The sequence below is a fragment of the Eubalaena glacialis genome, chromosome 6 (assembly GCF_028564815.1).
Source record: "Eubalaena glacialis isolate mEubGla1 chromosome 6, mEubGla1.1.hap2.+ XY, whole genome shotgun sequence".
NCBI lineage: Eukaryota > Metazoa > Chordata > Mammalia > Artiodactyla > Balaenidae > Eubalaena > Eubalaena glacialis.
The window spans coordinates 117,333,142-117,477,320 of NC_083721.1; the positions used below are offsets into that span (position 1 = coordinate 117,333,142).

Below are 144,179 nucleotides of genomic sequence, written 5' to 3' on the forward strand. Positions count from 1 at the left end.
GCAACTGACAAAGGATTAATCTCCAAAATTTACAAGCAGCTCATGCAGCTCAATATCAAAAAAACAAACAACCCAATCCAAAAATGGGCAGAAGACCTAAACAGACATTTCTCCAAAGAAGATATACAGATTGCTAACAAACACATGAAGGGATGCTCAACATCACTAATCATTAGAGAAATGCAAATCAAAACTACAGTGAGGTATCACCGCACACCAGTCAGAATGGCCATCATCAAAAAATCTACAAACAACAAATGCTGGAGAGGGTGTGGAGAAAAGGGAACCAACCCTCTTGCACTGTTGGTGGGAATGTAAATTGATACAGCCACTATGGAGAACAGTATGGAGGCTCCTTAAAAAATTAATAATAGAACTACTATACGACCCAGCAATTCCACTACTGGGCATATACCCTGAGAAAACCATAATTCAAAAAAAGTCGTGTACCACAATGTTCATTGCAGCTCTATTTACAATAGCCAAGACATGGAAGCAATCCAAGTGTCCATCGACAGAGGAATGGATAAAGAAGATGTGGCACATATATACAATGGAATATTACTCAGCCGTAAAAGGAAACGAAATTCAGTTATTCGTAGAGAGGCGGATGGACCTAGAGTCTTTCATACAGAGTGAAGTAAGTCAGAAAGAGAAAAAGAAATACCATATTTCCATACACATATATGGAATCTAAAAAGAAAAAAAAGTTGTGAAGAACCTAGTGGCAGGACAGGAATAAAGATGCACACGTAGAGAATGGATTTGAGGACATGGGGAGGAGGAAGGGTAAGCTGGGACCAAGTGAGAGAGTGGCATGGACATATATACACTACCAAATATAAAATAGATAGCTAGTGGGAAGCAGCCACATAGCACAGGGAGATCAGCTCAATGCTTTGTGATCACCCAGAGGGGTGGGATAGGGAGGGTGGGAGGGAGACGCAAGAGGGAGGAGATATGGGGATATATGTATATGTATAGTTGATTTACTTTGTTATAAAGCAGACACTAACACACCATTGTAAAGCTATTATACTCCAATAAAGATGTTAAAAAAAAAAAAGGTGAAAGTAGGCAAACCCCTCTGTAAATTAAAAATGCTATCTGCAAAAAAAAAGGGGGGGGGGAAGCAAATATAAATTCTGAAGTGGAAGAATTAAAAAAAGTGAGATGGAGAATGCATTAGAAAACACTGAAAATAGAGCAGACCACATGGAAGAGAGAATTATCAAGCTCAAAGATAAAAATCTAGAAATAATTCAGGTAGAAGAGGAGAGAGAACTAAGAACTAAAAATAAATTAAGAAATTCTACAAGAACAATCTGACTTCACTGGAAAAGGCAACATAGGGATAATAGTTATCCCAGGAGGAGAAGAGATGAAGGAGGGGACAGAAAGTTTATTTAAAGAAATAATAGCTGAGATCTTCCAAAACTTGGAGAAGAAACTGGATATACAAGTCATGATGCTGAGAGCACACCTAAGTACCTCAATGCAAAAACACATTCTCCAAGATACATTATATTAAACTATCAAAATTCAATGACAAAATATTTTTAAGGCAACCAGGGGAAAAAAGACAGTAACCCACAAAGGAACCCCCATTAGTCTATCAACAAAATTTTTAGCAGAAACTCTATAGGCCAGGAGAGAGTGGAATGACATATTCAAAATATCAAAAGGTAAAAAATATCAGCCAAGAGTACTCTATCCAGCAAAGTTATGCTTCAGATATGAAGGAGAAATAAAGGCTTTCCCAGACAAAAGCTGAGGGAGTTCATCACCACTAGACCTGTCTAACAAGAAATGTAGAAAGGAACTCTTCTTCCAGAAAAAAAAAGGGCAAAGTACAGAAAACTTTGAGTAATGTGATAAATAGACAGAATCAAAAAACTGCTACTCTGTATCAGAATAGGTTGTTAAACATTTAATTATAGCATAAAGGTTAAAGAGAAAAAAGCAGTAAAAATTAACATTAGCTACTTCTATTTGGCAGCAAACTCACAACGTAAAAAGAGGTTATTTGAGACAATAAAAACATAAAAGGGGAATAGGAAAAGGATGGAAGCCATGTAGGCAAATGAAGATAAGACACTATCAGGAGAAAAAGGACTATTTTACCTATGAGACATTTTTTTTTATGTGAGCAATTATTTGATTTATAAAAAGATGCAACAAATTTTAAAATGACACAAAATATAATTTTCAAAACAACATTAAAAAGTGAGTGTATTTAACCATACTCAGCTCATTACAGAGCATATGAGTGAGTGGAATAATAATTCATGCTATAGCATGTTTAATGAACTGGCAAAAGATAAAGTTGGTCGAAGGAAGGCAGAGGAAATTTGTCTTTTAAGAATTAGAACCGGGCTTCCCTGGTGGCGCAGTGGTTGAGAATCTGCCTGCCAATGCAGGGGACACGGGTTCGAGCCCTGGTCTGGGAAGATCCCACATGCCGCGGAGCAACTGGGCCCGTGAGCCACAACTACTGAGCCTGCGCGTCTGGAGCCTGTGCTCCGCAACAAGAGAGGCCGCGACCGTGAGAGGCCCGCGCACCGCGATGAAGAGTGGCCCCCGCTCGCCACAACTAAAGAAAGCCCTCGCACAGAAACGAAGACCCAACACAGTCAAAAATAAATAAATAAATAAATAAATAAATTTAAGAACGGTTTAAAAAAAAAGAATTAGAACCGAGGGGCCACATAATCATCTGGCAACCGCTCAGTGTTGTACCTATGGTTAGAAATGTACATGATGGGAACTCCAGGGATCTTCCGGATTCTTTGTTTAAGGTCCCGGTCAACTGTGGCCACAGTGTAACACTTGTGCTGAGTTACTCTTTGTACTAAGCAGTCAACTGCATAGGTTCCTTTGTGTGTGCATGGTAATCGTTCAAACCTTGGATCCTTGGCAATCCTTAGAGCCACTCGATACTTCTGCCCCGATTTCTCAATTTCAGCCATTACGCAGTCAGTTATAAAAGGGACACACTTGGCATACAGCCAGTCCATCATTGACTGCACTAAGTCCAGTTTGGCTTTAATGGAAAAGTTGATAAAGTTGGTATCGACCAGGATGTGGTAAGGTGGGCCCAGCTGTGTGTTATATTGGAAGAATAAGCAGGAAGGGTGTTGGGGGGCTTCTCTTTCCTTCAGTGCACTGGGATCTTTCTTTTTTTTCTTTTTCGGTTTTAATCTATCCTTTTCTTTAAGCCTCTGACCTCTGAGACTAAGCATTCGCTTCATGGTCACATACTTCCGTGTTTTCTTTTGCTTCCCCATGTTCACGCTGCACTGTTGTTTCTCTACCTATGACACATTTTATACAAACCTCACAGTAACCACGGAACATAAATCTAGAGCAGAGATACAAAATATAAAAAAAGAGGAAACTGAGAAAAACATCATAGAAACTGCCAGACTAAAATGGCAGGCATAAACACAAGGAAAAAGAAACAATGGAGATATAAAAGAACCAGAAAACAAAAGACAAAATAGCAGTACTAAGTCCTCATTTATCAGTAATCCCCCTAAATGTAAATGGGTTGAATTCACCAGTCAAAAGAAATAGAGTGGATGGATGGATTAAAAACAAGACCCAACTATATGCTATATCCAGGCGACTCATCCAGCTCTAAAGACAAACTGAAGCTCCAAGCGAAGGGAGGGAAGATGATACTCCAAACAAATGACAGCCAAAAGAAAGTGGGTATAGCCACACCCATCCAACAAAATAAACTTCAATCAAAAAAGGTAACAAGAGACAAAGATGGACATTATAGAGTGATAAAGAGGACAATTCATCAAGAATACATAACAGTTATTAATATATATGCAGCTAATATAACAGCACCAAAATATTTAAAGCAATTATTAACAGACCCAAAGGGAGAAACTGACAGCAACACAACTACAGTTAGAACTTTTAACACCCCACTTATATCAATGGAGATTCCTCAAAAAATTAAGACTAGAACTAGTAAATGATCCAGCTATTTCATTTCTGGATATTTATCCAAACAATACAAAAACACTAATTGGAAAGATATATGCACCCCTATGTTCATTGCAACATTATTTACTATACTCAAGATATGGAAACAATCTAAGTGCCCATAAATGGATGAATGGATAAAGATGTGGCATATATATATACAATGGAATACTACTACTCAGCCATAAAAAGATGAAATCTTGCTATTTGCAACAACATGGATGGACCCTGAGGGCATTAATATGCTAAGTAAAATAAGTCAAGTACCGTATGATTTCACTCATATGTGGAATGTAAAGAAAGAAAACAAAATAAATGAACAAACCAAACAGAAAATACATAGATACAGAGAACAGATCAGTGGTTACCAGAGGGGAAGGGGGTGGGGGAGGGTGAAATGGGTAAAGGGAGTCAACCATATGGTAATGAGTAGAAACCAAACTTATAGTGATGGACATGCTGCAGTGTATATAGAAGTCAAAATATAATGTTGTATACAAGAAACATATAATGTTATAAACCAATGTTACCTTAATAAAACGAAACAGTGGTTCTCAACCCTTGCAAAATATTAAATTCACAAGGGGAGATTTTTAAAAGGAAAAACAGATTACCTGAATCAGAATTTCTGAATTTTAAAAAAATCTCCCCAGGTGGTTCTCATAATCAGACATGGTTCGGAATCACTGGTCTAGAGTTTAGAATACCTGCTCCAGGTTTCCCTGGAGATGATAGTGTCAGCCCTTTCTCTCCCACAGCTGCCATGGGCATTAGCTTACAGATGGGAGGGAGCTTGGTGCTAACCAAATGCTCACAAATCAAATCAGTGAGAGACGCAGGATCCAGGTGGAATCTTTGATTGACAGTCTTAAACACCAGCTGAACTTCCAAAGCATTGTCACTTCTCTACATCAACTGGGAGGAGGGCAGTAGATAAGGACAAGGTTTCCCCTGATGAGAAACTATGTCTGCTATATATAACAGAGTCATGGTCACATCAGAACTAATACTTCTTAGGAAACATTTTCTATTCAGCTTCCTTGAGACAGTATAAAACTCTAAGGATTCAGATTTTTCCTCCCCAAGTCTTTCCAAATACAATTATACTATCTAAATATTCCAACACCTTCAAATACCATCCCACACCAGTCACTGGTAGGTAAATGATATCTGGAGAAATCTTGATGCACTGTTTCAGACTGTAAAAAATTTCCTCTGGACAAATGAATCCTAAATTTTTCTCATCTCCTTCACCCTCATAAACAATAGCAATTCTTTAAATCTAACAGTGAGAACCACTGTCTCCACCAGAAATCCTAGGGTGTATTAACATCAAGGTATATTGGTCAGATTTTGTCCATTGGTTTAGTATATGACCATCAATATCTATTTTTAACCTTTCTAGATTTCTGAAGACTCATTTGGATTCCAAAACTCAGTTCTGTAATGGTTACAAGTTCTTTAACATGGTCTGATGGCTTTTTAACCATTTTCCTTAAATGGTAATGTGTCTTATAATAATTATGTTCTATTTTGTACCCCTTTGCAACAACCCAATCTCACTCTTAGAGAATATTGCATTCCTATCAGGTAGCTTTCCTATTCTCTCCTTCTATTGCATGCATTCTAAGGAGTCACTGAAGTCAAAATTGTCTGAACTCAGGTTTCAGGCTCCTCTCATTTAGAAACACTAGCTGGGACATGTTGGAAATTACTTCTTTGGGTCTTCTGACATCTGTCAGTCTCAAAAATCATGTGGGTAGCTATGGTCATATTCTGTTATTAGAACATATTATCACAATAATAATCACTTTTTAATATTAAAAAGTTTAGACCAATCTAAGTTAAAATTTCACTGAAAATTCTAATTCAAAGCCTTTCCTGCCTTATGACTGTACTCTCTTCCCTCTTGTGCTTCAGATTCCTCTAAAATCAGATTGTGGAGATATGGGATTAAAAGAAAGAAGCAATAATCTTTCGCGTAACTCATTCTGCTTCAGTCCCTTGTCTTTGATATACTGCATGGCCACAAGTACAAATGCTTTAGAGGACCTATAGGGAGAGTGTCCTCGCTGTAGAGTTGTCTGGTGTGGGTCATGTGCTTTCCAGATGACTTTTTCCAATGACTTCACAGATCCAACTTGCTCCTGGGTTCTTCTTACCTAGATGATAGCCTCTGGATTGGGGACTGGTAAAATGGCTCAAACCTAATGTCCCTTGACTGATGGCAAACTTGCATGTCCTTGCCAGGCTAATAAAGGCTACACTGCTGTTGCTTCTTTCAATATCTTTGCCAATATGGACTAATTTAGCAAGCTTTTCATCTATTCAATCTTTTGGGTAAGAAACAGCTTAGGTCATTACACTCACATATGCATTTGAACTTCCAGGGACACATGTCTGGTCTCCTAAGCACTCTCTTTTTTTTTTTGTTTTTTTTTTTAAACATCTTTATTGAAGTATAATTGCTCCACAATGGTGTGTTAGTCTCCGCTCTACAACAAAGTGAATCAGCCATACATATACATATGTTCCCATATCCCCTCCCTCCTGCATCTCCCTCCCTCCCACCCTCCCTATCCCACCCCTCTAGGTGGTCACAAAGCACCGAGCTGATCTCCCTGTGCTGATCTCCCTGTGCTATGCGGCTGCTTCCCACTAGCTATCTATTTTACATTTGGTAGTGTATATGTGTCCATGACACTCTCTCACCCTGTCACATCTCACCCCTCCCCCTCCCCATATCCTCAAGTCCATTCTCTAGTAGGTCTGTGTCTTTCTAAGCACTCTCTTACTGCACTCTGTCCTGTAGACTGACATTCTCTTCTTTTGCTGATCACAGAATAAAAAATTTTGTCATGCGATTATTGTCCTTATTTGGTCTTTACTCCAAGAACTTCCTTTGAGAAAACAATTGACTGGGTCAGATATTAAACCCCAGTTCTATCTGCTGTGGCCAAGGATATGGGGTTATGGGGGCCTTGCCCATTTAGAAGTTTCTCTGGGAGCAGACTCTCTAATCACAGGGCTTGAGCAGATTTATTAAGGGTGAGTGGGGTACAGAGAAAAGAAATAATTTCATGTCCACTATTTCTCCAAAGTATAATTCTCTAAGGTATAAATATCAAGGATAGGAGAGAAGAACTCAGAAATTGGGATACCTAGAAGAGAGTAGATCTTTAATAATTATACTTTGGTTTTTGTAAATTCTTTACTGGCCTCACTCACTCATCTGACAAGATGAGTAAAATTAGTGGAAGCACCCTGATTAGAGTTTTTAAAGAGATAGGAAAGAAAATGGATAAATGGAAGTTTCTTACAGTAGTTAACATTTGCATAGCCAGTTACAAAACTTAGCCTGCTACTAAGTGAAAGATTTTATTTCAGATTTTAAAGATCAATATGAAACAGACAAGTAAACCATGATATTTTGTGGCAGTTTTCATGTTGTCTTATAATTACAACTCAAGTCTCAAAGCTAAAGTAAATAGACACATATCATCTCCACAATTTAAAGATCAACACTAGATTTACTCCTGCCTAACTCAGTGAAAGCTGGCAAAACCAGTCTTCTCCCAGTCTTTATAGATAAAGCACTAGACTGGTTTCTCACCGAGTCTGAATGCTCTTCCTCTGGGGTCCATGAAATAACTCTACACCCTTTCAATAAGTTTCTCAATTTTGCCTAAGGTACTTTATGTGAATCTCTGTTACTTGCAACCAAATGACCCCAGACTAAAATATGAAGTACTGTGGTCTTAAGTAGCTCGTCAGACAACCACACCATTTTCCTTTTCTAGTCAGTACCTAATGGAAGTAACTAAGGAACACCTGGGGTAACGAGACCAACCTCTGCAGGTTATGGAAGGACTTCTTAAGGTCAAAATGTGGGGAAAACAGAAGGTTCAGGTGATAACTCAGTCATCCTGACAGCAAATAAAGTAAAAACTGTAGGGCTTCCCTGGTGGCGCAGTGGTTGAGAATCTGCCTGCCAATGCAGGGGACACGGGTTCGAGCCCTGGTCTGGGAAGATCCCACATGCCGCGGAGCAACTGGGCCCGTGAGCCACAATTACTGAGCCTGCGCGTCTGGAGCCTGTGCCCCGCAACGGGAGAGGCCGCGACAGTGAAAGGCCCGCGCACCGCGATGAAGAGTGGCCTCCGCTTGCCGCAACTAGAGAAAGCCCTCGCACAGAAACGAAGACCCAACACAGCCATAAATAAATGAATTTCAAAAAAAAAAAAACAACTGTCAACTCAGCTAGAGAGGGTAGCAGGCACACTTGAAAGACGTGGGTAATATGAGAGGTATGTCTCACATTTGTCCCCGGCAAAGCCCTTTAACAATTCCCAGGAGATAATAATAGAATCCGGGTAATAAAATAAAGTCTAACCTTTCTTTTTCTTTGTGCCTCCTTCGGTTTCACTTGCTCATAGGGTGCTGCGTAGAGGCCTCGCGCCCCCCCCCCCCCCCCCCCCGGGACTTCATGCCAGAGTTCCTAGTGCGAAAGGGCTGCGCCTGACACTTCAGCTCATTAGGCCGTCAACGTGCGGGCAGAAGCGCTGCACACGACATTCAATGTAAGACGGTGGCAGCGCGCCGTGTGCAGAGACGCTGCGCCCCGCACTGCAATCTGGAGCGTGAGCTGCGCAGGTGCGCACCCGCCTGGCGCGAGCCCCACCCCTTCCCCCTGCTGACGAGATCCCTGTGAAGCAGCCCCGCGCACAGCCAGTCCGGGAGGGCGTGGACTCTGTAGCTCCAGCTTGCGCCTCTCCATTCTTTGATCAAAGATTAAAGCTTGGGCTTCCCTGGTGGCGCGGTGGTTGATAATCTGCCTGCCAATGCAGGGGACATGGGTTCAAGCCCTGGCTGGGAAGATCCCACATGCCGCGGAGCAACTGGGCCCGTGAGCCACAACTACTGAGCCTGCGCGTCTGGAGCCTGTGCTCCGCAACGACAGAGGCCGCGATGAAGAGTGGCCCCCACTCGCCGCAACTAGAGAAAGCCCTCGCACAGAAAAAATAAATAAATAAATTTATAAAGTTCCTACCAAACTTCTTAAAAAAAAAAAAAAAAAAGAATAAAGCTTTCCTTTGCTTCTGAGCCGAACTTACCTTCGTTCTATTGACGCAGGAGGACCCTTGTTGGGGACGACTCGGAAGGGTTGGTAACAATTCCTATCATGTATTATTGCTATTATATACCTTATAGCCCGTATGCCATTTTACACGTATTATCTTCCTTATGAGACTATGAAGCTCTGAGGACATAAGTTCCTAATTCATCTTCATATTTTCCCGTCAACCAGCATGGTTGCCAGGGATGCTGTTAAACATCCTACAATGCCTAGAACGGCTCCATTCTCCACCCTCCACAATAAGGAATTACCTGCTCCAACATGTCAATAGTACCAAGGTTGAAAAATACTAAACTAGAGTTTCCTCTGATCAAAGACTTTTTCTTGATGACTGGAGCAGAAAGAACACCTTTGGGCTTCAGTTACTAATACCAACATCTGGTGCCAGAGGTACTTTTTGCCCCACTATAGCAATTCTCCCCTTATTTCTTTCGATAATAGAACATCTTGAGTTTTAGCTGGACCCTTGACTACCAACTAGAGACTACAGCTGTCATCCTCTCTTGTAGGCAAGCTTGAGGTTGGGACTAAATTCTTGCCAACGAAAAGGAGTGGAAATGATGCATGCTTTGTGTCCTTAAAAAGGAAGATTTTTGCACTCTTCATTCTTTCCTTCCTGTAAATTATAACATGGATGTGGAGGGTATGAATGACATTTGTCCATGTGGATACAGATAAAATTACAGGAAAGGAATTCCCTGATGGTCCAGTGGTTAGGACTTGGCGCTATCACTGACACGGCCCATGGCCCGGGTTCAATCCCTGGTCGGGGAACTAAGATCCCACAAGCCCTGCTGGTGCGGCCAAAAAAAAAAAACCAAAAAGAAACCCAGAAAACCTTACATGGAATGCAGAGTGATGCAGAGTGATGGGATAAAAGAAACCTGGTCTCACGGAGCAAAGTCACCTACCTAGTTTGTCCTGCCTGTTTCCTGCTGGCCAGTCACATAAGAAGAAAGCAAATTACTTTTTGCTTCAAACAGCATTGTTTGAACCCTTTGTAATAGCAACTTAGTTTTTGTCCTACCTAGTACAAACCAGATACAGTTTTTAGTGTCTGGATGATGGCTGGGAGTGAGTAACACTATAGGAGATAGACAGCCACATGCACAGGTTTAGAATGCTGTAGACAGGACCGGTTAAAACTGATAAATACATGATGTTGGCAGACAGAAGGAAATAGACTACATCTCAAAAGAGACCATATTATTTGCATGCAGTGGTCTTTGTAGCAGTCAGCTAACTCATGGATCATACAAACTGTGAAACGTGGTAGGAGTTGAGGTTACTGTGATTTTTAAGTTGAAGGATTTAGAATGTGCATTGATTTTTTTCCCCCCTGCATTGATATTGCTTTTAATTTCTTTGTTTATAAGCTTTAGAGGTGTTATTAGGATATACATCCATCTAGTAGAAAAAAACTTCCCAGTTTCCTGGAACAATGTTCTATAAGAAGGAGATGGACATTTAACTCTTATTGTAAACATTAGCGATCTTAAGAATAATGCAAATGTCTTATTTAGTAATTTGAGGAAAAGGTGGGGAGTAGATAGAACTAAAGATTAAAACTAACACTTTTTAGCCACCAATTGCCTGATACTCTGCTTTATTCCTCTTGTTGTGGGATATGATTTAGGGAAAATGATCATTGTTTTTTTCCTCCTACATGTTCTGGTTGCTACCCTGATTTCTACCTGTCAAATGAGCAGCTTTCACCCTCTCAGGGGAGGATATGTGTAGCTGAGAAGGGGAAAGAGATATGTTAAAACTCCTCTAAGCCAGGCATTTTGAAATCCAAGCCTTTTATGAGCCAAGCTTTTTGAGATCACAAAGGATTTCTGAGCTACAAAAGGCTAAGCCTCTGGAGAATGTTAAACATGGAGTCTTGAGCATAAAGTTGGGGGCGGGGGAGGGGAGCTTGCTAAGATAAGAATATTTTCCCACACGAAAGGAGATGAAGTTTAATAAGTAAGTGGGAAGAGTGTTATCTGAGGGGAAGGAGCTAGAGTTTGCAAACCAGGGTGACTGAGACAGCATGTTGAGCCCTACTCTCGGCCTAACCAAGCTCTGGATGGCGTAAATGCAGACCACAGAGAGATTTGGTAGGAATCTTGGATCAGAGGAGGCGAGTTTTCCATGAAGCCTGAGGGAGTGCAGGCCTCGAAGATAAGTCCTGTTAGTGTACCTGTTCCCAACCAAAGTCATCACTGTCTTGCAATAGACGGGTAGAAGGGTCTGGGTCTGGGTGTGCATCTGGGCCCGTGCCTGGGTCTGGGTCTGGGCCTGGGCCCGGGTCTGGGCCTGGGTCAGGGTCTGGGCCTGGGTCTGGGCCTGGGTCAGGGTCTGGGTCTGGGTCTGGGTCTGGGTCTGTGCCTGTGTCCGGCTCTGGGCCTGGGTCTGGGTCTGGCACCGGGTCCAGGTCTGCATCTGGGCCTGGGTCTGGGTCTGGGTCTGAGTCTGGGCCTGGGTCTCGGTCTGGGCCTGCATCAGGGTCTGGGCCTGGGTCTGGGTCTGGGACTGGGTCTAGGTCTGGGTCCGGGACCGGGTCTGGGTCTGGGACCAGGTCTGGGTCTGGGCCTGGGCCTGGCTCCGGGTCTGGGCCCTGGTCAGGGTCTGGGCCTGGGTCCGGGTCCAGGCCTGGATCCGGGTCTGGGTCTGGAACCGGGTCTGGGTCTGGGTCCGGGTCCGGGCCTGGGCCTGGGTCTGGGTCTGGGTCTTGGACCAGGACTGGGCCCGGGTCAGGGTCTGGGTCTGGGTCTGAGTTTGGGTCTGGGTCTAGGTCCCTAAGCCTGGGTCTGGGACTGGGTCTTAGGCTGGACTTGGGGCTGAAAGAGGCTGGAACTGGGACTGGGACCAGAGATGGGGCTGGAACAAGACCTAACCCTGGGTCTGGGTTTGGGATTGTGCCTCGTTCTGCACTAGATCTGGGCATAGATTTAAGTTGGAGATGGGTCTGGGCCTTGGGCTGGGCTGGCGCTGAAGATAAGTTTCTGTCTATAAGAGGAAGTCAGGGCTGCTGCAGAGCTGCAGAGGCTTTGCTCTTAATTAAGTTAGTAGATATCAGGAGTCATATCTAGACTTGCTCTGATAGGGTCACTAAACTGTCAGTGACCAAGAATTTCCTACCAGCAAAGCCATTAACCCCTTTCTCACTCAGACTTTCCTTTAAATTCAGAAATCCTGATATCTGAATTCAAATAAGAGTTCATCAAGAGAAGAACAAAAGTGAAAATATAGCTTTAGTTATGGCAGAGTCTTAACAATTAGTTTGCAGTTAGAAGACATTTACGTTTTTTAGCTCTTTTAAATCTTCAACAATTTTCATTTATTCATATTTTATGTTTTAAAGTAATTATATTTTAATCAAACATGTTACCTTTGGTTGTTATTTGTATTGGTTTTGGAATTATTATTATTATTATAAGTATTACTGAAACTTTCATTTCTAAACTTTTGTGGATCTATGATTTTATAAAAATGGGTTATGGATTATAGTTATCCATGTTGGAGATGGTACAGCATGCCTTGAGAATAACTCTTTCAATTCCAGCTCTGCCTTTATCTTGACTTTGAACGTGTCGGTTACTCTTAGAACCTCACTTTTGACATAACAACCTCGCCTCGTAGGATCGTGAGCGGTCCATCAGCTAGTAGAAACAACATACAGAATAGACAAGCCATACTCCGTAATATCCATTCCCTTCATAGGCGTCACCCTCCACCTGGCCTCACTATCAGAATCCTTCTCCTGGGGAACACAAGCTACTTTGGGCAACTCAGTCTTTTGAGTCCCGCAAAAGTGGTTGTGAATAACCTAGATTGTAAAATTCCCACACTAAGTTGCTAAAGTGTAAGTTACTATCCCACTTTGGACTCAGTTTGCTTCTGCTGTTTTGATCTTAGTAAGAGAAAACAACCATTATGAGTTTCCATGATGTCTGGCACTTAGAACTCATTGACTCACTTAATTTTCACAATGACCTGCAAAGGTGTGTTATTGTCCCTATTTAATTTGAGGAATATGAGCCTGAGAAAGACTTAATCACTTGCCCCTAGCTATGTAGGTATACCTGACTGAGTCAGAATTTGAAATAAATACCTTCTGACCCTGCATAGGAAGCCCCAGACCTATCCCTGCCCTCTGATTACTGGGGCACTTACAGAGGTGACAGTGCTCCCTGACTCATAGTCAAGTGCTTGCCTTTGGTTTCTGACCTTTCCTAGGTTCCTCTGACCCTCAGCTTTCCTTCAATATTGTGACTTAGCTTCTTCTGTCTTGAATCTGAGCCCCATGTCTATGACTCACTGTTAGGTATTCTCTTGGTGGGGTGCCTAAAGGTAGAGTTTTTAATGTATGTAAAAAATTGATTTGGTTTGGACTTATGTAATGATGTAGAAATTAAGACATATGATATAAAAACTAAGAAAAAGAAATACAGCAACTCTTGATTTTCACAAGAGGGTGTGTGTGTGTGTGTGTGTGTGTGTGTGTTATTTAAGATAAATTACAAATTCTGGGGCAAGTTTTTATCCCCATCTAGTATAATACACTGCTGCCTACACCAGTCTGTTTTTAAAGAATGCAAATTAATTTTAATATTGGAATAAGGCATTTTAAAGGAAGGAAAATCTGTTGTTAAAACATCATATAATTCAGATTTCATTTGTATTCCACTTTGAATAGAATTGCCTGTGGCGTTACTTCATCTAGGAGCACAGATGGCAGAAATATGTTTATATATTCACATTTTTTATATTCCTTATCAATTTCATTCATAATCTTTGGCACTGTCAACTGACACAGTTTTATTCATTGAGATTCTAAGATATGTGTAGAACTACCTGTTTAATTGCTCTGAATACAAGTCCAGGAAATTCAGGGTCATGAGGAAATCATTAGTCATGACCTTGAAGAGTTAATGTAGCAAAGAAAATCAGGAAGAAAGATTTTGTCGACAACCGATTATTACTCAACATCAGTTTTTGGCAAAAGACAAAAATATTAAAAGGTAAAACAGAAAGCCTTATCAGCGCTATTCCTCATTAATGTGCTTAGCATGGCTGACACAGGGGTGATGGTTGTGTTGGCCACCAGTCTCTGTAAGGAATCATCAGTACCTTGGTCTCTGGAATTACCCTAGGAAAGAAATGAGAACTCTATTTTCTTTTACTGTTCTTCATGAATTGCAACATCAGGATAGTGGACCTTTAAATTAACTTGACTAACCATTGGCTATTAAAAACAGATTGCTAAAGGTTGATGAAAAGGAAAAATGGGTGGAGAGATTTAACAAATATCCTCAAGTCTTAAGATAGCAGTGAAAAGGAATTCTGTAGTCAGAGCCAGATTTATATATAATAAATTGTCTAAATGCTAACCTGCTATAAATTCTATGGTCTTAGGAAAATATAATAAGAAATTAACTCATGCCTAAAATCTCACACCATCTTTGTTTTCCTTTCAGGTTAGAGTTTTGAACTCTAATTAATGTGAATAACTCTCCCTGAGAGGTAATGTCACCCAGTAATTGGTACAAAGTTGCTTAAAAGAGAACCAAAGGAGGGTGGTGTGAGTGATCCCATGAGGCAGAGTCACTGCTCAAGCTCATATGTGCTGATTTTCTTGGGGGTTGCCAGTTCATTACACCAGCATGAATGAACATCTGAAGCAGGTTTTCCTAGGAGAGAGAAAACAAAGTATAGTTGGACAACACCAAAAGAAAATAATGACATGGGGCAGGTAGACCATAGCTGCCCAAAATTATATGGAGAGCACAGTATTTAAGGTTAGGGATTTTGGAATTATGCATGCCTGGGCTCAAATCCTTCGTCCACCAACCATTTGTGGAGACAAAATACATAACTATGCTATGAAATAGACTCCTCAGCTGTATCTGCTAGGGTTGTGGATAAGATTAAAGAAGAAAATGAGTATCATGATTTAGCTCCATAAACAGAAAATATTTGGCCCTTGGTAGCTAATATTAATTCTTTTATTATCATCATCACCTCCAGTGCATGGCAGGAGTATGGATTCTGGAGTCAGACTATTAAGGTTCCAATCCTTTCTTCATCAGTTACTAACTCAGTAACCCTTGGCAGGATATTTACCCTTGATGTGCCTTAGTGTCCTCATCTGTTTAATGAAGATAATAATACCTATCTTATGAGTTTGTTAAGAGGAATCAATGATTTAATACATGTGGACAATTGAACCACTAGATCCTGTAAATAGTAAGCACTCTGTTAGTTTATAGTAAGCACTCAGTTAGTTAGTTTATAAAAACCTATAAACTAAATTATCTAATTACTATACTAATTACTAATTACTATAAACTATAAACTAATTACTAATTACTATAAACTAAATTATTACTATAAACTAAATTACTATAAACTAAATTTTAGTTTATAATTAACTATAATTAACTAAATTATAATTTAGTTAATTTATAATTAACTAAATTATCTAATTACTATACTAATTACTAATTACTATAAACTAAATTATCTGTATAATTTTAAATGGTGTAGAGGAACTCTGAATAGGAGATCAGTGGCAATTTGAACATAAAATAGGGTACTTTTTAGCTTTTCAGGAGAGTGATTTTTTTTTTGTATGACTGTCCAAACTAACCTGAGGTGCCTGAAGGTTAGGATTAATTTTTTTTTATAGGACTCTGTTACGCTTGGAGCAGTACCTCCAGTCATAGAATCTCCAAGCAGGAGGAAACCCAGTGGTTTTTCTGGCCGATGTAAGACATGCACACTCTTTATAGTACCTCCAACAACACAGGGCATAGCCAATGAAGGTGAACATATTACTTTTCAAGGCAGCCAATTTTCAGACAGTCATAGGAAGGAAAGTTGGTTCTTGTCTGGAACTGAATCTCAGTTCCCTTCTAACCACTGGGCAAGTCCAGCCCTAGAAAGCACCACAGACTAAATATAGTTTCTCTTCCTTATGAAAATTATTCAAATATTTGTGAATAGCATCCATGTCTATTCCTCTCCCCCGTGTTAGGCTGAGTTTGCCTTTTCTTGAAGCTAAGTTCCTTCCACTGTTGCTTGTATAAGAACAGCATGGAATCCTTTGGAGTCATATTGGGTGGACATCAAATTTCCATTTGCTTAACCTGGGCAGTTTATTAGATCCCTCTTTAATGCCTCATAGAGATGGAAGTGGTAATACCTAACTTAAAAATTGCATTAGGGATTAAATGTGTGAGTGTATGCATAACACTAGACACAACATAGGTGCTCAATGATGACAATAACTACATTGATAATTATTGTTTTACATAGACTGTTTCTCCTGCTATTCTTGGCCTTCTTTGATGAAAGTGTTCAGTGTGTCAACATGTGAAGAAAGAAAAATAATTACTTTCGTTTTTCATACTGTTCCTAGGTGTGATTTAATCTTAGATTTTAAGACTAAAATGTCATAGAGACATTTGAAATCACTTCTAATTAATAAACTTTGTGAAAGTTGCAGAGTGCTTATTATGTGTCATTCACTGTGTTAAGTGCATTAGGTGCATCATGCACTGTCTCCATTACAATAATTCAATGGGGCAAAAGGCCTTTATTTATTTATGTATTTGTTTATTTATTTATTTTTTTTTTTTTTGGCTGCGTTGAGTCTTTGTTGCTGCACGCGGGCTTTCTCTAGCTGTGGTGAGCAGGGGCTACTCTTCATTGCAGTGCGCAGGCTTCTCATTGCGGTGGCTTCTCTTGTTGCTGAGCACAGGCTCTAGGCATGGGGGCTTTGATGCTCCGTAGCATGTGGGATCTTCCCTGGCCAGGGATCAAACCCCTGTCCCCTGCATTGTCAGGTGGATTCTTAACCACTGCGTCATCAGGGAAGTGCCCAAAAGACCATTATTTTCCTCATTTTGTAGAAAAGCAAACTGAAATTTAGTGATACTAAGAAACTTGTGCAAATTCACATAGCTGTTAAGTAGCAAAACTAAGATTATTATCCAAGTCTCTCTGATATAGCATATAGCACAAGGCGTCCACAGTCAGGTGTGGGGTTGCTGGAACAATTCATGGTCCTATGAATTTTTTAAAAAAATTAATCAACTGAAGCTGTCTTCTAGGATAAAGTCCCACTCTGATGGGAAACTTCCGGACATCGAATCCAAATTGAGGACAGTGTCAATGGGAATAAAGGAAAGAGAAGATTCCTTATAAAAGGAATGGGTGGGTCGGAGGGCAAAGCCAGGAGATCTCAGGAAGTATATGACAATTTTAAAATTTACTTTACAAATAAACAGGGAAGAATAGGCTCTAGACCTGGGGTGGTGGAAGAGCTGGAGGGTCCAAAATGGCTCCATTCACATAGTTGCTTGCCATTTGCAGGGGCCTTAGCTGAGACTCTCAGCAGAGGTCTTGACCTTCTCCAGATGGGTCTATCATCAAGGCTTCTTGAACTTCCTCAAGCCTTATGGCTGAGTTACAAGAAGAAAGCAGAAAGCAGAAGCTGTCAGTTCTCTTAAGTCCGGGGCTCGGAATTTTCAGGAAATCACCTTTGCTGGTCAAAGCATCACATGACCAACCCAGATTCAGGGTGTGGGGAAATAAATTCCACCTCTCAAGAGGAGAGTACCACATTTGTCAAGTAAGAAAAGAACTGATGGAGACCATCTTTGGAGACTATTTACCATATATGCTTATACTAAAATGCAAAGAATGAAGCTAAAAGTGTATCCAGTTGTTGATATAACTATGCTGAGAGAAACTATTCCAAAACTGACGTTAAAATGTAGTAATAGATTATACATCTTTAGTAGGTATATTTTAAGGACAAAAATAACAACAAAGTATATATATCTTAAAATGATTTTAGAAATCATACTATTTGTGGTAGTGTTGATATTGACAATCTGGGACTTGTGTATAAGCTGGAAAAAAAGAAAATTATATGATATTTAAGTTTACCATTATGTTATTAACGATCAGGATTCGTGGCATGGGAGAAAGAAGACAGTATAAACTCATGATGTATTTTATCTTAAACATTTTTTCTTATATTTTACCTTAAAAATATTGTCCACTGAAAATTTCTGGAAAAATAAGCAACCTAGAAGAAATACACAATTAGCACTCAATTGAAATATTATGTCTCACTAAAAAGAATGAGAGTTCCTTGGGAAAATGTCTGATTCTAGTGATACGAAATGTGCAAGATGGGCATACCAAATAGCAAGGAAACTATCAAAGACATAAAAAAAATCATGCCAGGACTTCCCTGGTGGTCCAGTGGTTAGGACTTCACCTTCAAATGCAGGGGGTGCAGGTTCGATCCCTGGTTGAGGAGCTAAGATCCCACATGCCTCGCGGCCAAAAAATCAAAACATAAAACAGAAGCAATGTGGTAACAAATTCAATAAAGACTTCAAAAAAATGGTCCACATCAAAAACAAAAAATCTTAAAAAAAAAAAATCATACCAAAAGTACTCAGGAGCCCACTTGAGGAATTTCTCAGTGGCCAAATAAGGGATAATTTGGCCATAAACAAGGATATAACTATAATAAATGTAAACATATCACATAGTTTAGATCTATGAGTTCCTAATAATAGTTTAAAAAAAAGCTTATAGCTCAATATTGGAGGATGCTAGGAAACCAGCTTATTATTTTTAAAACTGGTAAATAAAGGAAAAGAACAAGCATTTATCCTTTCTCTTCTATATGTATTTGGCTACTCCTGGGTAACCATATAGTAGATGTGTAATGCGCCTCTTTATAGAAGTATTGTAGTTAATAAGTAAAGAAAGAATATTAGACTTAGATATCACCATATTTCAATTCTCCAAAGAATTAGTGAATGTATTCATTCATAATCAATGGCCTCTATCATCACAGTATAGAGAGAACCAGACCTCTTGATGAAAGAACAAAACAGCATTTATGAAGTAGTCTTGCAAAAGCATCCAAGTAAAAAGTGAGCAGCAAACTGATTAAGGCTCCAGGTTCAAAATCCAATTTATAAGAAACTCAGTAATCAGAGGAACACGTTAAATGGCAGTCACAAGGATGTAGTCGGCAAGGTGCAGACCACAGGAAAATCTACAGAATGAGCAACCTAATTTATTCAACAAATAAATTATAATAAAATAAAAGATACAGAGAAGATGCCTACAGATTTGAGAGACATTAATCAATTACAATGTGTAATTTTAATTTTAAAAGTAAAAAAGAATTTGTTTTACACACATACACTATATTATATATATATATACATACGTGTGTGTATATATATGTGTGTGTATACACACACATATACACATTATACACTTATTGTGTATATGTATACATTATACACTTTATGATATATATCGCATTTTCTGACAGAATTGGAAATTTTAAAACTAGATATTTGATATTCAATGATAGTACAAAAAAATACTGTTAAATAATTTTAGGTGCAATAATTGCATCTAAATCTCAAATCTCAACACATATTTCTTTCTCTTTCCCCAATATTTGTGCATTGTCTGGGCAGTTCTGCCTCAGGCTATGGGCTTGTGTTCAAATGTGTTCCATGAGTTTCTCAGTCTCCCTAGATCTCATGTTCTTTTAAAGACAGATGACAGGAGCACAGAGGTCAGACTTAATCACACAGCACTATGCAGTCTTTGATGGTGTCATGAGCACTAACATTTCAAGCTATTTTCATGGCCAAGTTCAACATCTACAGGTGAGGACACAAACTCTGTCCACAGAGGTGGAACTGTAAAGCCACATGGTAAAGGTCATAAATGGGTAATTCTATAATGAAGTAGAAGTGAAAACATGAGATCAGTAACCCATTCTATGATATACTTATAACTATTTTAAAAATAAGTTTTTATCTTTTAGAGATAAATATTAACATTTATGGATTAAATGATATGATGCCTGGCATTTACTTCAATATGATAAAGGTGAGGGTTCTTATAAAACAAGGTCTTCCATAACTTGATAAATATTGTAGCTACGTGACAGGAACATTGGGAGTTCATTTTACTATTGTTTTTGTTCCAACATAAAGAGTTAAAAATTTCAGAATAATTAAAAAGCAAATACTCGATGTCTTTCATCATTATTTGTAGACCATAGAATCATGAACAAATATTTGCTAAGCATTCTTAGGTATATAAATAGTTTTAAGTACCATCTTAGGGAAGTAGGATTTCTTAAAAATGAAGTAATTCTGACTTGTGAAAGGCCAGATAACAAACCAAGGATGTTTGTTCTTTCTGAAAAACTTTTGAGTAATACATACTAAAAATATAAATGACTGATGTTTCCCAAGAAAACCACTTCAATTCTATAAACAAGATATATCTACAATCATCTATTTAGTGATCATTCAGTGATTCAGCAAAATGAATGATCATTTGTCTTTTCAACATATCACAGTTACTGGATGCAATAGAAAATAAAGTTCTAATCCCCTTTTCTTACCCGTACTCTACATAACCAAATTACTGCCAAATTTACAAACTTTTATTCTGTTTCCAAGATCATCCTAACACTTCCCACTTTTGCTTAATGATATGATGTTATTGAGGTTATTGAGCTCTTCATTTTATTTATCTAGATTTCAAGATATTTATAACTTATACTTGAAGGTTACATAAGCCCTTTAGGTATCATTTTATCAGCTTCATCTTCATTACTCTACAAAAGCTCACTATACCTTCCAAACATGTGAAAAAACAGAGATGAAAAAAAATTTTTAAGTGCTTTTCCTAATTACTAGGCAAATATTTGAAACTGAATAATGCTTTTCTTAATTAATAGGCAAACATTTAGAACTGATATTTCTTCCCAACTCATTGAGTCTGTATCATAAGTCCTTAAACAACAATAAAAGCAATCATAAAATAGTGCAATGTTCTAACAAATTAAAATATTTACTCAGAAGTACTTTGTGCAGTAGAAATTATTTAAGTAATGCTGATTTGAAAATAAATTAGATTTTTGACTCTTACTTGATTCCATATGTGATTTGAGTATGAAAAGTTTATACTATTGATAACTGAACACAGGTTTGGTGATATTTACAAACTGTAACTGACTTAACAGGAGTGTACGGGAACCGAATTTGAAAACAACAGTCAGGCCACTCCACAACTTCTTTTCAAATCACCTAGCAGGGATTGGGAAGAAAATATTTCAGACAGATGCCTATGATTCATTCTCTCCTGTTCTGGTAAGTGGAGAGTCACCTAGGAAAGAAAAAGGCTAGCGACGACCTGGTCTAATTTTGTAAACGTGGTGATTGGGCCTCCTGGCAAGTAGACTAATGCTATTCATAAGAGAGTGCTTATCTATGGAATATTTTTTAGCAGAATTCCCATGGTTTAGGATTGACATATTGATGAATAAAGCTAGAATCTGGCTTTATGAAGCATGGCTTCCTGTGAAATGTAACATGTGCTATAACTATCTAGGACATACAACATCTATGTATGGCAATCTAAAGTGCCTTGCAAACTTTCTTAGATACCTCATCCATTACTTTGGGTCAGAGGGATTTTCCATTGGGAGAAGGAAGGACCTGGGGAGGTGCTCTCAATGTTCCAGAGCATTCCCTGCTTTGCTTATGCCCCTTGCCTGCCCACAACCTTGAAAATATTAGTAAACCTTGGTACTGGGTATGGTCTTTTATTTATTTATTTTATTTAATTGATTTACTTGTGTCAGACTGATTTAACAATATTTTAAAACATTTAAATGCTGTCTAAATTAAATCATGGGGTTTCCCAATAACTGTTTTGAACTATGTGACTCAGAAATAGAGTAATGGGTACTAAAGCTCTGGGTAGTTAGTTACAAGACCAAAACAAAACTCCTCCTTTTTGTAAGTAATTATGAACAATAATTAGTAAAAAGATTAGAAACTATTTCTAAGCAATATAAATTTTACTGATAATTGCACCTAGACTGATATATCAAAAAATTATGTGTGTTGCATACTGAATATTTTATCTGTGATCTCTGTAAAGGAAACCATAGTTACAAAATGAGGTTGCTTGCTATAATTTATAATGGGGTAGATATTTCTATCTTGTTGCATTAACATTTTGAGGCTGCACACTGGAGGTTCTCTGAGAATGAACAGACATTCAAAGCGATTCCTTTACCTCAGAAGGGGCAAGAAATTTTTCACAAATTAAAAAAAAATATTTTGAGAGATTTGCAGGTAATGTTGATCTCAATCCTCTTTTTATGTATCTTGAGAAGCATTGCTATAAATAGATAAAGTGTGACACTCTATCTCATTGATTTAATTATTTGATGCCATAATTAATATGATACCAGTATTTCTAAAATATGTCTCTTTATTGACAGGGTATCTATAAAATCTTGAAATAAGATTCGAAGATAAAATCAAATTTCCCCGTAGAGGTGGCACAGGAATCAATTTAAGCTCAGAGATAAGACATAAATCAATGAAATTTTCTGGAGGGAAAGAGTGAAAAAGAGCAGGGAGCTGAGAAGACCAATATTTAAGAAAGAGGAGGCTGGGGTAAGAGTGACAGAGCTGGTAGAGCAGTGAGAGAAAGAGAGCAGGACAAAGTATGTCAAATTAATGATTTAACTGTTTAGTAAATTTTATTTTCTGTCTTTGTTTAAGCCTCCCTAAAATAACCCTTTTGGGAAAAGTCCTAGTTGGAGAACTCTTGAAACGTTCCATGTACACTGAACAGCTTTGCATACGTGTATGGTTTCTCTACTTCCAGAAGGACACTACTGACCGTCTCATTTAAAAATGCACACTTGGACAAGAACTGATCCCTCATGGGGTTTGCCTGCAAATGTCTACCTTCCAGGCATATGCCTTTATGCCTCAGCTCCCCCTTCTGTCGCCCTCCCCACACCCACCCGCCTCCACATGGCAGCCCTCAGCAGGATTGGTGTCACCTCCAAATCATTCCCCAACCTACTGTGACAGAATGATTCCATGCACTTTTAGCAATTTGGGCACATCTCTATTTTTGCCCTGTACTTACTCCTGTCTGTTTACGTGTCTGTTTTCCTTATAAGACCAGGAGCTAATTGAAGGCAAGAAATATTTGTTATTCATAGCTTAACCAACGACAAAATTTCTGGCAAACACTGGAAATATTTGTTGAATAAGTATTTTTTTATACAAGTGGCAAGCTGCCACATGATTCTACCTGTTTACATAATACATAATATGATTTTTATTTTTATTTTAAATGTGTTTAGAATCCAAGGCACATCTCAGTTTAAGTCTCATCCGTCTCCTGGTATAGACAAAGTTTAATGAGAAAATGTCTCATAGGAACTAAGTGATTGCGTGATTGATGTCATGAGTTTACTTTCCTGTTACATGTATTAAATATGTATATATTTATCTCTCTATATAGAAAATTTGTATATGTATGCCAAGACTTTCTCCAGGTCCACCGATTTGGGAGTGCAAATAGAATCATAAAATAATAATGCTTTTTCTTGATTGCACTCCACCTACTCAGTATGTCTAAAATCCTGCCCGGGTATGTATTTTTGTAAGGCCCCTGGAATATGTCTCATTTATACTCATAAATATGCTCATGTTTCCTTCTCCTGTTGCAGATTCTTTTTCATGGCATCCTGCTTGGATTGCTGAACCCAAGAGATCTGACTAACCACTGTGCTCTTGATGAGTACTTCCACTTAGATCTGGCATCTGGGAACAACCACTGTCACCAATAGATATTATATCACTCAAGTTTCAAAATAGCATGATATTCCAAGGTTAAGTGTGTGAAGATCTTTCTTTTTAAACAGCTTGTGGTGTGGGTGCAGGTCCTTGTCAGGCAATACAGGGTTGTTAAAATCCAGAAGGAAACCTGTTGTGTCTACCTGGCATGAGAAAGCAAAGGACAAGTTCAGGATGAACTCAGCATCTGGAAAGTAAGTGGGGGAAGATCCTACAGAAGAGTTTATATATATACATCTTGTGTATAAACTCTGCTCAAGTCTCTAGCTGACCTCTGAATTATGGATGTGCTGGGTAGATTCTAAACAGCTTAGTTTCTAAGCTGGCTAAAATAACTGAACTGAGATTGCAGAGTTTGGAGTTTGAGTTCAGCCATGAAACAAAATATCAGTACTTTTCAATGGAACATAACAGAATCCAGAGTCTCCACAAGGTATTATCCATAGTGCTCAGAGTATAGTTAAATTTATTAGATGGGAAGAAACAGGAAATTGTCACCCATACTTAAAGAACTTAAAGAGAAAAAGCAATCAATGGAGACCAACTTCAACATGACCCAGATTTGGAACTAGCAGGCACAGATCTTAAGCATCCATTAAAACTATGCTAAAAAGTATAGAGGAAAATATAAGGGACAAGGCAAAGGCGGCTGGCACATGTATTTATGTATAGACACTCTATCCTTCATATAAAATAGCATTCATTATAAAAGTAGTGATGACAGAAAATAGCTTGACATGCACCCTCAAAAGGAACATTGAATTCAGATTTGTTCTATAAGATATTCATTCATAATGAAGAATCGTTTAAAATGTACTTTGTTGGGTGCTATGAAGACAACAAAAATTAAATTTAAAAATTAGATATGGTTTTTCCATTAGCAGACCTAAGAGTTAACTTGAATCTGAACAACTATAATATAAGGCCAAAAATAATGTGTTTTATAAAAACAGTACTTAAAAGTAGTCTGAAGCCCTAGAGGTAGGCAGATTTATTTCCAGATTTTGGGAGGAGAAGATCTAAAAGTAAGGCTTTAAGATGACATGACAGATAAGATGGACCTTAATAAAGGCTTAGATTTTTTTTATATGCGGGCATGAAAAAACAAGGGTGAGCATCCAGGTGTACCCAGTAAAGAAAGTTCTAAATATAATGAAATGAAGTAGCTATCTTTGGCTGGAGGGTATAAATTGTGACAAAAGCAACGAGAGAGAATGCACAAAGAATAGGTGGGTCCAGATTGAAAAATGCTGGACCAAGTAGTTTAGACATGATTCTGAAGATACTAGGGAGCCAATGAAAGACAAGATACAAAAATCCAACATTATTTCCTTTGAAAACCACAAATGCAGAAAGGATTTCCATTATTTATTGTTTGTGATTGTAATCACCTAGTACAAAAGGCAAACGGAATGGCTCATAATTTCAGTGCAGGTCTCTTTAGTCTGTTAAGGATTAAGTTACCACATGACAGATTTGAGCAAAAAAAGAAAAAGATAAATGTGCTATAAAATTACTTAACATTTTGGTTAAAAAATATATGTAAGAGCTTATAGTTTCACAAAATATTTCACTGTACTATTAAAAAGAGTCTACCCCTGCCACTCCTTGGCATAGGTGTGAGGCAAATTGAATTTCATCTTTACAAATGAAAACCAATGCATAAAATACAAATTGCAATTAAATTATATGTTGCTAAACTTATCTGCTAATATTTGCAGGTAAGCAAATATTTCTTTCCTAAGACCCTTTCTGCAGGCTTTTCTGATGAAAAAATTCAGAAGATTAACTGTTATCAGGCAGTTATAAAATTACATTGACATTTAAAAAATATTGATAATAAAGACAAAGCATGAAAAAATATTTTAAAGCCTAATGTTAGGTAGGAAAACAAATCCTTTATGGGTAATGTGTTTTTACAATATTTCAGTGGGAATATTTTGGGTTTTTGGAATGTCAGAATATAATATTACCAGAGTATCTCAAAACAGGAAGGACAATGGAATTTTATGTCTTTGCTCTCATAAGGCTTATTTTATCCTTCACATTACAGCTAATGGCCTCAAGGAAAAGAGCATACACATGTGGCCATGCAAACATTTTATTACATCAATAAGTGAGTTATCATGTGATACTTTTTGACTTCAAATAGCTAATGCAGCACTCATTTTTTTCCCCTAAATTTGTTTTGTGGCATGGAATGGTGTCTAAGTAACCCTCCTGAGATAATATATATGGATATATACATAAATGTTCCATATATTCTGCAAGTTCATATAATGCATTTTGTTTAGAACATTCCTTCCAATGGTCTTAGGTAATGTTCTATGAAAATAAGTCTCATTGAAGATGTGAGTCACTCTCTCAAGATAAAGTTGTCCTTGTAAATGATCCCATTGCTTACAAAAAAAAACTGTGTGTGGGGAGGTGGAAAAACTGTGATTTTTTTTTCCCTCTGAAAGGGAAAATAACCCAACAAATTTTGGTCTTACCGTTTCATTTCCTCTTACTTGCTGGTTTTATGATATTAATATATTTTAAAGTTTACTACTTAATCAAGATCAGGAAGGCTAATGAACTTAATGTATTTCCATGCACTGACAATCAAATTGTGATCATAAAATGCCAGGTGGCACACTCATTATAAAAACAGTGCACCCACTTTTGTTTTGTTTTGTTTTGTCTTGCTTTGGGTTTCCTGGTAGGTGCTTTGTTCTATGACTTTGGAATTTTTGCAGTTATCCTTGGTATCTCTCTCTAGCATTCTCATAAAATCATTTATACCAAGTCCCCTGAGATCCAAGCTCAAATATATCTCTCTCTTTATTAAGCCATCTCTTTCTATTTTATAGGATTCTTTTCACTAAAAACCATACAATAAAAAAGGGCTTAAAATTACAACTTGACTCCAATTCATGATCAATATAAAGAAATACAGGCATCTTTGAACTCATTATATTGCTTTCTGCTCGTTGCTGTTACTGTTTAAATATGCTCAAGAGCACTTCTAGCAACAATATTTAATAGCATGTGACCAATCTTCTATTATTTGGTTCTCCCACAAAGTTATAGGATTGTATGAATAACATACAGAATGGTGCCAACAAAATTGTTTTTATTACAATCTGACCAGTGATTAAACACAGACAACTTGCTGCTTTATCTATCTTCTGTTCCTTTTACACTGATCGAGAAGGTCTTATAACACCTAGAATTTTGGACTTATGTGCTCCAACATTAGACAGTGCTAGTCCAACTCCTTTCAGTGCTTAGGTCAAGAAACCAATAAATACTTCCCATCCTCTCCTTTTCACACACCCTGGGTCCAACATGCCTTTAAAACAGGGTCAAATCTGTGACCCTCTCTGATTTACGTCTGTAAGTTAAATCAAACTCTAACTGGCCTACAGCTGCTTGTGTAAAACAATCTGTTACACAAGCACCTCAGTTTTCCCTGAATGAAAATGTTAGTCCATGAGCTCATCTTCTGAAGGATGTAAGGGACTGGAAGAGGTGTCTCAGTTTATTCATCAACATCTCCCTGAAGTGATCTCCCATAAAGAAATAGAAGACAGGGTTGATGACACTGTTCAGAAAGGCCAACGGCCGAGTCACGATGTACAAGGAGTTGATGGTGGCCTTAGTGCATGGGGTCTGCTTCCAGATCCCCCAGCGTGAAGCAATCCTCACGTTTCGCATGATGTGATAGGGAGTAAAAAGCACGGAGAAGATCACAACTGCCATGATGACTAAGGTGAGAGGCTTCTCAAGGGGCAACGCAGTAGAGGGCTGCCTGCTCCTATGCTTTAGGAAGAGACCAATCTTGAAATAAAAGAAGCACATCACAAAAAGAGGAATGAGGAACCCCAAGAAGGTTAGACACATGCTGTAAATGAGGACGTTATTGGGGTCTCCAGAACTTGCGTAATCAGTACAGTTGGTGCCTTTGGAAGCTACAACAGGATTTATAAGAGGAAGTATGGGCAGGAGCTCTAAGGTTACTAAACCCCAAATGGCCAAAGAGATTAAAACAGCAAACTTTTTCTTTTGCAGGAAGTGTTCCCGGAAAGGATACTTCATGAGCAGGTATCGATCGATGCTGATAAAAGTGAGGAAAAGAATGCTGGTGTAGAGGTTAGCATGAAGTACATATCGGTTGCTTATGCAGAGCACATCCCCATATGTCCATTTTCCTTGGGCATAATTTCTCATCAGCATGGGGAGGGTACACAAAAAAGCCAAGTCAGAGACAGAGAGATTAAAGAGATAGATGTTACTGCTGTTCCAGTTCTTCAGGCAGAAGAGGTAGCCGAAAACAACAGCAGTATTCCCAAGGATTCCCACAATAAACTCAAACCCGTAAAAAATGGAAAGGTAGTACTTTTCCAGAGCAGCCTCCACTGCCTGCCAGTTTTCACAAGTTGCATTCCATGCCTAAAGAAGAGAGAGAGAAAATATAAGGATGAATCACTAGACTACGACTGAAGATAAAACTGTGCAGAACATCACCATCAGCAGCAGCGGTATCATCATCATCATCATCAAATAACACTTAAAAGTTGAACTGCAGAGAGTTGGTTACATTAGTAAGGAGTGCATATGTATACAAACATAATCATGTACATATATATCCCTAATATATTATTGCAACAAATATTTATTGAGTTCCTTTGAACTATGTGCTAGACACGGGATGACAGCCATGAGTAAAACAAAGCTCCTCATCTCAAATAATTTATATTCTCTTGGGAAAAATCAGGAAATAAACAAATAAGTGCATATCATGTCATGATAAAGAGTATCAGATATAAAGAAAAGCACATGCAAAGGCCCAGAGGTGGAAACATGCATAGAGGACTTGACAAATGCAAGGAGGCCAAGAGAAAGTGCAGTGAAGTAAGTGAAGAGTCAAATTCAATGTGTGTCTTCAGGATTGACTGTGGTCCCTAGCATATCACAGTTGTTCAACAAATCCTCTGAGTTAAATTTAATTGAACCATAACCTAGAAGAGGAAATAGGGGTTCTTATAACTCCAGTCTTGCAATTTTAATAGCTTTGATTATGTTTCCATATTGACAAAGGATTATGCTTGTTGTTTTAAGTTTATAAAACACAACGCCAGTTTTTAAAAATTTTTGCAACAACATATTTATTGACATGTTATATGCCCAGCACATCACAAATATTATCTCTAATTTTCAGAAGAATCATTTAACTCAATCCCACTTCCATCCTACTAGAAATGAGAACAACCTGGGTTGAAGAATTAAATTACTAATCACAGGTCACCAAATGCCAGAGACAGAATTTGACCTGCAGCCTATTGCACCACACACAGTGATCTTTCACTGCATACTTCAGCATGCTTGTTATGGGATGGATTGTGCTCCCCACAAATTCATATGGTGAGGTCCCAAAGCCCAGTACCTCAGAATTTAACCATATTTGGAGCTGGACCTTAAAAGAAGTAATTAAGGTTACATGAGATCGTATATGTTTGTGTCCATATATGATGAGAAAGAGACGGCAGGGATGCACGCACATAGAGGAAAGGCCATGTGAGGACATAGAAGACAGCCATCTGCAAGCCAAAGAGAGAGGCCTCAAGAGAAACCAAACCTGCCGACACCTTGATCTCGGATTTCTAGCCTCTAGAACTGTGAGAAAATAAGTTTCTGTTGTTTAAGCCACCCAATCCAAAACATTTTGTTATGGCAGACCTAGCAACAAATATAGTGCTCAAAATAGTAGTCTTAACATTTAATAGAATCTGTACAACTCCAGTGTTAAAACATGATTTTAAAAATTTAAAATATGAAGCTGAAAATATTAGTAATAATAATACCAGTGGCCACTATTTACTGAAAGCTTATAGTGTACTAGGCACCGTGCTCACCACTTTCCAAGGATTATCTCATTTAATACAGTGACATAAGGGACTGGGGATTGTTATTACTTTCACTTTACACACAAAGTCACTGAGTCTTGAAAGGTCATACATTTAGTAATAGACCTCAATCATAGCCCCTTCTGAATAGGGACCATGAAAATAAGCAATCTGATTCATTCAAACTTCAAAAGTCTTGCTCACCTGCCACTTTCTCTCTTTAAAGAGGCAAGATTATTTGTGGTTGGATAGACTATTTAAAGAATTGAATTTCTTAAAAAGGTACTGGATTGCCATTTTGAAATATTAGATCCTACTTATTTCTAGTAAAAAAAAGCAAGGTTGAAAATAAAATTTTCTAAAAATTTCCTATCAAATAGGCCTCAGAGTGTTACTTGCAATCCAATGATTCTCTTAGTATAGTATTTTGGTAAATAGAGCAAAATAAGAACAAATGCATCTGAACCGCCTCTTCTGGGAATCATGTAAGCACTGAGCCGAATTTTCTGAAATTAAGGCATCTGGAGAACTTTTATTGATTTTTGTCAAATTCAAGTGTTTTATTTCAGTTGAAGATCACTGCTACTTTTTTTTTTTTTTTGGCCGTGCCACGAGGCTTCCGGAATCTTAGTTCCTCAACCAGGGATTGATCCAAGCTCCCCTGTAGTGAAAGCACCGAGTCCTAGAGTCCTAACCACTGGACTGCTAGGGAGTTCCCAAGATCGCTGCTACTTTGAGAGTGTTTTATTTACAAAAATAATTCATGGAATTGTAGATATGATAAATGCAATATTTTGATAAGTTATTTTTAATCACTTACATTAAAACATCCTAAATTCCTCTGAGCCTCTCCTCAAGGCTTTCCATGGCAACCTGCCACAAAGTCCAACACTAGAAGAAGCTAGATTGGAACTTCCTCAGGCAGCAGACACATTGAACGATGCTGAAGAACCAAGCAAATTGGTTTCACTCTGTGTTTGAGGTTATGTGATTCTACTCTCTCATATTGCCTGCGTCTTATTACATGTCTCATTGTCATACCTTTCCAATTTTTTTAAACTTCTGTCCTACTCATCATGGATGAGTTTTGCCTACAAATCCCTGAGACAGAGCCCGTTCACTGGGTGTCCACTCTCTGGTTCCTTCCTCTGTTACTGTCCTCTCCTCCTTCCTTCCTGTGACAACACAGAATGTCTATTCCTCTGGGCTTACTCCAGATCCAACTCATTCCCAAATTCTCAAGATTCCTACACGTTATCCATCTTGTCTCTTTTCTGTCTCTTCAGCTTCTCCACCTGAATTGCATCCTTTTGATCATCATTTAGACGATCTCATCTTGTCAGTCTTAAAAACAAGACATAGGAGACCTTCAAGATGGCGGAAGAGTAAGACGTGGAGATCACCTTCCTCCCCACAAATACATCAGAAATACACCTACATGTGGAACAACTCCTACAGAACACTGAATGCTGGCAGAAGACCTCAGACTTCCCAAAAGGCAAGAAACTCCCCACGTACCTGGGTAGGGCAAAAGGAAAAAGAAAAAACAGAGACAAAAGAATAGGGACGGGACCTGCACCAGTGGGAGGGAGCTGTGAAGGAGGAAAGGTCTCCACACACTAGGAAGGCCCTTCGCGGGCAGAGACTGCGGGTAGCGGAGGGGGGAAGCTTCGGAGCCACGGAGGAGAGCGCAGCCACAGGGGTGCGGAGGGCAAAGCGGAGAGATTCCTGCACAGATCGGTGCCGACCAGCACTCACCAGCCCGAGAGTCTTGTCTGCTCACCCGCCGGGGCGGGCGGGGGCTGGGAGCTGAGGGAGCTGAGGCTTGGGCTACGGGGGTCAGATCCCAGGGAGAGGACTGGGGTTGGCTGCGTGAACACAGCCTGAAGGGGGCTAGTGCGCCACGGCTAGCCGGGAGGGAGTCCGGGAAAAGGTCTGGACCTGCCAAAGAGGCAAGAGACCATTGTTTCAGGGTGAGCGAGGAGAGGGGATTCAGAGCACCGCCTAAACAAGTTCCAGAGAAAGGCACGAGCAGCGGCTGTCAGCACGGACCCCAGAGATGGGCATGAGATGCTAAGGCTGCTGCTGCAGCCACCAAGAAGCCTGTTTGCAAGCACAGGTCACTATCCACACCACCCCTCCCGGGAGCCTGTGCAGCCCGCCACGGCCAGGCTCCCGTAATCTGGGGACAACTTCCCCGGGAGAGCGCACGGCGCGCCTCAGGCTGGTGCAACGTCACGCCGGCCTCTGCCGCCACAGACTCGCCCCGCACGCGTACCCCTCCCTCCCCCCGGCCTGAGTGAGCCAGAGCCCCTGAATCAGCTGCTACTTTAACCCCGTCCTGTCTGAGCGAAGAACAGACGCCCTCAGGAGACCTACACGCAGAGACGGGTCCAAATCCAAAGCTGAACCCCAGGAGCTGTGCAAACAAAGAAGAGAAAGGGAAATCTCTCCCAGCCGCCTCAGGAGCAGCGGATTAAATCTCCACAGTCAACTTGCTGTACCCTGCATCTGTGGAATACCTGAATAGACAATGAATCATCCCAAAATTGAGGTGGTGGAATTTGGGAGCAAAGATATATATATTTTTTTCCTTTTTCTCTTTGTGAGTGTGTATTGTATGGTTCTTTGTGTGATTTTGTCTGCATAGCTTTGCTTTTACCATTTATCCTAGGGTTCTGTCTATCTGTTTTGGGGTTTTTTTTTTTTGTTATTTTTAGTATAGATTTTAGCACTTGTTATCATTGCTGCATTTGTTTTTTGGTTTGGTGCTCTCTTATTTCTATCTTTCTTTTTTTTCCCTTTTTTTATTACTTTTTAATTTTTAAATTTTTAATAATTATTTTTTATTTTAATAACTTTATTTTCTTTTTTCTTTCTTTCTTTCTTTCTTTCTTTTGTTCTCCTTTTACTTCTGAGCTGAGTGGCTGACAGGGTTTTGGTGCTCTGGCCAGGTGTCAGGAATGTGGCTCTGAGGTGGGAGAGCCGAGACATTGGTCCACCAGAGATGTCCCGGCTCCACGTAATACCAAATGGTGAAAGCTCTCCCAGATATCTCCATCTCAACGCTGAGACCCAGCTCAACTCAACGACCAGCAAGCTACAGGGCTGGACACCCTATGCCAAACAACTAGCAAGACAGGAACACAACACCACCCATTAGCAGAGAGGCTGCCTAAAATCATAATAAGGTCACAGACACCCCAAAACACACCACCGCATGTGGTCCTGCCCACCAGAAAGACAAGGTCCAGCCCAACCTACCAAAACACAGGCACCAGTCCCCTCCACCAGGAAGCTTACACAACCCACTGAACCAACCTTACCCACTGGGGGCAGACACCAAAAACAATGGGAACTACGAACTTGCACCCTGCAAATAGGAGAACCCAAACACAGTAAGTTAAGCAAAAGGAGAAGACAGAGAAACACACAGCAGATGAAGGAGCAAGGTAAAAACCGACCAGACCAAACAAAGGAAGAGGAAATAGACAGTCTACCTGAAAGAGAATTCAGAGTAATGATAGTAAAGATTATCTAAAATCTTGGAAATAGAATGGAGAAAATAGAAGAAACGTTTAATAAGGAACTAGAAGAACTAAAGAGCAAACAAACAATGATGGACAACACAATAAATGAAATTAAAAATTCTCTAGAAGGAACCAATAGCAGAAAAACTGAGGCAGAAGAACGGATAAGTGACCTGGAAGATAAAATAGTGGGAATAACTACCACAGAGCAGAATAAAGAAAAAAGAATGACAAGAATTGAGGACAGTCTCAGAGACCTCTGGGACAACATTAAATGCACCAACATTCGAATTATAGGGGTCCAAGAAGAAGAGGCGAAAAAGAAAGGGACTGAGAAAATATTTGAAGAGATTATAGTTGAAAACATCCCTAGTATGGGAAAGGAAATAGTCAATCAAGTCCAGGAAGTGCAGAGAGTCTCATACAGGATAAATCCAAGGAGAAACACTCCAAGACACATATTAATCAAACTATCAAAAGTTAAATACAAAGAACAAATATTAAAAGCAGCAAGGGAAAAACAACAGATAGCATACAAGGGAATCCCCGTAAGGTTAACAGCTGATCTTTCAGCAGAAACTCTGCAAGGCAGAAGGGAGTGGCAGGACATATTTAAAGTGATGAGAGAGAAAAACGTACAACCAAAATTACTCTACCCCGCAAGGATCTCATACAGATTTGATGGAGAAATTAAAAGCTTTACAGACAAACAAAAGCTAAGAGAATTCAGCACCACCAAACAAGCTTTACAACAAATGCTAAAGGAACTTCTCTAGGCAGGAAACACAAGAGAAGGAAAAGACCTACAATAACAAACCCAGAACAATTAAGAAAGTGGTAATAGGAACATACATATCGATATTTACCTAAATGTAAGTGGATTAAGTGCTACAACCAAAAGACATAGACTGGCTGAATGGATACAAAACCTAGACCCATATATATCCTGTCTACAAGAGACCCACTTCAGACCTAGGGACACATACAGACTGAAAGTGAAGGGATTTTAAAAGATATTCCATGCAAATGGACATCAAAAGAAAGCTGGAGTAGCAATTCTCATATCAGGCAAAATAGACTTTAAAATAAAGACTATTACAAGGGACAGAGAAGGACACTACATAATGACCAAGGGATCAATCCAAGAAGAAGATATAACAATTGTAAATATTTATGCACTCAATAGGAGCACCTCAATACATAAGGCAAATGCTAACAGCCATAAAAAGGGAAATCGACACTAACAAAATCATAGTAGACGACTTTAACACCCCACTTTCACCAATGGACAGATCATCCAAAGTGAAAATAAATACAGAAACACAAGCCTTAAATGATACATTAAACAAGGTGGAGTTAATTGATATTTATAGGACATTCCATCCAAAACCACGGAATACACTTTCTTCTCAAGTGCTCATGGAACATTCTCCAGGATAGATCATATCTTGGGTCACAAATCAAGCCTTGGTAAATTTAAGAAAATTGAAATCATATCAATTATCTTTTCTGACCACAATGCTATGAGACTAGATATCAATTACAGTAAAAATCTGTAAAAAATACAAACACATGGAGGCTAAACAATACACTACTTAATAACCAAGAGATCACTGAAGAAATCAAAGAGGAAATAAAAAAAATACCTAGAAACAAATGACAGTGAAAACACGACAACCTAAAACCTATGGGATGCAGCAAAAGAAGTTCTAAGAGGGAAGTTTATAGCAATACAATCCCACCTCAAGAAACAAGAAACATCTCAAATAAACAACCTAACCTTACACCTAAAGCAATTAGAGAAAGAAGAACAAAAAAACCCCAAAGTTAGCAGAAGGAAAGAAATCATAAAGATCAGAGCAGAAATAAATGAAAGAGAAATGAAGGAAACGATAGCAACGATTAATAAAACTAAAAGCTGGTTCTTTGAGAAGATAAACAAAATTGATAAACCATTAGCCAGACTCATCAAGAAAAAAAGGGAGAAGACTCAAATCAATAAAATTAGAAATGAAAAGGAGAAGTAACAACTGACACTGCAGAAATACAGAGGATCATGAGAGATTACTACAAGCAACTATATGCCAATACAATCAACAACCTGGAAGAAATGGACAAATTCTTAAAAAATCACGACCTTCTGAGACTGAAGCAGAAAGAAATGGAAAATATAAACAGACCAATCAGAAGCACTGAAATTGAGACTGTGACTAAAAATCTTCCAACAAACAAAAGCCCAGGACCACATGGTTTCACAGGCGAATTCTATCAAACATTTAGTGAAGAGCTAACACCTATCCTTCTCAAACTCTTCCAAAATATAGTAGAGGAATAACACTCCCAAACTCATTCTACAAGACCACCATCACCCTGATACCAAAACCAGACAAAGATGTCACAAAGAAAGAAAACTACAGGCCAATATCACTGATGAAAATAGATGCAAAAATCCTCAACAAAATACTAGCAAACAGAATCCAACAGCACATTAAAAGGATCATACACCATGATCAAGTGGGGTTTATCCCAGGAATGCAAGAATTCTTCAATATATGCAAATCAACCAATGTGATACACCATATTAATAAAATGAAGGAGAAAAACCATATGATCATCTCAATAGATGCAGAAAAAGCTTTAGACAAAATTCAACACCTATTTATGATAAAAACCCTCCAGAAAGTAGGCATAGAGGGAACTTACCTCAACATAATAAAGGGCATATATGACAAACCCACAGCCAACATCATTCTCAGTGGGAAAAACTGATACCATTTCCACTAAGATTAGAAACAAGACAAGGTTGCCCACTCTCACCACTATTATTCAACATAGTTTTGGAACTTTTAGCCATATCAATCAGAGAAGAAAATGAAATAAAAGGAATCCAAGTTGGAAAAGAAGAAGTAAAGCTGTCACTGTTTGCAGATGACATGATACTATACATAGAGAATCCTAAAGATGCTACCAGAAAACTCCTAGAGCTAATCAATGAATTCGGTACAGTAGCAGGATACAAAATTAATGCATAGAAATCTCTTGCATTCCTATACACTAATGATGAAAAATCTGAAAGAGAAATTAAGGAAACACTCCCATTTACCACTGCAACAAAAAGAATAAAATACCTAGGAATGTTTACCTAAGGAGACAAAAGACCTGTATGCAGAAAACTATAAGACACTGATGAAAGTAATTAAAGATGATACAAACAGATGAAGAGATATACCATGTTTCTGGATTGGAAGAATCAACATTGTGAAAATGCCTATACTACCCAAAGCAATCTACACATTCAATGAAATCCCTATCAAAGTACCAATGGCATTTTTCACAGAACTAGAGCAAAAAATTTCACAATTTGTATGGATACACAAAAGACCCCGAATAGCCAGAGCAATCTTGAAAAAAAAAAAAACGGAGCTGGAGGAATCAGACTCCCTGACTTCAGACTATACTACGAAGCTACAGTAATCAAGACAGTATGGTACTGGCACAAAAACAGAAATATAGATCAATGGAACAGGATAGAAAACCCACGTACATATGGTCACCTTATTTTTGATAGGAGGCAAGAATATACAATGGAGAAAAGACAGCCTCTTCAATAAGTGGTGCTGGGAAAGCTGGACAGCTATATGTAAAAGAATGAAATTAGAAAACTCCCTAACACCATACATAAAAATAAACTCAAAATAGATTAAAGACCTTAATGTAAGGCCAGACACTATAAAACTCTTAGAGGAAAACATAGGCAGAACACTCTATGACATAAATCACAACAAGATCCTTTTTGACCCACCTCCTAGAGAAATGGAAATAAAACAAAAATAAAGAAATGGGACCTAATGAAACTTAAAAGCTTTTACACAGCAAAGGAAACCATAAACAAGACGAAAAGACAGCCCTCAGAATGGGAGAAAATATTTGCAAATGAAGCAATTGACAAAGGATTAATCTCCAAAATTTACAAGCAGCTCATGCAGCTCAATATCAAAGAAACAAAAAACCCAATAAAAAAATGGGCAGAAGACCTAAATAGACATTTCTCCAAAGAAGATATACAGATTGCCAACAAACACATGAAAGGATGCTCAACATCACTAATCATTACAGAAATGCAAATCAAAACTAAAATGAGGTATCACCTCACACCAGTCAGAATGGGCATCATCAAAAAATCTATAAACAATAAATGCTGGAGAGGGTGTGGAGAAAAGGGAACCCTCTTGCACTGTTGGTGGGAATGTAAATTGATACAGCCACTATGGAGAACAGTATGGAGGTTCCTTAAAAAGTAAAAATAGAACTGCCATATGACCCAGCACTCCCGCTACTGGGTATATACCCTGAGAAAACCATAATTCAAAAAGAGTCATGTACCACAATGTTCATTGCAGCTCTATTTACAATAGCCAGGACATGGAAGCAACCTGAGTGTCCATCAACAGATGAATGGATAAAGAAGATGTGGCACATATATACAATGGAATATTACTCTGCCATAGAATGAAACGAAATTGAGTTATTTGTAGTGAGGTGGATAGACATACAGTCTATCATACAGAGTGAAGTAAGTCAGAAAGAGAAAAACAAATACCGTATGCTAACACATATATATGGAATCTAAAAAAAAAAAAAAAAAGCAAGTTTCTGAACAACCTACGGGCAGGACAGGAATAAAGACACAGACGTAGAGAATGGACTTGAGGACACGGGGAGGAGGAAGGGTAAGTTGGGACGAAGTGAGAGAGTTGTACGGAATTCTATATACTACCAAATGTAAAATAGATAGCTAGTGGGAAGCAGCTGCATAGCACAGGGAGATCAGCTCAGTGCTTTGTGACCACCTAGAGGGGTGGGATAGGGAGGGTGGGAGGGAGACGCAAGCGGGAGGACATATGGGGATATACGTATATGTATACCTGATTCACGTTGTTATAAAGCAGAAACTAACACACCATTGTAAAGCAATTATACTCCAATAAAGATGTTAATAAATAAATAAATAAATAAAAAGACCATAAAAAGTGAATCCAATTGTTTAGACTTGCTGAGACAGGCAACAGGGAATCACTAGGTGGTGATGAAAGCAGTATTTTAAGATTAGTCTGGCAGCTGGTAGCAGAATGGATTAGTGAGGAGAGGCCTCAGTCAGAGGCCATGTGGTGGCCACAAGGAATTTCTAGGAATGAGCCTGCATATTGGCAGGAATACAGTCCTCAGCCAGCAAGGCCCTCCTGGTCAGCAGGAGGACTCACAGGCATAAAGTAAGACGCAATTTTTAGCAACCACTCCCAAACACCCAAATATAAAGGTTTCTGCTCCAAACGAGCCATACTGAGAATTAGGGAAATTTCTTCATCAACTAAATGTAGCCACTTTGAAACCTATGAACTTATTCCCTACATGGTATCACTACTCAAAATGTATATTTGATTAAGAGAATGAAAAGACAAGCCACAGACTGGGAGAAGATATTTGCAAAGCACGTAACCAATAAAGGATGGGTATCTAAGATATACAAAGACCTCTTAACACACAGCAATAAGAAAAAACATGCCAATTTTTAAAGTGGGCCAAAGATCTGATCAGACACCTCACCAAAAAAGAGATACAGATGGAAAATAAGCATATGAAAAGATGCTCCACATCGTATGTTCTTAGGGAGTTGCTAATTAAAACAACAGTGAGAAACTACTGCACACCTATTAGAGTAGCTAAATCCAAAACACCACCCACCAAATATCTGTGAGGATATGGGGCAGCGACAGGAGCTCTTATTCTTTGCTGGTGGGGATGCAAAATGGTGCAGTCACTTTCAGGGATAGTTTGACAGTTTCATACAAAACTAAACATACTCTTACCGTAACATCCAGCAATCACGTTCCTTGGTGTTTACCTAAAGGAGTTGAAAACTTAGGCCCACAAAAAATACACACACAGATGTTTATGGCAGCTTTATTCCCAAATGCCAAAACTTGGAGGCAATCAAGATGTCCCTTGGCAGGTGAATGGATAAATAAACGGTGGTTCATCCAAACAATGGAATATCATTCAGTGCTGAAAAGAAATGAGCTAGCAAGCCATGAAAAGATATAGAGGAACCTTAAATGCATATTACCAAGCGAAAGAAGCCAATCTGAAAAGGCTACATTCTGTGATTCCAACTCTATGACATTCTGGAAAACGCAAAACTATAAGGATAATAAAAAGATCAGGGGTTACCAGGGGTTTGGGGGGAGGGAGGGAAGGATGATTAGGTGGCGCACAAAGGATTTTTAGGACAGTGAAACTATTCTGTATGATGCTGGAATGGTGGATACTTGTCATTATGCATCATCCAAACCCAGAGAATGTACAACACAAAGAGTGATCTCTAATGTATATCTCTAATGTGGACCTTAGTTAATAAGAATGCATCTGTATCATACTAAGTGAAGTAAGTCAGACAGAGAAAGACAAATATCATATATCCCTTATATGTGTAATCTAAAACATGACATAAATGAACTTATTTACAAAACAGAAACAGACTCACAGACTTCAAAAACACATTAATGATTACCAAAGGGGAAAGGTGAGGGGAGGAGGGATAAATTAGGAGTTTGGGATGAACATATACACACTACTATGTATAAAATAGATAACCAACAAGGACCTACTGTATAGCACATGGAATTCTACTCAATATTCTGTAATAACCTATATGGGAAAAGAATCTGAAAAAGAATGGATATCTGTATATGTATATCTGAACCACTTTGCTATACACCTGAAACTAACACAACATTGTAAATCAGCTATACTCCAATATAAAATAAAAGTTAAGTTTAAAAAAGAAAAAAAAAATAAACAAGGCATAGATAAGACATCAACAACTCTCCCTGGTTTCACATGTTTCTCTCCTTGTCATACCTTGAGCAACAAAAATAGCTGTCTTCACTAATTGTTTTGACATCCTGACACCCTATTCCCTTTTCAACATACTCCAATTTGGCTCCTGATCCATCATTCCACCAAAATAGCCTCCACGTTCCTCCATCTAATGCTCATTTTTCAGTCATCTTCTTACTTGACTTCTCAGCTGTTTTTCATACCATAACTTCTGGAAGCACGCTCTTCCTTTGCCTTCTCTGACTTGACAGTCTCCTAGTTTTCCTTCTTTCTCCCTGGTTGTTCTTTGCAGGCTCTTTTGTGACCTAAGCCTTTTTGTGTTAAGCATTAAATGTTAAGTTCCTCAAGGATCAGTATTGAACACCTTCTTTATCTAGGCTCTGCCCGGATGATCTCATCCACTTTCTATCTTTAATGACCATCCACATATCAACCTCTCAATGTTTATCCCAGCACAGACCTGTCTTATAAGCTCTAGTGGTTTATACTTATTACCACGGATTGATCTCTCAGAGGTACCTCTACCTCCAGAAATCCTATATAAGCTCTCCAACTTCCTTCTCAGTCTTGCTGTACCTCCACCTAACTCAGTGAATGGCCACACCATTTACCCAGGTGGTCACCTCAGACATCCGAGCAACATCCTTGAAGTCATCTGTTGCTCATCTCCAGTAACAACTAAACTATCCATGTCTCGTTGACTATAATGTCTGGATATTTCTCAAATTCACCACTATTGCTCCATCTCCTTCATCACCATTCTAATCCAGGCTACTATCATCTTGGACTATACCATATCCTTCCATGGTCTCCTCACATCTTCTCTGGCCCCCTTTTAATCTACCTTCAACATGATAGCTAAACAATCTTAAAAAAACTACCATCAAAATTCCAATCATATTACTCTCCTCAACCAAAACATTTCAATGACTTTTCACTGTCTAAGGAATAAAGTCCAAAATTTTTAAAGAGACTTCAAGGCCTGCATGGTCTGGCTCCTGGACTCCACTTCAGCCTCACCTGGTATTATTCTCCTCCTTTCTCATCTTTCTTCCTTCTCTTTGAATGCACAGAGAACTTTCCTAATGTTCAGTTCATTGAATTTTTCTCTGACATTTTCCCACTACGATCCTTGCTCCATCACATACTCTGTCTTACATCTACACTTCTTTCAGACCTCAATTTAAGTGTGGGTTTCCCAAGATAGGATCTCTGACTCCCTAGTCTAATTAGCACCCCCTCCCCGCCGCATTGTATACTTATCTTGCTCTTAGCATTTCTCACAACTTTATCTTACTCACAGTTTACCTTCTACACCTGGTACAGTGACTACCAGGTAAGTAGATGGTCTGTAAATGCTTGCTCAGTGGAAAGAGGAATATAAACACTTGACTGTTTACAAAACATCTTTATAAATATTTCCTCCAAGGTCAGATAAGTAGTAAGTCCACCAAATTAAGCTCCGTGCTCTATTTCCCTATAAAAGATGATGTTGCATATAGTATGACAAATATTCAAAACTGGCAACTGGAGGAGTGATAGCTGTGATTTAGACATATTGCTGTAGAAGGTAAAATTTGATATATATATATTCTAAGATCAATTTTTTAGATGAAAATTAACAAAAAAAATTAGAAATTTACATCTGAAATTAATAAACCTTAGAAAGCTTAGGACATGTACCAAAGTATTAATACTTTTATCCCTAGTGGTGAGAGTCCAGATAATTTTTATTGTGTCCTTTCTCCTTTTGGTTTATCTGGACTTCCTATTTTTTTTCTGCAGATCAGCATGTATAATATTAAAAATTAAAAATTCTTAGGAATACAGCCGAAGGTCAATGGTCTTTTAAAAAATAATAATAGGCTTTAGTTTCTAGCTCATTGGTAATTTTTCAATATTATTTTTTACTTTATTCCCAGCAACTTCCCATTCCACAATTTCTGGAAGTTCTCCCTTCCTTGCCTTCTATGACATGGCAATCTCCTTGTCCTCCTTTCTCTCTTTGTAGACTCTTTTACGGTCTAATCCTTCTTTGCCCAAGTTGTAAATATTGGAGTTTCTCAAGGCTCAGTTCTAGGCAACTCTATTTTGGGAATACTCAAAACGCTGATGCACACACTCAAATGAATATTAAGACAATAGGAAGTCTCATTGTGACAAGAAACTTACTTGTTTTATTTTTGTATTTCCTCCTTTTCTAGTCATAATTCTTATCTTTCTGCCTAGTCAGTTCTTAAATGTACTGACTTATGTCAGTAGCTTATGTGTAGCATAAAGGTTTGTCTGCCATGGAAGAAAAATACATCCATGAAGACTTGTATAACTAGAAGCCAGATTACCAATAGCTACCACTCAGGCAGGTAGGGGCCATGTTGATGCCACAGAGAATTCTTCTGCTTTTGAGTCATCCACTGGGATTGGGAGATTAAGGGAGGTAGCAGGGATAAAAAATACCACAACTAGAATAAGGGAAGTGAATGACTAACCATTGTCCTGCTTAGAGTGGTTGCTTCATTCTTTTTTTAAAGAATAACGTTTAAAAACACCTGTTATTATGTAACACTCACTCAGAAAAGGCAGATAGGTAAAAAAAAAAAAAAATCAAAAATTTCTATAACCAACCACTCCTAATATTTGGATACCCTCCTACACTTTAATATATACTTGAATTACAAAAATGATATTATACTCTTTATGATGTTTTATAATCTGCTTTTTTGATACATTTATTTCATTCTTAAAATAATTTTTCTAAGTCCAATATTAGTAATTTGTGGTTTTATAAAGGTAAGGTTGTCTAATATTTGCAAACCAATTTAACCTCATCAGGACCCACAGTTTTTAGATTTCAAATTGGATGATATTTGTAGCTGCATGTGTTTTTAGTGTGGCCATCACAATTCTACAAATTGATGAAGTAAGCTAGTCCTTTAAGCAAAATTCCTGTTGAAGAGGAACTTCTATCATGAAAAATTAATATTTCTCTTCTGCTTTGTAGTGGTTATATTTTTAATTTTTAGGAAATAGAAATCATAATAAATAGGTTATAGCTGATTTGGATTAATTATTTTTAACAGTTTTTTTTTTCCTTTAGATATTGGCAATTAAAGTGAAATCTTTAATTATATTTATAAAAATATATCCAAACCTGTTAGAGGTATTAAACTATAAATAACATTCAATTTACTTACATAAGCAGATCAGTAGTTCTCATTTTTAATTTGGGAATAATGTTTCTTTCACTTTAATTGTATTCAGCCTTTTAAAAGTGAACATTTTAAAAACTTAAATTTAAAAATATGTTTGATAGTCTGTTAGCTTTTAAACTGCTTTTTCTTATAATCATCACAATTAAACAAAGAATATTTATGAAATTTTAATTCTTAACTACAAGACAAATTTATATAGCAACATGAGTATTTATAAACAAATTAATTTTTCATTGATACACTGAATGAAAATATTTACACTGAAAATATACAATCATTTAATATTGATGACTTCATTTTTAATATATTTTTATATATTCCAAAAATTATACCAGAAATCAAGATATTAAAAAGTGATAGTATGGTATCAACTTGTGTGTTTATGAAGTTCTTTAAAAATACTTCACCAATTATTAAAAGTTCTGAAAGGTGTAATAGCAATAGTTTCTGCAATTTTCTTTTTTTCCTTTGTGAACTATATATATTCTTGAATAATGTAATTTTTACAAACATAAATGCTAAATTTCATTTTTAGAATGCCTTAAAATTTCCTCCAACACATTATTTTCTGAACATGCAAATATTATAGACTAGATTCTTTCATCTGATTTAGAAATTTAAATTACATTCTATAAGTAGTTATATGTATTTAAGTAAATCCAATTACTCTTTTTGTTGAAATATCAGTAACTAAGACATTATTAAATAAAATAAATTTAATAAAATAAATTTAATAAAATTTATACAATAAATTTAGTACTTAATACAATAAATTTAGTATTTGGCAATAAAATAAAATAAATTTAGTATTAAATTTAATAAAATAAATTTAGTATTTATTAATAAAATAAAATTAATAAAACAAATTATTTTATTAAAATAATAAAATATATTTAGTATTTGGCAATTAAAACAAGACAAAATTTGGTAAAAAATAAATGAGGAAACAACTATGACTTCCTTTCTTTTGCTGTTCTACATGTACTTACAAATGACAGTTCAGACAGTTCATTTAAACATTATTTAAAACCTTAATTGTTCACAGGCCACTTTTAAAAGAAACCCTTAACTAATGGGAGGTCTAGCATTACTTTATATACCTGGACAACATGAGTTGCATTAGAGCTTACCATTGTGTCAGAATGCCCTGATCCCTTGACAGAAATTCTTTACCAGCCGCTTGACACAGCTTCTGACCCAGTGCTGTGCTGCTGGCCATAGTTAGTGCAGTCTGATTTGCATATCATGCAGCCAAGATTAATAATTCAAAAGTCCAGGAGAAATTTCTTCAGTCAAGCCTCCAAGTCAGACGTTCATGTAAGCAAACTTCCTGAGAAGTTGAGACACAAAACAAATGACTCATTTCATGGAAAACACATTTCACATATAGGCTTTAAAAAGACTGCTGTTGAAATTATTCTATTCACTAGCAAAACAACAGAGAAGCACTCATTATTTTCATGTTTATTTGCATATTTAAATAATAAGAAACAGGTAAAGCACTGTTTATGTCAGGTTTAAAATTGCTTCTGTTTTTTCTTCATTTTTCAAATTCGCAAATTTTGGCAAATTCTGTATTGGGCATATAATAACTAAACAGCTCTTTTCAACAAATTTGAGGGAACTATAAAACTGAAATTTTGGAGGCAAAGCTGGATATATGCTGTCAGTGTACTATCAAAAGGGATACTAGAGCTTCAGGTATTTCCCATTTTATTTTCAGTGATTAAAAACAAGAGACACATAAAAAATACATCAGGTAGCTAGGGATTAGGGAGAGAGGTGGCAGTTAAGTAAGATAACCTCAATAGAAGGCAATTTATGCGTCCCAATCAATGCTCTGCATAACACCTGGAAACACATAACCACCATTTCAAACAGGAAACACACCTGGCTTTTTCTTTGGATTATATTACATTTATACTCAGGTAAACACTCAGTCTGCTTGATTTGAAGCATAGGGATGATGCTGAAAAAGTTCCTAATTGTACAGGCAGTAGTAATTTAATTTGAATGCCATAAAAGTTGAATGTTCAATTGGCAGTGACAGACAGAAGCCCCAAAAGAAACTACTGCAGCCAGTCCTCCTAGCCAAGTATTTCCCCTTCTCTAATATACAAGAACTCAAAACTCAGAAACCTAAAAAATATATTTTATAAGTATACACACATATGTATTTATTTACCTATATTATACACTTAAAAGTATATACATACATGAAATACAAATGTACTCATATATGAAATGTATGCATATTTATATGAAATAATGTCTCTATAATTTGTTGAATTCTTGTGATGTGCCAGGTATTGCACTAAGCACCTTTATGTATTGAATACTTATAAAGATCCTCTGAGGTTGTTTATTATTTCTAAAATTTTCTCACTTTACAGATTAAAAAACACTGAGGCTCAGAGAGGTTAAGTAACTTTCTCAAGATCACAGAATCAGTAAAGAGAGGGACCTGAGTTTACACCTATGTATTTTGATTCAAACCTGTTCTAATTCTTTTTTTTTTTTTTAGAGCTCCTGACTTATTTATTTATTTACTTTATTTGTTTATTTTATTTTTTGCTGTGTTGAGTCTTTGTTTCTATGCGAGGGCTTTCTCTAGTTGTGGCAAGCGGGGGCCACTCTTCATCGCGGTGCGCGGGCCTTTCACTGTCGTGGCCTCTCTTGTTGCAGGGCACAGGCTCCAGACACGCAGGCTCAGTAGTTGTGGCTCACGGGCCTAGTTGCTCCGCGGCGTGTGGGATCTTCCCAGACCAGGGCTCGAACCCGTGTCCCCTGCATTGGCAGGCAGATTCTCAACCACTGCGCCACCAGGGAAGCCCCCTGCTCTAATTCTTGATTGCCTCCAATATAGAATGACAATACTTTTGATGTACACCACAGATTGAATCAAAGATCACAAATTAATGACAACTGGGACTTCCCTGGTGGCGCAGTGGTTAAGAATCCACCTGCCAACGCAGGGGACACAGGTTCGGGCCCTGGTCCAGGAAGATCCCACATGCCCTTGGAGCAATTAAGCCCATGTGCCACAACTACTGAGCTTGAGCTCTAGAACCCTTGAACCACAACTACTGAGCCCATGTGCCACAAGTACTGAAGCCTGAGCACGTAGAGCCCATGCTCTGCAACAAGAGAAGCCACCATGATGAGCAGCTTGTGCACCACAACAAAGGGTAGCCCCCGCTCGCCACAACTAGAAAAAGCCCGCACACAGCAACGAAGACACAATGGAGCCAAAAATAAATAAATAAATAAATTTATTTTTTAAAAAATTAATGACAACTATTTTTCAGAAATGCAACTCCTTTCTACTTTTAGAAAGAAGACTAAAAACATTATTTTTTGTCTACAATTATAAGAGTGCAAAACGCAAAGCATTTGAATGACCAGTGCCAGGCTTACTAATTTTAAACAAATTAACATGGATCCCCCCCATCCAAATGACCAAGATAAATGGATATATTTTACAGGTTTCTGCCACCATTCTGATGGGAGGCAAGCGTGATTCCCTCTTTGTGGGATAGTGGGAGTTCCCCAGAACTTCCTCTTTCTTCTCCCCACATCCTGACCACTATCTCACTCTGGACTGCTAAGATGAAATCTGGTCTCTGCTTCTCCTTTCTCACAGCAGATCTGGTAGCCTTGCTTCCCTCCCAAGTCTTACTTCGCCAAAGGTCCCATTGCCTCAGGGTGCTCTCAATGGAAAAACTAGAGTGATTCTGAGACAGACTCAATAAGAGGTCTCCGGTACTTCTGTTCCATTACGAGGCTTCATTGGAGTCTACAATAGGATAGATGTGTTGGGCCGAGGCCAGGTATGGGGTTATGGGCCCTGCTTGGGCCCATGTCATGGGTGTACTACCTTTTAGTCACACAGGATCTCATGCTCCACAGGACCACACACTTGACTTAATGCTCTACTGTCACATTCTAATTGGGATTCTTAATAACTTTTTAAAATGGGGTCCTCTAATTTTATTGTGCACTGGACTCTGCAAATTATGTAGCAGTCTTGCCTGTGAGAGTACAAACCTCCTAGGAAATATTTCTATTCAGCACACAAATTTTCAATGGGGACAGTGTTTTGGGTTTTTCCTTTTTTTTGCTTTTGGTCTTGTTTTGCTTTGTTTTAGAAAGAGTGACATGTTGAAATTTACTGGTTGAGGAGAAATGAAACTTTGAAAGCAGTAAGTTTGCAGTATAATTTACTAATAGGTAATACAGTGTACTGGTTAAGAGCACAGGTCCTGGAGGCAAACTTCCTCCTTTCAGACCTTGGCTTCACCACTTACTAGCTCTCAGTTTTCTTATCTGTAAATCAGGGACTATAAGAGTGCCAGTCTCATGGAGTTGTTATGTAGATAGTAGAAGCACATAGTTTATACATATGTAGTATGGGATATATACTAAGTGCTAAATAAATGCTGGCTATTACAGAAGTTTGTAATAAATGAGAAGACTTCCTCAGAATGATCATGTCAATCCAATGCCATCAATGTTAGAATATTTGTTGCCCAGGAATATCCATTTCAAATTACCTTATAAAAGGAAGCTTGGTGAAAAAAGGTTAGTGAATTCTCACATGGTTTTGCTTTTTACTCACTGTGCGCTCTTTGAAAAGATAACAAAACTTAGTTTCCTTGTTTGGAAAAGGGGGATAATAATTCCTACCCCATAAAGCTCATAATGTTCATAGTATCAAATGAGATAATATGTAATGAGCTATGAATGCAAGAGCAGTTCATATAAACCAGGGGCACCAATCAGGAAATTCAATAAGAAAAAGAAAATAGTGGGAAAGACAATCAAAATATTATTTAAATCCAATGTTAATAACTTTCACTAATGTTTTTTGAGCACTCACTCTGTAACAACACTGTGCTTATTAATTCCTTTAACATACACAAGAACTTAATGCAGGGGAGATTGGATCAAGGTGGCAGAGTAGAAGGACGTGCGCTCACTCCCTCTTGCGAGAGGATCAGAATCACAACTAACTGCTGAACGATCATTGACAGGAAGACACTGGAATTCACCAAAAATATACCCCACATCCAAAGACAAAGGAGAAGCCACAATGAGACGGTAGGAGGGATGCAATCACAATAAAATCAAATCCCATAACTGCTGGGTGGGTGACTCATAAACTAGAGAACAATTAAACCACAGAAGTCCACCCACTGGAGTGAAGGTTCTGAGCCCCACGTCAGGCTTCCCAAGCTGGGGGTCCAGCAACGGGAGGAGGAATTCCTAGAGAATCAGACTTTGAAGTCTAGCAGGATTTGATTGCAGGACCTCGACAGGACTGGGGGAACAGAGACTCCACTCTTGGAGGGCACACACAAAGTAGTGTGCACATCGGGACCCAGGGGAAGGAGCAGTGACCCCATAGGAAACTGAACCAGACCTACCTATTAGTGTTGGAGGGTCTCCTGCAGAGGCAGGGGGTGGCTGTGGCTCACCATGGGGACAAGGACAGTGGCAGCAGAAGTTCTGGGAAGTACTCCTTGGCGTGAGCCCTCCCAGAGTGTGCCATTAGCCCCACCAAGGAGCCGGGTAGGATCCAGTGCTGGGTTGTCTCGGGCCAAACAACCAACACGGAGGGAACCCAGCCCCACGCATCAGCAGACAAGCAGATTAAACTTTTACTGAGCTCTGCCCACCAGAGCAAAACTCAGCTCTAGCCACCACCAGTCCCTCCCATCAGGAAGCTTGCACAAGCCTCTTAGATAGACTCATCCCCCAGAAGGCAGAGAACAGAAGCAAGAAGAACTACAATCCTGCAGCCTGTGGAAGGAAAACAACATTCACAGAAAGATAGACACAATGAAAAGGCAGAGAACATTGTACCAGATGAAGAAACAAGATAAAACTCCAGAAAAACAACTAAATGAAGTGGAGATAGGCCACCTTCCAGAAAAAGAATTCAGAATAATGATAGTGAAGATAATCCAGGACCTCAGAAAAAGAATGGAGGCAAAGATCCAGAAGATGCCAGAAATGTTTAACAAAGACCTAGAAGAATTAAAGAACAAACATCCAGAATAATTAAACAACAAACAAACAGAGGTGAACAATGCAATAACTGAAATGAAAAATACACTAGAAGGAATCAGTAGCAGAATAACTGAGGCAGAAGAACGGATAAGTGACCTGGAAGACAGAATGGTGGAATTCACTGCCATGGAACAGAATAAAGAAAAAGAATGAAAAGAAATGAAGATAGCATAAGAGACCTCTGGGACAACATTAAATGCAACAACGTTCGCATTATAGGGGTCCCAGAAGGAGAAGAGAGAGAGAAAGGACCCGAGAAAATATTTGAAGAGATTATACTCAAAACTTCCCTAACATGGGAAAGGAAATAGCCACCCAAGTCCAGGAAGAGCAGAGAGCCCCATGCAGGATAAACCCAAGGAGAAACATGCCAAGACACACAGTAATCAAACTGACAAAAATTAAAGACAAAGAAAAATTATTGAAAGCAACAAGGGAAAAACGACAAACAACATACAAGGGAACTCCCATAAAGTTAACAGCTGATTTCTCAGCAGAAACTCTACAAGCCAGAAGGGAGTGGCACGATATATTTAAAGTGATGAAAGGGAAGAACCTACAATCAAGATTACTCTAGCCGGCAAGGATCTCATTCAGATTCAATGGAGAAATCAAAAACTCCACAGACAAGCAAAAGCTAAGAGAATTCAGCACCACCAAACCAGCTTTACAACAAATGCTAAAGGAAATTCTCTAAGTGGGAAACACAAGACAAGAAAAGGACCTAGAAAAACAAACCCATAACAATTAAGAAAATGGTAATAGAAACATACATATCGATAATTACCTTAAACGTGAATGGATTAAATGCTCCAACCGAAAAGCACAGGCTTGTTGAATGGATACAAAAACAAGACTCATGTATAAGCTGTCTACAAGAGACCCACTTCAGACCTAGGGACACATACAGACTGAAAGTGAGGGGATGGAAAAAGATATTCCATGCAAATGGAAATCAAAAGAAAGCTGGAGTAACAATATCATATCACATAACATAGACTTTAAAATAAAGAATGTGACAAGAGACAAGGAAGGACACTACATAATGATCAGGGGATCAGTCCAAGAAGAAGATATAACTCTTATAAATATATATGCACCCAACATAGGAGCACCTCAATACATAAGGCAAATGCTAACAGCTATATAAGAGGAAATCAACAATAACACAATAATACTGGGGTACTTTAACATCTCACTTAAAACCAATGGACAGATCATCCAGACAGAGAATTAATAAGGAAACACAAGCTTTAAATGACACAATAGACCAGAAAGATTTAATTGATATTTATAGGACATTCCAACAAAAACAGCAGATTACACTTTCTTCTCAAGTGTGCATGGAACATTCTCCAGGATAGATCACATCTTGGATCACAAATCAAGCCTCAGTAAATTTAAGAAAACTGAAATCATATCAAGCATCTTTTCTGACCACAACACTATGAGATCACCAATCAATTACAGGGGAAAAAAATGTAAAAAATACAAACACATGGAGGCTAAACAATATGTTGCTAAATAACCAAGAGATCACTGAAGATATCAAAGAGGAAATCAAAAAATACCTAGAGACAAATGACAATGAAAACACGATGATCCAAAATCTATGGGATGCAGCAAAACCAGTTCTAAGAGGGATGTTTATAGCTATACAAGCCTACCTCAAGAAACAAGAAAAATCTCAAATAAACAATCTAACCTTACAACTAAAGGAACTAGAGAAAGAAGGACAAACAAAACCCAAAGTTAGCAGAAGGAAAGAAATCATAAAGATCTGAGCAGAAATAAATGAAATAGAAACGAAGAAAACAACAGCAAAGATCAATAAAACTAAGAGCTGGTTCTTTGAGAAGATAAACAAAATTGATAAACCATTAGCCAGACTCATCATGAAAAAGAGGGAGAGGACTCAAATCAATAAAATTAGAAATGAAAAAGGAGAAGTTACAACGGACACCGCAGAAATACAAAGCAACATAAGAGACTACTACAAGCAACTCTATGCCAATAAAATGGACAACCTGGAAGAAATGGACAAATTCTTAGAAAGGTATAACCTTCCAAGACTGAACCAGGAAGAAATACAAAATATGAACAGACCAATCACAAGCACTGAAATTGAAACTGTGATTAAAAATCTTCCAACAAACAAAAGTCCAGGACCAGATGGCTTCACAGGTGAATTCTAGCAAACATTTAGAGAAGAGCTAACACCCATCCTTCTCAAACTCTTCCAAAAAATTGCAGAGGAAGGAACACTCCCAAACTCATTCTATGAGGCTACCATCACCCTGACAGCAAACCAGACAAAGATACTACAAAAAAAGAAAATTACAGACCAATATCAATGATGGATATAGATGCAAAAATCCTCAACAAAATACTAGCAAACAGAATCCAACAACACATTAAAAGGATCATACACCATGATCAAGTGGGATTTATCCCAGGGATGTAAGGATTCTTCAGTATATGCAAATCAGTCAATGTGATACACCATATTAACAAACTGAAGTATAAAAACCATATGATCATCTCAATAGATACAGAAAAAGCTTTTGAGAAAATTCAACTCCCATTTATGAGAAAAACTCTCCAGAAAGTGGGCATAGAGGGAACCTACCTCAACATAATAAAGGCCATATATGACAATCCCATAGCCAACATTGTTCTCAATGGTGAAAAACCGAAACCATTTCCTCTAAGATCAGGAACAAGACAAGGATGCCCACTCTCACCACTATTATTCAACACAGTTTTGGAAGTCCTAGCCATGACAATCAGAGAAGAAAAAGAAATAAAGGGAATACAAATTGGAAAAGAAGAAGTAAAACTGTCACTGTTTACAGATGACATGATACTATACATAGAGAATCCTAAAGATGCCACCAGAAAACTACTAGAGCTAAGCAATGAATTTGGTAAAGTTGCAGGATACAAAATTAATGCACAGAAATCTCTTGCATTCCTAAACACTAACAATGAAAGATCAGAAAGAGAATTTAAGGAAACAATCCCATGCACCATTGCAACAAAAAGCATAAAATACATAGGAATAAACCTACCTAAGAAGGTAAAAGACCTTTATGCACAAAACTATAAGACACTGATGAAAGAAATCAGAGATGACACAAACAGATGGAGAGATATACAATGTTCTTGGATTGGAAGAATCAATATTTTGAAAATGACTATACTACCCAAAGCAATCTACAGATTCAGTGCAATCCCTATCAAATCACCAGTGGCATTTTTTACAGAACTAGAACAAAAAATCTTAAAATTTGTTTGGAGACACAAAAGACCCCAAATAGCCAAAGTAGTCTTGAGTGAAAAAAATGGAGATGGAGGAATCAGACTCCCTGACTTCAGACTATACTACAAAGCTACAGTAATCAAGACAATATGGTACTGACACAAAAACAGAAATATAGATCAATGGAACAGGATAGAAAGCCCAGAGATAAACCCACGCACATATGGTCACCTTATTTTTGATAAAGGAGGCAAGAATAAACAATGGAGAAAAGACAGCCTCTTCAATAAGTAGTGCTGGGAAAACTGGACAGCTACATGTAAAAGAATGAAATTAGAACACTCCCTAACAGCATACACAAAAATAAACTCAAAATGGATTAGAGACCTAAATGTAAGACCAGGCACTATAAAACTCTTAGAGGAAAACATAGGAAGAACACTCTTTGACATAAATCACAGCCAGATCTTTTTTGATCCACCTCCTAGATTAATGGAAATAAAAACAAAAAAATAAACAAATGGGACCTAATGAAACTTAAAAGCTTTTGCAAAGCAAAGGAAACTACAAACAAGATGAAAAGACAACCCTCAGAATGGCAGAAAATATTTGCAAACCAATCAACAGACAAAGGATTTATCTCCAAAATATATAAACAGCTCATTCAGCTCAATATTAAAAAAAAAAACAGCCCAATCAGAAAATGGGCAGAAGACGTAAATAGACATTTCTCCAAAGAAGACATACAGATGCCCAAGAAGCACATGTAAAGCTGCTCAACATCACTAATTATTAGAGAAGTGCAAATCAAAACTACAATGAGGTATCACCTCACACCAGTTAGAATGGGCATCATCAGAAAATCTACAAACAAGAAATGCTGGAGACGGTGTGGAGAAAAGAGAACCCTCTTGCATTGTTGGTGGGAATGTAAATTGATACAGCCACTATGGAGAACAGTATGGAGGCTCCTTAAAAAACCAAAAACAGAATTACCATATGACCCAGCAACCCCACTACTGGGTATATACCCAGAGAAAATCATAATTCAAAAAGACACATGTACCCCAATGTTCATTGCAGCACTATTTACAATAGCCAGGTCATGGAAGCAACCTAAATGCCCATCAACAGACGAATGGATAAAGAAGATGTGGTACATATATACAATGGAATATTACTCAGCCATAAAAAGGAATGAAATTGGGTCATTTGTAGTGACATGGATGGATCTAGAGACTGTCATACAGGGTCAAGTAAGTCAGAAAGAGAAAAACAAATATCGTATATTAACACATATATGTGGAACCCAGAAAAATGGTACAGATGAACTGGTTTGCAAGGCAGAAATAGAGACACAGATGTAGAGAACTAACGTATGGACATCAAGCGGGGAAAGTGACAGGGGTGGTGGTGGTGTGATGAATTGGGAGATTGGGATTGACATATATACACTAATATGTATAAAATAGATAACTAATAAAAACCTGCTGTATAAAAAATAAATGAAATTAATTTCAAAATTCAAAAAAAAAGAATTTAATTATATATCTAATTATATATCTAATATATTTAATTATATAAAAATACATATATATATTAGGGATTATATCCCTAATTTTCTGATGAAGAGACTGAGGCCAAATAAAGATTAAATAATTATCCACAATCACACAGCTAGTAAATGACTGGACTATAATTTGAGGGCTTGTCTGTTTGACTCCTGAACCCAAGCCTTTGACTCTTATTCTGTCCCTCTCATGGTAAAGGAGAAAATACCAGGTCAAAATATAAAGTGACTGACATTGGGTAATTTTTACTTTATATATTGTAATTTCATGTGTTTTAACCTAATAAAAATAAGTTTAAAACTAAGTTTAATTACTAATTTTCAGATTTATTGGTTATCAAATTTAAGTTTTTAAATCTGACAACTAAAGAGAATAGGACATTTTACATAAGAAATCAGACAACTAGACACATTTAAAATAAATAAGGTGTTGGGCTTCCCTGGTGGCACAGTGGTTAAGAATCTGCCTGCCAATGCAGGGGACATGGGTTCGAACCCTGGCCTGGGAAGATCCCATGTGCCGTGGAGTAAGTAAGCCCATGCACCACAATTGCTGAGGCTGCGCTCTGGAGCCCGCGTGCCACAACTACTGGAGCCCGTGCTCCTCAACAAGAGAAGCCACCGCAATGAGAAGCCCGCGCACCACAACGAAGAGTAGCCCCTGCTCGCCGCCCACGCGCAGCAAAGAAGACCCAGTGCAGCCAAAAATAAATAAAAATAAAATAAATAAATTTATTAATATAAATAAAAAAAAATAAGTAAGGTGTTTATGGGACGGTTCTACTAACAGTAGCCCTAATCATGTTTATAAGACATTTCTTTTAACAGCATGAACAAATCTGAGTGGAAAACAAGCTTGTCTAAGCGTCACACTGATCATCAAGAAATCACAAGCAGGGAAAGAGCAGGACAATTAATTCAATTCAAGGAATTTCTATCAAACCTTTATAGGTAATAATAATAACATTATGACCCCAAAGAGGTTGAAATGAATCAAGAAGATTATTGAGGAAGATATTGTTTTGGTGTTGCTGTGGTAGGTGGATTTACCAAAGGCTATTTCTCTATTCATACAATGGGGGTTTTTTTGTTGTTGTTCTGTTTTGTTTTAATTTTTATTGGAGTATAGTCGATTTACAATATTGTGTCAGTTTCAGGTGTACAACAATCAAAGAATGGGTTTGGATAGGAAAAGAGAAATTAAGAGAACAGCAAAACAGAAAACATAATAGAGGATATATGTAGATTGTCTCTAAACTCTTCCCGATTCTAAAATTCAAACAAACCTTCTATTGACCAAATTTACTTTACCATGGAAAGTAGTCCATCCAGGATGGGCATTCCAGCTGAGGCAAAGCAATTTGTTTCTACTTAATATAAAAATCCTTGTCATGTAAGAGTCACATGAATAATGTGATTTTGTACAACATTGCTGCTTCTTTGTTTCTTATCCCACTGAATAAAATGTGTTGTGTTTATTATTTCTGAGCATAACTCAAAAGAATTGTTTTCTGCTGAATTAAATATGTTACTTGTTAAAATATCTGGCTATAGCTGAAAAGACTCTAAGTGTTTTGAACTAGTAATAGTCTAGAAACACAAGAAACTCACTTTTTATTTTTCAGTTTATACTCAAATTCCAACAGTTAAAAAATTTTTTTGATATATGGTAAGCATTAATCACCAGTGTCTCCCTACAGAAATAATGTTGTCTTGTTTTCCTGATATGAAATTCAAACATTTATGTAAAATTCTGGAGACAATTTTCATTCTTAACTATCACTGACCAAGGCACAGTCTTTTTGATTAAAAAAGGAGAGCTTGCCTGAAATATTGAAATAATTTATTCATCTAATTGGCTATACAGCTACTCAGTCTTTTCCAGTCACGTTTATTGTATTTTGTACAAATTTGCTTGATTCTTGGAATATTTTGCATTATTTATGAAAACAAAACAAAACAAAAAACAGCTAGTTCATTGTTTTGATGTACCTATAAGCACTTTGAATTGGATGCTAATTAACCACTCCCCATCTTGCACCTCTTGCTTGTTCTAATATATTATTTACCCCTGGAATATAGAACAAGAAATCATTATGATTGAGTCTCACTGAGCATTTTGTAATTGAATTGAGAGATTTTTAAAATTCCCTGGAGTTGAGAAGTATGTTCATTAAGAGAGCTAAGTGCTCTGTGACTGTGTTATGAATTAAATTTTAAAAATTACCTGTCTCCACTAATAAAACATTTAGTGATATGATTCTCTTGTATTAGTTTCTTTGTCTCTACAACATACTCACTGATACAATTATTAATTTTAAAGTGTGTTTTATGCTGGCTTATTACACTGCAAAACTAATAAAATCTGACTTCACTATTAGGTCAATATTTGTAACATAGTAAATGAAAAACTTTCAGATTATAGCAATTTTGACAATTACAATTAAACAATGTAAAAGGTTAAGAAACCTTTTACATTACAAATATTGCCTTTTAAAATATCCTTCTACCCTGTATGTATCATTTATGTGTCTATAAGTAGCATTTTTTTTTTTTCATGTTAACCTAAATTTTTTTTTTTTTGGCCACTCTGTGTGGCTTGCAGGATCTTAGTTCCCCGACCAGTGATCAAACCTGGCCCCGGCGGTGAAAGTGCCGAGTCCTAACCACTGGACTGCCAGGGAAATCCCCAACCTAACTTTAAAACCCAACATCACTTGTATTATTTAAAAGAATTTTTGCTGGTCAAAACTCCTAGCGTGGGCTGTCAGATCTGGAGAAATGCTTAGAAATAATTGCATAGAGCTCCCTCACCCTAAGCACAAGGACAAAAGGCTCAGAGTGGTTAAGAGGGACGCACATGGATTGGAAGGCTGACTTCAGGAACAATGAGGGATGTTCTGTGCACAGTGGAGATGCCAGGCTCCATGCTGGGGAAGAGAGAGTACTAGGGAGCCCTCCCTGAGAGCCATATATGCACATTGTTTCCTGCTGGAAGAGGATAAAACCACTATTTGATCCATCCCTGGACTGGCGCCTAACATTATTTATTTTAATTAACAAAAAAGAAGGAAAGAAAAATAACAACAATCTTGAGAAACAGGGTCCAGCCATTTGACCCTCCATGATGTCTCCATGGTCAGGGGAGGGATATGACAAACGTGAGCTGGCCAGAAACTTCTCACTGCCAAAGGACTGCAAAACACAAAAGTTTATGCCAAAAGACCATTCACTCTAAACAAAATTCTGTGTGTCTGTACACTGTGACCATAATGAAATGCACCAGCTGCATCAATTTGTTTTGCCACTGATAGGACCTTAATCCCCAAAGTCCAAGTAAATGTTTTGAATAAAAATGGCCCATTTCCTGTATCCTGCCATTCTTTCTCCTTCACTCAACATCTTTTAAAGGCCTCCATGTATATCTATCAGGAACTGGAAATGGTGAAATGGTAATTTGTAGCAGAGATTAGAATACAGGGAAAATGAAATAAATATTTCCAATGACACTAGATTCTTGAATGTTAAATACCAAGCATCGTGACAGGAGGAAAATTAGCAGAGATTAGAAAAGCTCTTCAGAAAACAGTACCTGATATTTCTCTTCTCTCCTAATTTTTATTCTGTCTTCATAACTTACACACTAATACTTCATTAATTCAATAATTAATTCAACAAACATGTATTGATCACCTACTATGTTCAGGGCCACATGGGAAATAAGGGATAAATAAGTATAAGGAAATTGTGACTTTTTTACACACAAATCTGGTTAAAATTTTCAACAAAGTCTTATCCCATATGAAGCTTTCCTTTTTTGTCTTCAGCTAGTCTACAATATGATACTTGTTATTGTTTGAATTCTTAAACAATAGAATTTCTATAATACTCTGTTAAATATCTAGATTTTCCATAATCTCCTCTTTTGTTGGTGTACAAAGTTAAATATTTAATATGTGACCTAGAAAAATTTACAGCATTATCTGAGCCTTGATTTTCTCAAAAAAATGAAGCAAATTGGTGGACTGAGTTATGAATGGCAAATAATAAGGGTTACCTGTCCCCATGCTTGAGTCCACGGTGGACATCAGTCACTCTGTTGTTTCTGCTGTGCCCAAACTTAACCTCAGAATATTTCTTAATGGAGTGCTCCAGGACATCCCTACCAATTAAAGATATCACTCTTGCTGTGTCTTGTCTTGAATATAGTAGCTCTTATTTAAATATAATTATCTGATTCTACCATATGATAATGTCCTCTTATAATGTGGTACCGAGAATTTTTAAAATATTTTTCTGCCATTTCATATTTCCGTATTGTCCTGGGCTCCTAGAAAATTCCTGGTTGTGAGTTTGACTACAGTTAATATACTAGCTAGACTTGTTTACTCTAGTTTTAATGGTTTTATTATATCTGGAAATTATTATAAACTGCTTCAAATACTGTCTGCAAAATGTGAGCTTCTAAATAGTAAGTGAATTAATGTTTCAGTGATTTGTATGGTCTTTATAATCTTATTCAAGACTCATAGGGTACCAATTTCAACTTAAATTAACTCAGAGTATTAGCATGCTGACTGATTTAGAATCCAACATGTAGTGCTTGAAATTTTCACAATTTGTTTTTGTAATATGTAGGTTTGTGACTAATGCAAGGGCCTTGCCCGTCTTTGGTTATTAGTCAAGTCTCCTTTTAAATAGCAGGAAGAATTGTGTATACAGGACAAAGGGCAAGAATAAGTTTCCACATATTATTCCCTAGAGAAATGAAAACCCAGCCTCTTAGAAAATCTGTAGGGGGGGGGGAATGCAAAAAAAAATTCTATCCCATAGTACCATGCTTTGTGAACTCAAGAAGAGAATGAAGAAGAAAATAAATCATAGAAATGGGGAGAAAATCCTCTTAGAATTCAAGACATCAAAGAGTGGTAGTGACTTGGGGAATGTTTGGAAACATAGATACATGCATGTCTAGGTCAAAGAACAAGAATTAATGAGAAGACCAAGTACTTCACTAATAGCAAGCAATAAATTCACTGTTGATGGTAAAAATTAACAAAATTCAAGAAATCTGCCTTACCTTTCTCTTAACTAGGTCTGTTGCATATTTATTTTAATGAAGACAATCTCCTGCCTCTATTAACCTTATAAGTGTTTAATTTACACAGATGGGAAGATTTTGCCAGAATTGATGTTTTTGTTAATTTTAGTTTGCATACTCTATCTTTACAAAATTGGAAATATTTGCAGGTCATAATTTTTAAAGTTTATTTATAGGTATTCTGCTAGACAAAGTTCTAAATTTACAGATAAAATGTTATTATTTTTAATTTTAGGTAAATTAAAAAATAATAAAATTATATTTTCTAGGCAGAAAGTCAGTAATGTAACATCTACTATTAAACTGAGCAATAAAGGAAAAAGAACAAAGATTTAATTGTGTGGCATGAAAGAGGCAGCAGGAAAATATTATATGTGAAGAGAAAAGGTTAATGTGAATCAATAAAAGAGATTCCAGCTCAGTCAGGACACTGAAGCAAGTAATAAGAATACTGCCCACTGGGCCTCCTCTGACCCCGTCCCAGCAGGGAGTAGGGGTAGGGGAAGTGCCTTGCTACTGTCCCGTGGGGATGAAAGTTCTGGCTCCTTACAGGCGAGTTGGAGGTGCCTTTACAGCCTGGAAACGGTGGGAGTCTGGGATCCTCACTCAGCCTTTGCTGGTGTGGTGGGAGTGGTCTAGTTTTTTCCGCTCTGGTGTTTGATTCAATTAGTGGGGTTTTAAAAGGTTTGTATCTTGCTAGACTGTCCCTTTCCTATCCCTTGGGCTAGAGAGAATGGGCTTTTATTGTGGCTCTTTTTTTTTTTTTTTTTCTGTCTATGCCTGTTGCCATTTCTAGGTTGTGCTTCTTTAGCTCCAAGTCTGGTCTACCTGAAGCAAATAACAACAAATTAACAAAAAACCAAAAAAACAACCAAGGGACATCACCACTGTGTCATTCCTTGGGTACAAAAGTCTTGGCTGATCTGCCTTCTCTCCCGCTCTCAGAATCTTCTCATGTTTTTAGTTGCACTTAACAAAAGAATAGGAAAAACTATATCTGTTTCATCTTCCCAGAAGCAGCGGTCTCCCAACACAGGAATTTAAATCAAACATTATAAGTTAATAATTGTTTCTTTAAAATAAGAGAAATAAATCACACTGTTAATGCATATGTTCTTATAGCTCCATATCCTAGTTATGTGTAGTGGCTCCTTCAAAATTAGAAATTAAAGAGTATTGCCTTGTTTTTGCTCAAAGATTAGCAGGAAGGTAAGTGATATCAGAAATGAGTGAAATTACTGGGAGGAGCTTCAATGCTTAGATTAATTTTTAGCTTGACATTATCTTTGTCCCCACATTATGTTTTAAATCTGTCTAGAAAGTACTTTTAAAAGTTTCAAAGATGTATCAAGTATAACCAGAGAATTATTCTGGAGATGAGAAAGTTCAAGTATATTAAACTGAGGTGTTTTGGTTTTTTTTTTTTTTATGTTTAATTACAAAGTATATCCTTGACAAAAGTCATCTGAAGGAAAAATAGAATTCGAAGGTGAGTTTTTGAAGATAATGCTAAGAAAAAATGAGAATAGTAGTTGTAGTTTAAATAGCAAAACTTCTTGTGTCAGTAAAACAATAATTTCTTTCATAGAATGAAATGACATTAAATTTCTTTCATTGTCCATGCATCACAGGATTTTCAGAACCAAATATGTATGCATGCTGTAAATGTACGCCAGTTAAATTTTTAAAAATAATTTATGGGGACTTCCCTGGTGGTCCAGGGGTTAAGACTCCACGCTTCCAATGCAGGGGACTTGGGTTCCATCCCTGGTCAGGGAACTAAGATCCCACATGCCACAGAGTGTGGCCAAAATCAATCAATCAATCAATCAATCAATCAATCAATTAATTAATTAAATGGTTAAGGTGATAAATTTAAAAAATAAATAAAAAATAAAAATCATTTATGCATTGTTGTGTGAAGATTAACTTTGCCCAGCAAGTTGTATCCAGCTTCTAAAGAACACTGATAAACTGCTCATTGTTGATACAATTACAATCTGATTTATTACATTTATTTATTTATTATTATTATTATTTATTTATTTATTTATTATTGTATTACAAATACAATCTGATTTATTATATTGTGACACAGGTCACAGAAAGCCACTGGCTATTTAGAATAGTCATGTCTAGCGTAATGTGAAACAAAGAAGTAATTTCCTCTGATATTCAGAAAACATTTTCACATAAGCAGATACCTTATATTCTACCTACTTACATGTATAAGCAAATGCATACATATATAGCCAATGGTATGCTGGATCTCACTCATACCAGCTCATAAGAACCTATTGTTAAATTTTCAGGAATTTTTCAAGCTAGCTGAGGTCAAGGAAATAGTTTGAACCTTGCCATAGTGAGAATATTTACACCCTGGAAATGGGCAAATCCTTTAAATCAGCACCATCTTCCCCCCAACTCTTACTTTTCACAGAGAGATGGTTGTTAAACATTTACAAACACACCACTCCATAAACCCTTGTATGGGTCATCATTACTGTCACTTACATACGTATATTGAATAAGTGTATATATATTAAATATATATATTTAATAAATGTATATGGCAAATGTGTATAGCAAATATGTATATGGCAAGTATATATACATTTGCTACAGAAATAATTTTTAATTATATATCAGTATATATATTTTATACACACACACATACACACACACATCTACAGTCCAAGATTGCTTTTCCCACCAGTGTGTGTCTTAACGCTACCCTTTGGCAGAACCCATGCTAGGTGCATTAGGGAACACAAGAGTGGCTAAAAGGAGTCCCCTGCCTGTTTTTCATTAGAGTACCTAATTTGAAACAAAAATGAAAACAACATTATGACATTTTCTCCCTCACCTTTGCCTCATTTTCTCCTTGGAGTCATGAAATAAATATTTCATGGAAACGGTTGATAATTAAACAAATATTTACAGAAATGACTGCTTGAAAATTCCTTAGTTGTTTCGGTGAGCACGTGCAGGTTTTCTCCCCGCAGGAAGTTACAAACAAATAGTAGTGATATAAAGCACTACATGGTATGTTCCAAAAATGTGTAGGAATCCTCCCTTTCTTGCAGGTATCCAGCCTCCAGCAAAGGATAAAGAATCTCTCCTGTTTGAATGCAGCAGGTGGGCAGGTGGGCCTGTGTGATTAGGCTGTGGAGATCAAGAAGAATTACCATAAGGATTCAGGGATCTGAACTCTGCTTCCTTCTCTTCCCTCTAGTATCCCAGCTCAGCACTCCCAATCTTTCTTCATGGCTTCACTTTTTTTTTTTTTTAACATCTTTATTGGAGTATAATTGCTTTACATTGTTGTGTTAGTTTCTGCTGTATAACAAAGTGAATCAGCTATACATATACATATATCCCCATATCCCCTCCCTCTTGCATCTCCCTCCCACCCTCCCTATCCCACCCCTCTAGGTGGTCACAAAGCACCGAGCTGATCTCCCTGTGCTATGCAGCTGCTTCCCACTAGCTATCTATTTAACATTTGGTAGAGTATATATGTCAATGCCACTCTCTCACTTCGTCCAGCTTACCCTTCCCCCTCCCTGTGTCCTCAATTCCATTCTCTACATCTACGTCTTTATTCCTGTTCAGCCCCTAAGTTCTTCAGAACCTTTTTTTTTTTTTTTTTAGATTCCATATATATGTGTTGGCATACGGTATTTGTTTTTCTCTTTCTGACTTGCTTCACTCTGTACGATAGACTCTAGGTCCATCCACCTCACTACAAATAACTCAATTTCATTTCTTTTTATGGCTGAGGAATATTCCATTGTATATATGTGCCACATATTCTTTATCCATTCATCTGTTGATGGACACTTAGGTTGCTTCCATGTCCTGGCTATTGTAAATAGGGCTGCCATGAACACTGTGGTACATGACACTTTTTGAATTGTGGTTTTCTCAGGGTATATGCCCAGTAGCGGGATTGCTGGGTCATACGGTAGTTCTATTTTTCTCATGGCTTCACTTTTGAGAGAGAAGGAAATCATGGTGTTTACCCCATTCAGCTCATTGAATAAGAAGACAGCCTTCCTCTCACTCCCAACTACAATCAATTCATTTTTAAATATCTTAATATGAAAAGATTTCAACTGGTTGTGTAGGCCTGAAGGGAGAGAAAGCTATAGGAAATAAATGTTGGGTGCTGATTTATTTTATTCCTCATTTTCTTCAGGCACTTATCAGTTAAATATAGAATAATAAAATATCTGTACAATAAGAAAACATGATTCATGATTAGGATCATTAAGTTTGAACTAATAATGATTCTGTTTCAGATGTATTATTATTGTCTTTAAGGAGCTAAATGATAAGTGACTTGAAATTGTGGAGCTTGTTTGAATCATGAAATTTAAGCCTGTTATTCATGTCATCAAATAAATAATTGCTGCATAATCCTCAGAGGGAAAATTTTGTACATCTAGATTTGCACCTGTCTTAGTTTAGTTTAAAGTTACACATTGCTGTTAGATGCAATCATAATAGCAAATAAAATATTCTCTTGATAGTGCTTATTGTATTGACTATCATTTATATGGTTGTGTTTTAAAATTTCTGCCAGTTTAATATATCTCATTTCAGACTGTGCAAGTATCATAAAGAGAAAGAAATGAAATATAAAATGAGTTGTCTTAACTTTGGCAATAAATGCTTTATAACTTCCATGTAGGATTGACCAAAATAAACTAGAAAAAGGATGTTACACTGCTGTTCTTACAAAAGTGACCATCTAAGAAAGAAAGAAATGTCCCATAAAAATCATTTTTGTCCCTGTATATCTAGGAACCTAACCTGGTACAATCTCAGGGAGTCAGAATGATGGGGACCTTATCAGCACCAAGAGATATGAGTGTTCTGTGTTGAGGAATTGGTACTCATTGTCTTGAAAGGAGAAATTAAGTCCATGCTTAATTCCAAAAATGTTCCTAGACGAGAGCAATTCCACCTTCCTACATCCTCTGTTGCAGACATTCTTTGATAAGTAAAGGGGTAAATGCTTGGAATTTTCTAATCCCAATGAATGACTCTTCCTACCCCCAAGATGGCTCAGGCTGGTCCTGTGGTGACAGATGGTAAGAGCATGTATCACATTCCCACTCCGCCTCTCAATGGCCTTTTCCCTTACAAAAATGACATTAGGTCATATTTAATTGTATAACTGAAGAACTTGCATACCAATAATAAGTCAACAAGATATTTCAAAATAGCTAACTAATATTTCTCTAAAACAATATCTACAAGTCCATGCACAGAGGTTGTTGCATAGTTCCCATGTACCAGAGGTCAAGTCTTGAGAAAGGAGCCCCATGGGCATAGAGCTTTCCAAATTCTGGATTAGAGGTAATTATACTAAACAGAATGGACTTAATTACAATGTTTCTTTTTGGACCTGTATATTCTCTGAGATTTAAAAATCCCTGAGATATGACATTTACAGGCTAAAACTTGCAGCTCTTGAAAATGCATGATAAAGACACATTGAGGACTATAATTTTGAATGGGCAACATTTTATTGTTACTGGCAGAACATCTATTTTCTTAATACTAGCATTCACATAGTAATATTACTCATCAATAGTTGAAATTTTGCATGACTGTTTCAAATATCTTTTAGTTACTTGCCTTTTTATGTTCTCTATATTTTTTTCTTCCACAAAGTTTACTTTCTTGTGTTTCATAGTTGTTATGTACTCATGACCTATGAGAGCCGGTTCCCTGACCTCTTATATCTTTAAATTCCCATAAGTCACAACTCAATGATATTCTCTTTCCATGGCCATGAACTCTGGGGCTCCCATTACCCTCTTGAATCTGAATTCCATGTAATGGAATGGAATAGCATGCAATGGAATGGCTTGTTTGAATCAGTGAACCAATGATGTATATTGGAGGATACTTGTATTTTGATTGGCAAGTATGATTTAAAAAACAAATTAACTTTTCTATAATAAATTACAGCATATTATCCACAACCTTCCATAAATAGAAATGTGCCACTTTCCATATATATATTTGGTAATAAATAAATTAATGATGTTTAAATTATCCCTGTTATGGCTAAGTACTCTGCCATTTGTCCTGAGGTAGAGATAGATAATAAAATAAAGCCCCTGCCTTAAAAACTTACTTAATAATGTATTTGAAACTATCAGTTACCACCCAGGAACCACAGAGGTATGGGATCAAACCCGTGCCCCCTGCAGTGGAAGTGCGGAGTCCTAACCCAGGACTCTTAATAAGAAGCTTCACGTCTTCCACCTTTCCTCAAAGACTAATTGACATGTGGAATACTAAATATGGAATGCTGAAAAATGTAAAATTATTATGTGACTCTTGGTTTCTTAGTATACTACATTTTATATCCCTTGATATATTATATATATATATCTTTATTAAATTTTATATGACATTATGTTAGAAGGGCTTGCAGCAGAGAAGCAAAAATGGCTGCTTAGTGATGCATTTTCTTGGTTTCTGGGAGGAGGATTAGATTAAATGACATATAATTTCATAATCCATGAAATAATCATGGCCCTTCATGTCAGGCCAACTCCGAAATGAGGAGCATATATATTTGAGTTCATAGTGCATGACTGTGATATGAACTTTTCTGCAATATCATCACGCTAAGCTTGCTAATATAGGATGTCTGTGATTTTTTACTGACCATGTCCGTAGTTTAATGACTGTTTAGAGTCCTTTGGGGATTACAGAAAACACTAACTAGGTATATGGTTTCACCCACAGTATCCTAGTCAGGGCATATCTGGTTGCAAAGGAGGCTTATTTTAAGTATTGTACTCACAAATAAGAATACAAACATAAGTACAGTTAGGCCTCATTAAGAACCTGGAAATTTAGAAGTCAGCAATTAATAAATGGAAGCTAATCTGTCTATCAGCTCTTCTCTCTATTTACCTATATCTATCTGTCCATATGTCTATCTATCATTTGTCTATCTATCATCACTATCATCTATTATCTCTCATTATTTACCCCATCATCTTCTCTTTCTGTATGGCTCCAAACGGTCATCTTAGCCACTAAGGCTGCATATTCCTTCAGCACAACTTCCTTAACCTAATGACCTCATTCCCAATTTTTGAAAGAGAGGTCTAACTTTCTAAGTTCACCTTCTTCAGCTGGGTCTATGGGTCATGAGTAAGGAATAGGCAAGGCATGGGGTCAAGTGGTACATGTTGAATGTAGTTTTCTTTAGAAAGGGATATGGATGGAGTAAGCAGTGAAAAGCACCTCTTATAAACAGGCATCTTAACCACAACATGCTTAAAACTAGAATCATCTTTCTCTTCTCCACATCCTTCCTAATCCATATCTACACCATACTCATCTTCTTTGTATCCCTATCTTCATGAATGGTTCATCTAGTTATCCAATCTGGTTATCCAATCAAAAAGGATGGAAGACAGGATTGATTTTTCTTCCTTATCTCCACATATCCAATCAGCTCTTGAAGGCTGATGATTCACTGATTTTATGACATTAATGCCATTAACTTACTGGAACTTTATATATGCTATTTCATTTCAATTTCAAAAAAAAAAGTACAAATTTAAAACAGTACCCATATTTTATAGGTGAGGAAACAAATACTTAGAGCAATTAACTTACTCAAAGTGACCTGCATAGCAACAGGCAGAACGGAGTTTTTAATCCTAGCACTCTGACTCTAGAAATATCGCTGCAGTAAGTAGTCCCTTGCCTAGCCTGACAGGAGACTGGAGTACTTGTAAACAGGAGAGTCAGGAAAACTTGAACTTGTTGCAGTTATTTTACTTCTAATGTTAACCTTATATTGGGCACGTTACTGATTAATTCCTACCTTAATCAACTGCAAGGAAACTCGTTGGACGGTGATAAAATTATGACTGCTCGGTGCTTATGTCTGTATCATTTCCTGCCTCCATTTCTTTTTCTGGCCAGAATTCCTTACCATCCTGGTACCCGGAATGCCTGGCTCGGTTCAATGCTTGGATCTCCACTTTGTGAAGTGTTGAAAGGACAATTTTAAATACAATCTAACCTTACTTAAGCAAACTCATGAGTACTTCTTCTTAAAAATAAAATACGAAGAGAAAGGCACAGTTTATTACTCTTTCCCATCATTTAAAGAAATTTCAGATTGGGGCAGGGAATTGAATCTATTATATTATTATTTCTATATTATTTTTATTATTTCAGTTTGTTTTTTTTCTTTATCTAACTTGGTCCCTATTTCAGATTTGATTAAACATTGCCATCTTTGCCTCAATATTTAGAATAGAACAGTCTTAATTCTTTACAAATAATTGTTTATGATAATTGTGTGCCCCAAGTCTTCATGCATATGTTTGTGTAATTGAGTGTGTGGGTGGCAAAGAGTGTAAATTGTGTAACTAGAGTAGGGTTCATGCTAACTTCACTTGAATAATAAGCATCTAATTGTTGCATATTTGTTCTTATGACATTGATAACCAAAGCTATGATTTATTTGGTGTTAATTCTTAGATTCATATAGAAATCTATAAACCTTTTTATAATGTCCCACTTTGTGACTGATTTTACAGCAATATATTTACAGAGACAGTTGGGATTGTATATACAAAATGTTTTCCCTTCAGCATTACAGGACCTTGATTTATGATCTGTTATTTATTTTCTGGAGAAAATGTACTTTGCCTTATTGGCCACTATTTTGTACTGTGCTTTTAAACTTCCTTCCCTTTAGCCAATTGAAAACTCAGCTTTCCCTTATCATTTTTAAATAACTTTGTTAGGGCACATAACACATTTTGCTGTATAAAGTTACTTTATTATTTCCATTGTTGAAGTTCTAGAGACCTCTCAGAGAGAGAACATCATTGTATGCTCTCTCTATCGTCAATAAATATCACCTGAAATAAAAGGAAGCTCTATTAAATCATGATTGAATGATTGAATGATGTTTGAATCATGTTTGAATGTTTGAATCTGATTGAATCATGTTTCTTTTTCTGTTTCATATTTATTAAAGTATTTTCCTTTTTCTCTAAGTTTTAGAATTAAACTCTTGGATATATTCATCAGGAGTTCCAAGGGACATATGCTGATAAGATGAGAAAATATGGTTGATTGAGAATTAACTATTACATTTAGCAGTGTGGAGTCATTGGTGATGTTTCCAAGAGTATTTTGGTGGATTTATGAGGTAAAACACAGAGTGCAGTGATATAAGAGAGGATAAATGGAGAGGAATTGGAGCCTAGCATTAACACTTTGGAGAATTTCTCTATGTTTTAATCCCTCATCTAACCACTGACTTTCAAAACACCTTGTGTCTCAAACTCCAAGCTCACCTCGTTTTCTATGGCCAGAAGAAGCTTGCTTCTCGTGAGATCTGCTACTGAAACCCAGCAGGACACTGTGGGGCTCCTAGGCCTGGAAGCCTTTCTGTATCTCCCATTTCTTACTTAGGCTTCAGCCTCTATGACCTTCCCTGATCTCCAAAGGGCAGGTTCAAACAGTTGTTAATCAGGGAAGGGAGGGGATGCAGAGACAAGGCAGGAGCCGTCAAGAAACAATAGGGCAGCCTTGGGGCAGGGTTCTGGTTCCACCTCAAGGTGTACACATAACAGTATCTCTGAGCACTTCTACAGAAGTAAAAAGCCCCACCAAAAGGAAGATGTTAACTACTTGATAAAGCATTCTTCATCCCAGAGACAGTCACAGTTTGGTAACTTCGAGAACCACCTGAGGCCAGATTAAAGAGTACCGGCCTTGCACACACCCTGATCCTTATCAGCAACTCTGCCCTTGAACCATTGCTATAAAACTCCTTACCAAATCCCCCTGGGTTGGGACACATAGTTTTGAGGCCATTAGCTCACTGTGTCCCCCTTTGCCTGGCAAAGCAATAAAGCTATTCTTTACTACTTTACCCAAAACCCTGTCTCTGAGATTCAATTTGGCACCAGTGTACAGAGGTCAAGTTTTTGGCATCACTACTTCAGCTTTTTCTTTTTTCTTTTCTTTTTGGCTGCACTGTGCAGCCTGCAGGATCCTAGTTCCCCGACCAGGGATCCAACCCGCGCCCTCAGCAGTGAAAGAGCGGAGTCCTAACCACTGGACTGCCAGGGAATTCCCTACTTCAGCTTTTTCAACTCTTTTTATCTTCCAAAAATTTATAGAGCTCTGTTTTCTCCATTTCTGTGATCTTTTTCTTACAAATTTACATGATGCAATTCCCTCATCTCATTTTAGTGGTGTTTCATGAGCAGGCAGAGGAATTGTATTTGTTCAATACTCTGTTTAAGGAGAAACAACACAGATTCTTAGGGAAAGTTTGTCACCTCATCCAAATCCTGTATTGAATGAAAATCAGTTTACTAAATTTACTTTTAGGATAAATTTAGCATTTATTTTCACCCTAATTTTTATTTTTCTAGACCTAAATAAATAAAAAGTTTTAAATTGAAATTATATTCTCATTCACTACATTTAGAATTTCTCTTTAATACCGTATTTGGTGTATAATCTGAAGAAGGAATCATTCAGTTTCAGAAAGGTAACATTAAAGATCATAAAGCCTACCTCAAAGCCAAACTTTCAGAAAAATAAAGAATAATACAAATTTATTTATTATGAATTGATTAATCTTATAAAATATGTGAATAAAGTTCATTTAAAAACTCTTAAAGATACACACCAGAAACCAAAGGATACACACATATTATTTAATAAGCTTAAATTTCTGTGGTTGTAGAACAATTCAGTATAGTAATTTAATTTAAGAGAACTGATAAGGAATAGATTGAATGATACAATGGAGTTTATGATATACAGGAGCAGAATTTCCCATGCTAAAATATGTCTCTCTGGCATATTAATTGTTTTAAGTTGTTTTTTCTTCTTTCTTTTCTGAGAAACAGCAGACATGGGAAGGACTCTGAAAAACCAAATAGGAGTTGCTATTTTGTAAGAAAAATTTACATTTGTAAAGGAAATCTCCATTTGTAAGGGTGTCTCCCTCTCTGTATCTGGAAGAGAAGGATGACAAAATCTAGAAATTCTTAACAACGAGAAGGCAAGGACATCAATCTGCATCACAATCCCCCTTGTTTACTGTGCTTTTCTTGGTAACCTCCCATAACTGACTCTCTCCACCCTCAACATCCTCTTTTGTCTGTAGCTGAGGATAGTATTTAAAGTGAGGGCTTTGGACAGTTTGGCTAATGACTCAGTGTTTCTGGGTATCTCCCATGAATACGTGTTATTAAACTTTTGTTTGATTTTCACCTGTTAATCTGTCTCATGTCCATTTAATGTGTAGACCAGCCAGAAGAACCAATAAGTGTAGAGGAAAATTTCTTTTCTCCCGGTATGATCAGGCCATTCAAGATCGCTGTTCGCTTGCACTCAGTACATCGCCTTGCTCGATCAGTCCCTGCTTCACCTACACCCTACTCAACCTGACTGACCTTCCCTCTTCATCACGGAGCCTAATCAGTAAATGCCTACATACTTGCTCCCAGCCCCAACTAGTAATTGTTCTAATCTTTAGCTCAGAACATCTCCACCATGATAGCTTATCAAAGGGGCAGTGATGGTTGTGCTTGTCCCTGCTGGTTTCCCTGGTAGCCGATGAGCCAACCTGACATCAATTCCCCCTATAACTAGTAACCTCCCCTCCCCGTGCCCCCGTAGTGAAGACTGCTGCCACGTCCCGCCCACCTGCCCACCTGCTGCACAAAGTAGGGTGTCACTCCATGGACCTTGCTTCAGACATGTAAGATCCCACTATCTACTAAACCATTGATGCCGCTGCCACTGACGCCAGGCTCTTTCTTCCAACTCAAGGCTGGGTAAGTACAGGGCTTGCAGGCCTGTGGGGTGCAGCCCAACCCCCCCCAACATAAAAATGGTGAAAATGGTAAAATTATAACTTTACAATTTGATACGATAGTTTTGTTTTAAACACCATAGAAATCAAGTATACAATGAGATAACTAAAAGACAGAAAAATAGAAATATAATAGTTTGTTTAGCATTCCACTTCCAGAATACTGAAGGTCATGTAACCAATAGATCAAAATATTACTCTGATCAGTTAATAAATTGAATGGACCGACGCAGGAAAACAGCTGATGCCAATAAAGCACAATCATTTTCTTTTCATTCATTAAAATCATTAATAAACATTATTCATATTCTAGCAAGAAACATTTCCTTTTGTATACTCTTAATAGGCAGAATTCTAAATGCTACAGAGTTTCTGTGAAATTTGGAAACAAATGCAAAGATACATAAAAAATTATTGATATCGCATTGCAGTGTTCAGTGACATCACATGGTACGTTCAATGTGTTGTTATTATTAGCAATACAGAGTTCAAGATGCTGTGCAAAATTATAGTGAACACAAAGCATTTCCCTAAACCATACAGGTGCATCTGTGATGTGCTACCTCGTATGATGTGTCTCCCATTTTCACTGAATGAAACTTCATTTTTAGCATATTCCAGAGACAAAATAAGTAGTTTCATTCTGTTTAAAACAATTAAACGTTATCTATGTTTCCAGACTTTATGGCCAATCTGTGTATTCTCATTCCACAGTACAATGAAATCAGAACAACAACACATTATGAAATAATGGAAAAAGCATTGGCTCTGGAGTTTGTAAATCTGGGACTGAGTCTTTACTGCACTGATGTGGGTTTTTCACCTCTAACAGCCTAAGATTTTTAATCTGTAAAATAAGGTTGCTAGAGTGTCAAATCAGATGTCATAGTACAATTGAAATACTTTTAGACAATAAGATACTATAACATTGTTCTTATAACTGAAAATTTTTAGCATCTTATCAAATAATGCTTTGATTGATAAAAAGTAAATGATAAGTAAAGCATGTTAGAAGACTTCTTACAACCACAAATACAAGTCTACTGTGGAAAAAAAAAATCATAACAAAGTTTACGTCTGTGGCTATGGGCTAGGAGTCACTGAAGAAGGAGCATAAGGAAACTTTTTGAGGGGTGCTAGCAATGTTCTCTATCCTGTTAGGATAGGATTTGTCTAGGTATACACATTTGTCAGGACTCAGTGGATGATATGTTTAAGATTTGTGCATTTCATTATATATATATATACATATATATATATATATGTCTCAAAGAAAGCAAAAACAAAAATAACTACTGTACTCTGGTTAGTGAAATGTATGCTAAAATGTTTAGGGGTGGAATGTACTGACGTCTGCAACTTTGACATGCATTAAAAAAATTGGATTGATGGAGTTGATAGAGAATGGATAGATGAATAGGGAGCTAATGAAGCAGATGTAATGAGATATTTATTGTCAAATCTAGGGGGTGGGTATATAAGTATTCACTATAAAATTTTTTCACCTTTTCTGTACATGTGAAAATTTTTACATTAAATGTTGAAAAAGAAAGGACAAAAAGCTAAAAATAAAAACATACCATTTCACAGAAGGTATGCCTTGTCTCCTTCCTTAAGGGGTAATGTATTGACCTAAATGTCTATATTTGTAAAGCATATACAATGTAACTACTACCACTCAGTCTCCCACTAAAGAAACCCAGAAAAAGGAAATATATTAAAAGAGCAAAACTAGACAAAATTGAAAGCAAAGGAAATCAAGTTATTTGAATTTTCAAATAGACAAGGTATAGCCTAATTAATGAAAGACATGATTTGTCATTAATAGAGAAGGGTTGCTTATACATTCTCAGCTGAAATAATATATTATATTTCAATAATACAAATTTTTAAAATTTCCAACTGGAAATGGAAAACTTTTATACTTAAAAATATAAAATGGCAAAAATGATAATATCAAATATCTCTGATAATATCAAATAGAGACTATGACAGGAACCATAAAAGAGGAATTAATGAGGAAAAAAGGAAATAACTTCAAAATTAAACTACATGGAATTTTTCAAAATTTTCTAGTGATGAATAATTTTTATGCTACTGATATTTCTTCAAATATAAAAAGCATGGTTTATTGTCTGGTTTCTTATATCAAGAACTTAAAAATATGGTTTTTCTTCCCAGTTTTGACAAGAGCAAAACTGAAAGGAAAATATTAGCACTAGTGTATTATGAAGATACATAGATAGAGCTGAAATTAAATCTTAGGGAATAGTTTGAAATTTTAAAAAATAAAGTACTGAAAAATATCTTAGAAAATAGCATTTAGTTTCTAGCCTGTTAAAAATTTCATTTGGAAAGTGACTTAGGAAAAAATATATTAAGTCAACATATTATTTGAAAAAAAGAAAAAAAGTAGTAAGTAAAATTAGGTTCTACCTCTGAACATGCAAAGAAGGCTTTGGATAATGTGCTATCTACCTCAACAAAATCGTAAACTTTTGCAGGGCAATGTGTGAAAAAGCCCACTCACACACTTAAGAAATTCTGCTCACCTCCAGGCCCTGCTGAGCAAGTAAGTCCTTATTCTGAAGTTTTGTTAAGGGGCAGCTGTTCGTGGTTTGACCTTTGGTTTAAATGGCCTGGTTTCAAAAGCAAGCACAACAATCAGAAAATGAGGCAGCCTCAAGAGCAGAAGCCAGCACATATATCAAGATTTTCTATGAAGTTAAGGCCGTTGCTGTGTCATTCATTCAATTTTAAATCAGTCCAGAACAAGAAGAGGACCCTTCTCTGGGAGAGAGAGAGACTGTGTCCCCAGTTGCTGTTACCTTCGTATTTCCATGATTTCTTGCTCTGTACATTTCTTGCCCTTGGCTTTCTATGAGACATTCTTTGTACTTTCTCTCCCCCATTTCTTCTCCACTGACTGCTCTATTATTTAGCAGGCTTGAGTGTGTTTCCTTTACTTTAAACCAAAGGAGCCCCAACTAAACAGAATGGATAAGAATTAGGGAATTCCTGGTGGTCCAGTAGTTAGGACTCCACACTTCCACTGCAGGGGCATGGGTTCGATCCCTGGTGGGGGAACTAAGATCCCGCAAGCCATGTGGCACTGAAACCGTGCACCTCAGATTGGGACTTGAACCCACGTGCCGGGACTCAAACCGGGCCAAATCCCAGATTGGGACTTGAACCCATGAGGCTGGGACTCGAACCCAGCCAAAACCCACAGTCTTCCAACTGAGATCACACACCTGGTTTCAGGACTTAATGAAGCTCCGGTTCTTGATGTCTCATTGCAGAAAGAATTCAGTGAGACACAAAGTGATAGGTAAGAAGTGGGTTTATTTAGAGAGAAACACACTCCATAGACAAGAGTGTGGGCCATCTCAGAAGGTGAGAAAGCACCAGGGTATGGGGTTGTCAGTTTTTATAGGAGTGGGTAATTTCACAGGCTAATGAGTGGGAGGAGTATTCCAGCTATTTTAGGAAGGGGTGGGGATTTCCAGGAATTGGGCCACTGGCTACTTTTTGATGCTTATGGTCCGTCTTGGAACTGTCATGGCACCTGTGGGTGTGTCATTTAGCTTGCTGATGTGTTACAGTGAGCGTATACTGAGGCTCAAGGTCTAGTGGAAGTCGACTTGTTCGCCATCTTGGACCCATTTGGTTCTAATCAGTTTATGTCGTGTCCTTGGGCTATGTCATTCTTTCAAAGGTTGTGCCCTGCCTCCTTCCCTCCTGTTTCAGCGTGGCCAAAAAGAAAGAATGAAAGAAAGAAGGAGTACAATTCAATGGTTTAAAATAAAAAAGAATGAACAAAAATTAATTAATTATTATAAACTTGAAGTGCCTGACACATAAGAGCAGATTCAATATTTGCTGTGTAAATAAATAAATTATAAGATAGAACATCTGTAATTGATTAAAATTCCAATGAGGAAATAATCCACCATTTCAGACATGTTTTTAAAATGATAAAGATATGGAGAATGATTAACTTTGATTTATATTTTATTCAGTAATAAATTATAGCTAGGCCCAAAAAAATAAACATTTTTTAAAAAGTTTATTGGGCTTCCCTGGTGGCTCAGTGGTTGAGAGTCTGCCTGCCAATGCAGGGGACACGGGTTCGAGCCCTGGTCTGGGAAGATCCCACATGCCGTGGAGCAACTGGGCCCGTGAGCCACAACTACTGAGCCTGCACTTCTGGAGCCTGTGCTCTGCAACAAGAGAGGCCGCGAGGGTGAGAGACCCGCGCACCGCGATGAAGAGTGGCCCCCGCTTGCCGCAACTGGAGAGAGCCCTCACGCAGAAACGAAGACCCAACACAGCCAAAAATAAATAAATAAAATTAATTAAAAAGTCATTTAAAAAAAAAAAGGTTGTTAATTCTGCTTTTATGAAACAACTCTAAAAGCTTTAGACTCTACATCTGAATACAAGTTGCAATTATATGACATAGTTATGGCAGTTTCAATTTATCAAAAATAAAATATTTGGTGAAATAAATTATCTGAGGGCAGATATATATTCTATTAAATGAAATAAGGATAAAATTATGACTTTTTCCATTCTTCTTAACAGTAGGGGGAGAACCTTTGTATACGCAACTCTGTTACCTATGTAAAAATTCTGCACATTGGATTTTAAAATACAAAGTTAACCTAAATATCATATTTTCAGAGCTCATTTTCATTGCAGATTTAGCATATTGTTACGCAAAAAACAATGGATATTCTCTTCATAAAAATCGACATATTATTTGTGAAGACTTTAATATAGACTTGTTTGAATATAATCACTTCATATTTTCTCATTCCATGAACTGATTCAGGAAGTATTTATTTAGTTTTTAAGTACAAAACCCTGTGATGGCACCAGAGAGGAATACAGAAATGAAAACTGGGTGAACTACTACTAAGAAAAAGGAGGATGAAATTGTCACTGCAAATAAGTAAGTAAAGTTCTTATTGGAGAATTAAAGGAAGAGGATACAATTTTGAATTGAGCCTTGGAAAATGAAATGGATTACGTTCAGCCAAGTGGTGTTAATTGACCAAAGACTTTGGGCATAACTTATTTTTATCAAGTTTTATCATTTGTTTCTGGAAATGGAATTATATATTGATCAGTGGTAGACTTTGGAGGCAAACAAAAAATGGATCTTAAACACTCAATGATTGATAAAACTGAAGATAAAACAAGCAAACTAAACACAGCTCTGACTTTAGGCTATTACTGTTAGATTTTAGTAAACTTGGAAACAACAGGAAATTCCAAACTGCACATTTTTGCCAAATCTTATTGTGTTTAACTTATATCCTTAAGTTGCTCTGAGTCTTACATAATAGTTTGTGTACATTAACAGCCAATTGACTTGGAGCGAACACGGTGAGACAACAGCATATTAGGAAAAAGGAATGATAAGGACAGGTGCAGAGCACAGAGTCTTTGGAGGATCAGATCTGTTGTGCCTCATGCAGTAAGTACTGAATACACTCCACTCCAATCTTGGGAGGCGTAATGGTCTAAGCTGAGTCATCTCGGAGCTTGATATGAAATTCACATTTTTCTGTATGAAGGGTCTGAACTATCACCATTCTTGGCCTTATACTCAGCTCTCACCCTTTGTTTCCCAAGTATGGTCCTCTTACTGATGGCAAGACACCACATGATTGTAGGGGTTACCATGACATCTGCTCACATACTGAGAAAGATTCAGTCCCTTTTCAACCTTTGGGAATACATCAAGAAGAAAGCCTGATTTTAATATTTTAAAGAATATTAAGTTTTTAAACAATTCTTTAACATTTACTATTGCCCTTTTTAAAGGGGGGGCTATGAGGTGTCAGGCTCAGAGCATTGACAGGCAAGAGTATTCAGATAGTATTTATTAGTATTCTATGTTCATTACATTCATGAAAGGTGATATTGGTTTACTATTTATGATGTAATATGAAGTTTATTTTTTTTAAAAATTTATTTATTTATTTATCTATTTTTGGCTGTGTTGGGTCTTCGTTGCTGCACGCGGGCTTTCTCTAGTTGCGGTGAGCGGGGGCTACTCTTTGTTGCGTTGCACAGGCTTCTCATTGTGGTGGCCTCTCTTGTTGCGGAGCACGGGCTCTAGGTACATGGGCTTCAGTAGTTGCAGCACGCAGGCACAGTAGTTGTGGCTCGCAGGCTTAGTTGCTCTGCGGCATGTGGGTTCTTCCCAAACCAGGGCTCAAACCCGTGTCCCCTGCATCGGCAGGCGGATTCTTAACCACTGCGCCCCCCGGGAAGTCCCGAAGTTTACTTTTTTTAAATAAATTTATTTATTTATTTAATTTTTGGCTTCCTTGGGTCTTCGTTGCTGCACGCGGGCTTTCTCTAGTTGCGGAGAGTGGGGGCTATTCTTCATTGCGGTGCACGGACTTCTCATTGCGGTGGCTTCTCTTGTGGAGCACAGGCTCTAGGCACACAGGCCTAAGTAGTTGTGGCATGTGGGCTCAATAGGTGTGGCTCGCGGGCTCTAGAGCGCAGGCTCAGTAATTATGGCGCACGGGCTTAGTTGCTCCGGGGCGCCTGGGATCTTCCCGGACCAGGGATCGAACCCGTGTCCCCTGCATTGGCAGGCAGACTCTCAACCACTGCACCACCAGGGAAGTCCCTGAACTTTACTTTTTAAAAATAAATGTATTTAATTTACAAATAGTTAATTATTAAGAAACATTAAGAAAATAGTATAGTTTTCACCTAGATATGGCAAAATTGCGAGGATTTTACACAAATTAGTGACGTGTTGAGCCATTGCTCTGAGCTGGGGGAGAAGCTGTGAGAGGGTGTGCTGTCAGCTAGAAGTCCCATAACAGAAATTAGAGGCCCCTTCTCTCCATGTACCTTTGTGGGGGAGGAAGAATTCTCCTCTACCCTTCCAGGTTCTTCTGGCTGGTCTAAAAATTAAATTGACATGAGACTGATTAACAGGAGAAAATCAAACAAAGTTTAGTAACATGTATATATGGGAGAGACCCAGAAGAACTGAGTAAAAGTCACCAAAATGGCTAAAACCCTCACCTTAAATATCATCTTCAGCTAAAGACAAAAGAAGGTGTTGGTCATCGTGATTTGGGACTTCAAAGGGGAGAATGGCAATTCACATGGAGATGGAAAAGCAAATGTTTGGTAAATAAATGTTTGCTGGGCCCTGCAGAGACAGTAGGACACTGAGGGAACTCTAATCACTAGGCCCCGCTGAGTTTCCCTCACCACATCTAACCCATATTCTTTGCAGAGATCTCTGGTGATAGCTCTCTGTTCCAGGAACAGGCCCTCTATCTAAATTGTTTTAAGGCAGTAAGGGGGAAAGTCACAGTTTCTTCCTGACTCTTTTGGGCCTTGATTGTTTTCAGCCTGAAATAATCGGCATGCCAGACACATTTGGGGGTGGCAAGTTGGCACGTTTTGTTTGCCTACACCTTCAACTCAGTTTATGAAATAGCGATCTCTCTAAGTTGATGTTCGGCAATCGTGTTCATGATAGATGGCTTCAGGAAGGCAAAGCCAGCTGTTGCTTTTAATCCTGTGTACTATGAAAGCAGGGACAGAGATGTTTGCTTTCTCTTCTATTTGTGTTAGCGCCACGATAAAATATGACCTTTTCTGCTGTTTGTCTTTGACCTTGAGGTCACGTGCATCTTTTCTACAAAGTTGCTCAAGCTGGTTATTTTTCCATTATTGGTAAGAGAAAAGAGGCAGATCCAATATAGATGTGCAGTTTTTGTTTTTATCTGAATTTTTGTTTTTATTTTAACTGTATTTGATAAGGAATGAATATATAGGGCTATAAAGATTCTTTTTTTAGGACTAAAATATTTCTCTTTATGGAAAAAAATGCATCGCTTTTGAAATTTAAATGATATTTCATTATTAACTAGAAGTATATCCCTTCTAATCTACACAGAGTAATAAAACATATTATGTGACTAAGAAAGAAAGTAATTGTAGAATATAGTATGTTTTATAATAAAATGCTTATTCAGTTATGAATTTTAAATCAGTTATAATCGTTTAATGAAAAATTTTAACCATTAAATATTTTGATAACAGACTCATGATTGTGTTATACTCGAATTATCAGACCAAATTAAAGAAAACTCAAATAATCACATCAGGAAATACTATCAGTGTAGTCATTGAATAGTTTGGTAGCTAACTATATTGACTTTTAAAAATAAATGCTGTATTTGACAAGTTTTAAATACGGCTTTTTTAAATGATCTTAACAAATTTGTGGCTCTTGAACTATTTGTTAGTGGAGACAGAGTTGGAACCTATCGTTTTTATTTGTAGAATAAATAAACATGTTTATTATTAGTTATAAACAAACATGTGCTAGAAGCCCAATAGATATTATTTTTATTTACCACCTATTTCTTTCCTCCTGGAGTTATTTCAGTTGATTAGTCCAAGTATTCTGAACCATCTTTTCCTTTGGAGTATGTTCATTCCGAACCTCATCAGCAACCAACCTGTCTCTTGATCAATTGCTCTTACTATTGTTTAGTCCATTCATTCATAACCTCATTTTTGCAACAGCTCAATTATTTTAAAGCCTTCCTGGAATGACTTGTGTGCTTGGGGAGTGTATTTCCTTGAAACTTTTAACATTCTTTGCTTAAGTATCACTGATGTCACAAATATGTTTTGGTTTCTTGCCCTTTGCTTTCCCTCAGAATTCATGACATCCCTTCCCCCTACCACACCAAGGGGCACCCCAGATTACCATCATTATGCTAGAAATTTCAGCCAGCACTTCCTGGAGGTTGTCAGTTTTCTTCACAAACATTATTGCGGCTTCGCTTTAGACATCACATGCCTTATAGTCTTCTAAATTGGTTTGCTTCTTTTGAAATGCGTAGAGGAACTGAACACCCAAAAATAATAGAGAAAAATCAATTTGTCTTTCTTTTGCAGTGCGCTGCCTTCCTCGGTAGTTCCATTTAAAGTAAGTGAATATCAGATTTTAAAATTAAATATTAAATGCTGAAAGGAATTTAAGAAATGTTTCTCAGATTTGAGCACTGAGTACCGTCAAGAGTACCTTTGAAGACTACAAAATTCTTAGACTATATATTGAGAAACTGTTTCTTACAAATTCAAAGCCTCTGCTTTATGTTTTGGCTTCATGGTGGTGCCCAGACATAAGGTGGTCATCTAAATTATCCACAGTTTGCATGTAGATTTACATTATCAAAATTACAAAAACAAAATACTTAAAAATACTCCTGGAGGACTTGTGGACACTTAAAAATAGATACGTAGATCTCAGTTTGAAAAATACTGACCAGCTCCTACACTATGATTTCACAAGTGAAAAAGCTAAGTCCAGAGAGGTGAGGGGGCCTTGTTCAGGGTCACCAAAGAGTTAACGGCATAAGGCTTGGTAAGATTGTGCGTGTGTGTGTGTGTGCGCACGTGTGAGTGTGTGTACATATGACGTAGTTTGTGCCCACCTAGTTTTCCTTCACTTTAAGTCTTGAAACAACATGCTGCCCTTAACTTAAAGGTTATGGTCATATTGAAACCTAAGACATCATTTGGGAAAAAGGCATTGCAATTAGTTATAAGGTTTGTGTTTATTCTTTCCTTTATTCACTTAATTTAAGAATCCACTCATTCATTAACATGGAAAGATAAAAACCAATGTCTCCACCAGAAAAGAAAACAAACGAAAAACAAATCCCCTAAGTCACAGAAGAACTGTGTGTAATGTAAAAGATAAAATGAAAGATATGGAATAAGGAATAAAAAAATGAAATCAAGTGTAATATTAATAATATTGTAGTTTAGAGATTACCTGTTTAAATATTCAAAATTTAAGAACTTATAATACAACATCGACCTATTAGTTACCAAAATATGCCAGGAGATAGTTATCACTGGATACCTTTTAAAATCTACAAAACATTGGCATTTAAAGTTTAGGCAAACCAAGGAAAGATGACAGAATCAGCAATAAAGTCCTCCTCTGGTTTGCCATGTCTCCACCAGAGCAATTTCTAAGGACAACCGGCTACAATACTATTGAATGTGCCTGATCCTCTCTCAGACAGTAAAAACCCAATTTATTTTGTAAGGAAGTGATAAATGCTTTCAAAATTTATTCACGTGTTGACTTAAAAAGAATATATGCACAATGTGAGAGTTGAGAGTTAAGTTTTATTTGGGGCAAAATGAAGACTGCAGCCGGGAGACAGCGTTTCAGATGACTGAGAAACTGCTCTGAGGAGGCGAGGGGGGAGCCAGGATATATAGGAGTTTTGCAACAAATGGGAGGTAATTGGGAACGTCAAAAGGTTATTGTTAAAGAGAACCAGATATCTCAAGTTAAGGAATTTAGCGCTTTTCTATATATGGGAAGATGCAAGAGTCTGGGCTCACTGAAATCATTCCTTTGATATGCACCTTAGCTATCTGGGGCCTGTATTTTCACATCCTGAGTTTCCTCAGTGCTCACCGCAGGGAGTGGCTGCAGTCTGATGGCTGCTAGATAGCAGATACTCTTTTCAACCCTGAGTTTCCTCAGGGCTCACCGCAGGGAGTGGCTGCAGTCTGATGGCTGCTAGATAGCAGATACTCTTTTCAACCCTGAGTTTCCTCAGGGCTCACCAGCTCACGTTGGAGGCCTGCAATCTTTGGTGACTGTGACATCCTTCGTTTATTAATATGGCAGGAAATATTCCATTTATAAATATTCCATTCCATTTATAAATATTCCATTTATCTCACAGGGCAGTGAATGAGCACAAAAAGAGCCCTCAGCCAAATTGTTTCATATAGTATTTTTTGACTATTGCTTCAAAGATCCAATTTCTATAGAGTTTGTAAAAATAAAAGTCTTAAAATTGTTGATTATATATAGTTTATATACTATTTTCATTCTTAAAAATAATTTTAAGAATTAAAGGAAATATCTTCAATTTATTCAAAGATGTAGGTTTTGAGGCATGTATTTCTTTTTTTTAAAAAAATAAATGTATTTATTTTATTTATTTATTCTTGGCTGCATTGGGTCTTCGTGGCTGCGCGTGGGCTTTTTCTAGTTGCAGCGAGCGGGGGCTACTCTTCGTTGTGGTGTGCTGGCTTCTCACTGCGGTGGCGTCTCTTGATGCGGAGCACGGGCTGTAGGCGCACGGGCTTCAGTAGTTGTGGCATGTGGCCTCAGTAGCTGTGGCTGGCGGGCTCTAGAGCGCAGGCTCAGTAGTTGTGGCTCACGGGCTTAGTTGCTCCGCGGCATGTGGGATCTTCCCGGACCAGGGCTTGAACCTGTGTCCCCTGCATTGGCAGGCGGATTCTTAACCACTGAGCCACCAGGGAAGCCCCGAGGCATGTATTTCTAATTTTAAATATTTTTTTGTATGCTAAACTAAAGCAGGATGAGACATTTTTCTAAACCACTTTAAGGGATATTAAAACTTGATCTTATTGGATATATATAATAAGACTTTTATAACTTTGCCATTTTAGCTTGTGCTGGGTAACAGCTTTCTGGAGACCACAAGGGGGCAGACTAAGAACAAATGAAAGAAAATAATCTGTAGCCTCTTTTTCTGGTTAAAAGTTACTTTCAGACTGAACGGATCTGGTTTTAATTTCTTTTTACTGAGCTTTATATTGTTTTCTTCTGACCGTGAAAACAATTTCACAATCTCTTTGCAAATATTGAAAAACTGATTGAGCACTAAAAATCTAAATTCATTTGATTGACCATACCCAGTTTCTCTCTTATTTTCTTCTAAGAGATAGATAGAAGAACTGTGTTGAAGTCACAAATTATGCTGGAGGAATAAATTTTCATTCCATTATTTTCCACTAATTAATTTTCTTTTTGATATTTTATTTTAAAATATGGAAAAATATTATTCACAACTAATGTCTTATTTGTTTTCATAGCAATTATATAGATTAATATTTTTAAAAGAAATGGCTTGGGTACTCTTGTATTCATCTTATTCTTATTTCGACTTCATAGGTTGACTGAAACTTTTATTTATTTATTTATTTTGGCCATGCTGCATAGCTTAGTGGTATCTTAGTTCCCCCTCCAGGGACTGAACCCTGGGCAACGGCAATGAAAGCACCAGGTCCTAATCACTGGACCATGAGGGAAGTCCCTTGATTGAAACTTTTAAACACCCCTCTATATTTACTTGAAGGTAATTTGATTAGTTGGGAAAAATATTTTCTAACAGAATCAATTTTTTTTTTTCAGGGAAGTATATTTGTGTGCTCATCTATCTAAAAATGATAACTATTGTGTAACAATTATAAGACTAACATATTGAAAACCATTCTTTGGCACAAGAAGGAAAAGTTCATGTTTGCATTAATTCTTAATAATTAACTGAATGGTCATGAAGAATGAATGCATGGTTAGAATGAAGAAAAGATCTTCACTGCAGTCGACGTTTTGATCCATTATAAATAAGTGAGATTTAGCTAATATGTTCAGCTATATTACTTCTAAATTCCACTAGATTTAAACATGGAAGTTATCCAACAGCCTACATACTTAAATATATCCAAGTGAAGTATTTCATTTAAATTATTATAGATAAAATATGAAGTTTCCTATTCACTTAGCCCCAGTCTCTAATTCCAAATTACTGCTTGAGATCTAGCCCAGGTATAATGCATCCTACACTCCAAATAGTCACAATTTACTCTCACTGCCTATTCTTTTGTTTGAGATTTTAAAAATACACACGTTTAAATTTGGTATTTAATTCATAGAATAAAGATTTTAAAAGTTGAAAAATAGTGGTTAGATCTCTAAACAGACACCATTCATCTCAACCTAAGGATAAAGAGAATGAAAGAGCAACTGAAATTAGAACTGTTCATAGCTGAAAAGCCAACCCACATATCAACCCCCTGCTGAACTGATCCCCACTCCCCATAAGTTAGGGAGAAGCATTTGAAAAAGAGGAAATATATATTCTAAACTTCACGTCTTTTACCGGCATAGAATTTTAAAGCCCACGACAAAAGTTGATAAAGATCATTGCATAGACTCAGCCACTTTTTCAGGAAGAAGAGATTTAATTTCCAGGCAGCATAATTTGGGAGACTGTTAGGATCAGAAGGATAGAGCTTTTAGCTTTAGTAACACTAAGTTTTTGGATGACATGATCTCAACTCATATGCCTGGCTTATCCTGACAGTAGTGAGAACATGTCTCTCCAAGACTGCAGGCTTGCTGCGTTATACCACAGGCATAATACTGGGGCTCCCTCCAGAGTGAGTCATCTCCTGAGAACTTAGGGGAGTCGAGGCCTTTTGATAATCTGAGACCTCAGCTTGGAAAAGAAGAGTGACATCATATCGCTAGGAGACAAAATGGAATGTATGCTTCTCTGACAGTCATTTAGGGTTTTTCTTACAAGAGAGATCTCTCACTCAGATACACCCTCTGAATGGTGTCAACAGACGTTCTCTGAGGGAAAACAGCTCCACAATGAAACATTCATTCTTCTTATGCAGGCACCTCATCTTCTTCAGAGCCTTAAATGTACTTAAAAAAAAACACACAAAAAACCCACTAATGTTTTCTAGAAACTGACAAATGAGATGCTTCCCTAACCCACCCTCAGCCTCCTGTCAGAATTCTACAATCTTTCATAAGAGATTTAAGTTTTAAGGGCTCTTAGTCTTAGGTAGTTATAAATTATGTGGCACAATCAAGAATATTGGGTGATTTGGAAACAAAGATTTGGAAACAAAGATTTGCCATGTTTGAGCTAAAATGTTCTAAATCCACCAGCCACAGCAGCTTGGCTTTTCCCCCACTGCTTCCTTTTGATAGGTTGCCGGGCAGATTCTCCTCAAGTCCAGGTTAAAATGCTCAGAGCACAGAGGAAATCTAAGTCCTTTTTTTCTGGCTCCTGGCTCCTGGCTCCGGTGTCTCATGCCCCCTCTGGAGGCTGGTGAGTATCTAAATACCTGGGTATTTGTGCAGCTCAAACACTCTCCTGCTCCTTCCCCCAACACATCCACTTGGGACAAGAGCCAACCTGAGCCCCGTCCACTAGGAAGAATACATGTTATTATTTGTAGTGATTATTTTGCAGAGTGTTAAATGTTGTTAGCACTATGGAGGTACATCAGAAATATGTTCTGAATGAAGGTGTTGATTGGTTTATATGGTAAACAACTATGCATAATTAATTCTTGGTGATTTACATGATACACTATCCCCAGTGGAGCTGTGGAGCTTCGGGACAGACCCAGGAACCTTGAGACTTGCCTAAGGTGACCTAGCTGACCTAGGTAGTTAACAGTTTTATACTTATCCCTCCTCTCCCAACCACCCTCCCTAAGGAAGGGAAGAGTAGCCTCCAATATCATTAAGTAAATGATAGGACAGGCTTTGAAGCTGGGCTGTCTGGGGTTGATTTCCAGCCTTGCCACTTACTAGCCATGTGATCTTGGGATTTCTGTCTCCTAAAGTAAGATCTGACGTATTTTAAATGATACCCATTATCACTGAGAAATGAAATCATTTACTTTTAGGTCTTCCTTTCTGCCTGAATAACACACACACATATACATTTTTTTTTTTCTTGACTCTGATCAGTGTAGGCCTAGCCTTCACTTTTTATCACCTACTCAGTCTTATCTAAGAAACATTTATTTTTGGCATAATCACGCATCAGCCCATAAAGCTGAGTGAATCTTGGTATGTAAGGCGTCTGGTCTGAAAACAAATCCACACAGCTCTTGGTTGGTTGATATGACATTAGCATCAAGTCTGTCTGCTGTCCATCTTGACAGCTGGTCATAATTTTGTGAGGCTGAAATGAAAGGAATAGAAGCAGGATATTAGTGAGAATGAACAAATGAAGAGAAGGGTGTTTCCTTCACAAAAATCCTACTGTACTTTTTTTTAAAAAAATAAACATACTTTTATTTTATTTTTGGCTGTGTTGGGTCTTCACTGCTGTGCATGGGTTTTCTCTAGTTGAGGCGAGCAGCGTTGTGGTGCGCTGGCTTCTCACTGCGGGGGCTTCTCTTGTTGCGGAGCACGGGCTCTAGGTGCGCGGGCTTCAGTAGTTGTGGCTCACAGGCTCTAGAGCGCAGGCTCAGTAGTTGTGGCACCCGGGCTTAGTTGCTCCGCGGCATGTGGGATCTTCCCAGACCAGGAATCGAACCCGTGTCCCCTGCATTGGCAGGCAGATTCTTAACCACTGGGCCACAAAGGAAGTCCCTGCACTTACTTTATATTCTGGTAGTTCTCCATCTGTTCCACACTGAAATACTAGGGAGACAAATTTAATGCTGGACTTATCTGTAAGAAATTCAGTAGAACTGGAGTTTCTCAGCGGACTTCCTAATTGCTCTGTCTCTTTTATCTTTTGTCCTGCATTGGTCATAGGCTGTTCTAAACCAGCCTTGTTCTCCAAAAGACTATCCCAACACCCTTACAGGAAGAGATATTGATTTGGCTCTGTGTTAGGTGATGGATATTTAAACATGAAAACACAAGTCACTGAATTGACCAATGTCCTGTTAGGTATGTGAGCCAAGGAATTATAAACAGAATTGTGGTAATATAGAAGGACCACCTAAATCTGCATGGACAATAGCAAAATGTCTGAAAATAAGTGGGATAGAACTACATTCCCTTAAAACACAAAGCTGGAATGCCCTCATTTACTGCTTACATCTGCATTACTATCCTAAAAACATATCTAGCTAAGACTTGACTTTGTCTCTTTTTCTCTTGTCTAGGAGGAAGCCTCGATGCTCTCTGTAAGCACTCCTAATCCTTTTATCTGCATCTAACTCTTTTGCCAATGCTCTGAATCTTCTTCCCTCTTATTTCCTCTGGGGTGGTCCTCCATTGGTCAACTCTTACAGTCCATCTATTTCTCTAACATACTGCTATTAATTAACTTTATTTTTTTCAGTTTATGAAGTTTGTCAGGTCTCTCCCACATTAAAAAAAATTTAAAATTAAATGATCTCACTTTACTCTCCCTTCAGTCTATCATCCTCTTGCTTATTCCTTTCACAACTAAATCCCTTTAAGGCCAATGTTTAAAAAGTAATTAATTGCGGGACTCAAAGAAAAAATAATCAAGGACCTCGTAAATTGTAGAACAAAAAGCAAATATGAGAAAAAACATTGTTCTGCTTCTTGAAACTCTTCGGTAGCTCTGCATTGCACATAGAATGAAAGCAAAACTTGCTGCCGTTGCCCACGGACCACTGTTAATCTAACATCTTTGAACTAAATTACAGCTTCCCCATCAATCCCAGATGTCTCATATGATTTCTTGAACTTGTTGATATTTTGCAGCAGGGACTTTTGCTCTTGTTACTGGCTCTGCTGGAAAACTTTTTCCTCAACACTCAGGGTGGCTATTTCCTTTTCATTATTTTGGTCTCTAAGCAGATGTTTCCTCTTCAGTGAGGCTCTCGCTGACCATACAGCCCTGCCCCTGCCATCTGCCCAAATCACTCTCTTTTCCTCCTGTTTATCTCCCTCAAAGCACTTCTCATGATCTTAAATTATTCATTTATTTGTTAGTTTGATACTAATTTGTTATTTTACTCCACCACTAGAATGTAAGCTCTGTCGGGGCAGACTCCTTATTTGCCTGGTAGAATTTAACAAAGAGTTCAATTGTCGAATAAAAGAGAAATAATAGGTCATCTCTAGAAAGAGTTTTTTTTAATGAAGGAATAAAATAATCAAAGAAATAATAGGAAAACATCCCCAAGGAGCCAGACAGAGCCACACCTTTTTTGCAGGCCAGCATCAGAGCTGCTTTGGCAGGCAGTCAGTTGCCATGATATCCTAGGGTCCTCCTCTCCTTCCATTTCTGAATATCATATCTCTCATGGTTAACCCTGGGCACATGCCAACCAGCCTGCTTATAGAGCATTTCCTTGAGACCTTCCTTACATGTCCTTGGTCTGTACTCTGGATCCCCAGATGATGGCATAACAGTCTATAACTAACTCAGCGTCAGATGATCTCTGATTTGTTGATGAAGTTAAATACCAGACAACATCTAAGATAAGAATTTCAAACAACTGCCACTCTCTTGACATTAATGCTACCTAAACAAAGCATTTTTTAGTAAAACCTGCCCAAATGCCTCCTTTCTTGATTTTTAAAAACATGATTCTGATATATAAACTAGAAAGCAAACAAACAAGGAAACATTTCTAAACATTATATAGACAAAAGATGCAGCACTTATTTTTAAAAAGTGAATCAATCAATCAATCAAACAAACAGAAGAGCCGAATCCTGGAACTTACTTCTCCAGATCAAATGGTTGCATATGCACATCTGAATTCATAAAATTCTAAACTTACCACATGTGCTATAGTTTTCACCTGTGTTCAACCATATTATTCTCCATGGCTCCTCAAAATTATCTGGGAGAGGTATATAAACATAATATGCTAAAAGGTTAGAAGATACAGTGATTTTCTCCTCATGATGTAGTTTCTATGCTCCTCTGTCACTACCTTTTCCCTTTTGTTCACCTGGTCCTAGGAGTGCTAGTTGCATCACGTAGTTACAAATCTCTGGGATTCGTTGTTTTTGTTTTTTTAAACTTCTGATGCCTGTATAATCAACTATCCAAATCAGATTCTTTCTGTTTGGTATACTTAGCATCATTTCAATTTCCTATCTGGACCCTGATAATACAAGCATTTGTATACCCATTTGTCAAAATTATATCAGTCGTTTTTCCACACATTCCTTTTTTAAAATTTTTATTTTGTTTTGGAGTACAGTTGATTAACAATGTTGTGTTAGTTTCAGGTGTACAGCAAAGTGATTCAGTTATACATATACATGTATCTATTCTTTTTCAAATTCTTGTCCCATTTAGGTTATTACAGAATATTGAGCAGAGCTCCCTGTGATATACAGTAGGTCCTTGTTGGTTATCTATTTTAAATATAGCAGTGTGTACATGTCAATACCAAACTCCTCATCTACCCCTCCCACCCACCCTTCCCTTTAATCAATTCTTTTAAAGCAGAACAAAAGGAGAAGCCAAAAAATGTGAACGTCATAATGTTGCTTGCAAAATTTACTCACAAAATCTGCTGATGTAATGTGAGGTACAAATTCTCCAGATAACCATGGGTCCCCAAGTAAGTCAGAAGCAATTGGTCGGAGACAGATTTTGCTGCCCCTTGGTCTATAGCTACGATGAATCTAAATGTTAGATTTTTTTTTCTCCAGGGCATTTCAGTGAAGAGCAAGGTTTTAGTTAAGGGAATATAAAAACATAACTGTAGGGTTTATTACTGTAAATTTTCCATTCTGTGGAAATATAAAAACATTATTGTAGGGTTTCTGCTCAAGAAAATAACCATCAATTTATTTGTCAATTTTAACTAGTACCCTAATTTTCTTTTCTTTTCAGTTTTGTATAATTATAATCTATGAAAACAGATGTCTGTTAGACTTGCTGGATTCTGTTGTCATGCCAGCCAAGTAAGAGCTCTATGTTAGTTTCATTTTAAGCTAAAGGCCTTATATGTGATAATACTCTCAGTTTCCATGGTGATTAGTTATGGTTATAACTCTAGTTATAAATCTGTGGTTCTAATGAAATTATGTGTAATAGAGGATAGAGAAAGCGTGTTAGGGTCTTTTCAGTACAGAGTTAGAGAGAAAAGGTGATATAGTGATGTACATGGAAACCAATGCAGAGCGCCAACGTGTTTTAATAAAATTAAAATATGACAGCTCAAGGACACAAAGGCTACCACTGGATTTCTAGTCAGTCATGAATTATCAGAGTGAATAAGAATAAGGCTTCCAGAGATGTAAGATAAGGTTTAAGTCCTGTCTTTAAGGTTAATTGACTTTGTGTAAGTTAAATAGTATTTCTCTACCTTGTTTCTTCATCTGTGTACTGGGATCACTATAAAAATTTTTACATCATAGGATTTTTTTGAGGAGGAAGTGATAAAATATATTTAAAATTCATAGTAGTTTATGTCATTTAGTACTCCCTCAAAAGAAAAAAGCAATTAGTCACCTAATTACACATGAGACTAAAACAAAACCTATTCTCAAGGACAGTGCTGACTTTTCATCATAAACAATGGCGCCTAGGGAATTCCCTGGCAGTCCAGTGGTTAGGCACGAGTTAGGCACGTGGTTAGGCATGAGTTTGATCCCTGGTCGGGGAACTAAGATCTTGCAAGCTGCGTGGCATGGCCAAAAAAACAGAAACAATGGAGTCCAGAGGGCAGTAGAATGACATACAAAGTGCTGGGGGCGGGGGGTGGGGAAATATACTGTCAGGCAAGGATTCTATATCCAGAAAAACTATCCTCCAATGTTAAGTCAAAGTATCAATAAAGTCATCACTAGATAAATGGAAACTGACAGACTTTGTTGCTTGCAAAACCTTGCCCTTCAAATAATACTAAAGGAAATCCCTCAGGTTGAATGGAAATGATACAACATGATCACATAAATCCACAAGAAGGAATGAAGAGTGCTGGAAATTGTAAACATATTGGTAAATATAAAAGACTCTGCGTGGATATCTATGTCTCTAACAATGTTTGTTTTAAAGTCCATTTTGTCTGATATTATTAGATCCACTCAGTATGTTTATGGTTATAGTTTTCATGGTTTATCTTTTTCCATCCTTTTACTTTCAACTTATTTGTGTGTGCGTACTTATATATTTTCTCTTCTAGCTTCTGCTTATTACATATACAGATATAAAATATATAACACTGATAGCTAGAAAGAAGAGAAAAAACTTGAGCTATATTGCAGCAAAGGCAGTAAAGTTGCCATATTTTACTGTAATTTAGTCAGTATTAAACAGAGTAGGTTGTGATGCAATAAGGGTGCATATTCATAGAGCAACCATCACGAAAAGACACAAGCATATTTAAATCATCAGTAAAGGATTTAACCGGTACATAAAGATTCATAAAAATAAGGCATTCAAAAGTAATTGAAGAAAAAATTACTCAAGCCGTATAGAAAACAAATAGCAAAATGGCAATGATATCAAATAGCAAAATTCCAGTGATATCAATAACTCCACTGAATGTGAATAGACCAAGTCTCCAATAAAAAACAGATGTTGTCAGACCAGATGAAAAAGCAGGAACTAATGATATGGTATCTCCAGGGAGAAATATCTTAGATTCACAGACACAACAGCACTTCAGTGCAGCAGCCAACTGAGGCTACTGCTTCCTTTCCTTCCCAAACCATATGAAAGGTGCTGTACACCTAATTTTCTATCCTTTATCTATTTCTATAGAGATACATAGATACATAAATACATAGATAGATACATAGCAGAAAAACTGCTATTTTTCTTACAGAACTATGATGGATACAGAAATGCCTATTTGGGAGATTAAATCACAGTGACAATGAAATATTTTGGTGAAAATAAGGAGTTTAAGTAAGGATTGCAATGGAAAATTTAAAGAAAGAAAAAACTATAAATTTAAGCCATTAGATAGCCAGCTCATGGCACCATCAGAAATTCAGAAATTCTGTCTGCCCTGACAGAATAGCATCTCTTACAGGTGTAGGCCCAATGTATTTAAAATTAAACCCAAACTTTGCCAGTTAAATTCACTGTCCTTCCAGGCCTCTTATGTGCAACTAAGAACTTGAGAAAGAAGAGTGAGATCAGAGTATTGTGTTGATAACATTGGTGTGGATTCTCTGATTCCTTAAATAATGCTTAAACGTCAAAGGTCCACAAAACCTGCCTTGCCTGCAGCAATCATCCTTCTCCTTCATCCTCTGGCTGAAGAATTTATCTTCCAATTCTTGAAGATCATGTAATAACCTCACTTAAGTCAGTTTTCTTCCAAGATTCACTCCCATCACCTTGTTTTGCTTCCAGATTCACAACCAGAATAAAATCCTGGTGACCTAGAATGATGATTACAGTGTCTGAGCCTGGAAGATATGTAAATTGACTGAAAAAAATAAGGCCCCTCAGGCCTTATTACCAAGCAGATCCAATGATGCTCAAAGTCTGAGGCATAGGGTTATGAATAAAATATGTGGAAGATGGAGAGTCTTCAAAAAATTAAGAATAAAACTACCACAGGACCCAGCTATTCTATTTCTGAGTATTTATCTGAAAAATACAAAAACATTAATTCCAAAAGATATATGCACCCTTATCTTCATTGAGGAATTATTTAGAATAGCCAAGATATGGAAACAATCTAAGTGTACATCAGTGGATGAATGGATAAAGAAGATGTGGTAAATATACACATATACCACTCAGCCATAAAATAAAGCCATAAAAAAAGAATGAGATCCTGCCATTTGTGACAACATGGATGGATCTGGAAGGTATTATGTTAAGTGAGATGACTCAGATAAAGACAAATACCATATGATTCCAATCCTATGTTGAATCCAAAAAACAAAATAAACAAACAAGTGGTGAGATACTCTGTGTTGAGAGATTGGTTCAAGATGGCGTAGTAGAAGGACGTGATCTCACTCCCTCTTGCAAGAGCACCAGAATCACAACTAACTGCTGAACAATCATTGAAAGGAAGACACTAGAACTAACCAAAAAAGATACCCCACATCCAAAGACAAAGGAGAAGCCACAATGAGACGGTAGGAGGGGCGCAATCACAGTAAAATCAAATCCCATAACTGCTGAGTGGGTGACTCACAGACTGGAGAACACTTATACCACAGAAGTCAACCCACTGGAGGGAAGGTTCTGAGCCCCTTGTCAGGCTTCCCAACCTGAGGGTCCAGCAACAGGAGGAGGAATTCCCAGAGAATCAGACTTTGAAGGCTAGCAGGATTTGATTGCAAGACTTTGACAGGACTGGTGGAAAGAGAGACTCCACTCTTGGAGGGGACACACAAAGTAGTGTGCACATCAGGACCCAGGGGGAAGGAGCAGTGACCCCATAGGAGACTGAACCAGACCTACCTGCTAGTGTTGGAGGGTATCCTGCAGAGGTGGGGGGCAGATGTGGCTCACTGTGGGGACAAGGACACTGGCAACAGAAGTTCTGGGAAGTACTCCTCGGTGTGAGCTCCCCCGGAGTCCTCCATTAGCCCCACCAAAGAGCCCATAGGCTCCAGTGCTGGGTCACCTCAACATTTCCTCTAAGATCAGGAACAAGACAAGGATGTCCACTCTCGCCACTATTATCCAACATAGTTTTGGAAATCCTAACCATGGCAATCAGAGAAGAAAAAGAAATAAAAGGAATACAAATTGGAAAAGAAGTAAAACTGTCACTGTTTGCAGATGACATGATGCTATACATAGAGAATCCTAAAAATGCCACCAGAAGACTACTAGAGCTAATCAATGAATTTGGTAAAGTTGCAGGATACAAAATTAATGCACAGAAATCTCTTGCATTCCTATACACTAATGATGAAAAATCTGAAAGAGAAATTAAGGAAACACTCCCATTTACCATTGCAACAAAAAGAATAAAATACCTAGGAATAAACCTACCTAAGGAGACAAAAGACCTCTATACAGAAAACTATAAGACACTGATGAAAGAAATTAAAGATGATACAGACAGATGGAGAGATATACCATGTTCTTGGATTGGAAGAATCAACATTGTGAAAATGACTATACTACCCAAAGCAATCTACGGATTCAATGCAATCCCTATCAAACTACCACTGGCATTTTTCACAGAACTAGAACAAAAAATTTCACAATTTGTATGGAAACACAAAAGACCCCGAATAGCCAAAGCAATCTTGAGAAAGAAAAATGGAGCTGGAGGAATCAGGCTCCCTGACTTCAGACTATGCTACAAAGCACAGTAATCAAGACAGTATGGTACTGGCACAAAAACAGAAATATAGATCAATGGAACAGGATAGAAAGCCCAGAGATAAACCCACGCACGTATGGTCACCTTATTTTTGATAAAGGAGGCGAGAATATACAATGGAGAAAAGACAGCCTCTTCAATAAGTGGTGCTGGGAAAACTGGACAGCTACATGTAAAAGAATGACATTAGAACACTCCCTAACACCATATACAAAAATAAACTCAAAATGGATTAAAGACCTAAATGTAAGGCCAGACACTATAAAACTCTTAGAGGAAAACATAGGCAGAACACTCTATGACATAAATCACAGCAAGATCCTTTTTAACCCACCTCCTAGAGAAATGGAAGTAACAAATGGGACCTAATGAAACTTAAAAGCTTTTGCACAGCAAAGGAAACCATAAACAAGACCAAAAGACAACCCTCAGAATGGGAGAAAATATTTGCAAATGAAGCAACAGACAAAGGATTAACCTTCAATATTTACAAGCAGCTCATGCAGCTCAATATCAAAAAATCAAACAACCCAATCCAAAAATGGGGAGAAGACCTAAATAGACATTTCTCCAAAGAAAATATACAGATTGCCAACAAACACATGAAAGGATGCTCAACATCACTAATCATTAGAGAAATGCAAATCAAAACTACAATGAGGTATCACCTCACACCACTCAGAATGGCCATCATCAAAAAATCTACAAACAATAAACGCTGGAGAGGGTGTGGAGAAAAGGGAGCCCTCTTGCACTGTTGGTGGGAATGTAAATGGATATAGCCACTATGGAGAACAGTATGGAGGTTCCTTAAAAAACTAAAAAAAGAACTACCATACGACCCAGCAATCCCACTACTGGGCATATACCCTGAGAAAACCATAATTCAAAAAGAGTCATGTACCACAATGTTCATTGCAGCTCTATTTACAATAGCCAGGACATGGAAGCAACCTAAGTGTCCATCGACAGAGGAATGGATAAAGAAGATGTAGCACATATACACAATGGAATATTACTCAGCCATAAAAAGAAACGAAACTGAGTTATTTATAGTGAGGTGGATGGACCTAGAGTCTGTCATACAGAGTGAAGTAAGTCAGAAAAAGAAAAATAAATACCGTATGCTAACACATATATATGGAATCTAAAAAGGGAAAAATGGCTCTGAAGAACCTAGGGGCAGGACAGGAGCAGACGTAGAGAATGGACTTGGGGACACAGGGAGGGGGAAGGGTAAGCTGGGAAGAAGTGAGAGAGTGGCATGGACTTATATACACTACCAAATGTAAAATAGATAGCTAGTGGGAAGCAGCCGCATAGCACGGGGAGATCAGCTCGGTGCTTTGTGACCACCTAGAGGGGTGGGATAGTGAGGGTGGGAGGGAGACGCAAGAGGGAGGGGATATGGGGATATATGTATATGTATAGCTGATTCACTTTGTTATACAGCAGCAACTAACACACCATTGTAAAGCAATTATACTCCAATAAAGATGTTAAAAAAAAAAAAGAGGGATAAGGTGCCCACTCTTGAGGTCAAGGAAAACTTCCCTGTCTGCACATGCACAGGAAGGCTCCTTTGGGGGTCAAAAAGGGAGGGGGCACCACCCCATAATATGTGTGCACATGCACCCACAGGCCTCTGCAGTGGGATCCATCCTAGCAAAGAGTTGCGTACACATGTTGGGGAGGGTCCTAGGACAAGTGAGTTGTGAAAAAAGAAAGAATATAATTGGCCAAAGGCAGACAAAGACGGGGAAGGACTGTCCTATATAAGTAATTTAAATCACCTCTTTACTGCGCTCCTCATTTAGGACGCCTGCACTCCTCTCCGGGTGTGTATTTCTGCCTCGCTTCTGACTTACTGCGCTCCTCCTCATTAGACAGGACGCCCGTACCCTTTCTCTCTGGGTGCGTATTTCTGCCTTACTCTGTCTTAAGTAAACAAACTGTTTCTCTGTGTGCTCTCCCACATGTTATGCGGTGTCTCTAATAATAAACTTTGCACCTGTTTTTACAGTTTTTGACTCCTTGAAACATTCTTGCGTTTAAACGGGGAAAAGAGCCAGGGCCACTTTGCCTCTAGCCTCTAGCCCCTGGTGGACCAGCGGTTAGGATTCCTGGTTTTCATCCAGGCTACCCAGGTTCAATTCCTGGGCAGGGAAATAAGATCTCTTCAGGACCACTCACTGCCGTCTCTCTGAGATCAGCTGCATATCACGGTCACTTGCAAAAGGCAAATGAACAAGGTGTTAAGCTGATGAATGTCAACACAGGAAAGAAACAAAAGTGCCATCTAATTTACATGTTTCTTATCTTAATAGGAAAACCAGACCTTCCTATTTGGATCACCAGCATTGGAAGCTACCCAGGTAGTTCCCATGACTTTGTCGCCAGCTGATACTACTTATTTAAAGACCTCTTTTCCCAGTGCCCTAGATGTTTGCAGACGTACTCCGCAGCTTGTGTCCAGTTTACAACCTCACAGATGATGTGCACTGGCCAAAGCATGGAATTCTGCCACCAGCTGACTTTGTTCCTTTGATGGCACAAGCTCATCCAGAAGATCACCACATCAAAGGACGGTGGCCAAGGGAAGCCAGCTATCTACTGCCCCCACCGACCCACACTGCTCTGGAAGATCTAAGGACTTTAGAGACCCAGAGGAGGGGTCGCTAATGAGTGACCTTTGAAGGCTTTCTGCTACAGGTGAGCTCAGAGAAGTTGCAGTGGTGTATCCAGAAGATGGGTACATTCCCCCATTTACTTCCATCAGTGCTTTATTGAGGTTTTCTCAAAAATTATTGGCATGGATGCAAGGATGGATCAAAATCATCCTCTGGCCCTAACCACTTTTGTCTTGCCTTTTTTACTGATTATCCAAACTCGAATTAGGGAAAAAGGTGGGAGGATGGACAGTACAGACTACTGCTTAAATCTTAACAGTGACTACTTAGCTTGGGGGACAACCTAGAGAAGGATAAAGAAGAAAGGAATAAATTAAAAACTGCTATGTCAGCTGCTCAGAACTCTTTACTAAAAGAAATAATCCCTACTCTGGACAACCTATGAAGGGAATGAAAGCAAAGACATAATATGTAATTATTGCAAGAAAACGGGATGTTGGAAGAAGGACTGTAAAAAGTTACTTTGGAGGATGCAAGAATTTCATGAACAAGGGAAGCAAGAAAGGCCAGAGGCTAGGAAATAATTGACAAATGGCTTAAAATTGACAAATTCAGGGATCTCAGAGACAGAAACTGGTGAAATGGTCATGCTGGTGCTACTTATTCTGCAATTTCCTTGAGAATTTCTCATTTCCATTTGGTGATAGATCAATATAAGATATTGGTGTATTGGATCCACCATGTTCCTTTTCCTCCGAGGTTCCCATACAAATCGGTCCTCTGATTGAAGTGCAAATGTTCTTACTTCCTGTATCCCCTGGGAAGAGATCTGCTGTGCAACTTAAAAGCCAGCATATTCTGTACTCTGACAGAATGTCTGTGGATTTCTATGGGGAAAAAGCCACCTGATTTTTTTACTGTGTGTCTTCTGAAAGAAAAGGGATACTGCAGAAGTAGCAGTGTGACACCATGTGGGAAAAGCACCCTGAAACAGGTTGATGCATCCCTTTTGGCCCTAGAACCAGATCTAAGAGAATCAGAAAAATAAGGGGTAGTTTAAAAAGAATGCTCATTCTGTAATACTCCCATGCCTCCAATAAAGAAGGAACGTTAATTTTATATGGATGGTCAATGACTATATGGCTTTGTACAAAATTTCGGAGAAGTAAATAAATTTGTTGTTCCATTATCAGTGTGGTTCCTAACCCTGCAACTGTTCTGACTTCAATACCATTGTTTGCAAGGTTTTTCTTTGTATTGAATAGTTGATCTACGTTCTGCATTTCTCACTTTCTGTCCCTCTAGTGGATAAATCTAAATTATTATTGCTTTTGCTTATAAAGGAATCCAGTATCCAGTATTTACGGCAAAGGATTCCTAAAGGCTTTTGGGACTCTATTTTTTTTTAATTATTTACAAAACAAAAAGTGAGCAAGAGATTTGTCCCACCCCCAGAGGGATCTGTAATTACTCAATATGTAGATGATTTGCTGATAGTGTCAACAGCTAGAGAGCAATGCAAGATTGATAATTTGGCTTAGCTGAAATTCTTTCCTTCACAGGGGCATAAGGCCTCCCAGACAAATTGCAATCTTGCTGAATGTTTGACGCATCTGTTGTCAGCTATAAGTCACAGAGTATTACAATCTAGGAGTCAGTAATAACAGCTTACCACCAAAAAAAAAAAAAAGCGACTCGTGGGACTGGTACAGAATTGTACACAGCAGACTCCAACATTTGCAGAATAGACAAAACATCTGACGAAAAACTTGCGTGATAATTCTCCATGATAATTCGTCCTCTGGTTTGGTATGAAGAGGCTTTGAACAACTGAAATTGGCTTTGATGCTATGCTATGGTGATTTCTTATTAAACTTGGAAGTTTGGAGGGTTTTTTTTGGCGGGGGGGATTTTGTTTTGTTTTGTTTTTTGGCCTGTAATTAAGTCGTCACAAGCAGCTAAGTTAATAGCAGTTAGGAGAGCTGTAATTCTTGGTTCTGCATTTACAATGACTATGTATACTATTAATAAATATATGTTTGGTGTTTGCCATGATACAGGGGAAGTTTTTTTTTTAAAGGGTCTCCGGGTGTCCCAGCCCCATAAGAGCAGTAGAAGGCCGGGAGGAAGCCGGTGGAGCGTAGCCTGGTCCGTCCCGCGGCGGGGCGCCAGCCCGGAGCCGCCCGGGTCCCTCACGGGCAACGTGATCGCCGCCGCCCGCGCGTCACGGACGCCCCCGCCGCCATCTTGCTCCGAGGTTCGTGGTAAGTTTTTGGAAGAGAGAATTTTTGGTATCAATGGGAACTTAGATATCCCATAGGAAACTGATAGCTGCTTTATCAGAGGCTTTACAACTGCCTACTCAGATGTCAGTGATTTATTGTAGGACTCACAGGGCAGAAGGGCAAAATTTCTAAAGGCAATAAATGTGCTGACAAGAGTTTCTAAAGCGACTATTAACCTATGGCCGTCTCCAAATTTAGAAGTCCCACTTTTAATGCTATAAGAAACTTTTGTTCATTTTCAAAAATATGCTTCACTAAATAAAATGGACAAATGGACTATAAAAGAGGCCCAAAGAAATGGGACAGGACTCTGGGAATTACCTAACAAAGTAATTCCTATATCGTAGTCCCTATTAGTTTGGTTAATACTGCTGTGTCAACAAAGTCATCTGAATAAAAGAGGGATTTTATTTTAGTTTAAAAATTTTTTTGGTTTGTTTTTGTTTTAACATTTAAGAATGTTAGGAATTCACAATTTCCTCACTTTTTATTAATTTTAGTGAGCTGTAATTTGAGGAAACTAGGAAAGTCTTATAAAATTCTTCATATCTAAGAAGTTCTTACACATATATGTAAGACTTGCTTTGTTTTTGTTGTGGTTAAGTTGAATACCTGAAGGTAGATTTAGTATATTGAGTAACAGTGTACACTCAGTAGTAACAGGCAGAAAAAGCTGGCAAATAGAATTATTGGGATGCCAAGAAACGTTCTAAAAGAAGGATTTTAAAGGAGCTAGACTTAATACTACTCCGAATAAAAAGATGAAATTATTTAAAATATTAAAGAGTTGTGCTACTCCTCAGTAGAATTCTTTGAGGACGTTTCCAAAATAAATGCAGGGAGTTTTCCTTAATCAACTTTCCAGGAACCTGGTGTCAGTTGAATTTCATAGAATTAAGGCATGCAAAAGGAAAAAGATTCTGTCTAGTTATGGTGGATATGATGTTTGAATGGCCCAGGCAGCAGTAAAGCCTTTCTTTTTTTAAAAATTATTTGATTTATATTTTTATTTTTTATTTATTTATTTTTTTAAAAAAATTTATTTATTTATTTATTTTTTTTGGCTGTGTTGGGTCTTCGTTTCTGTGTGAGGGCTTTCTCTAGTTGCGGCAAGTGGGGGCCACTCTTCATTGCGGTGCGCGGGCCTCTCACTATCGCGGCCTCTCTTGTTGCGGAGCACAGGCTCCAGATGCGCAGGCTCAGTAGTTGTGGCTCACGGGCCTAGTTGCTCTGCAGCATGTGGGATCTTCCCAGACCAGGCCTCGAACCCATGTCCCCTGCATTGGCAGGCAGACTCTCAACCACTGCGCCACCAGGGAAGCCTTTCTTAATACACATAATTCCTACTTTGGGCACATCAGAGCATATTAGATATAGAAGTCATTTATTTCTACTGTTGTCTGGGAATTATACAAACGTTTGCAGATTCCTATAAGCTTCACTCCTCTGCACAAGTAGAATGAATGAATAAAACTCTAAAAAATACTCGTTGGGAAAGATTTTGCAGCCTCCTCTGTTAAAAAGGCCTAGAGCTTTGCTTCTAGCTTTGTTAAAAATTAGAGGGACCCCTACAGGCAAGAACAGAATCTCTCCCTCTGAACTTACAATTGTCATGCCTATGAATTTGGGTCCGAGACTATATCCTGTGCCTGATTTAACTGAATCCTGTCATAATCATTGTCCAAAACTTAAAAGAGCTTCTCTCTTTCCTAGAAACCCTGAGACATAAAGTCATAAGGACCTGGAAGGACCCACTGGAAAAAGTCTGCCACCCGTATTCACCAGGATAGCTCACCTGCATGAAGGTATTCCAGAGGAAAGATGGGCTGTCACTGCCCTGAGAAGGACCCACTCAGGTTGATGCTGATCACCGTGGCTATCAAAGTAAGAGAAAAACTCAGTTGGATCTGTGCTTCCTATGGGAAGCAGTCCCATAAATAACTTCAAACTTAAATTTTTTATACTGATATTGGTACTGAACTCAACTGAAAGGAGGTATTCTAGCAAACTTATTACTATTCTCATAGACTACCTTGCTGACCTATTCACAATAGGGTTATTTCAGATACTTTAAAATCACATTTCCTAGAAAACAAACATGCTATTTGTTACATTACTTTTTCTTTGGTATTCCCAGTAATGATGCCTATAATCTCAATCAGTTCTAAATTGTATTCCCAGTGTAAACAAGGTCTGGACTTATAAATTCAACAATCTGATTATTGATAGAGTAAAAGTAGAATAATCTTTCTTAGTAATTTTTTTATAATAACAAGTAAAAATAACTAATATGCACCCAGATACTCAAGCCCTAAATCTGACACGAAAATGTTTTGTTAACTGGTTTGATTGGAAAGATGATGTAAAAAAGAACATCACTGAATTAATAGACACATCTGGCGTTTACAGATAGGAACTTGAAGTCAACCTCATTCTATTAACTTTGGGATGCAAGTTGCCTCTAGCTCCAGTATATCTGGATAAACTAAAGTAAATGCCTGTCATTAATGCATATGTAGTTAACTATTATAAGAGTAGAATTATGGATTTAGACCCAGTGCAGGAAAAAAAAAAGTGACCTAGAGGGTGAGTTTTTCATATACATTAAACATTGGAAGTTCAATCTGTACCTTTCAGTGGGTACCTCATAGTGAGATTTTCATATTTGATGATGGCCATGGGTGTCTTTGTGTTTCACATCCAGGTAAAATTATTTGGGAATATACCAATTGGTAAATAGTTAAATCAGATTCCTGATTAGCAATGAACACAATTTTTTCTTGGTCATACATAAATTTTACAAGCTGTGATGTCTTTAATGCTTGTACTTTCAAATTATCAACTGTCTAAGTATTTGGCAATTCCTTATGAAGTCTTACCCAATCCAAGCCTACAGAGTAGCTTAACTCTGGAGACCAATAAGCTAAATTTGTAATTAAGTGGTTTCCTTGCAAAGCCCAGTAAATTTCTCCTGAGTTTCAGTCAATCACATACATAGCGTCACACTGATATAACAATTTAGACTTTTTAGTCATTGTACTATGTTCCCAAATAATTAAGCTTCTACGGCTGATAAATTGTGGGGAAATGACTAGACATGATATTGGAGGGGAAATAATGGAGGGTAAGGTTTATTTTAGTAAGGTTGTTTATGAAAACTCATCTCCGTGTAGACTCATCTCCAATGCTAAGAATGCTCTCCTCTTCCTGGTGCAGGGAGGGCACCTTTCTCATGGGACATGTTTGCCCTGATTGTGGCAGATGGGGGAGGGCAGAGAGCCCTTCCTGCATCTGCTGTTTCTCAATTACCTTCAGCTCAAAATAATCCTTATGCCAAAGTGTCTTATTTTGGGGTGGCACATCCTAATTCCCTTCATTTGGAGCCCCAAGATTCTGCTTCCTGTTCAGTTGTCTTCTGCTTTGAACTTTCTGTATGATGTCATCTAGCTCTTTGTTCTTACTGATGAGTTATATGCTGAATTCCTCTTCCAAAAATCCAGATATTTCATGGCAGAAGTAAATTTATTGTCACAAGGCTCAAATATTAAAAAATGTAACTCTGCTTGCTATAATAAAACTTCACTTAGCTCTTATTCTTGCATAATTGTCCATACGGGGAAATTTTACTTTTGTTAATTCATGGTAAACTCAGTTATTTACAGTTTAAAATTCATTTTCTTTTGGGTAGATGCTCAGTCAAATTAGGATTCTCCATCTCTGATTTTTCCTTTCCTCATCACCATGTGGTATTCCTTGTTCTGTGTTAGATGACAGAGGCAGAAATAACTGGTCTCTGGCTGCCTTTTGCCAATACTTATCTATTTCTAATCTACTGATTCTCGATGCCAAAAAGTGTCCCTGGTAAATAATTACTCAATGCATTTCCTTTTTCCTAGTCCTTTTTCACAACACCTTGTTTCTTCAAATTCTAGAACTTTTATGATAGTGAAATTGTAAAGACTTGAGTAAGATTATCCTTTCAACATGTTGCTTGCTTCCAGTTCACCTAAGTCTATTTTGGAACTTCTAAACATTGTCAGTCTTGAATAAATTATGCCTCTAAGATCATGAATCAATATAAGACATTTCTCCAAAACCTCAATCAGACATCACACCATGGGTCCTCACCCAATATAGGAGCAACCCCATAGATTTTTGAAGCCTGTTTTTTCCACTTTATCACTATTTTTGGCATAATATCTTTCAGCAAATTATAAAATTGCACTGTAAAAAGGAGAAATAGTTGGACTTCCCTGGTGGTGCAGTGGTTAAGAATCCGCCTGCTAATGCAGGGGACACGGGTTCGAGCCCTGGTCCAGGAACGTCCCACATGCCGCAGAGGAGCTGAGCCCGTGCATCACAACTACTGAGCCCGCGTGCCACAACTACTGAAGTCCGTGCACCTAGAGCCGGTGCTCCGCAACAATGGAAGCCACCACAGTGAGAAGCACGCTCACCGCAATGAAGAGTAACCCCTGCTCGCCGCAACTAGAGAAAACCTGCGCGCAGCAATGAAGACCCAACGCAGCCAATAAATAAATAAATAAAATAAATTTATCAAAAAAAAAAGGAGAAATAGTTGATAGTTTTGATTATTCAGTCCATCAACAAATGCTAGGTAATGTTAAGGGGACAAAAGTAAAATATTCCCTTTGTTATAATGAACGATAAATTCCTTGATGACTGAAACCAAATTTTATTTGTCTCTGTCTTTCTAGAAGTTCCTGGCTTCTAGAAATACACACATACTCTCAAAGTTGAATTAAGCCAACTTAACAGGCAGGGCTCTCAAAGTGAACTTTTAGCTCTCTAGTTTATAGGATTTATTGTCAGGATACCAAAATATATATCAAAAACCAACTTAGTAATGCCTGGATTCAGAACAATGAATGTTCAGAGAGGTGAGATTTTCCAAGCTAACCATGCCCTCGACTCAGCCTGGCTTGACCATCTCCTTCATAGGAAATCAATGCCTCTTTGGCGTGTAGCCTCCTTCATTCCTGCCTCAGGGAAAAGAGACTATGAAACTCTTTTTATAAGATATCATGGCTTCTGGGTGTTCAATCAGTGAGGATATATACACATGTAACGCAAGATAATTTACATTACCATTACTCTCAGGAGCTCACTGAAGTAAAAATATTGAAAAATCTGTTACTGTAAATTTTAGGTTTTTTATTTTATAAAACATTTTGTAATTGAAGTAAATATTAAATGAAACACTGAGAGAGAGTGTAGTCCCCCAAATTATCCTTTCTTCCCATAAAAAGATGGTTTTAGTTTTCCTTTTGAATCCAGAGCATACTAATACTACTTTCAAAGATTTTGGCATACGTAAGGGATGAAGACTCATTGGCAATATCTCATTCTTCTTACTGGCTCTTTTTCTATACAACCGAAAATCAAGCTATTTTGGAAACACGTCCCAGAAGATTGAAAACTGTCCTAAAAAAAATGTTTTCCCAGCAAGATCATAAGGTGAATATTTATCATCATTGGAACAGGGGTGGATTTAACATTTGTTAAGGATCTTATTTGAGCCAAGCATTTTTAGCAAGTAATTTTACTGAAACAAATTCAGTGGAAAAACCCAGAAATAAGGATTAAATGGTCCAGTGTGAAGGTATCAAGCAGATTTATGAAACTAAACAAGACAAACTCACAGTAAAACATTTCAGTTGAACGGATAGAACTTTTTTTGGTTCCTGCTCCACCTGCAGGTGATACTGTGCTACTCACCACATCGTCTCTGGGAAAGGAAAACTCAGAGGGACACAAGCATTTAAAAAAGTAATTTTTTTTCACTTGCAATGTTTTGCAAAAATGACTTCAGAATAACTAGCTATCCAAAAAAAAGCCAAACACACAAAGTACTTAGAGTAAAAACCAAAAAAACAAACATAAATATTACCATAGTTATAGGTAGTCTGTTCAAGGTGGGGAGATAGCAGTTTGCTTACTTGATTTTCATATCTGCAAGAGTCAAGGGTCATCGTATATCTCCAGTCATCAGTATTTCAAAAGTTGGGGAGATAGCAACTTAGAGAAAGGGCTCAAGGCTTTACTTACTCAGAAACCAGTGCTCCAAAAGAATGCTTTTGCTTTAAGTTTATCTGAGGATACAAATTGCTTTTTTTCTCACTGTTTAAGTGAGGTGCTTAGTAAAAAAGGCAACAGAGCAAGGAGTCCATTTTGCTCTCTCAGTCCGTTTCTGGTTAAATATCATTCCCAAATAAGTAGGGATTTGACCACATATGTTTGTATAGCTATTTCTAATTCAGTATCAATAATTTGATGTTTATTTGGCTGGTTTTATTTTATTTTATTGTAATTAATAAACAAAACTGTTCTTGTTAATATGATTAACATGACTAGAACCATGTGAAACTAGAGCATGATATTTAATTTCTCTCTGGAGGCTTTGTAAAAGTCTGAGGGCCATAAGTTAATCACTTTTATTCAGAAGTACTTTTATTGCCCTTATAACTATAAATTGAAAGGCTTGGGTTCAGAAAACAACCAATGTACCCCTACTAAGTTTTGCCTGCAATACTATAAATGTAGAAATATTTCTCTTTCTCTAAGATCTCCAAGATTCCTGTCCTGCAAGAAAGTAGCATTCTTTCCTATCTTTAAGTCTGGGAATCCATAAATCATAGAGCAGGAACCAAAGAGTATATTGTGGCATCATTTCCATATGAAAAAATATATTCTTTTTTCCCCAATAGACTTGTCATGCCTTACTAAATAAGATTTTTATTTAAACTATGCAAATAATTATAATAAAAAGCCACAGGACATATTAAAGGCATTTTGCCTAATATTTAACCATTGTTCTGAGCAGTTCTGTCAACAGGAACCAATAATGTACCTTTGATTTAAACAAAATCATCTTTCTTAAATTTTTCCAATTATGTTTATTTTGTATATTGAGGGTTTTATTTTTAGGACTCTTACTGAACTCTAAGAAATCAATTAAATAGATGTCATTTAAAGAATTTTTGCAGTTTGTAATAAGATAGGCTGTTAAAATGGATAGATCAAGAAGAAAAGTGTTCTCATACTTAGTAAAAAATAAAACAAAACATTAAGCACAATTAAATTTTCTCTTTAGAGTCATTCAGTCTGAAGTAATTACTCATTTGATCTGGAGTTTTTGGGGAGTCTACTATCACAAAGTCATCTGCATCTATACCAAGAATGCTAGAAATCCTGTCTGATAGACATCTGCTCCTGAGAGCTGTATGCTGAAGGCTGTTCCTTACAGCATCAGTAGTTAAGAGTGTGTGGTCAAGTCCTTTACTGAAGTCATCATTCTTTTGATGTTTCTTCCAGTACACTCTGAAGCTTGTAGTAGGGACCTTTAGATAAGTGTGACTGAAAAGCAGAAACCACTTTTTGTTTATAGGATTGAAAGACTCTGGTTATTTTATTATAAGAATGAACAAAATAAGAATGGAGAAATCTGCTACTGAAGTTTCAGACAAATCAATTTTTTAACAATTCAGTAAATGATTACCCTGAGAATAAGAACATATTAATGACAGTGATGTCAGTGACAAGTCTCCAGGGTCTTTTAATTTATCCCCAAAAATGTGTGTTATAATTGTCACCAATTGGCAAGCTATTTTAAGCCTAGAAACTAACTCTTTATAATCAACTTATTGATAGTTGTTGTAGCCGTCTTTGCACACTATGGCTGTCTTTGTACATTAACTTGACTGTTTCTATTCATCCTAAAAAGTACAAATGTACTAAACTATTTATTTTGCATATAATTATTGTAGGAAAAATGTGCTCTTTTTGATTTGTCAGCTCTTCTTATATCTTGGGCTTGGCAAACAAGACAGGTTTCACAGTAGTGTCGAGCCAATTAAAATTATGGTATGATTTTATATACATACACAATTATTTTTAGCATCCCTTCTTTTATGAAGTGAAAGAGAAATTTACTGATGTATGATTATTGATTGATCTATTGGTCTTCTGGGTATAAAAGACACCTTGATAGTTTTATTACTCTGGTTTTGAGGGCTGAATCTGTTGCTCTCAAAAGGAGATAATGTATGTTATGAGAGTTTAAAGATAAATGCTTATAGGAAACAGTTACAATCTTGATTTCGACTGAAAATAAACACAGCAGTGAGTAACAAGATATATGAGGAAATCTAGCTTTTCAGAAGTGAAATCTTGTTAAAAATATATTCAAAAGCATGAAAAAAGTACACACACAAAAATCAGTAGGCTCTTGAGTGAGACTGTTTTGATGATTATAAGAAACTTTTGCCATCTAAGAAGAGAAAAATGTAGTGCTACTTGTCAAGAGTGGCCAGTAGATTCAAAGATCAATTTTCCTTTGAACTATTTTGTTGTTTTTCTCTTTATTATTTCTCTTTATTATAAGCTTCCTTTAACCATTTTAATATCTTCATATTTTTCTTTAGACATATAGCAATGCACATTTAGTTGAAGGCTATTGTTTAGATTATCTCAGGATGCAAATTGCTTTCTCCCCCCTCTCCGTGGCAAGTAAATAGGCTTGTACAAAATGGCAAAGAATAACAAGTCAACATTTCTTCTCACCTGGTACACAGGAAAGAAAGGGCTTGACAGGAGAAGCCCAGTATACTTTCTTGTCCAGGAGAGACATCACACATGTAAGCTCCTGAGTAAAATGTACCTTCTCTTTCCAAAATGAACACAGCAGGCTTGTATTTCTGTTAACTTGGCAGAGGAAGAAACCATGAACTAAAAAAGATAAGTTCTACGTAGGCCAAATTTCTTAACTATTCATCCTGTTTTAAAATGGTGAGGATAGAGGTTCAACGTGACTGTCTCATTGCATCCTGTTGTTTAATAAGCTAACAGTTAAGGAAAATGCTCTGCCTTTATCTTTAGGGAAAGATCAAGAACACTCATTTGGTACAAGCTTTATGCACCTAAATCACATAAGGGTGTGTCCTTTGAAATCATAACAGGGGAAATACACTGAAATTGGCAAATATATTTAAGAAGGGTTAAAAGAACCTTGGAAGTGGAAGTTTCAAACTTGCTATTTGCACACTTTGTATTTTGTTAGCTAGCCATAATTTATCTTTAAATCATCCCATAATACTGTTAGGGTTAAAAAAAAAAAAAGAGGGGAGGGAAGGGAGTATATAATTAATTTGATACAGTTGGGTATGACCTATACATTTTGATTCCTGTCCATCCCACAACACCACAAATACATATTTTACTATAAAAATATGCCTGCATAGTTCATTCAAGGTAGCCCAAGTTGTGTCAGAAATTAAAGTATACACATCACCAGTTTATGGTAACTTTTAGGATCTTAACATTCCTTGGGGGAAGAAAATGAGGGAGTGGGAGCTTAACCATAGATTTTTTTTTTTGCAAGGGTGATTATTCTGTAGAGGAGCCCACTTAATGTGACTTGTTTTAATAAGGAATCTTTAAGTGCGACTAAAATATTTTTAAAAACTGTTAGAACATTTTTAATGCAAAAGAGAATGGTTTTCTTTCTCATCTGTTATTAATTACCAGATTAGGACTTGCACAAATGGAAACAAATAGCTTCGTTTCATGAATCATCTTCTGAATAAACACACAACTCCAAAAACAAAAAAAGAATTCAGATTAAATACCTCATGTATTTGAGACAGGCCTGGGCCAAAGTGTCTTTCACCAAAAGAAGTACCAGAAAAAATGCTGAGTGACATCAAGAAGATGGAGGAATAGGAGGTTCTAGCCTAATACAGAAACACCAATTTTATAACTGTCCACAGAAGAAAATACCTTCATGAGACTTCTGGAATCCAGGTGAGAGGTAACAGCACCAAGGTGGAGCACAGAAATAAAAAAAGATGAATTGAAAAGGGTATGAGTAGTTTCACTTTACGTGCATCATCCATCAGAGTACAATGCTAAGAGAGATCCCCTTGGCCCACAAGTCTCCCATGGAGGAAGGGAGACTGAAGTGAGCAAGGGATTTTGCTGCAGACCCTCGAACACTGGTGGACCCCATCAGCCAGCCCACCCAGAATCTTTGGCTGGGCTGACTGGTGAAGGGCTTTCCCTGCAAAGACTGGAAGAAGTGTTTCTTCTTCAAATGCATGGACACCAACACAAGGCCACAAGGATCACAAAGAATCAGGGGAAACTTGACACCACCAAAGGAACTAAAATAGAACCCTAGTAACTGCCCTAAAGAAATGGAGATCTTACTACCTGACAAAGAATTCAAAATAATTGTCTTAAAGAAGTTCAATGAGCTATGAGAGAACATAGACAGACAACCAAATGAAATCAGAAAAACAAAATACATGAGAAGAACTTTACGTAAAAAAGCAAAAAATCATGTACTGTATAGATGAGAATCATCTATGCTGCTCAAAAAATGGTTTCTTTTTATCTTACATCATTGTACATTTATAAAGTCATGTTTTCAAAGACTGTATAGCTCTTTTCGAGACACTCCTGAATTAGAGGCCCTATATAGGAAATACATTTCGACTTCTTTGAATAAAACAATTAAATATTCAATAGTAAAAGAAACACACAAAGTATCTGGACTCCAAGCAATATTAATTTGTAATGTTTTAAATTATAATTGAAGTGAAAAGACTTTTGCTTTTGTACAGATGGGAAACTTCCTGAAAATATCTTTCCTCATGTTTTCATTCTTTCATGTTAAGCTAGTTGGGAGCCTGAGAAAAGCAATATGAGACTTTGAGGAGCATGAATAAAAACATCAGGTCAGAGGAGGCTTGGATGATGAGAGCAGAGATTCATCATGGGAAATAAACTGTTCTACTCTTGGGAGGAAAAACACTTATAAAATCATACTAAGTGGAACTGTCATTGTTAAAGCCACAATGTATTTCATTTTAAAATATAAATATAATGATTCTATGTGTGCAGTCACACATAACATTTTCTACCTTTGTCAACTAAAAAAGCCTAAAAATGATTGACAATAACCAACCCATGAGCGATAAGCATTTTAAGTATCCAGACTGTGATCTTGAAATAACAATTCAAAGTGAAAGAAACCAGAACATCTTGAAAAATGACATGATTCCAGTGCAAGAAATATACTAGTTGAGCCAAGAACACCTTGTCCTACCAGATAGTAAGGAAGCTATCAAATATCACAAGGGTCATGTTAAAAGGATGCAGGAGCCAACTTGAAGGGGCTCCCACTGACCAAATATGGAACAATTTAAGTTTTAATATGGAGAAGAAATGCAGTGGATTGAATTCCATCAAAAATGTTTAAATAGGGACTTCTCTGGTGGTCCAATGGTTGGGAGTCCGCCTTCCAGGGCGGGGAGCATTGGTTCGATCCCTGGTCGGGGAACTAAGATCCCACGTGCCGCGGGGCAACTGAGCCCAGGTGCTGCAGCTGGAGAGCTCATGCGCTCTGGAGCCCGCGTGCCGCAACTAAGACTCAACGCAGCCAAAAATAAATAAATAAATAAATACTTTAAAAAAAAAAAAGTTTAAATATGTAAGTTCATAATTATATTTAAAAAGTAAACCAATAAACTAGGTATCTTCTGAGAATGACAGTGAAGCAGTTTTTCATTTTGAAAACTGTATGTTTTCAAGAATCAAGAATTTATCCTGACTTTCCCATATAAACTGTACTACTGGTCAACCTAGGAGTAGGTAAGAGTAAAAGGGTTTTTATTAAAATTACAGCTAATAAATGAAAAAGAAGTGATACAACTAGAATATCACCTTTTTTCAAACTCAATTGAGGTTAACAGGTCTAGGTACTAAGCATCAGTGATTACTACACCAAAAAAGAGCAAAAACTGACAGCATGTGTCTTCTGATGGAAGAACACAGCCTTACCTACAGAATGGCCAAAGAGATGGAACCTGAGTCTGATCAGGACTTTTAAACCAGCTGCCAATTTGCATGAAATACAGAAGACAGAGAACCATGTTGAACTACATCATAAGTGTGCAAGATGAATATATAAAAATCAATTGTATTTCTGTACACTAGCAATGAATAATTCAAAAATAAAATTAAGAAAACAGTTCTATGTACAACATAAAAAAGAATAAAATACTTAGAAATAAATTACCAAAAGAAGTACAAAACATATTCTCTGAAAACTACAAAACATTATTGAAAAAAATTAAAGAACACCCAAATAAATAGAAAGACATCCTCTGTTCATAAATCTTTTCTCTCTCACAGCTTAGTCAAGAAAGTTCAAAATCCTGTTCTTTATCTTTGAGAATGTCTTCTAACATAAGAGATTAAATAGAAAATAACAAAGAGTTCATTCCTCATAATGGCTCCTACAAATAAAAATGAAAGCTCTAAGATCAATAGATTTATAAGAAAACAGATAAAAATTTAAATGAGGTAAAACATATTGCTTGTTATTTACTTATCCCCGGGAACTGGCCAGATTCCCAAGGCTCAGGAAGCTTCGTGATTACTCCCTTCTTTATCTGTTAGTTCCCAAGACTTGCTAGCACCGTTTCTGCTGACCTGCATGTAGTCTAGCAGTTCGGCATGTAGCTCTTTCAGGGTCTTTGTTTAGTCAAAGGCCTACTGTTGCCTCTGAAGCCTGAACAAGACTATTTTACTAGCTTCCCCAACACCTTCCAATACCAGTGGAGCTCCAGGAAATGCCAAAAGATGACTCAACACATGAAGGCCTGGTCAGGGTTCCATAAGTTTATTTAGATAAAAGATGAAAGCATCAGGAGATACAGGAGAATTTTGTGGACTTCTCACATCTCAGCTCAGATGTTACCCCTGCAAGAAGGTCTTCCTTTACAGAAAACATTAGAGAGGTACAAAGATAACAGAAGCATCATTTGAAACCAAATAAACAATACAAGTGACAATTTCAATTGCATGAGAGAAACCTGAAGCATACAACATCAATACTTAGCTACTCAAAGTGTGGTTTTCAGACCGGGATGGTCATCACCTGGGAGCTTACAGAATTCCAGATTATAGGCCATGCCAAACCTACTGAATCAGATTATGCATTTTAACAAGATCACCAGTTAATTCATAAACACATTAATGTTTGAGAAACTGAGCTAGACAGATACTCCTTCACCTTATTTAATGGGTAGATGAATGGAATCATATAGATAAAAGCTAAGGAATATTTTAGTCTCAGCACTTCAGAGCCAGGTGATCAATATTTTCCTTGCTTCCTTAAGCTATAGTTTGCAAGAGTCTAATTGAACATTTTCATAGGAAATAATCATTTGAGTTACTAAATCTATAGATATAAAACTATAGAAAAGTTATATTTATTGAAAGTCTAGGCTAAGCATAACATATGCTAAATGTTGTAGAAAATATAAAAACAGAAGTTTGATAGCCTCAAAAACATGATTACCATGATCAGAAGGCTACAGACACCCAGAAAAAAACATTCTATATAAATAAAGATGTAGATAGAAGAGTAAATATACACAAACATTTGCAGATAATAAAACCACCTTGAATCAGAAATGGAAACAGATATGGGAAAAAACAGGGAGAAATAAAAAAAGAGTTGCTTGAACTCAGGAAAGAAATGGAAGAAAAGACAAAATTATCTCAGAAATGAAAAATATAAGATGCTTAAGGCAGAATCGTGTCAAATAAAAATGTAACAAAGGCATTGAAGAAAGGCAGGAAAATGACCAAGAGAATGAAAATGACATAAAGAAGTAAAAAGGGTGGAAATAGAAGACAGGTAAAGTAGGAATAATATTTATATTATCAGAGTCACTGGAAAAGAAAAAGAAAACAACGGAACAGAAATAATATGTAAAACTATAGCCCAAGAAAAAGTTCCAGAAATTTTTAAAAAATCACCTAAATCTACACATTGAAAAGGTTTACTGAGTAGCTGGCAAAAAGGATGAAGGCATTTTCTTAGTAAAATAACTAGATTTTAAAGATAAATTTAAAATCTTCAAGACCTCCAAGCAAAAATTCAAATAATTTACAAAGTCAAAATAATTAGAGTGACAGATTTTTCAAAACCAAATACAACTATGAATCAATCTTTATAAAAATATTCAGTAAAAGAAAATATGAAAAAAGGATTTTATGTTCAACCAAGCTGTCCTTTAAATATCAAGCTTAGTAAATTCATTTCTAACATACAAAAACACAGGAGATTCTGCTCTTAGCAGCCCTTCTTGAGGAATTAACTAGCGAAAGAATTTTAACCAAGCAATGATGAGGAAACCTTCATCAAAAGGATCAATAATAAGTGTAATAAAATATATAAGACTAAAACAATATGGGATAAAAGTGGAAGACTAAAATACAAATGCTACATGCTGTGACATAGTAGAAATTAAACAACTAAAAAAATGGAGTAGAACAAAGAAGGAAATAGTGAAACAGAAAAGGCTCATTGCTATATAGGCAATAGATGAGCATTAAAGAATGCTGAAAAAATAGTATAAACCAGATAGTAAAAAGTTAGATAAGAAAACATGGAACTAAATATATTTTTAAAAGGAATAAATACAAAGGTAATCACAAGAATAAAAATACAAATCTTCCTAAACACAAATAATAAATGAACAAAGAAGAACATAAAGAATATACATTTCATAGATGAAGACACAGAGCAAATACAACAAAATATTCATAATTACAAAATATCGTGACAATTGAAAACAAATATATCAGTCATATCAATAAATGTGAATGTATTTAACTCACTTATTTAATAAAAAAACAATTTCCAATTTGGCTCACAAAACAAGGCCCAAATATATGCTGTAAACAAGAGACAACCCTAAATCAAAGTAATTCAGAGATGCTAAAAAATAAAGAAATGGATTTCCACTTACAGGAAGATAGAATAGACACACTTTCCCCTATTTCTCCCACTAAGTACAACTAAAAGTCCTGAATATTATACATAAAAGAAACATGAAAAGTCTCTGAAAGGTGGAAAGAAGGCAGACCAGCTAGGGCTCTCCGGACCTGAGGAACAAATCATAGTGAGTTTCTTGGGTTTTCTCTTTTGGCTCATGAGTCCTAAACTTTGAGCTGAAAAAAGCAGCTACCTTGAAAAGCCAAGGTACACAGACAAAAACAAAAAAAAACCCTGCTCTCTTTAAAAAAGGACTAAGAAAGGGGCAGCTTAGCATGACATAAATATATAGATAATAACCACACTACTCCAGTCAAACAACACAGAAAAAAACTGTGGCTCACCCCAACCTATGCCAGAAAAGGCAAAGTAGACAGCCTAGACTTCCACCATCATGCTTGCCTTCCACATAGCAAAGACTGTAAAAGAAGAGCAATTAGCCTGTCATATATAATAAAACTCACTCTTGTTGTCTCCTTTTTGTCAATATGGTTTGCTGTTGGGCCTCCAATATTCTGGACCTCTCACCTATGTGTACCTCTGCCTGCCTCATGAAGTTGGCCTTTGCACTAGATCTGTGAGATGTAACAGCTAGTTTTGGTCTCTGCTCTTCAGACTGACCTCGATGCCCTCCACATTCCAAAATTACACACAAAATTATGTAAAGTCTCTAAATGGCTTTAGCTTTTTATTTCCCAATTGTTTTTAAATTTGTTGAAACAATACCACTTTCACTAGATTACTTGTTGAAAGGACAAAAAAAGAAAAACCATGGAAAAGAAATAAAAGCTAATAGTCAACACATGTTAAAAACCACTACCACTAAATATTTGAGAGTTATTTGCTTATGTAAGGGGAAACTTCACCCAAGCCACTGCAAATAATTTTCAAATGATGTTGCATAATATTACCAAATATTGGGCATTAGAATAAAATGCTTATTTTCTGATCATGTGAGATTTCTCAAACAGATCCAGACGTAGTGCAACGTCTCTTCAGGACAGATTGTATTAGAAGATATTTTTAAAGTTCTCAAAAAAAATGAAAGTCATGTTTTACATCTAATAAAATAAAGTATTTCTTGAATTTGAAAGGTAATGTTATATTTGTATTATCTGCTCAACTATGAGATGACTTTGGGACAATATCTTTATGAAAAGATAAAAACCATTGCTTTATCATTTCTCCAATAGGACACCAAAGGCACAGCCCATAAGAGAAAAAAACAAACAAATTTGGCTTCATGAAAATTTAAAAATTTGTGCACCAAAAGACAATATCAACAGAGTAAAAAGGCAACCCATAGAATGGGAGAAAATATTTGCAAATTATATATCTGATAAGGGATTAATGTCCAGAATACATAGAGAATTCCTATAATTCAAAAATTAACAAAAGATCCTTATTCAAAAATAATCAGTGGATTGAATAGACGTTTCTTCCGAGAAGATATACAAATGACCAATAAGCACATGAAAAAATGCTCAGCATCAAAACTTTAACAAGATACCATCTTGAGATACCATCTCACGCCCATTAGGCTGGCTACTAAAAAACAAACAACTACAACAACAACAGAAAATATAAAGGGTTGAAAAGAAGGCGGAGAAATTGGAACCCTGTGTACTGTTGATGGGAATGTAAAATGCTGTAAGATGCTGCAGCTGCTGTGGAAAACAGTATAGCATCTCCTCAAAAATTAAAAATAGAATTATCGTATGATCCAGCAATTCCACCTCTGGATATAAACTCAAAAGAATTGAACGTAGGGTCTCAAAGAGATATGTATAACCATAGTCATAGTCATAGCAGCATTATTCATAATAGCTAATAGCTATTCACATGAAAGCATTCAAGAGTCTATGGATATATGAATGGATAAGCAAAATGTGCATATGCATACCATGGACTGTTATTTGGCCCTCAAAAGGAAGGAAATTCTGACATATGCTACAACATGGATGAAACTTGTGGTTATTATACTAAGTAAAATAAGCCAGTCACACACGTACACACGTGCACACACTGTACATGAGATACTTAGAGTACTCAAAATTATAGAAAGTATAAAGTATCTGTGGGACATCCAGAAAGCAGTTAGATGTCAGATTGTCAGAGGAGTGGACTGGGATAGAAATAAACTTTAAACTCAAATAGGTCCACAAATAATCAATTTATCCCCCAATTTATTCTTCACCTATTTTTTCTATCTTGATTTTAATATCTCATCCATTCCATTTTCCAAAACCAAAACTGTTTCTCTTTCCTTTCCCCAAACCAAATTGATTCCACATTTAGTTTTAAGTCAATAACTTCTCTTCATTCTAACTCTCACTCAGCCTGAATTATCTCTCCTGGGTTCCTGAAATGCTTTCTCAGGGGACTTCGTGTCTTTCATTTCTCCTCCCTCCTCCTAATCTATCCTCCAAACTGCTCGCAGGATTATCTTTAAAAAATATTGTTCTGTTCTGGTTTCTCACCTAGTAGCTGGTATCATCAGTGATTCTTCATCACTATCAGGATAAAAATCTGTATTTCTTAGCATGATCCTGTTTACTTTTCTAGACTTATCTGTTGCTACCTTCCCCCTTAAGGACAGGAACGTTTTAAATTATCTTTGTTTCTCCTAACACAAAGTGTGGTAAAAGCAGGCACTTAATGTTTTTCAAGTAAAAGAATAAAGAAGGATCATTTCCCTTAACAAACAATATTATTTTGTGCTCCTCAGTCTTTTGCACAAGTCTAAAAAACCTTTACATCCCACACCTCACTGCTGTTCTCCACTGTCTCTAACGTTCACTTATTTGTCCTTCCATATTCAGTTCAGGTGTCACTTTCTTCAATGTATCTTCACTCACTCCTCCCTACCAAATAGAGTAAATCAATTTCTCTTCTCTGACATACTTTATCATGGTGATACTATTCTACATAGCAACAAGCAATTATAATTAATTTGTTTACATATATTCTTTCTTAACAGGCTTGAGGATAGTATTTCAATCAACTCATACATTCCCAAAGTTTGGCATAGAAATTAGCAAGTAGTAACATAGAAAGGGTACAACAAATGATTTTTCAGAGAATAAAGGAATAAAAGTATAAATCAAAATATAAGAAATTTGGTAAGGGAGATTTATAACATATATCATTATAGTAGAGCTACTGTCTATTAGAGTAAATATTTTCAAATATTCTAAATATTAACATAGGTGTATTCTTGACATGGTATGCTGTACTTTCAAGAAATAATAATTCATGATCAATAAACTTCCAAGCCTAGGAGTTTTGAAAAATATTCCAAAAAACTAGAACTAATCACAACAAAGAGAGTGAAAAGGAGACATTTCTCTGACAAAAACAAAAAGACTAATTTTATCCAAAATAGAATTAAAACACACATTTTCAAATTCAAAAATCTTTGTTTTGACTTCTATTGCTTATTTTTCTAAATTTCTTCTCTTCTTATCTTAGAACAGAAGTCTCAGTGTACCGTTTCATGGTCTAAAATAGCCTGAACAATTTCGAGACCAAACACACTTTGCTAAGCTTTAGATCAGGATGCAAATTCTTGCCCAAAAGTAACTCGTAACTGTTCATCCATCACAAATCAGTGGGTAAAAAGAAGTATTTGGGATCTGGGTATGCATAAGCTTTGCTCTGAGGAGGCCAGAATTTGATTTTAAACAGGACACATTCCTTCAATGGAATTAGAATGTTCTTACAAGAAAGGAGAGAGGGATATTTGTAGGGTTAAAAACCAAAGGATATAATAGTGGCTGGCATATAGTAGATGGTGGATAAGTGTTTGTTAAATAGGATTGATTATTTGTGATTGAATAAAATAGAGTATTGATTGATTATTTGTGATTGAATAAAACAGAATATGTTTGTTAATTCCTATTTACTATCACTTACATAACAGAGAGGATTTGAGGAGCAATCCTTACCTTAAAGTGTCTTTTCCTTATAGAAAGACTCAGCAGTAACTCCTTCTCTGACAGATGACCACTATGAAATTATTCTTATGAGAACAAATTGTTGCATGTGAAAGCTATAAAGTTAAATGTTACTTGAATTATTAATAACATTACCCCCCCCACACACACACATTATTCCATATATAACTAATAAGTTTACCCCTCAAATGTTAAGGAGAAAATGAGAGTTGAGATAGTGCCTACAAGGGGGTAAAAAAAGTAGATCCAGAGATGAAGAAAATGTTTTTTGAGGAGACTCCATGGATAAGTTAGGGAAGAGAGGACTTCTTTGCTGTGGAGGATCCTGTAGCTGGAACAAATATCTGAGACAACTTTCACTGTATCTCATAATTTTGCCTAATTGAGAATATAAGGCATTGATCACCACCCCCAACTCTCAACCATGCCTGCCTTAAGATGAAGCAGCTTTATATGGACCCCTTTCATTTCACAATTCTCTGAAGACTATACCTTATGAAGCTCCAGGAAGTCCTTTAGAGTTGTCTAGTCACCCTAGGGCATTCATTTCTTAGTTACCTCTCTAAGAACCCAACGCCAGAAAGGGGTAATTCATCCATACCACTCTTCTGCCTTCTGTTTTCTTTGTTCCCATCCTGGGGAGAATGAGAAATCCAAAACATCACTTAGAGCCCCTGCTGTAATTTTTAGTTTAGCTATAAATAGCCTTAGAACAAAATGATCTGCTAGAAAGAAAATCTAAGGAAACTTCAATAGGTATTTGACATCCAAATCAGAGAGTCTGCTTATAGCTTTCCAGAGCTTAGGAGCCAAACTCCAAGAAGAGTCAAGAATGGCTTTTCCAAAATCCCCATAACGGACAAATAACTTCCCTTCAGCCTGCACCTGATCACCATTCAATGTGGAGGCCTTTCTTTTGTTCCTTAAGGTGTTGAGTGCTCTTATTCTATGATTTATTGAAAGCTTTTGTTTCATAATTTGTTGAGGGCTTACTGAGTAAAGACCAGATGCTGAGATACAAGCTTTACATATGTCACTTCTGTTTTAATGGAAAAATTTTAAATGAAGTTCTTCCATACCTAAGCCAAAGTTTTTTTTTGGAATTTATATTGCTACTATTCAGTGAAACTGGACAGAGCATTTTAGATGTATTTATTCCACCTTTTTCTTTCGACCACTGCCCTAGTTTAACCCATCTTTGGAACATCCACAAACAGATCATAAAAATTATCATCAGCAGAAAAGAAGACTAAAAATTTAAAACCAGAAAACAACCAAGGCTTGATCTAAAGTTTATTTTGGTTATTAACAAGCTTATATTTCAGTGCCAAGGTGACTGTGGAGGATATGGAGGGAAAAAAAGAGTAAATGATGGTGTGTGTATTCTTTTTGTTTTTGATAATTTTAATTCCATTCCTCAAATTGCTCCAAAAGCACATTTCCCCTTTATCTTCAAAATACCTTTCTTTTACATTCTGTTTATTGTCCCTCCTTGTAGCCTTCATTTTTCATTTCCACCTACAAATGTTTGAGTTGATAGGGAAAGGAGAAAAATGAGGCTTAGGAAAGCTTAATGATGAGAAGTAAAAATGATTTCAGAGCTATTAAATAAATTTAGTTTTGTCCATGCAAAGGCCAACTGCAAATGTTATTTGGGTTTCTATGAAGCCAATTGTATTTAGTCATGAGAAACTTTTATTGAATAAAAATAAGGTGAAATCATCAAAATGGCTGTATAGGAGTTTTCTACCATCTTCCTCCCCAGAGAAAATAGACTTTTGACTATCATCCATGAATGACAGAGCCTCTGTGTATTTCCAAAGTTCAGCAGAGAAGATCCACATACCAATGGAGTAAAAAAAGTCTGAGATTGGACTCGTTGAAGAGGGTAGGAGGAGCAGTTTTACTTTACCTGTGTCACTTCCCCCAGGGTGAACAAAGTGCCAAGAGAGACCTTCTTGGCCCATGATTTCTGCCACAGGGGAAACTGAGAACATGTGAGTGAGCACTTGATTTCCCCAGCTGTGCGGGTCACTGCCATTTCTTTCTTGCTCCACCCACAATACTGCATCATGAACTGCACAGCTGGGAGGCAGTGAGTGGCTGAGAGAACAGCAGCCTGGGCTATGAATGAAAGATGTCAAAGAAATGCAGATCCTACTAACTGCTTTGCAGATTCCATCAGGAAGACCACCCATGAGCCTCTGGGGCTGCCTCACCTGCAGATCATCCCAACTGGCCCATGGGTTCCTCCAACACTCCACATGCCTCATTCTCCCTCCCCCACCATGCACCCCAGGCCAGCTCCCTATGTGTGCCCCTAACTGCAGACAGTTAGTGAATGTGTGCAGAAAGAGACTCAACTCTGCAGGTTTGGGAAAAAGTACACAAACCTGAACATTCAATACCACACTAGGGAAAGCAAACAAGACACAGTGAGCACCTGGCTTGGCTGGGCAGGATCCAGAGAAGGCATATAATCTTGAGAATTCCTCCTCAAGAGGACACAAGAAATGTAGAGCAGGCATATCCATATAAAAGGTCTGAGAAAGCCTCAGAATCCTTAGTAAGGAAGTACAAAAGAGTTTTTGTATGAGATCAAAGTTAAGTTGCTATCATCTTAAAACAGACTGTTTTATCTATAAGAGGTTTTATGTGAGCCTCCTGATAACCACAAAGTAAAAACCTACAGCAGATACACAGAAGATAAAGAGAAGGGAATCAAAGTATACCATTACAGAAAATCATTAAGTTACAAAAGACAGCAAGAGAGGAAGAAAGAAACAAGGGAACTACTTAACAGTCAAAAAACAATAAAATGCCATTAGTAAGTTCTTAACTATCAAGAATTTCTTCAAATGTAAATGGATTAAATTGTCCAATCAAAAGGTACAGAGTGACTAAATGGATTAAAAAAAATAACACACAACTATATGCTGCCTACAATAGACTCATTTCAGCTTTAAGAACACACATAGTTTCCAACCAGGAGAATGGAAAATAGTATTTAATGCAAACGGAAACCAAAGAGAACAGGGGTAGCTAATTTTTTTTTCTTTTAGATATTTATTTATTTATTTGGCCGCACCAGGTCTTAGTTGCATCATGCAGGTTCTTTAGTTGTGGCATGCGGAATCTTTTAGTTGTGGCCTGTGGGCTCTTTTAATTGTGGCATGAGGGATCTAGTTCCCTGATCAGGGATTGAACCCAGGCCCCCTGCATTGAGAGCACGAGTCTTAACCCTGGACCACCAGGGAAGTCCCATAGGGGTAGCTAATCTTATATCAGACAAAATAGACTTTAAGTAACAAGGGACAAAAAAGGATCATTATATAAGATAAAGGGGTCAATTTATCAAGAGAACATAACAATTCTAAATATATATGCAACCAACATCAGAACACTTACATATACTAAATATAGTAAGCAAATACAGATCCGAAGGTAGAAATAGACAACAATACAATAATAGTAGGGGCCTTCAGTACTCCACTTCCAACAATGGATAGATTATCCATACAGAAAATTAATAAGGAAACATTGAACTTTAACTGTACTTCAGACCAAATAAACCTAACAAGTATATACAGAATATTCCATCCAACAGCAGCAGAATACACATTCTTCTCAAGCACACAAGGACTATTCTCCAGGATAGATCATATGTTAGGTGACAAAACAAGTCTTAGCAAATTTAAGAAGATTGAAACCATACTAAGTATCTTTTCTGACCACAGTGTTATGAAATTAGAAATCAATAGCAAAGAAAACTGGAAAAATTCTCAAATATGTGAAGATTAAACAATAGGCTATTGATCAACCAATGTATCAAAGAACTCAAAAGGGAAATCAAAAAATATCTTGAAACAAATGAAAATAGCATACCAACAGTTATGGGATGCAGGAAAAAAAGCAGTTCTAAGAGGGAAGTTTATAGTGATAAACATCCACATTAAGAAAAAAGAGAGATCTCAAGTAAATTACTTAAATTTATATCTCAAGAAACCAGAAAAAGAAAAACATACTAAGTCCCAAGTTAAGAGAAAAAGGAAATAACAAAGATTAGAGCAGAAGTAAATGAACTAGAGAACAAAAAAACAGAAAAGATCAACAAAACTAAGAGCTGTTTTTTTTTGGAAAGGTAAATAAAATTGAACATTTAGCTAGACTAAGAAAAAAAAGAGAGCTTCCCTGGTGGCACAGTAGTTAAGAATCCACCTGCCAATGCAGGGGACACGGGTTCGAGCCCTGGTCTGGGAAAATCCCACGTGCCGCAGAGCAACTAAGCCCATGCGCCACAACTACTGAGCCTGGGCTCTAGAGCCCGTGAGTCACAACTACTGAGCCCGTGTGCCACAACTACTGAGCCCATGCACCTAGAGCCCATGCTCCACAACAAGAGAAGCCACTGCAATGAGAAGCCCATGCACTGCAACGAAGAGTAGCCCCCGCTTGCTGCAACTAGAGAAAGCCTGTGCAGCAATGAAGACCCAATGCAGCCAAAAATAAATAAAAATTAATTAATTAATTAATCTAAAAAAAAAAGAGAAAAAAATTTTCCTCTAGGATCAGGAATAAGCCAAATATGCCTATTCTTGCCACTTTTATTCAACACAGTATTGGAAGTCCTAGCCAGAGGATTTAGGCAAGAAAAAGAAAAGTTATCCAAATTGGAAAGGAAAAAAATTCAAATTGTCTCTGTTTGCAGATGACATGATATTATATACAGAAAACCATCTCATTTACAGTAGCATTAAAACAATTTTTAAAAACATTTGGAATAAATTTAATCAGGAGGAGAAAAATCTGTGCCCTGAAACATGAAGACACAGATGAAAGAAATTGAAGACACAAATACATGGAAAGATATTTCATTTTATGAACTGGAAGAATTAATATTGTTAAACTGTCCATACTACTCAAAGCCATCTATAGATTAAATACAATGCCTATAAAAATTCTAATGTTATTTTTCACAGAACTAGAACAAACAATCCTAAAATCTGTATGAAACCACAAAAGACCCTGAATAGCGGAAGCAATTCTGAAAAAGAAAAACAAAGCTATGGGCATCACACTTCCTGATTACAAGCTATACTACAAAGCTACAGTAACCAAAACTGTATGGTACTAGCATAGAGACATACTCACAGATAAATGGAACAGAATTGAGAACCCAGAAATAAGCTTATGCATTTACAGTCAACTGATACTTGATAAAGGAGCCAACAATACTCAGTAGAGAAAGGATAATCTCTTCAATAAATGGTGTGGGGAAAACTGGATATTCACATGCAAAAGAGTGAGACTGGACCCTTATCTTACACCCCTCACAAAAATTAACTCTAAATGGATTAAAGGCTCAAATGTAACACCTGAAACTCTAAAACTCCTAGAAGAAAACATATTGAAAAACTCCTTGACATTGGTCTTGGCAACAATTCTTTGGATATGACACCAAAAACATAAGCAACAAAAGCAAAAATCAACAAGTTGGCCTATATCAAACTAAAAAGCTTCTACACAGCAAAAGAAAGTCAACAAAATGAAAAGGCAACCTATGGATTGGGAGGATATCCTGATATGGGTTTAATGTGCAAAATATATAAGAAACTCATATGACCCAATGCAAAAAAAAAAAAAAAATCCAATTAGAAAATGGGCAGAGGAAATAAATACACATTTTTCCAAAGAAAATATACAAATGACCAACAGGTACATGAAAAGGTGCTCAACTTCACTAATCATCAGGGAAATGCAAATCAAAAGCAATGAGGTATCACTTACACATGTTAGGATGGCTGTTATCAAAAAGACAAGTGACAACATGTTGGCAAGGATGTGACAACATGGGAACCCTGTGTCTTTTTGGGGGTGATGTAAATTGGCAGAGCCACTATAAAAAGCAGTATCGAGATTCCTCAAAAAGTTAAAAACAGAATTACCATATGATCCAGCAATCCCACTTCTGGGTATATATCCAAAGAATGAAAACACTAACTTGAAAAGATTATCTGCACACCCATATTCATTGTAGCATTATTCACAAGAGCTAAGACATGGAAACAACCTGTGTCCGTCAACAGATGAATGGATAAAGAAAATGTGAGATTTATATAAATATTATTCAGCCATAAAAAGAAGGAAATCCTGCCATTTGTGACAATATGGATTGACCTTGAGAGCACTATGCTGAGTGAAATAAGATAGAGAAAGACAAATACTGTATTGATATCCCTTATACATGGAATCTAAAAAAACCAACTCACACAGAAAGTAGAATGGTGGTTTCCAGAAGCTGGGGTGGGTGAAATGGTGAAACGTTAGTCATAGGGTACAAACTTCCAGTTACAAGATGAATAAATTCTGAGGATCTAATATACAGCATGGTGACTAAAGTTAATAATATTGTATTATATACTTGACAGTTGCTAAGAGAGTATATCTTAATTGTTTTCACCACACACACACACACACACACACACACACACACAAAGGTAATTATGGGAGGTTATGGATGTGTTAACCAAGATTATTGTGGTAATCACAGTATATACATGTATCAAATCACATTGTATACCTTAAACTTACACAATGTTATGTATCAATTATATCTCAATAAAGTTGGGGAAAAAAGAAGTACATTTATATTTTCTTTTCATCGAAAGACTCAGTTACTTGTTAGAAAGTTTTGCCCTTTCAAATTAATTAAAGGCAAATATATTAGGATTTTAAAAATAATAGTTGCTAACAAGTGAAGGGCACACTAGACCTCTCTGTACAATCTTTGCAATTTCCTATGAATCTATTTCAAAATAAAAAGTTAAAAAAACATAATAAAGATAGAGAAAGTAGTATGCAAAATAATAATTCTTCTTGAATTTAATAATGGGTATATAGGTGTTCACTGTGTTATTCTTTTTACTTGTCTATGTGTTTGGAAAATTTCATAATAAAATTTGGAAAATAAAAAGAAAACTTTTATTTAAAAGAAGTAAAAATTATTACTCAACCCTGGAATTCATTCATTTTAATTTTGTTTACATATATATTCTGTTATAAATTGATTGCAGCCGTTTAACTTCTGCATATATACCATGTTTCTCCAAATGGCTGAATACGGACAAGTAATACTCAGAAAAAAAAGTGAAAGGAAAATTATGAGAGAAAAGAAGAACACATAAGAAGTCAATTTAATTCTTCAAAATTCACTTGAAAATGGCTTTCTCGGGGCCATTTTATGAAATGAGTTTTCTACTTACCCCCTTCCAATGTGTAATTTTCAGTTCTTTAACCTGATCTTTTCCATTTTCAGGGCTTCAGAACAGTAAATCCCAGTGGATTTAATTTGGCTTTAGTTAGAAATTTCAGGCTAAAGTGGTTTTCATCCTGCTGAGCTTTTTTTTTTTTTCTCTATCTTTCATCTCTTCTTTCCTCCCCCTCCTTCTAAGAATGACATTTGACTCTAATCCCTAACAACTAGAAAAAGACTTGACTTTCATTTGTATCTTAAAATGATACTTTGGAGATAATGACAAAACAACCCAGGACTAGTTAATTTTAGAGAAAGGCGGTATATGAATGTTAAGTTATTAAGTTACTCAGCAAAATATACCAAGATTATATCAATACATTTATTGGGGGCCTGACATAGAGGCTCTCTAGGACTTCTAAATGATGCTAAAGTGCTTTAAAAACCTAAAGCACCTGAGCTATGTGCACCATTCTCACTCATCACACAGTAGACTGATAAAGAAGCCCTTGAGATTGGAAATCAAAAAACAAAGATAAAAACTACACTCAAAGAGACTGGAAATAATCAGTTTTCTGGTATCTTTGTAAATAAGACATGCCTGAAAGAAACCCAGATTAACTTCAGCTCCCCCTGGTCCAACCACTTCTCAACCTCTCTCAACATTCATGAAAAATTCATTCATTCCATAACACAAAAGACCTACTTGATATTGACAAAATTGCTCATTTCCCATATGCAAATAATATTTTCCAGAACATCACTGTAAAAGGATAACACATGTCAAGGATGATGAAAACCTTTAATTAACATTTAGAGACAGGGACTTCCCTGGTGGCACAGTGGTTAAGAATCTGCCTGCCAATGCAAGCGACATGGGTTTGAGTCCTTGCCCGGGAAGATCCCACATGCCGTGGAGCAACTAAGCCTGTGTGCCACAACTACTAAGCCTGAGCTCTAGAGCCCGCAAGCCACAACTACTGAGCCCACATGCCACAATTACTGAAGCCTGAGCGCCTAGAGTCCATGCTCCACAACAAGAGAAGCCACAACAATGAGAAGCCCGCACACGGCAACGAAGAGTAGCCCCTGCTCAGCGCAGCTAGAGAAAGCCCACGCACAGCAACGAAGACCCAAGGCAGCCAAAAATAAATAAATAAATTAATTAATTAATTTAAAAAAATTTAGAGTCAGTGCAACAGGATGGTCCCAGGAATGCAAAATACTTATATGTTTATTTTCTGTGGGTCCCTCTTAGTTTTGCCTTGCTGTTTTCAATAGTTTGTTCTCTGAGAGATTTAACTAAGGGTTCAAGAATATATTCGTGACTTCTCTTCTGGTCTGAGTTAAAAACCCTGAATGCCCTGTGGTTACTCTTTTTATAGCATTTTATCTGTACAATTGCAAATGTGTGTTTGTCAGTCTCTCCTCTTGAAAGCAGGAATAATAATTTTTTAAGGGCTTTTAGAATAGGGAAAATAGGTGCATGTATCAGAACACTTATTGCTGAATAGGAAATTGTGCCATTGACTAAAAAAACTATGTTTAAAGAGAAGTTAAAATTAAAAAACTGTTTTAATACAGCAGAACCTGTACCAAAGCCAGCTGAGTGATGTGGATTTCCTTTTCTTTTTCACATAAAATTTGTTTGTCAATTAAAAAAAAAACATACCATAATCATTATTATAAAGAAGTGAAAACAAATTCTCAGAACATAAAACCAACACATTAATGAAAAATAAACTCTGAGGAAGAGAAGGTTAACAGAACCTGTGCCCTAGCCCTCATTTATATCCATACCTCGAGGTTGCATTATTAGTTTCCCTTTTGAGAAGGAGGGACAGTGGGAAGGAGGGAGGAAGCAAGGGATTAAGAAAGAAAGAAGGAAATAACGAACTGTTATGATTGTAAGCCAGAATTTTGTGCATACATTTAATGTTCAGAAAACAATGGATTCCCTATTTTACAGCTATCTTTAATATCAACCAGCCAGGACTTAGTATTTTTAGCTCATCTTTTATTACTTTAAAATAATAGTTCTTGTCCTGGTTAGGGCTCAGAATTACCTACAAAGCTATACAAAATGCAGATACTAAGAACCCATCCCAAGATTACTGAATCTCCAAAGGTAAGAAACAAGAATTTGTATATAGTTTTATTTTTTGTTTTTTTAATTTAATTTTTTAATTGAAGTGTAGTTGATTTATAATGTTTCAGGTGTATGGCTAAGTAATATATATATATATTATTCTTTTTCAGATTCCTTTCCATTATAAGTTATTACAAGATATTGAATATAGTTCCCTGTGCTATATGGTAAGTCCTTGTTGTTTATCTATTTCATATATAGTAGTGTGTATCTGTTAATCTCCAACTCCTAATTTATCCATCCCTCCCTGCCTTTCCCCTTTGGTAGCCATAAGTTTCTTTTATATGTCTATTGTATATATTTTTAAAAAGAAAAGGTAAAGGCACAAGGGATTCAGATATGCATCTTGGTTAAAAACCCAGTGCTACTAAAAATCCAGAGAACCAAATGAAAAAGGTAACACATAAGTAAGCAAAGTAAGAGAATATAAAATTAATGTGTAAAAATATTTTTAAATTCATGTATCTTTAAGATATAATGTTACAAATAAAATAAACAAATAAAATAACAGCAAAAATATAAAACATCTAGGAATAAAATTAAATAGAAGCCTTCAAGATCACTCCAGAAGAAACTTTAAAATTCTCCTGCAGGACACAGAAGAAGTCAGAAACAAATAGAAAGTCCATGTCCTCAGGAAGGAAGATTCAACACTATGAAATCACCCAGCAGGATGTTTTAAAAATAGGGGGAGACCTTCAAGATGGTGGTGGAGTAAGACGTGGAGATCACCTTCCTCCCCATAAAAACATCAAAAATACATCTACATGTGGAACAACTCATACAGAACACCTACTGAATGCTGGCGGAAGACCTCAGATTCCCAAAAGGCAAGAAAAGTCCCATGTACCTGGATAGGGCAAAAGAAGAAACAGAGACAAAAGAATAGAGATGGGACCCACACCTCTGGGAGGGAGCTGTGAAGGAGGAAAAGTTTCCACACACTAGGGAGCCCCTTCACTGCCGGGGATGGGGGGTTGGCGGGAGTGAAGCTTCGGAGCCATGAAGGAGACTGCAGCAACAGGAGTGCAGAGGGCAAAGTGGAGAGATTCCCGCACAAAGGATTGGTGCCAACCAGCACTCACCACCCCGCCAGGGCAGGTGGGGACTGGAAGCTGAGGCTTAGGCTTTGGAGCTCAGACCCCAGGGAGAGGACTGGGGTTGGCTGCATGAAGACAGCCTGAAGGGGACTAGTGCATCACAGCTAGCTGGGAGGGAGTCCAGGAAAAAGTCTGGACCTGCCAGAGAGGCAAGAGACCTTTGTTTTGGGGTACATGAGGAGAGGGGATTCCTTCCCAGTGTGCCCACAGAAGGCAGAGCACCACCTAAGTGAGTTCCAGAGATGGGTGAGAGCCACAGCTATCAGCTCAGACCCCAGAGACGGGCAAGAACTGCTAATGCTGCTGCGGCTGCCACCAAGAATCCTGTGTGCAAGCGCAGGTCACTATCCACACCCCCCGGGAGCCTATGCAGCATGCCACTGCCAAGGTCCCATGATCCAGGAAAAAGTTTCCCAGGAGAATACATGGTGTGCCTCAGGCTGTCGCAATGTCATGCCAGCCTCTGCTGCCTCGGTCTCACCTGGCATTCCAATTATGACTACCATACCCCTCCCTCCCCCTGGCCTGTGTGAGCAAGAGAGCCCTAATCAGCCGCTGCTTTAGCCCCCACACCCATCTGGGCAGGGAACAGACTCCTGAGGGCGACCTACACGCAGAGGTGGGGCCAAAACAAAAGCTGAACCCCGGGAGCTGTGTGAACAAAGAAGAGAAAGGGAAATCTCTCCATGCAGCCTCAGGAGCAGCAGATTAAATCCCCACAATTAACTTGATAAACCCTGCCTCAAGAATACCTGAATAGATGAATGTTCCCAAAATTGAGGCAGTGGACTTTGGGAGCAACTGTAGACTTCGGGTTTGCTTTCTGCCTCTAATTTGTTTCTGGTTTTATGTTTATCTTAGTTTAGTATTTAGTGTTTATTATCATTGGTGGATTTGTTTATTGGTTTGGTTGCTCCTTTCATTTATATATATATATATATTTTTTTCCATTTTCTCTTTTTGTGAGTGTGTATGTTTATGCTTCTTTGTGTGATTTTGTCTGTGTAGATTTGCTTTTACCATTTGTCCTAGGGTTCTCTCTGTTCATTTTTTGTTTTTGTTTTTTTTCTCTTTCTTTTTCTTCTGAGCTGTGTGGCTGGCAGGGTCTTGGTGCTCTGGTTGGGTGTCAGGCCTGAGCCTCTGAGGTGGGAGGGCCGATTCCAGGACTTTGGACAACCAGAAACCTCCCTGCCCCGTGTAATATCAGCTGGCGAGAGCTCTCCCAGAGATCTTCATCTCAACATTAAGACCCAGCTCCACCCACTGCCAGCAAGCTCCAATGCTGGACGCCCCATGCCAAACAACCAGCAAGATAGGAACACAACCCCACCCATTAGCAGAGAGGCTGCCAAAAGTCATACTAATTTCACAAACACTCCAAAACACACCACCAGATGCAGTCCTGCCCACCACAAGGAAAAGATACAGCTCCACCCACAAGAACACAGGCACCAGTCCCCTCCACCAGGAAGCCTACACAAGCCACTGAACCATTCTCACCCACTGGGGGAAGACACCAACAATAATAGGAACTATGAACGTGCAGCCTGTGAACGGAGACTCCAAACACAGTAAGTTAAACAAAATGAGAAAACAGAGAAATATGCAGCAGATGAAGGAGCAAGGTAGAAACGCACCAAACCAAACAAATGAAGAGGAAATAGGCAGTCTACCTGAAAAAGAATTCAGAGTAATGATAGTAAATATGATGAAAATCTCGGAAATAGAATGGAGAAAATACAAGAAACATTTAACAAGGAACTAGAAGAACTAAAGAGCAAACAAACAATGATGAACGACACATTAAATGAAATTTTAAATACTCTAGAAGGAATCAGTAGCAGAATAACTGAGGCAGAAGGACGGAGAAGTGACCTGGATGATAAAATAGTGGAAATAACTGCCACAGAGCAGAAAAAAGAAAAAGGAATGAAAAGAACAGAGGACAGTCCCGTGGACCTCTGGGACAACATTAAATGCAACAACATTCGAATTTTAGGTGTGCCACAAGAAGAAGAGAAAAAGAAAGGGACTGAGAAAATATTTGAAGAGATTATAGTTGAAAACTTCCCTAATATGGGAAAGGAAAGAGTCAGTCAAGTCCAGGAAGCACAGAGAGTCCCATACAGGATAAATCCAAGGAGAAACACGCCAAGACGCACAGTATTCAACCTATCAAAATTAAAGTCAGCAAGGGAAAAGCAACAAATGATATACAAGGGAAACCCCATAAGGTTAATAGCTGATCTTTCAGCAGAAACTCTGCAAGCTAGAAGGGCGTGGCAGGATATATGTAAAGTGATGAAAGGGAAAAACTTACAACCAAGATTACTCTACCAAGCAAGGATCTCATTCAGATTCGATGGAGAAATTAAAACCTTTACAGACAAGCAAAAGTTAAGAGAATTCAGCACCACCAAACCAGCTTTATGACAAATGCTAAAGGAAATTCTCTAGGCAGGAAACACAACAGAAGGTAAACACCTACAAAAACAAACCCAAAACAATTAAGAAAATGGTAATAGGAACATATCAATAATCACCTTAAATATAAATGGATTAAATGCTCCAACCAAAAGACACAGACTGGCTGAATGGATACAAAAACAACACCTGTATATATGCTGTCTACAAAAGACTGACTTCAGACCTAGGGAAACATAAAGACTGAAAGTGAAGGGATGGAAAAAGATATTCCATGCAAATGGAAATCAGAAGAAAGCTGGAGTAGCAATTCTCATATCAGACAAAATAGACTTTAAAATAAAGACTATTACAAGACACAAAGAAGGACACTACATAATGATCAAGGGATCAATCCAAGAAGAAGATATAACAATTGTACATATTTATGCACCCAACATAGGAGCACCTCAATACATAAGGCAAATGCTAACAGCCATAAAAGGGGAAATGGACAGTAACACAACCATAGTAGGGGATTTTAACACCCTACTTTCACCAATGGACAGATCATCCAAAATGAAAATAAATAAGGGAACACAAGCTTTAGAAGACACATTAGACTAGATAGACTTAATTGATATTTATAGGACATACAATAAAAAAACAACAGAATACACTTTCTTCTCAAGTTCTCATGGAACATTCTTCAGGATAGATCATATCGTGGGTCACAAATTAAGCCTCTGTAAATTTAAGAATATTGAAATCATATCAAGTATCTTTTCCAAGCATAACACGATGAGACTAAATATCAATTACAGGAAAAAAAAACTGTAAAAAAATACAAATACAGGGACGCTAAATACGCTACTAAACAACCAAGAGACCACTGAAGAAATCAAAGCGGAAATAAAAAAATACCTAGAAACAAATGACAATGAAAACACAATGCCCCAAAACCTATGGGATGCAACAAAAGCAGTTCTAAGAGGGAAATTATAACAATACAATCAAGAAACAAGAAACATCTCAAATAAACAACCTAACCTTACACCTAAAGCAATTAGAAAAAGAAGAACAAAACAACCCCAAAGTTAGCAGAAGGAAAGAAATCATAAAGATCAGAGCAGAAATAAATGAAAAAGAAATGAAGGAAACAATAGCAAAGATCAATAAAACTAAAAGCTGGTTCTTTGAGAAGATAAACAAAATTGATAAACCATTAGCCAGACTCATCAAGAAAAAAAGGGAGAAGACTCAAATCCATAGAATTAGAAATGAAAAAGGAGAAGTAACAACTGACACCGCAGAAATCCAAAGGAACATGAGAGACTACTACAAGCAACTATATGCCAATAAAATGGACAACCTGGAAGAAATGGACAAATTCTTAGAAAACTACAACCTTCCAAGACTGAACCAGGAAGAAATAGAAAATATGAACAGACCAATTACAAGCACAGAAATTGAAACTGTGATTAAAATTCTTCCAACAAACAAAAGCCCAGGACCAGTTGGTTTCACAGGTGAATTCCATCAAACATTTAGAGAAGAGCTAACACCTATCCTTCTCATCTCTTCCAAAAAATAGCAGAGGGAGAAACATTTCCAAACTCATTCTACAAGACCACCATCACCCTGACACCAAGGCCAGACAGATATGTCACAAAGAAAGAAATCTACAGACCAATATCACTGATGAATATAGACGCAAAAATCCTCAACAAAATACTAGCAAACAGAATCCAGCAGCACAGTAAAAGGATCATACACCATGATCAGTGGGGTTTAACCCAGGAATGCAAGGATTCTTCAATATATGCAAATCAATCAATGTGATACACCATATTAGCAAACTCAATGATAAAAACCGTATGATCATCTCAATAGATGCAGAAAAAGCTTTCAACAAAATTCAATACCCATTTATGATAAACACTCTCCAGAAAGTAGGCATAGAGGGAACTTAACCTCAACATAATAAAGGCCATATATGACAAATACACAGCCAACACTGTTCTCAGTGGTGAAAAACTGAAAACTTCCTCTAAGATCAGGAACAGGATAAGGTTGCCCACTCTCACCGTGCTTATTCAACATAGTTTTGGAAGTTTTAGACACAGCAATCAGAGAAGAAAAAGAAATAAAAGGAATCCAAATCAGAAAAGAAGAAGTAAAGCTGTCACTGTTTGCAGATGACAGGATACTATACATAGAGAATCCTAAAGATGCTACCGGAAAACAAATAGAACTAATCAATGACTTTGGTAATGTAGCAGGATACGAAATTAATGCACAGAAATCTCTTGCATTCCTATACACTAACGACGAAAAATCTGAAAGAGAATTCAAGGAAACAATCCCATTTACCACTGCAACAAAAATAATGAAATACCTAGGAATAAACCTACCTAAGGAGACGAAAGAACTGTATGCAGAAAACTAGAAGACACTGATGAAAGAAATTAAAGAGGATACAAACAGATGGAGAGATATACCATGTTCTTGGATTGGAAGAATCAACATTGTGAAAATGACTCTACTACCCAAAGCAGTCTACAGATTCAATGCAAACCCTATCAATCTACCAATGGCATTTTTCACAGAACTAGAACAAAATTTTACAATTTGTATGGAAACACAAAAAAGCCCGAATAGCCAAACCAATCTTGAGAAAGAAAAATGGAGATGGAGGAATCATGCTCCCTGACTTCAGACTATACTACAAAGCTACAGTATTCAAGACAATATGGTATTGGCACAAAAACAGAAATATAGAACAATGTAACAGGATAGAAAGCCCAGAGATAAACCCATGCACATATGGTCACCTTATCCTTGCAAAGGAGGCAAGAATATACAATGGAGGAAAGACAGCCTCTTCAATAAGTGGTGCTGGGAAAACTGGAAAGTGCATGTAAAAGAATGAAATTAGAAGAATTCCTAACACCATATACAAAAATAAACTCAAAATGGATTAAAGACCTAAATGTAAGGCCAGACACTATAAAACTCTTAGAAGAAAACATAGGCAGAACACTCTATGACAGAAATCATAGCAAGATCCTTTTTGACCCACCTCCTAGAGAAATGGAAATAAAAACAAAAATAAACAAATGGGACCTAATGAAACTTAAAAGCTTTTGCACAGCAAAGGAAACCATAAACAAGACCAAAAGACAACCCTCAGAATGGGAGAAAATATTTGCAAACAAAGCAACTGACAAAGGATTAATCTCCAAAATATACAAGCAGCTCATGCAGTTCAATATCAAAAAACAAACAACCCAATCCAAAAATCGGCGGAAAACCTAAACAGACATTTCTCCAAAGAAGATATACAGATTGCCAACAAACACATGAAAGGATGCTCAACATCACTAATCATCAGAGAAGTGAAAATCAAAACTACAATGAGGTATCACCTCACACTGGTCAGAATGGCCATCATCAAAAAATCTACAAACAATAAATGCTGGAGAGGGTGTGGAGAAAAGGGAACCCTCTTGCACTGCTGGTGGAAATGTAAATTGATACAGCCACTATGGAGAACAGTGTGGAGGTTCCTTAAAAAGCTAAAAATAGAACTACCATATGATCCAGCAATCCCACTACTGGGCGTATACCCTGAGAAAACCATAATTCAAAAAGAGACATGTACCACAATGTACATTGCAGCACTATTTACAATAGCCAGGACTTGGAAGCAACTTAAGTGTCCATCAACAGAGGAATGGATAAAGAAGATGTAGCACATATATACAATGGAATATTACTCGGCCATAAAAAGAAATGAAATTGAGTTATCTGTAGTGAGTTGGATGGACCTAGAGTCTGTCATACAGAGTGAAGTCAGAAAGAGAAAAACAAATACTGTATGCTAACACATATATATGGAATCTAAATAAAAAACAACAAAAAAAGGTTCTGATGAACCTAGGGGCAGGACAGGAATAAAGACGTAGAGGTAGAGAATGGACTTGAGGACACGGGGAGGGGGAAGGGTAAACTGGGACGAACTGAAAGAGTAGCATGGACGTATATACACTATCAAATGTAAAATAGATAGCTAGTGGGAAGTAGGTGCATAGCACAGGGAGATCAGCTCAGTGCTTTGTGTGTACCTAGAGGGTTGGGATAAGGAGGGTGGGAGGGAGATTCAAGAAGGAGGGGATATGGTGATATATGTATACATATAACTGATTCATTTTGTTATACAGCAGAAACTAACACAACAATTGTGAAGCAATTATACTCCAATAAAGATGTTAAAAAATAAAAATAAGCTGATTCTAAAGTTCATATACAACACTAACAAGGAAAAGTCACTAGGGAAATTCTGAAGATTACTGATGCATTATCAGTTTTTCAGAAGTCAAAGCATATTATAAAACTATAATAATTAATCCAGCACATGAATGTCATAAAGCTACAATAAAAAGCATATGATTAGCTATAATAATGGAAAACTGATAGTGGGAAAAGGAAATCCAATAGTAGATGAAACACACAAAGAGATATGGTATACAATAAAAGTGGCATTTCAAATCAATGAAGAAAATCAGCTTATTCAGTAAATGCTGTCATCATCAACAATTTAAAAAAATATAAATCTACTAGATGAAAATATGGGAGTATTGTGTAAAATAAACTTGGAGTAAAAATTTTCTTTCTAAGTGTAGCACAAAACTCAGAAGCCAAATAAAAGATTGATAAATTCACCTACCAAAAATTTTATCAAGGCCAAGAATAAAGTCTATAGAAGGAAAATAAAATTAGCAAAAATATTTACAACTCATATCACAGACAATGTGTTAACTTCATTAACTGATAATAAACTTTTACAAATTTTAAAAGGGTCAACAATCCAACTAAAATTTCAGCAAAGGCTATGAACAAAATGCAGAAGAAGAAAACTTAATAAAATAAAACCTCAACTAGGTCTTAACCATCTGCAGCTACAGATATTTTCCTCTTGTCAATTTGGCAAAGATTACCAAGTGTTATTTTCAAAACAACAAAAATTGCTGCCAAAGGTGTGGAAAAACAGGCATTTTCATACATTACCAATGGGAGTGTAAATTGAAACAGCCACTGAGAAGGGTGATTTAACAATGGCAGTTCAAATAAAAAATGTGCGTATTCTTTGACCCAGAAAAGCCACTTCTATAAATATAACCTGATTTATATTTGGAACTGATATATGCAGAACTTATTCATTTTAACATTGTTTATATGATCAGAAGGTTGAAAACAACTTAAATCTCTATTACTAAGGGTCTAGCTAAATAAATTGTGGGTACACATCTATGCAATGGAATAGTCAGCAACTGTTTAAAAGAATAAGGTGTATCTATGTAGATTTACAGTGAAAAACCAAGGTGCCAAGTATTGTGTTTATTCTGCTAAGTTATTTTCACATAGCATATATACTTTTTTTGTGAAATGGAGTATCTCCAAAATATACATGAAATTGGTACTAGTGATTTCCTCTTGGAGGAGGATCAAGTGGCTACAGAGAAAGAGTGGCAGGAAGGTTTACTGTTCATCGTATATGGTTTTGAATATTTTTATTTTTATAACATTTATTCAATGAAAAATATGAATTGGAATTCTAAAAACCAACACCCTACTCCTGCCTGAGGTTTTACCAGTTTGTTTTTCAGACACAGCCCCTTTAAAAAGAAGAGAGACAACACCCAAGGCAGAGCTTCCCCGGAAATGCCAAATTGGCCTGTTAAGACAGTGATCTTGAATTACACACTTTCAGCTACTGTGCCTGACTGGCTCCATTATTGTCTGGCCCTCTTTCATCTCTCCTGGCTGAAATGACTTCCATTGTTCCTTGCTTCTTGATTGCTTTAACATGTCTGGGATCGCTAAGTCAGCTTGTTTACTCCCTCCAATAATAGCTTCATTCTCATCTACATCCACGAAGGACACAAGCAGTACTTTATCCCACCATCTGCCTTAGATTTCTCATCACAGTCCCTTTGACCTAGCCCCAGCTCAGTTTCGCAACTTCTATTCCTACATCTACAGATTAGTTGGGCATGCCTGGCAGGCAATCCCCTCCTCACCCCACCTCCCAATTTAGTTACTAGCCTTGCCTCAGCATCCTCTTCCCTAGGGATAGATGTCCACTTCTCAATTCAAAGGAGAAGAATTTCATGCAGAGCAATAATATGTGTACTGGTAGGTACAGTATGGACAATGGATCAAAAAGGTCAGGAGTGGGAGGTACAAGAGGAGGTGGTAAAGTCAGAATTTTTCTACTAAGGTCCAGAGAACAACAAACAAGAACTTGGTTAGAGAGTTGAGGGTGAAAATGAAGAGAAGTGAGTGAATTTTTAAAATTTTCAAGACTAAAAGAATTCACTGAGATCTAGAATACCAGGGGCAAGGATGAAGGAAGACAATGATCCTTGGCTTCTCGCTTAATAACTACATGGAAGTTGGTGCTTTCCTGATATGGGAAAAAGCAAGACACAAAAGGGTAGAGGGACAAAAAGAGTTTAAGATGCTTTGATAAAACCTGGCAGAGAAGTAGGGTAGCTATCTGGGTATAATAGCCAATAGTTATTGATGACTTAACTGCACTCTAAATCTAAGAGATTTATATATTGTTATGGACTGAATTTTTATGCTCCCCCCCCAAAATTCATATGCTTAAGTCCTAACCCCTAGTATAATGGTATTAGGAGGCAAACCACTTGTGAGATGATTAGAACATGAGGGTGGAGTTCTCATGAATGGAATTAGTGCCCTTATAAGAGACACAAGAGCATGACTTCCCTTTCTGGTCTGGAAGATATAGGAAGAAGAGAGCCATCTGTAAACAAGGAAGGGGTCCTTCATCAGACAATGGATTTGCTGGTGTCTTGATCTTGGAATTTCCAACCTCCAGAAAACTTACTTTTCACCAATACTGTAAGAAAGAAATGTTTAAGCTACTCATTCTATGGTATTGTATTATAGCAGCCCAATCTGACTAAGACATAAGTAATTCAAGCCACATAACAACTCCTAGTGTTTTTTTTGTTTTTTGTTTTTCTTCATAGAGAACCATCACACTTCTTTTTTTTTTTTAACATCTTTATTGGAGTATAATTGTTTTTCAATGCTGTGTTAGTTTCTGCTTTATAACAAAGTGAATCAGCTATACATATACATATATCCCTATATCTCCTCCCTCTTGCGTCTCCCTCCCACCCTCCCTATCCCACCCCTCTAGGTGGTCACAAAGCACTGAGCTGATCTCCCTGTGCTATGCGGCTGCTTCCCACTAGCTATCTATTTTACATTTGGTAGTATATATAAGTCCATCACTCTCTCACTTCGTCCCAGCTTACCCTTCCCCCTCCCCATGTCCTCAAGTCCCTTCTCTACTTCTGCGTCTTTATTCCTGTCCTGCCCCTAGGTTCATCAGAACCTTTTTTTTTTTTTTTTTTTTTTTAGATTCCATATAGATGTGTTAGCATATGGTATTTGTTTTTCTCTTTCTGACTTACTTCACTCTGTATGACAGACTCTAGGTCCATCCAACTGACTACAAATAACTCAATTTCATTTCTTTTTATGGCCGAGTAATATTCCATTGTATATATGTGCCACATCTTCTTTATCCATTCATCTGTCGATGGACACTTAGGTTGCTTCCATGTCCTAGCTATTGTAAATAGAGCTGCAATGAACATTGTGGTACATGACTCTCTTTGAATAATGGTTTTCTCAAGGTATATGTCCAGTAGTGGGATTTCTGGGTCATATGGTAGTTCCAATTTTAGTTTTTTAAGGAACCTCCATACTGTTCTCCATAGTGGCTGTATCAATTTACATTCCCACCAACAGTGCAAGAAGGTTCCCTTTTCTCCACACCCTCTCCAACATTTATTGTTTGTAGAATTTTTGATGATGGCCATTCCGACTGGTGTGAGATGATATCTCATTGTAGTTTTGATTTGCATTTCTCTAATGATTAGTGGTGTTGAGCATTCTTTCATGGGTTTGTTGGCAATCTGTATATCTTCTTTGGAGAAATGTCTATTTAGGTCTTCTCCCCATTTTTGGATTGCGTTGTTTGTTTTTTTTGATATTGAGCTACATGAGCTGCTTGTAAATATTGGAGGTTAATCCTTTGTCAGTTGCTTCATTTGCAAATATTTTCTCCCATTCTGAGGGTTGTCTTTTCATCTTGTTTATGGTTTCCTTTGCTGTGCAAAAGCTTTTAAGTTTCATTAGGTCCCATTTGTTTATTTTTGTTTTTATTTCTATTTCTCTAGGAGGTGGGTCAAAAAGGATCTTGCTGTGATTTATGTCATAGAGTGTTCTGCCTATGTTTTCCTCTAAGAGTTTTATAGTGTCTGGCCTTACATTTAGGTCTTTAACCCATTTTGAGTTTATTTTTGTGTATGGTGTTAGGGAGTGTTCTAATTTCATTCTTTTACATGCAGCTGTCCAGTTTTCCCAGCACCATTTATTAAAGAGGCTGTCTTTTCTCCATTGTATATTCTTGCCTCCTTTATCAAAAATAAGGTGACCATATGTGCGTAGGTTTATCTCTGGGCTTTCTGTCCTGTTCCATTGATCTATATTTCTGTTTTTGTGCCAGTACCATACTATCTTGATTACTGTAGCTTTGTAGCATAGTCTGAAGTCAGGGAGCCTGATTCCTCCAGCTCCGTTTGTCTTTCTCAAGATTGCTTTGGCTATTCGGGCTTTTCTGTGTTTCCATACAGATTGTGAGATTTTTTGTTCTAGTTCTGTGAAAAATACCAGTGGTAGTTTTATAGGGATTGCATTGAATCTGTAGATTGCTTTGGGTAGTATAGTCATTTTCGCAATGTTGATTCTTCCAGTCCAAGAACATGGTATATCTCTCCATCTGTTTGTATCCTCTTTAATTTCTTTCATCAGTGTCTTCTAGTTTCCTGCATACAGGTCTTTTGTCTCCTTAGGTAGGTTTGTTCCTAGGTATTTTATTCTTTTTGTTGCAGTGGTAAATGGGAGTGTTCCCTTAATTTCTCTTTCAGATTGTTAATCATTAGTGTATAGGAATGCAAGAGATTTCTGTGCATTAATTTTGTATCCTGCTACTTTACCAAATTTATTGATGAGCTCTAGTAGTTTTCTACTAGCATCTTTAGGATTCTCTATGTATAGTATCATGTCATCTGCAAACAGTGACATCTTTCCTTCTTCTTTTCCGATTTGGATCCCTTTTATTTCTTTTTCTTCTCTGATTGATGTGTCTAAAACTTCCAAAACTATGTTGAGTAATAGTGGTGACAGTGGACATCCTTGTCTTGTTGCTGATCTTAGTGGAAATGGTTTCAGTTTTTCACCATTGAGAACAATGTTGGCTGTGTGTTTGTCATATGTGGCCTTTATTATGTTGAGGTAAGTTCCCTCTATTCCTACTTTCTGGAGGGTTTTTATCATAAATGAGTGTTGAATTTTGTTGAAAGCTTTCTCTGCATTGATTGAGATGATCATATGGTTTTTCTCCTTCAATTTGTTAATATGGTGTATAACATTGATTGATTTGCATATATTGAAGAATCCTTGCATTCCTGGGATAAACTCCACTTGATCATAGTGTATGATCCTTTTAATGTGCTGTTGGATTTGGTTTGCTAGATTTTGTTGAGGATTTTTGCATCTATGTTCATCAGTGATATTGGCCTGTAGTTTTCTTTCTTTGTGACATCTTTGTCTGGTTTTGGTATCAGGGTGATGGTGGCCTTGTAGAATGAGTTTGGGAGTGTTCCTCCCTCTGCTATATTTTGGAAGAGTTTGAGAAGGATAGGTGTTAGCTCTTCTCTAAATGTTTGATGGAATTTGCCTGTGAAGCCATCTGGTCCTGGGCTTTTTTTTTGTTGGAAGATTTTTAATCACAGTTTCAATTTCAGTGCTTGTGATTGGTCTGTTCATATTTTCTATTTCTTCCTGGTTCAGTCTCAGAAGGTTGTGCATTTCTAAGAATTTGTCCATTTCTTCCAGGTTGTCCATTTTATTGACATATAGTTGCTTGTAGTAATGTCTCATGATCCTTTGTATTTCTGCAGTGTCATTTTTTACTTCTCCTTTTTCATTTCTAATTCTGTTGATTTGAGTCTTCCCCCTTTTTTTCTTGATGAGTCTGGCTAATGGTTTATCAATTTTGTTTATCTTCTCCAAGAACCAGCTTTTAGTTTTATTGATCTTTGCTATTGTTTCCTTCATTTCTTTTTCATTTATTTCTGCTCTGATCTTTATGATTTCTTTCCTTCTGCTAAGTTTGGGGGTTTTTTTGTTCTTCTTTCTCTAATTGCTTTAGGTGTAAGGTTAGGTTGTTTATTTGAGATGTTTCTTGTTTCTTGAGGTAGGATTGTATTGCTATAAACTTCCCTCTTAGAACTGCTTTTGCTGCATCCCATAGGTTTTGGGTCGTCGCGTTTTCATTGTCATTTGTTTCTAGGTATTTTTTGATTTCCTCTTTGATTTCTTCAGTGATCTCTTGGTTATTAAGTAGTGTATTGTTAGCCTCCATGTATTTGTATTTTTTACAGATTTTTTCCTGTAATTGCTATATAGTCTCATAGCATTGTGGTCAGAAAAGATACTTGATACGATTTCAATTTTCTTAAATTTAGTAAGGCTTGATTTGTGACCCAAGATATAATCTATCCTGGAGAATGTTCCATAAGCACTTGAGAAGAAAGTATATTCTGGTTTTTTTTGGATGAAATGTCCTATAAATATCAATTAAGTCCATCTTGTTTAATGTATCATTTAAAGCTTGTGTTTCCTTATTAATTCTCTGTCTGGATGATCTGTCCATTGGTGTAAGTGAGATGTTAAAGTCCCCCACGATTATGGTGTTACTGTCGATTTCCTCTTTTATAGCTGTTAGCAGTTGCCTTATGTATTCAGGTGCTCCTATGTTTGGTGCATATATATTTACAATTGTTATATCTTCTTCTTGGATTGATCCCTTGATCATTATGTAGTGTCCTTCTCTGTCTCTGTTAATAGTCTTTGTTTAAAGTCTATTTTGTCTGATACGAGAATTGCTACTCCAGCTTTCTTTTGATTTCCATTTGCATGGAATATCGTTTTCCATCCCCTCATTTTCAGTCTGTATATGTCCCTAGGTCTGAAGTGGGTCTCTTATAGACAGCATTTATACAGGTCTTGTTTTGGTATCCATTCAGCCAGTCTATGTCTTTTGGTTGGAGCATTTAATCCATTTACAGTTAAGGTAATTTTCGATATGTATGTTCCCATTACCATTTTCTTAATTGTTTTGGGTTTGTTATTGTAGGTCTTTACCTTCTGTTGTGTTTCCTGCCTAGAGAAGTTCCTCTAGCATTTGTTGTAAAGCTCGTTTGGTGGTGCTAAATTCTCTTAGCTTTTGCTTGTCTGTCAAGGTTTTAATTTCTCTGTCAAATCTGAATGAGGTCCTTTCTGGGTAGAGTAATCTTAGCTGTAAATTTTTCTCTTTCATCACTTTAAATATTTCTTGCCACTCCCTTTTGACTTACAGAGTTTCTGCTGAGAGATCAGCTGTTAACCTTATGGGGATTCCCTTGTATGTTATTTGTTGCTTTGCCCTTGCTGCTTTTAATATATTTTCATGGTATTAAATTTTGATAGTTTGATTAATATTTGTCTTGGCATGTTTCTCCTTGGATTTATGCTGTATGGGACTCTCTGCGCTTCCTGGACTAGATTGATTATTTCTTTTCCCACATTAGGGAAGTTTTCAACTATAATCTCTTCAAATATTTTCTCAGTTCCTTTCTTTTCCTCTTCTTCTGGGACCCCTATAATTCGAATGTTGGTGCGTTTAATGTTGTCCCAGTGTTCTCTAAGACTGTCCTCAATTCTTGTCATTCTTTTTTCTTTATTCTGCTCTGTGGTAGTTATTTCCACTATTTTATCTTCCTGGTCACTTATCCGTTCTTCTGCCTCAGTTATTCTGCTATTGATTGCTTCTAGAGAATTTTTAATTTCATTTATTGTGTTGTTTATCATTGTTTGTTTGCTCTTTAGTTCTTCTAGGTCCTTGTTAAACGTTTCTTGTATTTTCTCCATTCTATTTCCAAGATTTTGGATCATCTTTACTATCATTACTCTGAATCCTTTTTCAGGTAGACTGCCTATTTCCTCTTCAATTCTTTTGTCTGGTGGGTTTTTACCTTGCTTCTTCATCTGCTGTGTGTTTCTTTGTCTTTTCATTTTGCTTAATTTGCTCTGTTTGTGGTCTCCTTTCCACAGGCTGCAGGTTCATAGTTCCCATTGTTTTTGGTGTCTGCCCCCAGTGGCTAAGTTTGGTTCAGTGGGTTGTGTAGGCTTCCTGGTGGAGGGGACTAGTGCCTGTGTTCTGGTGGATGAGGCTGGATCTCGTCTTTCTGTTTGGCAGGACCACATCCGGTGGTGTGTTTTGGGGTGTCTGTGCCCTTATTATGATTTTAGGCAGACTCTCTGCTAATGGGTGGGGTTGTGTTCCTGTCTTGCTAGTTTTCTGGTATATGGTGTCCAGCACTGTAGCTTGCTGGTTGTTGAGTGGAGCTGGTCTTAACGTTGAGATGGAGATGTCTTGGAGACCTTTTGCCATTTGATATTACGTGGAGCTGGGAGCCCTCTGCTGGACCAATTTCCGGAACTCGGCTCTCCCACCCCAGAGGCACAGGCCTGACACCCAGTCTGAGCACCAAGATCCTGTAAGCCACACAGCTCAGAAGAAAAGGGAGAATAAAAGAAAGAAAGGAAAAATAAAATAAATTTGTTAAAATAAAAAATAATTATTAAAATTAAAAAGTAATAAAAAAAAGAAAAAAAAAGAAAGAAAGAGGAGAGCAACCTAACCAAAAAACAAATCCACCAATGATAACAAGCACTAAAAACTACACTAAAAAAAAAAAAAAAACAAAAACGGACCGACAGAACCGTAGGACAAATGGTAAAAGCAAACCTATACAGACAAAATCACACAAAGAAGAATACACATACACACTCACAAAAGAGAAAAAGGAAAAAAATATATATATGGAAAAAAAGGAGAAAGAGAGCAACCAAATCAATAAACAAATCTACCAATGATAATAAACTCTAAATACTGAACTAAGATAAACATATAACCTGGAACAAATTAGATGCAGAAAGCAAACCCCAAGTCTACAGTTACTCCCCAAGTGCACCGCCTAAATTTTGGGATGATTCGTTGTCTATTCAGGTATTCCACAGATGCAGGGTACATCAAGTTGATTGTGGATATATAATCCGCTGCTCCTGAGGCTGCTGGGAGAGGTTTCCCTTTCTCTTCTTTTTTCACACAGCTCCTGGGGTTCGGCTTTGGATTTGGCCCCACCTCTGCGTGT

General features: G+C 37.2%; 2 protein-coding genes and 1 non-coding gene across 3 annotated transcripts; 1 reads left to right on the plus strand and 2 right to left on the minus strand.

The window, feature by feature from the left end:
- Positions 1-2,690: 2,690 nt before the first annotated feature.
- LOC133093615 (rRNA-processing protein FCF1 homolog) lies at positions 2,691-3,287 on the minus strand. Its single transcript, XM_061193537.1, has one exon. The coding sequence runs from the start codon at positions 3,285-3,287 to the stop codon at positions 2,691-2,693; it is 597 nt and encodes a 198-aa protein (XP_061049520.1).
- Positions 3,288-9,831: 6,544 nt separating this feature from the next.
- TRNAD-AUC (transfer RNA aspartic acid (anticodon AUC)) lies at positions 9,832-9,910 on the plus strand. The gene is given in 2 exon segments: positions 9,832-9,868; positions 9,874-9,910. It is a non-coding gene; the product is annotated as a tRNA-Asp (tRNA).
- Positions 9,911-27,342: 17,432 nt separating this feature from the next.
- On the minus strand, positions 27,343-80,132 carry SUCNR1 (succinate receptor 1). Its single transcript, XM_061192762.1, has 2 exons — positions 80,070-80,132; positions 27,343-28,296 (listed from the first exon to the last, which is right to left on the minus strand). The coding sequence occupies exons 1-2, from the start codon at positions 80,130-80,132 to the stop codon at positions 27,343-27,345; spliced, it is 1,017 nt and encodes a 338-aa protein (XP_061048745.1).
- Positions 80,133-144,179: the final 64,047 nt, after the last annotated feature.

Bases quoted from the DNA above. Each gene is read 5' to 3' on its own strand.
- SUCNR1 (XM_061192762.1), bottom strand. From the start codon at position 80,132: ATGTTTGTGAAGAAAACTGACAACCTCCAGGAAGTGCTGGCTGAAATT. The intron at 28,297-80,069 runs GTAATCTGGGGT...TCTCTTCTTTAG, and splicing joins AAATTTCTAGCATAATGATG to GCATGGAATGCAACTTGTGA.
- LOC133093615 (XM_061193537.1), bottom strand. From the start codon at position 3,287: ATGGGGAAGCAAAAGAAAACACGGAAGTATGTGACCATGAAGCGAATG.